This window comes from Schistocerca cancellata, chromosome 8, assembly GCF_023864275.1.
Source record: "Schistocerca cancellata isolate TAMUIC-IGC-003103 chromosome 8, iqSchCanc2.1, whole genome shotgun sequence".
Classification (NCBI taxonomy): domain Eukaryota; kingdom Metazoa; phylum Arthropoda; class Insecta; order Orthoptera; family Acrididae; genus Schistocerca; species Schistocerca cancellata.
In genome coordinates this window covers 497,844,029-497,988,207 of record NC_064633.1, presented here as the reverse complement: position 1 = coordinate 497,988,207, position 144,179 = coordinate 497,844,029, and positions in this window count along the sequence as shown.

Sequence of the window (144,179 nt, the reverse complement as noted above, 5' to 3'; positions counted from 1 at the left end):
TCCTGAATATTTATTTTAGATCCATAAGAATGACTGCATGGAGGTGGCATAGTTCTGTGGCAGAGGTTCTGCCTGGCCGTGTAATGAACTGCTGGGAATGGGCTGCAGTGGAAAATGTAGAAGATTCAGAATATGGAGGAGACTCTGTGCAGACGATTTACTACTGTTTCTACTGTTTCAAACACTATTACAGTAACTGGTGGTAGCCTGGGTAACACAGTGTCAAGTGGACTAGTGGGTGAAACGTCTGGTACAGATGGAGCAGGTAAGGTAGACTTTACCTGTGCTTGAAGAAGCTTTTCATGACATTAGTGAAACTGATTCTGATACTGAAGTGGCTGCAAATGTGGATTTATACGCATGGCCTAAAGTTGATTCTGAACTCCAGTTGTTTCGGAAATGTCTTCCTCCTGAGGTTATATGTTTACTAATAGAAGCAAACTTCGATAATTTCCAGCAGATTTGTGCAAACTTAGTAGCGAAACTACCAGGTGCAGTTTTCTGTTCATATTTCATTGGTATGGTTATTTTCCATCTTATAAAATGGCTCAGATGCCTGTAAGCGCTATGGGACTTAACATCGGAGGTCATCAGACCCCTAGATTTAGAACAACTAAAACCTAACTAACCTAAGGACATCACACACATCCATGCCCGAGGTAGGATTCGAACCTGCGACCGTAGCAGCATCGCGGACTGAAGCGCCTAGAACCGCTCGGCCACAGATGCCGGCTTTCCATCTTATAGCTCACGGTGGTCTTACAGACACAAAATAAACTAAGTAGTTTTATTGATTACGTTCCCAAAGGGCATCTATTTTAATGTTATTGCGGATTTTCTCTCCTACAGAGCTACGTCAACGAGTAGAGCAGGCTGCCTGAGACCAGGTTCATAACAGTCACGGTTCCCAGTAGCTTGGGTAGGGCGGCAGAAGGGTTCCCAATCGAAAAAACTAAGTAGCGGAATTTTAGTTCCAGCATTAGCCTGACAGTCAAAAGAACTGCATATTACTTCCAGGGGCGACAGATATTTGATTTTCAATATTTCACACAGTTATTGACCGAATTTAAAAATTTAAAATGCTCTCAAAATCCACTAACTAAACTATACGCTTCCGTTAAATGCGCAACACAACTAACCCAGTATTAAACTCAGGAAATGTGTACACGTTCTGAGGCAGCGTAACAAATGACTTGCAAATTACCCAGACTATATTCATCCAATTTTTGAGAATGAGAACGCTTTGCTGCTTCAACAAGCTTGATACATGATTTCAAATATTTTCTAAACTTTTTCTCTCTGACAACCCCCTTCACCCTTCCCGCAAACACAAAATAATAAAAGGAAAAGATTTTTCGCTTACTACGTTCACGCTATTCACATAGTAACACTTCTGCATGAGGCATAACGGTCTGTTTAGTTACTGATTCGATACTAGGGCTGTTCCTAACAAAATTTGCAGACATTTGCTACATATACCATTGTATGGACCTGCAATGTGACGTCATATTTACTTGTCATGCATGAAACGGAAGTTTTACACATGAGTTAGATCTCCAAAGAACTGGGGGTGCAAGAATTACTGGTATTAACTCTCTCTCTCTCTCTCTCTCTCTCTCTCTCTCTCTCTCACACACACACACACATTTGTGTAGAGAGAGCACGCGCGTCCCGAAACTATTGTTGGTTTCAACAATAAAAAATAAGATCGGATGCTTTTTGAAAAGCCCACGTATAATAAAATCTTCGCCAGTTTCGTTGTCACGTTGCAGGCCATTTATACTTTACACTTAACTATGTTATTCGTTAGACCAACCTCTCTGGGCATTCGAAACTTGAGCAGCGTAGTGCCTCCTGTTCTTTCGCTTACGCTATAAAGGACCCCAGGCCTGTTGAGAGCGCCTGTCCAATCTAAATGGACCAACTGCTAAGTTTACTCTAGCGACACGGCCGACAAAGCGATTACTCCGGTTCATCTAATTGCGCTGTCCCTCATTAACTTTGTTCCCTTGTTTCCACCCTCTCGCTGGCTCTATACTGTTCAAAGTTGCCTCCCCCTCCTTCTCATTAAGTTGTACCGTGTTTCCTCTATTAAGCAAATAGTTGTCATTTATTTAGTCAGTAAAACATCTAAACGATATTTTCACGACTTCATAATCTGCGTCTTACATAAGTCATAAGACAGTCATCACCGTGAACCCATCATACATTGCTGAACGCGCAGTACTAGCTTCCATTTGGCATGCAGTTAGAACTTGAATTACATTCCTTTAAATTTTGTTGTCTTCTTTACATTTTCAGCGTTTTGTTTTATTTCTACATTAATATTAATAATGTGTTACGTTGACGTAATTTATAAATATATATTTAATATAGAACTCAGTATGTAACCATGAGTACTGAATATGTATGACCTGTTTATAGAGTTTCCACATACAGGTAAAAAATTCATGGCAATAAATTGAATTGTATCCAGGAAAGGTCACTTTCAATGATATTAATAGCCGAAGGTCTGTTAACACAGACCTAAATAAAAAGAGTGTGCTCGCATTTTTTTTCTTTCCGAATTCGCCCAACTATGGGCCGTGTAGAAATTAAGGATTTTGGCCTTCCTTTTCCTCTCTTCTCAGAACCTCTTCATTCTTCCACTTCTTTCCCTTTTCTCCACCTAGGAAATTTAATGTGTAGTCCTTCTCTTTTGTGGTTTCTCTTCAAATGATTTTATACTGTAGAGTTTGCTTCTGAATTCCTCTCTGTTTTGGGTCATCTCTAGTGCAATATCAGTTTCTTATTCATCTCCTTTGGCCTCTTCTACCCACTTACAGGTCGAATTTAACGATGTGATGTAACTGACGATCATTTTGCCCAGTGGATATTTCTCCACTCATGGAAGGCGTCCACAAAATTTGTCGTCGTTTCCACACTGTGTCTATAATTTTTTCGGTATACTTAATAAATTACAGTGCCTGCTTTTGGTCTTTTAGGATATCGCTCGTTTGTTGTACCTGTTCCTTGTTAGTTTCTAAGCGAGGTCTAATTCTCTGGCTCTTTCTGCGACTGCCTCTTTATTCAGTCCAATGAGTTGGATCCATTCTCTAAGTATTTGAATCTATCTGTCCTTCAATCCTTTCCATATTTCACCCCCAAGTATTTCTCTTCTTAATGTGTATGTTCCACATACTCCGTCTTTTCGTATAAGACTTTGAGACCCGTTTTCCAACGATTTCATACAAGATCTCCAGCATTCTTTTCGCACCATTCCGGTTTCTGACTAAAAGGGCGAGATCATCGGAAAATACTAAAACACCTGAGTTCCAAATTTTTTCCTTTCTTCCCAAGGTGTATTACACTTATTCCTTCCAACTTAAGAGCTTATTTCGGGATTTTCATCACTCTCTGCAGGATGAATATCTGCACGACCGCTACGGTCGCAGGTTCGAATCCTGCCTCGGGCATGGATGTGTGTGATGTCGTTAGGTTTAAGTATTTCTAAGTTCTAGGGGACTTATGACCACAGCGCTCAGAGCCATTTGAACCATTTTTTGATGAATATCTGTTCCACGCATCGCCTGCCTTTCCTGAAACCAGCTTGACATACTCAAGTGATGTGATCAATCCGTTTTCCAGTCCTTCTGAGCAGGACTTTGGAGAGCAACTGAAAGTAAGGAGATCGCTCTGTAGGTGTTCTAATCGATGCAGTTGGCTATTTCAAGAAGTGGGTATATGAGCGCACATTCCCAGTCTGTCAGTATCTTTGCAGTTTTCCAAGTTTCTTCTATAACGTGGAGTACTCCATCTACAGCGATTTGCTCTCAAGTCTTCCACATTTCTGCTGCAATAGCATATTCCCCTGGTTCCTTGTTATCATTGAGCTCTTTGATTACCTGTTTGATTTTTCTGATACTTTATGCTTTGGAGTCTAACTTGTTGTGGATTTGTTTCTGGGCAGCCAGTCCCTCACCAGGCTGAGGCTACACGCAGTTCAGTAGCATTTTGAAATAGTCTGCCAAGAGCCGACAGTTTCCTTTGTCGTTTGTAAATAAGCTCCCATCCGTTCGCCTGAAGCAAAGATTTCGTGTTTGATAAGCCTGCAGCTCCACTTTGAAGGTCCCTTAGAAGTCCCTGGTGGTGGTCTTTGCGAACTCCTTAGAAGAAAATACAGGAATTGTGGCGTTAATGTTGTGTATAGGGAAAAGGGTTGACAACTAGTTTTACTTTGTTAGAGCGTAGAATAAATTTCTCAGTTGGTTTAGCAAGAACTCACTAAGCAGTTATCCAGCTTTTACATCTATACTCAGCTCTGCGTTTTTAAACTTCATGGTTTTTCGAATAATGTATACTGATCAGCCAGAAAATTATGACCACGTATCTAATAGCGGGTATGTCCACCTTCGGCATGGATAAAGTGGCGACGTGTAGTGACAAGGCAGCCATGAACCCGTGGTAGGTCACTCGAGGGAGTTTGCGCCACATCTGCCTACACAAGTCGCCTAATTCCCGTAAATTCCTGGGAGAAGGGCGATTAGCTCTGACGCCACGTTCAACCGCATCCCAGGTGTACTGGACTGGGTTCAGATCTGGCGTATTGGGAGACCAGCACATCAGTTAGAACTCGCGTCCGTGTTCCTCTAACCACCCCATCACACACCTCGCCTTGTGGCATCTTGAAAAAAAATGTCACTGCCTTCGGGAAACATGATCGTCATGAAGGGGTGTACGTGGTCTGCAACCAGTGTACGATACTCCTTGGCCGTCATTGTGCCTTGCTCGAGCTCCACTGGACCCATGGATGCCCACGTGAATGTTTCTCAGAGCACAATGAAGCTGCCGCCAGCTTTTCTCCGTTCTATAGTGCAGGTGTCAAAGAGCTGTTCCCCTGGTAGATGACGGATTCGCACCCTCTCATTAACGTGAAGAAGAAGGTATTGGCATTCATCAGACCACGCAACGCTCTGCCACTGCGCCAACGTCCAGTGCCGATGCTCATGTGCTCATTTCAGTCGTAGTTGCGCATGTCGTGCTGTTAACACTGGCAGGTGCATGGGTAGTCGGCTGCGGAGGCCCAGCGTTAGGAGTGTTCGGTGCACTGTGTGTTCAGACACACTTGTAGTCCACCCAGCATTGAAGTCTGATGTTAGTTTGCCACAGATCGCCGCCTGTCCTGTTTTACCAACCTGCGCAGACTACGACCCCCGACATCTCTAATGAGGGGTGGCCGTCCAACCCCACGACGTCTGGACGTGGTTTCGCCTTGGTTTCGCCACGTGTTGAAGACGCTCACCGTGCAGTTTCCGCAATGCTCGTGCCGAGCGTCCGGGCCATCACAACCTGCCCTTGGTCAAACTCAGGTGGATCGTGCATCTTCTCCATGCTACACACGGACCTCACGCTCAGTGATACTACATGCACCGAACGTGTGTCTGATTAGCTGTCATTTTTCGGTCTGTGACGCTGCTGTCAGCTGGGTGGGTTTATATCGATAGTAGTTTGATGGTCTGATGGTCATAATGTTGTGGCTGATCAGTGTATTTATTCCCGTATATTGAGAAAGTCTCTGGTTTGCTATTTAATTAAAGATTTCCGGGTATTAGGATCTCTCGGCTTTATAAAACTGCTCTAGCGGTTCTAGGCGCGCAGTCCGGAACCGCGCGACTGCTGCGGTCGCAGGTTCGAATCCTGCCTCGGGCATGGATGTGTGTGATGTCCTTAGGTTAGTTAGGTTTAAGTAGTTCTAAGTTATAGGGGACTGATGACCTCAGATGTTATGTCCCCTAGTGCTCAGAGCCATTTGAACCATTTTATAAAACTGCTCATCAAGCGTTTACAGATACTACAATCTTTTTTACAAAGCGGAGCGTCTACAAACTGATGGAGCTAATAGGCGATTGTGGGGTAATCTGGCATGCACTGCTTATAGGCGAAGCCGGCCGCGGTGGCCGAGCGGTTCTAGACGCTTCAGTCCGGAACCGCGCGGCCGCTACGGTCGCAGGTTCGAATCCTGCCTTGGGCATGGATTTCTGTGATGTCCGTAGCTTAGTTAGCTTTATGTAGTTCTAAGTTTAGGGGACTGGTGACCTCAGATGTAAAGTCCCGTAGTGCTCAGAGACATTTGAACGAATTTGAGCGTAAAGGCGATAGGTAAAGAAGGGGGGGGGGAGGGAGATGGAAGACTTCAGACTATGTCCTTCTGGTCAGTAACGTTTGGTACTATGTGGATAATTCAGGACGACGAGAACACGACGAGATATTTGCCCATTGCTCTAGAAGCACTCGCCCACTTGCTGTGTTGTGCGTATATTGCTCTTGCAGGGTAAGGGTAGGTGGGGGGTGGGGGGTGGGGGGGGGCGGCGGTCGGAGATGATTTGTAGTTTCTATTATGTTTTAATCGGTTGATAAACGGAAATGAACCAACGCTGTATGGATGTTCTTCAGAGCTGCCTAGGTGCATCGAGTAAATAGATATTCTATCTACTCCAACTTGGACCAATTAGGAGTACACTTCTCCTATATTGGCTGCTATTGCTTCCATCGTGTTACGACCTTGTTGAATAATGACACAAATGCCGCTTTAGAAATCGCGACTGTTTAATTGAAACTGATGGATCTTAGCGAATGAAATTTAATTAATGCCGTGTTACCACGAGTCTACATGGGCACCTACAAAAATTTCCTGTGGTTAACATCTCTTTCATGTCAATATCTGACCTCGTATTGCCAGACCATTTTTTCTCTTTCATCAGTGTTCCAACTGGTTTGATGCGGCCCGCCTTATACGCCTCTCTCGCGCCTGCCTCTTCATCTCAGAGTACCACCTGCACCCAATGTTCACATTTATTTGTTGCATGTTTCCCAATCTCTGCCTTCGCGTACAGTTGTTACAGTCTACAGCTTCCATACGTGCAATGGAAATCATTCCGTGACATTTTAAGACATGATCTATCATCGTGTCCGTTCTTCTCTAGTGGCGCATCTCACACGCTTCCATCCTCTTCTTACAGTATGCGCTCATTCCATGGCTCACTATCATGAGCTACAAACGTATATTCTCAGAAATTTCTTTCTCAAATTGAGTTCGATGTTTGATATTAGTAGACTCCTTTTGTCCGGGAATGCCGCCTCTGTCTGCGCTAAACTGCTTTTATTTTTATCTCCCTTGCTTCCAAGGTAGCAGAATTCCTTTACTTCTCCAGTTTTATGGTTCTCTATTTTGATGTTAAATTTATCATTAATCTCACTACTTCTGATTATCATTAGTTTCATAGCTCTCCGATTTACTTTTCACTCCTTTCTGTGTGCTCATATAGACTGTGCATTCCATTCATCAGGTTCTGCAGTTCTTTCTCACTTTCACTGAGGATAGCGATATCACAGTTATTGCACACGCAATTATTATTAACAATCTTATCAGTTATATCTTTTCACTCTGCGTTTCAATCCCACTCTAGAATCTGTCTTTCAGTTCTGTCATCCCTTAAAATTCCTGCTACTGTGGGTTAACCTACGTCAAGGTTTATGCACAGCTCTGCGCTGATTGGGCCAATATTTACTGCTAAAATGAACGAAACGACTTTCTACTCCCCTCTAAACCCTTTTTACACAGGGATAACACGAGCATTCCGATGTAGCAGTTCAATTAAATCATGCTGTATAGTTTCATATTTTTAATCATTGACGCATTGTGCCGCTTCTTTGAATCCTCTATGAATTATATTGCTTGCTTATTTATTCTTACTGTACTCCATTTTTCTTTCAGAGAACTAGTACACCTAAGCTCTCTGAAGATGCACGACATGACATAATCTGAGCTCAAGCATATGAGGTATCTCTAACCGAATGAGCTTTCGCATGCCAGAATGGATTCCAAAAGCACCGTGCATGCGATACCGAACTAGGGGTTTTCTCACATGACAACCTGAAATTAGGTAGATGGAATATTTATTCATTCCCGAAAAGCAACTGACTCATACTAACGGTTATTAACAAAAACACGATTATACAGGGTATCAAAGAAAATTTGCGCCTAAGTTGAAGGTAGCATTGTAGGCAGAACGTAGCATGTTGTCTTGGACGGAGAGTCATCGACAGAAGTAGAAGCAACTCCATTTGACCGCAGGAAACTGTATTGGTGCTCTTTTCTTTATGTAACGTATTAATGGTCTTGCAGACAATATTGGAAGTGACCACAAGCTGTTGGCAGATGATTAATTTATCTACACATCCTGAGAGAAAAGGTGAAGCACCTAGAAGAGGAGGAGGAACGGAAATAAAACTTCAAGGGTTGAGATTTACGTGATGTTATTTCAGCTGTTACAAACTTGAAAGAAATGTATAAAGAACTTGGCAGTATAAGCCCACTTATCAGTGTGAGCTTACAACTCCTCGGGCCTGCATGTACGTGCTGATTCAGTTGGGAAGGTTGTCTTAAAAACGTTGTAGCCTCTATTGAGGCAAGCTGGCCCACAATTGTTGTAACTGGTCCGTGATATCATTGATACTGGCACTGGGACGAAGATAATGTCCGAATCGGTGCCACACGTGTTCGGTAGGGGTCATATCTGGGGATCTTACTAGAGGTGGGAGTACTTTAACATCACGCACACAGTTCAGAAACACGTTCGTTGCGTGGACAGCCATTATCCTGCTGAAAAGGGGCACCACGGTATTGTCACATGGGAGGTCCTATGTAAAATCTCTAAGCGGGTCTAAGGCTTCCATTCAGTCTCTTTTTGGCCAGTCTGGTGTACAGTAGAAAATAGCAAAACGAAATCCGAGGTTATAAATTTCACATTCAAAAAATCGTTCACATAGGAGAATCGCACAAATATATCGTGATTTGATTACCTGACAGACTCCCGCGTGGGGAATTTCTGGAGTAGAGAAACAACTGAAAGACTTGAAAGCGAATAAAATGACCAGGCCCGAATGGAATCGATTTTACAATTTAGTTTTACAAAGAGTACTCTACGGCATTAGCTCTTCACTTCACGTGCATTTATTGTGAATCTCTCGCCCAGCACGAAGTCTTAACCGACTGGAAAAAAGCACGCGCGACTCCAGTATGCCGTCCGCTGGGGCGGAGCGGTCCTAGGCGCTTCAGTCCGGAACCGCGCTGCTGCTACGGTCGCAGGTTCGAATCCTGCCTCGGGCATGAATGTGTCAGATGTCCTTAGGTTAGTTAGGTTTAGGTAGTTCTAAGTCTAGGGGACTGATGACCTCAGATGTTGAGTCCCATAGTCCTTAGTCATTTGAACCATTCTTTTTGTTTTTTACTCCTGTATATAAGAAGCGCAGAAGAAGTGACCCGCCAAATTACAAAAATGGTTCAAATGGCTCTGAGCACTATGGGACTCAACTGCTGAGGTCATAAGTCCCCTAGAACTTAGAACTACTTAAACCTAACTAACCTAAGGACAACACACACATCCATGCCCGAGGCAGGATTCGAACCTGCGACCGTAGCGGTCGCGCGGTTCCAGGCTGTAGCGCCAGAACCGCTCGGCCACCAGCGACAAGCGCCAAATTACAGACCAATATCCCCAACGTCGGTTTGATGCAGAATCCTTGAACATATTCTCAGTTCGAATATAATAAAATTTCTCGAGATACAGAAACAGCGTCGTTTTAGAAAGCGTCACTCATGCGAAACTCAGCTTGTCCTTTTCTCACATGACGTACTGCAAACTGTGGATAAAGGGCAACAAGTAGATGCCATATTTCCAGATTTTGACATGGTACCCCATCGCAGGCTGTTACCGGAGGTTCGAGCATATTGAATAATTTCACAGATATGTGAGTAGCTCGAAAACTTCTTAAGCAGTAGAGCCCAGTATGTTGGCTCCGTCGGCGAGTGTCTATCAGAGACAAGCCTATCGTTAGGAGTACCTCAGGGTAGTGTATTAGGACCGCTGTTTTTCTCTGTATTCATAAACGATTCGGCGGACTGGGTGGACAGCAATCAGAAATTGTTTGCTGATGATGCTGTGTTATACGGTAAGATGTCGAAGTTCGGTGACCGTAAGATGATAAAGACGACTTAGACAAAATTTCTTGTTAGTGTACCGAGCGAGGTGGCCCAGTGGTTAACACACTGGACTCCCATTCGGGAGGACAATGGTTCAAACTCGCGTCCAGCTGTCTTGATGTAGGTTTCCCGTTTTGTCACTAGATCGCTTCAGGCAAATGCCGGGATGGTTCCTTTGAAAGGGCACGGCCGAATTCCTTCCCCATCCTTACCTAATCCGATGGGACCGATGGCCTCGTTGTTTGGTCCCCTCCCACCAACTCAACCAACCATCTAGTTGGTGTGACGAATGGCAGGTAGCTCTAAATGTGGAAAAATATAAGCTAATGCTGATGAGTAGGAATAACAAACCTGTAATGTTCGGATACAGTATTACTAGTTTACTCCTTGACGCAATCGAGTCGTTTAAATATCTGGGCGTAACGTTTGCACAGCGATATGAATTTTAGGAAAGGTGGTACACCTTTAAAGGAGATCGCATATAGGACAATGGTGCGACCTATTCCCTAGTACCGCTCGAGTGTTTGGGATCCGTACCCGGTCGGACTGAAGGAAGACATCAAATCAGTGCAAAGGCGGGCTGCTAGATTAGTTACAAGCAGGTTCTAACTGATGTGTCGACAGAAGAGCCGACACAGTGTTATTTTGAGGGGGCCGATATGCACGCTATAAGCTCACCCAGAATATCGTGAAGTCTGAAAAAGGACGCTCAATGAATGCTAATAAGAAAAGAACGTAATGTCTGTTTACTTAACTTTAATCCATCCTTTTGGTATACATCGTTCTTGTTGAGACATGCTTTAGACGATAATTATCAATTGCTATGTAAGGCTAATGGCGCCTTGCTAGGTCGTAGCCATGGACTTAGCTGAAGGCTATTCTAACTATCTGCTCGGCTAATGAGCGATGCTTCGTCAGTGTAGTCGCTAGCAAAGTCGTCGTACAACTGGGCTTGTGCTAGTCCGTCTTTCTAGACCTGCCATGTGGTGGCGCTAGGTCTGCAAGTACTGACAGTGGCGACACGCGGGTCCGACATGTACTAATGGACCGCGGCCGATTTAAAGCTACCACCTAGCAAGTGTGGTGTCTGGCGGTGACACCACACTAACAACACCTGAGTGTTACGGAGAAGCTTCGGGAACTCAAATGGGAATTGCTGGAGTGAAGGCCACGTTGTTTTCGAGAAACCCAGTTGAGAAAAATTTAGAGAACCGGCATTTGAAGAATGAGTGCCAAATGATTCTACTCCCGGCATATAGACAGTCGATTTTTCCTCGGTCTATTTGCGAGTGGAACAGGAAAGGAAATGGTAAGTAGAGGTACATGGTACCCACCGCCTTGCACCGCACGTTAGCTTCCGAAGTATCTACGTAGATGTAGATGTAGCGATTACTCGTGTTGACGCAGGATGTCCATGAAGGATCGTTGTGACGTCAGAGTTCCTGTAATCTTTACCAGCCGTGATGTGAAGTATGTTAAAGTATTGGGAGCGATCGGGTAACACCGCCGTGACTCTCCAAAATACCGGACGATGGGACCTCTCACACACTCTCTGAGGATGGTCATCCGAGATAACGCAGAACCGCCGTTCATCACTGACCTGGGTGCGGCGCCACTCAGCAGCAGTTCATGTTTCCCGGTCACCACACCACACCACTCCAAACGCAGCTGTTTGTAGTGTTGTGTTAGCGGCAGCTCACACATTGGACGGTAATGCCCTAGTCCGCTTGCTGCTAATCTCCGACCAACGATGCACAATGACGCAAAATGTTGCAGGGAGATCATTACCTGTGTTCGGATGGCGGGCTCAGACATGAAGGGGTTACGATATACTTAGTGCCCAGTACGGCGATACTTCCTTGTGTTGGTCAGACATGATCAACCGGAACCTTGAGGACGAGTGTGTGTTGGGCCACTAACACATCCAGATGCCCCACAAATGGATATTTCACAATTCGATCAGCAGACTCGCAATCGGACCATCTTCAAATTGTTAGCTGGTAAGGAGGCTGTCTTAGAAGAGTACACGGAATCTGTGTCTTCTTCACTGATCAAATGGCTCTGAGCACCATGGGACTTAACATCTGAGGTCATCAGTCCCCTAGAACTTAGAACTACTTACACCTAACTAAGCTAAGGATATCGCACACATCCATGCCCGAGGCAGGATTCGAACCTGCGACCGTAGCAGCAGCGCGGTTCCGGACTGAAGCGCCTAGAGCCGCTCGGCCACCGCGGCCGGCCTCCTTCACTGATCATTCAACATCTGGTGTTGTTCACAGGCCATATACTCTACAAGTTCTGGTACCAACACTAAACATGGACAGCATTAATGCATTCTGGTGGCCATTCTATATGTCACAAATAATTGTATCTCTGATAATTTAATACTCGCCGATATTAACACCCTATCGTGTCTTTGGGGTGATCCATTTTTTTTAATTTATTATGAGTCTATAATGAAGTAATGTTTGAAGATTGCTACAAACATATCGAGTCAGATCTTAATAAAATTTCAAAGTAGTGAACGATGAGCAACTTTCTTGAAATGTACAGAAATGTAGAAGTATGAACTTCACAGACAATTAAAAGCAGTATCCTGAGACAACAGTATCAATGACTGCACTCAGTCGCCTCGTATCTGAATGTAATAATTTGTGGGATATGAAACGGAATTATGACACAGGCTCAGTCATGGGTAAGAGAGGTGGAAAACTTCGTTTCCTTGGCAGGATGCTGGAAAACTGCCGTCAGTCAAAAAAATGGCTATTTACGTAACGTTTGAGCGTCACATATTAGAATACTGTTAAAGTGTGTGGAACTTGTGAGGTAACGGCATACTTGTGGCGCTATGAATATATTCGTAGTTTAGAGTTGGCGTGGCCACGCTGGGGCCTCTAGGCGGGCCGCGGCTGCGTGGTGCCAAACGCTAGCCAGGGTCCAGGCCGACGACGTGGCTGGGAATTCCATGGTGACGCTGTGTCACTGTATGCCAAAGATGGCAGACTTTGTGAAACCATCATGGCAGACGTTTCACAGTTGATATAGAAATTAATAGTACCCAGATGAATCATGATACCTAAAAAAAGAAACATGTCCATTACCATTATTTCCACGACGATTCTGATCGTGTAATCAGATTTTCAATATATTTATTAATTTAAAGTTTAGTATCTGACGATAAATTATTCAAGTAACACCAAGCAACGAATTTCCAAATTCTAAACGGTTTGTCCGATTTTGTCGATCGACGTGTCTTTAGAAAGCTATTAGTGTAAACCTAAATTGGTATAAATTACAGGCATCCAACTTGAATAGTACATGAGTTATTGGAGGTCAAAGTCGCCGATTACTATCTATCGCGTCAGGCCATAAGTACTCCACAGTTACACGGAGAGAAAAAAAAAAAAAAAAAAAAACGGTACCAGCATGCTTATAAATATATTTATTCATCCATGTCTTTTTTTTATATCCGACGTACACTATTCATGAAGAAATTGGTCAATTGTTTACTGTGTTTTAGAAAGCACATTAGGCTAGTGGCTTACTGCTGTTCTATTCCTTTGATGTATGTATATTTAATTTGTTTATGTATTTAATAATGTGTGTTAGAGCGTGTTTATGGTCCAACTATATGAATGTTTATTTAATTTCAAGTTATTTAAATGTAAATTCAGTATTTCGAATGTGTTTCAAAATGTTAGAGTGTGCATTGGCTTGGAGACATGACGGGAGCGCTATCGCCAATCACAGCGCTCGTTACTAAGGGAGGCGACTACCGAAGTGAATGGAGGGGCAGTTCTGAACAGAGCGGCGTGGAGAAGAGTACAGGAGAGGACAAGGGAGAGACCTGGACAGTATGGATCGACGGACGCACGGTCGCGGGAAAGACTTGGAGAGTGGAGCTGTTTTGCGCGTGGTAGCGGGAGATTGTAGTGCCAACTTCCGCACTTGTGAGATTTCCGTGGCCTCTGCAGTGAAGGTGTGGTATGCGTTTAGAAGTGAATATCTCGCGAGCTATGTCGTTGGTCATAACTAATTACGTGAAGTAGGAATGTATTGTTTCCCTGTTATTCAACTTATATTTTATTTAATTGCTGGACCATCGACACCAATATGTGTTTTACAGTAATAAAGGGCAATCTTAAGGGTACTTCTGCTATCGTTCTCATCATTTAAAGTCGTTAAAATAGTACCTGCAGATTTTATTTAATTGCAATCTTTCGTTTATAAATTTCTAAATAACATTCAAAATTCGCAATTGCCGAGTGATAGGAACCTTCGACAATTCGATTCATGTGTCTATTCATATTCTATACTGTAGACTCAGCAGCATTTGGATTGTAATGTGGCAACTACGTATCCCAGCCCCTAGACAACGAAACCAGCTAAAACTTTTAATATTTCAACGCAGAGCCTGAGGGTAAGTAGTTGAGGGCCATCACACCACATCATTTCATCAATATTTGAAAGCCCGCAACCCCGTATCAGATAGGACTAACAGGGACGCTGAAATTACACAAAGGTGGTTAGCTTGGACAGTCAGAGTGTTAAGACACAAAGGAATCATAAACTGTCTGCAAGGGGGCATTGATTTAAATCAGTGGGTAGGTTGAAAGTTTGTGGCAGGTCAGGATTCGAACCTGGATATCCTTCTTACTAGGCAGATGCGCTGACCACTGCGTCTTCTGGACAGAGCAGTCATTACAACTGTACGGATTGGCCTAGCGCACCTGCCGTCTGACCCAAAGTCTCAACCTATCCACACACTGGTCATGTGGTGTCCTTCGCCCATTACTCTCCTCACTCACAGTATCTCGTGTGTTCCCATAATACACTCCTGGAAATTGAAATAAGAACACCGTGAATTCATTGTCCCAGGAAGGGGAAACTTTATTGACACATTCCTGGGGTCAGATACATCACATGATCACACTGACAGAACCACAGGCACATAGACACAGGCAACAGAGCATGCACAATGTCGGCACTAGTACAGTGTATATCCACCTTTCGCAGCAATGCAGGCTGCTATTCTCCCATGGAGACGATCGTAGAGATGCTGGATGTAGTCCTGTGGAACGGCTTGCCATGCCATTTCCACCTGGCGCCTCAGTTGGACCAGCGTTCGTGCTGGACGTGCAGACCGTGTGAGACGACGCTTCATCCAGTCCCAAACATGCTCAATGGGGGACAGATCCGGAGATCTTGCTGGCCAGGGTAGTTGACTTACACCTTCTAGAGCACGTTGGGTGGCACGGGATACATGCGGACGTGCACTGTCCTGTTGGAACAGCAAGTTCCCTTGCCGGTCTAGGAATGGTAGAACGATGGGTTCGATGACGGTTTGGATGTACCGTGCACTATTCAGTGTCCCCTCGACGATCACCAGTGGTGTACGGCCAGTGTAGGAGATCGCTCCCCACACCATGATGCCGGGTGTTGGCCCTGTGTGCCTCGGTCGTATGCAGTCCTGATTGTGGCGCTCACCTGCACGGCGCCAAACACGCATACGACCATCATTGGCACCAAGGCAGAAGCGACTCTCATCGCTGAAGACGACACGTCTCCATTCGTCCCTCCATTCACGCCTGTCGCGACACCACTGGAGGCGGGCTGCACGATGTTGGGGCGTGAGCGGAAGACGGCCTAACGGTGTGCGAGACCGTAGCCCAGCTTCATGGAGACGGTTGCGAATGGTCCTCGCCGATACCCCAGGATCAACAGTGTCCCTAATTTGCTGGGAAGTGGCGGTGCGGTCCCCTATGGCACTGCGTAGGATCCTACGGTCTTGGCGTGCATCCGTGCGTCGCTGCGGTCCGGTCCCAGGTCGACGGGCACGTGCACCTTCCGCCGACCACTGGCGACAACATCGATGTACTGTGGAGACCTCACGCCCCACGTGTTGAGCAATTCGGCGGTACGTCCACCCGGCCTCCCGCATGCCCACTATACGCCCTCGCTCAAAGTCCGTCAACTGCACATACGGTTCACGTCCACGCTGTCGCGGCATGCTACCAGTGTTAAAGACTGCGATGGAGCTCCGTATGCCACGGCAAACTGGCTGGCACTGACGGCGGCGGTGCACAAATGCTGCGCAGCTAGCGCCATTCGACGGCCAACACCGCGGTTCCTGGTGTGTCCGCTGTGCCGTGCGTGTGATCATTGCTTGTACAGCCCTCTCGCAGTGTCCGGAGCAAGTATGGTGGGTCTGACACACCGGTGTCAATGTGTTCTTTTTTCCAATTCCAGGAGTGTAGTTCGAACCGGTTCCGCATCCACATTGAAGAGATCACTTTGTCAATGTTATCTATTTTATATGTCTGATCTTTTGGATATGTCCGAAAGAACAGAGACCGCGTATGTCTAATTAAGTCGAGGATAGCCAATGATCTCTTCAGTGTGGATGCACACCAGGCTCGAGCTGTTACGGTGATCGACGAAATGCTGCGACTAATGAGAATAATGGGCAAAGGGCACCACATTAGTAGCGTGTGGATAGGTTGAGAATTTGGGTATGATAGAAAGAGTGCTAGAGTAACTCGTGCAGTTGTGATGCCCACTGTTTGGGGATGGAGCAGTGGTCACCGCATCTGCCTAGTAAGCAGGAGGTCTGTCCGAATCCCGGTCCGGCACAAATTTTCAACTTTGCCCATTGAGTACAGCCAGTCCCCACTCCAGCGAATGTCTGCGATTCCTTTGTGTGTCAGTTCATCAGACACAACATATATCTATAGTCACAGAGCTGTATGACTCGTGGGAGAGCGTCACGCAAATGCTCAAAAACCTGAGTTGGCGGACATTACCTTCTGGAAATCTACTTAAATGTAGAGATATTTTTCAACCGCCTACGTATCGCTCTCGTAGGTGCAGTGAAGACAAAATTTATTTTCAGCACTTAATTGTCATTTCAGCATCCATTCTTGCCGCTGTTCCAAACGGCAGTGGAATGGATTGGGAAGAATCCCTAGCGCCTGTTATCATGATAAGTACCCACTACCACGTACTGCTATGGTTTGCACAGTGTGTGTGTGTGTGTGTGTGTGTGTGTGTGTGTGTGTGTGTGTGTGTGTGTTTGAGAAGATGAGATATGCACTGAACAATGGTTAATCGCTTCGTGATGTCAAAGAAAAAGAGAGAGAGAGAGAGAGAGAGAGAGAGAGAGAGAGAGAGAGAGAAAGGGAGAGAAGTCAAGTTAGTGGTCTTCATGTTGCTGAATCATCCGTTGAGAAGATGAGCTGTAATTGCGAAACTAACTCGTTCCGTATCATAGCGAGAGGTCACGGATATGGTCCACGGGACGTGCTAATAACTAACTAATTATCTAACTGCTGTAGCTCGTTTGCCAAACATTGCATCAAGCGTCGATTCTCTGCATGAGTTCCGGCATTTTGCTAAAATCTTCATAATGTTTCAGACAGCAATTGGTGTTGCATTTCTGTGACAGTCTCGCGTACACTAAATAAATCCTGGATAAATCGTGTGCGTCTTTTTTCAGTCATCCGTATTTCTTGAGTTAATCCTACTTGATAAGAATCTCTCGTCAACGAGCGGTAAAGAACAACTCTAACAACGTTTTTAAGCGATCTTCCGTTAAAACTGTTGTTCTTGTAGTAAATTTATGTGGTCATCCTGTGACGGAACGTGACGTAAATTGACATTTTAGTAAAAGAAAAAAGGTTTTTGCTTGTGTCACGTGTGAATTATAAATTATTTAAAGACTGGGTACGTGTGCGCGATGTATAAGAAAGATTAAAAAAGTTAGATAATACCACCAAAAATCACAAACAGTGATGTGGTATAAAAAAAGAACATTCTTTTTATCTGTGTAATGAACATGAACCTGACCAGAGACTATTGCTTTATTGAAATCTCTCTCCTGTTTTTGTTTCGTTTAGAGGTAGGCCGCCATTGTAGTGCTGTCTGATAATTAATGTAAGTTTTATCGGTATTTTTGAAAAATATAATAGAAATTGTTATTAGAAAGTGTGTATTATTGACTTAGTTGTCACCTCTCATGATCGCAACCATTAATTCTCATTAACCAGGTTTTTTTAGAAGTTCGAGTTTCGCGGACCTCTTCTTCCCTAGCAGCATTTGGGCGACCATTAGGCTGACGATCCATGTTATTAAATTTAAATGCGGGAGACTTCTCAGTTTTGATCTTTCATTAATTTCAAAGTTAAAAAGAGTAGTGATAGATTTTATTTACCAAAATTCACAGCATTTTATTACTTCTCTTCAAATCACATTAATCATGGAATGGAAACACACAGCAACAGAACGTACCAGCGTGACTTCAAACACTGTTACAGGAAATGTTCAAAATGTCCTCCGTTAGCGAGGATATATACATCCACCCTCCGTCGCATGGAATCCCTGATGCGCTGATGCAGCCCTGGAGAATGGCGTATTGTATCACAGCCGTCCACAATACGAGCATGAAGAGTCTCTACATTTGGTACAGGGGTTGCGTAGACAAGAGCTTTCAAATGCCCCCATAAATGAAAGTCAAGAGGGTTGAGGTCAGGAGAGCGTGGAGGCCACGGAATTAGTCCGCCTCTACCAATCCATCGGTCACCGAATCTGTTGTTGAGAAGCGTACGAACACTTCGACTGAAATGTGCAGGAGCTCCATCGTGCATGAACCACATGTTGTGTCGTACTTGTAAAGCCACATGTTCTAGCAGCACAGGTAGAGTATCCTGTATGAAATCATGGCGGTGAATCGAGGAAATATAGCACATACTGACGAAACTAAAATGAGCTCTAACACGGAAATTAAGCGTTTCCGGACACATGTCCACATAACATCTTTTCTTTATTTGTGTGTGAGGAATGTTTCCTGAAAGTTTGGCCGTACCTTTTTGTAACACCCTGTATAGTTACATCGTGATAATCACTCTCTAAATCATTCGGACAGAAACTCCTAGGTAGTTAAATGTTAATACTGTTGTCAATTATTGAGCGCGTATCACGTACTCCAGCGATATCGAATCCAAAGAGATCAAGACAAGATCTCAGAAGCTGTCGACAATGAGCAGTATCGTAGCGACGGCTTGAAGTTAGTCCGATCCGAGCGACTCCAGGACGCTGCGCTGCTGTATACACAGGTGAAATAAAAGCGGACCTTGGCGCCTTTTAGTGAAGATGGGGTGTTACTTTGTGGCCATCGCTGATTTTCTTCCACCTAGGAAGTTCGCGCTGACGTGACTCAATGGTGAAGACATTATAGTCATATTCAGGGATCAAAGATTTGCAGTACCAACACTCTACTTTGATTAGCGACAGAGTGGTAGTGGGTGATGTTCATGTCACTTCCTGTGAGCATCTTTTCAACAGCATTTTTATAGCCGTGTCTGTAGTCATGTTTCCGTTGGTTTAGAGAGAAATTATACTGTTGAGCTCTGTTATGTCTTTCCTGTCTATGTGGGAGCTATGATACTGGTCAGTTGTCTTTGTATTCATTCTGTTAAGTATGGTCTGTAGTTTTCAAATTCGCTTCGTGCTCTCCACTACAACTGTAGAGCTTTTTTTCCGACCCTAGAGTCGTTGTCTTTCTCAAAAATAGTAAAAATTCATTTTTCATAATCATTTCGATTTACTCCAAATAATACGTACATTTGTAACTAAGTATCGCAGTTTCCACTTCAGCTGTGTAGCTAAAGCTTCTTGTGCGATACTAGCTTGGATTCATGTACGATAAATGTTTTTTTAGTTACTGTTGTGTATCGTGGTCTCCATCAGAGCTACAGAGATTTTTTTACTATACTCCATTCCTATTATTTCCGGTAAGTATTTATGTTGGTAATCGGCGATTAAGCATTTTGGTTGTAATTCGAAATATTTCTTTTCCGATATAGTTAATTATCGTAATGAAAAGTAATTTCATTTACGTTTCAGAATCTCAACGAGAATTTTACAGTTGCCATTTTATTTACGCCGTGTGACGCATGTTCACGGACTTGTTGGTCAAAGCGGACGACTTGTACCGCCATTTCCACTTCGTCCTTATTTAGGAGGAGCGGGATTCTTAATTTCTTCGTACTCATCTTGACCTAGGTTACTCGTGCTTTTAATAAGCCAATTCAAGCGATTGCCACCCTGGTTCCTTGAACAAGGTTACATCCGATTTTTCTTCTCCATTCTTGGGCAACTCATCTAGAACTCCGTTTCTAACGACCTTGAAGTCGACTCTAAGGTATCTCCTTTCCGTACTCGCAAAGTATTGAAATGACATGTTCCTGTTTCGGGATTTGGCAGAAATTTATTATAATATTTCTACGTATCCTGTAACAATTTTAGTGGCATAATTAATGTACTTTCCCAAGCTGTCCTCTATGGGCCTGAATGAAACCAAATGTTTAATCTCATTTATATGCATTTGTACTTAATTTTTCTTCTATTTTACAAGATAGATGTCATTATATTTCGCTTTTTTAAAATATGTAAGTTTATAATCATCTACATGCGTCTAGCTTATTGGTAATCAATTCTTATTGCTCTATTTTTCCTAATGTTTCAGTTAAAAGTTAGAAAACAGTTAATAATCAAGCAGGCTGAGTGAAGTTCATGTTTTTTTGAGACCGATATCATTTGGGTAGATACTACATTACACGAGTAAGCTTTTTGCGTCTAAGTAGCTCATCTTCTCGCATTCGTAGCTAAGAATGCGAAATAGCCATGACACTTGAATGTATTTATTTTCTTTATTTAACCTGATATAATTAAGGCCATCAGATACCCTCTTACATCGGACCAGGACTTTGCACATAAGTGCCTTTTTTAGAAATGGTTCAAATGGCTCTAAGCACTATGGGATTTAACATCTGAGGTCATCAGTCCCCTAGACTTAGAACTACATAAACCTAACTAACCTAAGGACATCACACACATTCATGCCCGAGGCAAGATTCGAACCTGCGACCGTAGCAGCAGCGCGGTTCTGGACTGAAGCGCCTAGAACAACTCGGCCACAGCAGCCGGTGCCTTATTTACATCATAGTGACCTGAGAAATAGGGGAACCATGAATAAGAGTGCGCAGTTGAGGAATAAACTTAAATATCTGAGCTATTATCAACAAGAAAGCAAAGTCATTTTAGATTTGTATTTTCTAAAGCAAACTCCACGTGTTCAGAAAAGTGCAGCAGCACAGAGGTGATACTTTTATAGAACTTTTAAAAAATACAAAATACAGAAAATGGGCACTCTTTCGTTCACCTGCCCAAAGAGTGCGCATTTAGCAAATGTCACAAATGAACGAAATATCACCGTCAATGTTCGTGCCACCATCTCCACTTAATGCACTGGACCCAGTCCTCTGGAAACGCCAAAATTTATGTTCCTTACTCACAGCTTTCATTGTTTGTCTGGTCTCACTGAGCAGCTCTTCAGTTTAGGTGAGCTTACTCTCCGATTTTCGTACTTAATTTGCAGTCATTCAGAAACAAAACCTATCACTCTGACTCCACAGTCAAGAGTACAAACTTACAGTTGTGCCATACAGAGAACACACGCTCTCTTTGGGGACGTTATATGCGCAGTACACGCCACATTTGCAAAACATGTGGATGCAGTATGGTAGACTACAAGCCAGAGTTCCAAAATGCAAGCGGAATTTAAAGGCTATTGCTCGTGTATTCTGTTTATAACTCATGCAACAAAGTACCAGAAGTACATAAAGAAAGCTGAAAAGTGATTCTTACCTGTTTCACTTCGAAAAAACAGGATTTCTTCAGAAAACTTCTACGAGGTTTTTCTGATACCACTCTCAATACAGCTACGTCTGTGGCGAGCTGGTCAGTTTAGTCAACTGTCAGGAACACAAGCTGCCCTCTCTTTGCGACTGTGCACTTTTTGGTACATTTGCCCTAACAATTTTAATGTGACACATAGTTTTAAAACGAAGGACTTGACTTACACATAATACACAGGGAATTCATAAAGTATCTTCGCAAATCCAAAAATTTATTACGCACGCAACTGAAAATACATATATTCGAAATTCGTTATTAAAACGGGACGCATATTTGTGTTTGCTCTAATTAATATCCCATTATATGGGCAGCATTAGTTGGACGAAACACCAAAGACTGTACTCCATTTCTTGCCACGTTTGTTGTACAGGACCTTATCACTGCTGGCATTGGCATCAGCGGTATTTTGCAATTCGTTAGACGTACATCTTCAACGTAACCCAATACAAAGAAGTCAAGAGGGGTTAACGACGTGGCCAGGGGAAAGGGCCACCCGTTCCAATCCACTGGTCTGGGAATGTTTCATTTAGGGAATCATGAACATGCAGTCACCAATATGGAGGTACACCATCTTGCTGGAAAATAATGATTGGTTCCTGTCGTGTAGTGGTTGTGCTACCATGTATTCCGTCTACAGGTCTAGCTAAATAAATCCAGATATTGATGCATCAGCGAATAAAAGCGGACTGAGGATGCGATGACGCACGATCTCATGCCACACACTAGCCTTGGTCTATCTCATAAAAGTTCCCTACTAGGTTCTAGCATTGCATGCAGCCTGTGTTTCCCTGAAAGAGAAAAGATTGCCTCATCAATGAAAAGCCTCCGGTAGGGAATGTTTCACACTCAGGCTTTCGTTTCAGCGTGTTAGACATGAACTCTGTCTTGATTTATCGCTTTGGCCTAGGACCTGTAACAATTATATTTTGCAAGCTTAGAATCATAAATTTTGGTTTACGTGAAAAGCATTAACGTTATTTTCAAACTACGAAGGCAATAAATATGTTTATGATATTAGTGAACTAACTAAAAGCGCAAGGAAGGCAATTAATATGGGGATGCTAAATAAGACGCCACTTGTGCCGGAAAAATATTCTCGAACTATTTGTACACTCAGCTGTAATCATTGCTGATTTATTCACTTTCAAGGGCGCTTTCTCTACAAGAAGTGCAACTACTGTATCGAATTCACGCGAAATAAATCACTGAGTTTGGTAAATAGTATTGTGCATAATTTATATTAGCAAGGCAGCCTACTTGCTCTCTACACTGACAACGACAACAAAAATACAAGACACAGCACAAAAATTCCAAAGTTAAATTTTTGAAAGATTTTAAAAACAGCCTGATTTCTGCATAAACAGAACCACTTTTAAATAAAACTGTCGGCATACATTTTGTGCATGAACACTCTATACAATCTGAGTAATTTATTACGAAGTCAACTGATTCATCATTTTTGTACTTTGCACGATGTGTCTATCAATGAATATTGCGTTTGTGCGTTTCAGGTTCCCCGTTGATGGATGAGCTGTGTACCAAATGGCTACTACTCATACAAGATAGCGTGTGGATCAGGGTTTATCGAAACAACATAGAACAACAGTCTCAGCGAACCTCCAGAAGGACACAACAGATCCACAATCACGTCCACCAATACGTGTTTGGCAAACGAAATTCGTGAAAGCAGTGGCAGTGTGCGGCAAAGGGGAGAAGTGGCGACCAAGAAAATCTTAGAAAAACGTCGAATGTTTGAGACAATCCTTCGATTATTATCCAAGGGCGCTGACAGACAGTTACAAGTATGTAATGCCCGTCAGTTAAAAGGCGTCCGGTGAAAATATTTGTACCAAGGTTTGAGCCATTGGAGATTTATTATTTATTTAACTATAGCACTCCGCCTTGAGGCCACGAATGGTCTACCGGGACCATCCGACCGCCGTGTCATCCTGAGTGGAGGATGCGGATAGGAGGGGCGTGGGGTCAGTACACCGCTCTTCCGGTCGTTATGATGGTATTCTTGACTGAAGCCGCTACTATTCGGTCGAGTAGCCCCTCAATTGGCATCACGAGGCTGAGTGCACACCGAAAAATGGCAACAGTGCATGGCGGCCTGAATGGTCACCCATCCAAATGCCGGCCACGCCAGACAGCGCTTAACTTTGATGATCTCACGGGAACCGATGTATCCACTGCGGCAAGGCCGTTGCCCTTATTTAACTATAGGCATAATAAAAATGTTTGTTATAGATACAGGGTGGATCACAATTAATAAAGAAAACAGACATATGTGAGAGTATACAATTATACTATGTCCAGTCATCTTAATGTGACCACCTGCCAAAAACCTGAATAACCTCCTTTCGCAGCACGCACTTAAGTGAAGAGTACAGGAAGAGTTTAGGTTCTGGAAGTTATCGACAGGGATGTGAATGCATGCCGACTCCAGTGCCAGTGACCAGCTGTGCTAGGTTTCTCTGTTGAGAATCCGTGGCGCGTAAAGCCCGATCGAGTTGGACCCACAGATTCTCGATTGAGGTTAAATAGGGGAAGTACATCTACATCTACATCCATACTCCGCAAGCCACCTGACGGTGTGTGGCGGAGGGTACCTTGAGTACCTCTATCGGTTCTCCCTTCTATTCCAGTCTCGTATTGTTCGTGGAAAGAAGGATTGTCGGTATGCCTCTGTGTGGGCTCTAATCTCTCTGATTTTATCCTCATGGTCTCTTCGCGAGATATACATAGGAGGGAGCAATATGCTGCTTGACTCTTCGGTGAATGTATGTTCTCGAAACTTTAACAAAAGCCCGTACCGAGCTACTGAGCGTCTCTCCTGCAGAGTCTTCCACTGCAGTTTATCTATCACCTCCGTAACGCTTTCGCGATTACTAAATGATCCTGTAACGAAGCGCGCTGCTCTCCGTTGGATCTTCTCTATCTCTTCTATCAACCTTATCTGGTACGGATCCCACACTGCTGAGCAGTATTCAAGCAGTGGGCGAACAAGCGTACTGTAACCTACTTCCATTGTTTTCGGATTGCATTTCCTTAGGATTCTTCCAATGAATCTCAGTCTGGCATCTGCTTTACCGACGATCAACTTTATATGATCATTCCATTTTAAATCACTAATGCGTACTCCAAGATAATTTATGGAATTAACTGCTTCCAGTTGCTGACCTGCTATTTTGTAGCTAAGTGATAAAGAATCTATCTTTCTGTGTATTCGCAGCACATTACACTTGTCTACATTGAGATTCAATTGCCATTCCCTGCACCATGCGTCAATTCGCTGCAGATCCTCCTGCATTTCAGTACAATTTTCCATTGTTACAACCTCTCGATACACCACAGCATCATCTGCAAAAAGCCTCAGTGAACTTCCGATGTCATCCACCAGGTCATTTATGTATATTGTGAATATCAACGGTCCTATGACACTCCCCTGCGGCACACCTGAAATCACTCTTACTTCGGAAGACTTCTCTCCATTGAGAATGACATGCTGCGTCCTGTTATCTAGGAACTCCTCAATTCAATCACACAATTGGTCTGATATAAGATAAGATAAAGTAAGATAAGTAGGATAAGTAAGTAAGATAAACTCACTCTGGGGCTCTTCGATCCACGCTTGTACACTGCGAGTTGTGTGACGCGTTGCATTGTCCTGCTGGTAGATGCCACCGTGCCGAGGACGAACTAACTGCATGTAGGGGCAGACATGGCGCCCAAGGATAGATGTGTATTGTACCTCCCAGAATGGCGAGACCTCCCGTGGAATGCCACGAAAACATATCACAGACCTCAAAGTTCATTCCTCCGGCCTGGAACCTTCGGACAATTGTTGCAGGGTGTTGGATTTCAGGCGTTCCACACCGTACACACAGACGGACATCTCATCTGAAAATGTCACATGTCACCGCTCAGTGGATATAAAGTTGCCGTATCGGCGAGGTAATTCCAGCCTCGGTTGCTGAGGAACAGCAGTGAGGATTGATGCACGAACCAGTCTGCTACAGAGGTCCATACCCAACTACGTTCGGTGAGGGTTCATTGATGAGACACTATTGGTTCATCTGGGCGCTCAGTTGCTGAACAGTTGTATGTCTATTCGATCGTACACGTCTCTACAGTCCTTGTTCAACCCCTTTCTCTGTGGCCCGTGGTGCACCACCGTTGCTTCGGCGCCGGTTTTGGATATCCTCATTTTTGCCACGTGCGGTATACAGCGCTATTACAAATGATTGAAGCGATTTCATAAATTCACTGTAGCTCCTTTCATTGACATATGGTCACGACACAGTACAGATACGTAGAAAAACTCACACAGTTTTGTTCGGCTGAAGCCGCACTTCAGGTTTCTGCCGCCAGAGCGCTCGAGATCGCAGTGAGACAAAATGGCGACAGGAGCCGAGAAAGCGTATGTCGTGCTTGAAATGCACTCACATCAGTCAGTCATAACAGTGCAACGACACTTCAGGACGAAGTTCAACAAAGATCCACCAACTGCTGACTCCATTCGGCGATGGTATGCGCAGTTTAAAGCTTCTGGATGCCTCTGTAAGGGGAAATCAGCGGGTCGGCCTGCAGTGAGCGAAGAAACGGTTGAACGCGTGCGGTCAAGTTTCACGCGTAGCCCGCGGAAGTCGACGAATAAAGCAAGCAGGGAGCTAAACGTACCACAGCCGACGGTTTGGAAAATCTTACGGAAAAGGCTAAAGCAGAAGCCTTACCGTTTACAATTGCTACAAGCCCTGACACCCGATGACAAAGCCAAACGCTTTGAATTTCCGGCGCGGTTGCAACAGCTCATGGAAGAGGATGCGTTCAGTGCGAAACTTGTTTTCAGTGATGAAGCAACATTTTTTCTTAATGGTGAAGTGAACAGACACAATGTGCGAATCTGGGCGGTAGAGAATCCTCACGCATTCGTGCAGCAAATTCGCAATTCACCAAATGTTAACGTGTTTTGTGCAATCTCACGGTTTAAAGTTTACGGCCCCTTTTTCTTCTGCTAAAAAACCGTTACAGGACACGTGTATCTGGACATGCTGGAAAATTGGCTCATGCCACAACTGGAGACCGACAGCGCCAACTTCATGTTTCAACAGGATGGTGCTCCACCGCACTTCCATCACGATGTTCGGCATTTCTTAAACAGGAGATTGGAAAACCGACGGATCGGTCGTGGTGGAGATCATGATCAGCAATTCATGTCATGGCCTCCACGCTCTCCCGACTTAACCCCGTGCGATTTCTTTGTGTGGGGTTATGTGAAAAATTCAGTGTTTAAACCTCCTCTACCAAGAAACGTGCCAGAACTGCGAGCTCGCATCAACGATGCTTTCGAACTCATTGATGGGGACATGCTGCGCCGAGTGTGGGAGGAACTTGATTATCGGCTTGATGTCTGCCGAATCACTAAAGGGGCACATATCGAACATTTGTGAATGCCTAAAAAAACTTTTTGAGTTTTTGTATGTGTGTGCAAAGCATTGTGAAAATATCTCAAATAATAAAGTTATTGTAGAGCTGTGAAATCGCTTCAATGATTTGTAATAACCCTGTACTTTAATCTCAGCGGCACCCGAACAATTTACAAACTTAGCCATTTTGGATATGTTTCCACTCTTGGCCCGAAAACTAGTGATCGTGCCTGTTTGCATGTCAGATAAATTCCACCGTTTCAGCACAACGACAACGAGTGCACTGTCTCTATGTCCCCCGACATGCTTTATATACCCTCAACTGCTCGTGCTGCCACCTGCCGATTGAGTGATTATTGCACATTGACGTCGAACTTAGGCGGTGGTCACACTAATGTGACCGGACCGTGTAGAAGCGGAAACGTAGTCAGGTTGATGTCCCACTGCCGTCCGAAGAGGCCTCAGACACGTCTTAGTTGGTCATCGGGGCTTAGTTCGATGTGGGACTCACCATTATTCTACTCTAGTCAATGAGATTATAAGCAGACGACGGGCCTGGAGACACCACGAACTGCGATGGGATAGCAACCGGACTGTCGCCTTCCCTGCGGCCCAAACCAAGAGTGATGATCTGCGGTGCTATTTCACTTCATAGAACGACCACTTTATCATCCGCGGGACCATTACAGCACAGAGGTACGTCGGCGATATTCTACGCCGTTTTGTTGGCGTTCATGGCAAGCTATCCTGAGCTTACACTGGAGCAAGATAATACCCGCCCGCACACGGCGAGAGTTTCTAGTGCTTGTCTTCGTACGTACCAAAGCCTTCTTTGGCCAACGAGGTCGTCGGATCACTCCCCATTTGAGAACATTTGGAGCCTTATGTGCAGGGCCGTCCAACCATCACGGGAGTTTGACGCTCTAAGGCGCCAGCTGGACAGAATTTGGCACGATATCCCTCAGGAGGACATCAATCAGTGCCAAGCCAAATAATTGCTTGCATAAGGGCCAGAAGTGGACCAACGCGTTATTGACTTGCTGAATTTGTGAAGGTCGTTGTTTTGGATAAATTATCCAAAAAAATGGTTCAAATGGCTCTGAGCACTATGGGACTTAACATCTATGGTCATCAGTCCCCTAGAACTTAGAACTACTTAAACCTAACCAACCTAAGGACATCACACAACACCCAGTCATCACGAGGCAGAGAAAATCCCTGACCCCGCCGGGAATCGAACCCGGGAACCCGGGCGCGGGAAGCGAGAACGCTACCGCACGACCACGAGCTTCGGACGATAAATTAACCAGTTTTTTAGAAATTTTAATTAATTGTTTGTAAGTGTGCATCACATCTAACGATTTCCATCCCATTCGGATAGTCCCTTCGTAGTGCGTCGGTTTTTTGTATTAGTGTGTACAATAGATGAATATAACAGGAGAAATAAAGAAATTTTATGTTTCATTGCAAAGTATTTTTATTAACATATTAGCGGTATGAGTGCCTTATGCACCATAATCGGATATAAAATGCTTGGATACGAATACTGAGTCAGTGTGAACTACTCACGATACTGTAGTTCACAATGACATGCTATACATAGCCATGCATACATCTGACGATGGTGTGTAAGGCACGCAAACCGATGATCTGTTAATAAAAATGTCGTGCGATGAAGGAAATACAGTATTATGTTTATAATAGTATTGCAGTCGCCACAACCCATTGGTGACGCCAGCAATTAATATAACAGACTGACTTGTCAGGCAAAAGCACATCTGAGGGAACATAAGAGAGATGAAAATTTCAGAATAGCACCCACAACGCTGCAGAGCAGGGAATACATCTTGAAAGATGTTAAATAGAGAGACGACAGCAGAATGCCAGTCGGTCTTGCAGGTGGAGTATGCGAGCCGTACGTTGGTGGTCGGTTCGTCTTGTCTGTGTATGATGCCAGTTAATTCATTATGGACGTATAATATTAGATGCGTAGATCACATAACTAATGAGGAGGTATTGAACAGAATTGGGGAGAAGAGAAATTTGTGGCACAACTTGACTAAAAGAAGGGATCGGTTGGTATGATATATTCTGAGGCATCAAGGTATCACCAATTTAGTATTGGAGGGCAGCGTCAGAGATGAATACACTAAACAGATTCAGAAGGATGTAGGTTGCAGTAGGTACTGGGAGATGAAGAAGCTTGCACAGGATAGAGTAGCATGGAGAGCTGCATCAAAACCAGTCTCTGTACTGAAGACCACAACGCCAACAATATTATTCTGCCGGGTAGAGCTGGTGCCACGCTAGAGGAATGCCAACGTTGCTACGGCTGTTGGTTGTTTGCAGTACGGCTGATATTTTGCTCCAGTTCGTCATTTTCTTATTATTTCCACTTTCTCATGCGTCTACGTAAATTGTACATCTGACACGCTTTGTGCCATGGTTAAGTGTATATTCGTCTGTTCCGCCGTTCCAAATGACAGCCACTCACATAAAAATCAGTTTGTAAAACTAAGAAAATAAGTGAACTTTACCGAAACCTGTTCGGGTGTTACACGACAACTTGTTGTTTTTGCTCAAGGCAGAACCATCTTTCCGTAATTATTTGAAAGCAAAGAGCGTCTGAATGTGAGCTTCAGTCAGAAGATGAATATTAGACAAGAACTGAACTGGCCTTTTGAAACAGCACGAACTGATTTAGTGCTATGCAATACTGCAAAAAGCTGCTGCTTGAATGAGTACTACATTCGCTCGGTTCAACATACGCGTTTCCATCGAGTAATGGTGAAAGCTAAGTCTGCAGGTGACAGTATGTATATGGAAAAATATCGCAGAGGCCGTAGTGGAATACGAGACAAAAAATTACTCGTTTAACTTGTGTAACGCGGTGTTTGAATGTAGTTTTTACAAACATTGCTTTTGCCAGAAAATGTTTCCCCTATTTCAGAACGGAAAAGCACTGTTGTACTGTTGCAGGAATTTAGAGCATATATTGTTCGCCGAAGAAATATTTTTAATTTTTCACGAAATACAACGCCGACTGAACTGAGTGTGTGTGTGTGTGTGTGTGTGTGTGTGTGTGTTTGTGTTTGTGTACTTGCTTGTCCATTTTTGCGTGTATTGTCGTGGAAACTCGGTTGCTTCTCCTGGCAGCTGAGTTCGTCAGGTGAACAAGATAATGATTTCCACTTCGCCCCGCAATATGTTTCTCAGAGGTTAAAACGCGTGCACACACACACACACACACACACACACACACACACACACACAAACAGACGGGAGAGAGAGAGAGCTGTGTGTTTTCCATTGCTTTCCTTCTCTTTCCTCGCTGTCTCTCTTAACCATCCGTCACGGCCGCTTTGTGTTGTTTCCCTTTAGAGCCTTCCGCCACGTTACCCTCGCTGTCTGTACAGCTGGCGAGGTCGTGAGGGCTGGTGAGAGATCTCGAGGGAGTTTTGAAGTCGAGTCCGTAATGAAGAGCCAGCGCGCTGCTCTCTTCAGACTCCCCCCCCCTTCCCCCCCCCCCCCGCCCCCCCCCCCCCCTCCCCTGACTCACTGAGGCGCCGCGTCACTGTTTATAATCGAGAATTTTTAATAGCCGCTCTTCTCTCTCACCGACTCCTAATTGTCCAGAAATACACTTTTTTAATCCATCGCCGAGAAAATTAAAAGGCTAAAAGAATTGCGTTTAAAGGCTCCAGCAGTGTTAAGCTTTCAGAGTCCAAGACCCGCTGGAGAAAAGGGTAAACTGGATTCTTCGTACTGGTAGTATTCTGTCTTGTGAATACTCCCTCGTTAAACAGTAAAACTTTCGCACCTGTCATAAAATACTGTACATTCAGACCATTACTCTTAACAAGGGCCGAAATACAACAGTGCACCCTATACCTATGACCCCTAATGGTGTACTAATTACGAAAGAAGTCATCAGAAATTCCTTTAGTTTATCAAAGAATTTATCCATAGCTTCTTACGTGTAGTGTAAGGTAGCCGCATATTTCACGCCTTTCTCCTCACATTTTATCCTACTTGCGCACGGAATTTGTAAACGAGACACACTTGTTCCATAAAAACACCGGAGAACTGCCGGATGTCAGTAACGTGCTGCCATGATATTTCGGCGCAGAGTCTTCTGGCTATCTTCAGGCGAGTACGCGCTGAGCTCTGCTACTTAAAGCCATACTGAGATGACATTGCGCATGCCCTGCTCAGCGTGCACGTACATAAAAAGTCCGTGCGCAGCGCCTCACGCCCTCCACAGTGAAAGCTTGGCGTATCGATATCAGGTCGATTTTCATCTTTATGCAGGTAATTACGTCGACTACGAAGTTTCTCTATAACAGGGTTTCAAGCAGAGTTTAGCTGATAAACGCTATCTCGATTGATAAGAGTCTCGTTGTCAGACAATCTTATTTCCACAGATTCATTGATAATCGAGCTCCAAAAGTTTGATGTATGGGCCAAGCTACTAGTTGCCACCATCCAGCACAAACAATGGGCGTTCTCAAAACCTTAAACCGCCGTGCCCATACCATCTCTGACGCCGACAGTCTTCAAGCGGAGTCTGTATGAGTGGGCTTTCTGTACACCGAGTGACCAAGTGTGCCATCACTCTTACGTCGCACCAAGACGTCTAAACATGGCAAACAACCATCTTTCTCTATCTCCATGGTAAATTTTGCTTTCATGTATGTAGTTCATATGACGTAAAAATTCTTGGAGACGGTCCAGACCATGAGGCCACACTATAAAAGTGTCGGCAACGTATCACCAAAATACTGTCCGTTTAAAAGTGGCAGAGTGGAGTGCTCTCTCCTCAAAATCTTCCATAAAAAATTGGCCATCAGGGGAGACAAAGGACTCCCCATGGCGACACCGTCAGATTCTTCGTAAAAAAAAGACACTCTTGCTTCATTTACTTCCCGATACAGTTTTTTACTTGTCCACTTTTCACCGGCATTGCTCGCTGATGACATGAGTGGTTAGGGGAGTTTATAGCAACTTCGGTTACCCACCTCTCTATATCTAACCTAAGATTTCATTCTCGTAGTAGTGTTTTCCCATTAAATGCATCCTGTTTCGACCAGGAAATTTCTATTCGTTCCGGTGAAAACAGGAAGAAATTTCACACGCTTTGGAAAAGCTGCCGGTCACTCAGAAGGCAGTTCCTGCGCTAGCCGACAGCATGGACAGTCAAACGAGCCTTTCAGGGATTATCCTCATGGCTCAGCCACTGCAGATAATTAGCGGCGGAATGGAAGATTTGTATCCTCTAAAAAAAAAAAAAAAAAAAAAAAAAAAAAAAAAAGGGTTAAATGGTTCTGAGCACTATGGGACTTAACATCTGAGGTCATCAGTCCCCTAGAACTTATAACTACTTAAACCTAACTAACCTAAGGACATCACACACATCCATGCCCGAGGCAGGATTCGAACCTGCGACCGTAGCGGTAGCGCGGTTCTAGACTAAAGCTTCTAGAACCGCTCTGCCATACCGGCCGGCTGGTATCCTCTGTAGTAGAACAGGAAACCACTGAAGGAATGTGTGAGAACTCTGCTTGTACCATGTTTGGGTGGAGTTCTCACCTGTCCACTTGCCGTTATCCTGCTGTATTCGATTTGCAGATATGTTTCCCCAAACAAAATTAGTAGTCACTCCTCCGTCTGCATATTTTCAAACTTTGCCATTCCCGTGGGAAAGCTGTGCGAAGCCCAACAAAAGTTCCAGAATTCCCGACGAAGTTTGTACTTGGGAACGTGGCGACGCTTGTTCTCATTTCATTACATACGTGTCTCATTGGCGGAAGCTAGAGAACGTACTTCCAGATCCTTGATCGGAGGAACACTTACTCCCTTCCTCGGACTGGCTAGAAAACGTTGTGTGGGGTGCCTTCCCGAGATTTGAAGGAATGCTGCCAAAAGTTGAGAGAGGCTTTCGTATTCTTATGCGGATTGGTATGGGTATTCTGATTCGAGGCACTCGGACTCCGCGCTCGTACGTGTTTTTCTTGACTTCGGCCCCCTGCCAAGGCTTCGCAGTTTCTCTCTGAACTTACACGCATCCGTGGCAGGTAAAAAGGAGTACGATGAGATCCACGATTGGCGACCACAGCAGATCAGCTCAGCCCAGCAATAGTTAGCAGCGGCCGCAGTTCGGCGCACCCCGCCTTGTCGGCAACCAACTCAGTGGCAGTCAGGCTAAGATCGCATTTGCAATCCACACACCCGTTTCGGAAATCGCGATATAATGGGGGAAGAGGAGTTCATTCCTGGTTTCTATTATTTAGTCTTCTTGACTAAGTTTACTTGTTTCACGCACAGGTATGCAAGATTTTCTGCAGTCTAAGTCTCACTTCTTTTCGCAGCCACTGATTATTTGCTTCGCAATCGAGTTGACTCACTGCAACTCACCCGCCCAGTGATGTTTCTAATTCTTCCTTCATTCACTGATCTTGGCTCTGAGCACTATGCGACTTAACTTCTGAGGTCATCTGTCGCCTAGAACTTAGAACTAATTAAACCTAACTAACCTAAGGACATCACAAACATCCATGCCCGAGGCAGGATTCGAACCTGCGACCTTAGCAGTCCCGCGGTTCCGGACTGCGCGCCTAGAACCACTGGACCACCGCGGCCGGCATTCATTGATCTATTGAGTGTTGTGTTCAAATTCATACCTCTTTTGTGTAAATTCATAATTTGTCACTCACTTTTGAAAACGAAATTTGTATCCTTTGTGTCTGGGCCTCAGGCAGCGCGGGGTAGCTGCGCGGTCTTGGGCGTCTTGCCACGGTTCGTGCGGTTCCGCCCGTCGGAGGTTCGAGTCCACCCTCGGGCATGGGCGTGTGTGTTGTCCTTAGCGTAAGTTGGTTTACGTTAGATTAAGTAGTGTGTAAGCCTAGGGACCAATGATGTCAGTAGTTTGGTCCCATAGGAAGTTACCACAAATTTCCAAATTTTTCCATCTCAATCATTATTGTGGCAACCCTAACAGCCATGCATTTTCTTTTCACTGTCCTATTTTAATTGTGTAAATTCATTTTAAAATTGTTTTATATCCTGGACATTTGTGTCCTGAGCGATTTTTGCACACTGTTTGAACAAATATTATTTACCAGTACTAACTTTATCATTCAGCAATCTTTAAAGTAAATTACTTTGCTGAAACGCCTACGTCCTCCAACCATAAGCAACAGACGAAGCGCCTGGCGAGTTCAGGAACTTGTCAAATAACGTTTCCCGACGTGCACGTCAGTCGATTTTTTTCAACTAGCCTTGTAGCTTCATGTGTATAATCTACCATTTTATGTCAGCTGGGGCGATAGATTCAGCACCAATCAAATGTGCATATCCACGGAACACCTGATGAGAAGAAATCGTGTTCACGGACACCCGGCTTGTGGTAGCAGTAGCTTAAAAAAAAAAAGCAACGTTATTGAGATCACAAAAGGTAAAGTAGCGTCTTTTTCCCAGCAAAAATTGTAAAGTGCGGCTGGCGAAAACAAGAGAAACGACACAGAATGTTTAATACTTGCTTTACCTTTGGAATGTTAAAAGCCTCTGACTTGCCTCCTTCCATTTCTACTAAATGTATCTGCCTATTGACACAACTTTCAATAGGCAGGACACTTTAGTTGCATCTGCTTGAAGTCTCATTACCTTGAATTATTACGGAGAAACGTACTTTATAAAATTTCAGTGGTTATCAGTAAAGCGGCTAATACACTACTGGCCATTAAAATTGCTACACCAAGAAGAAATGGAGATGATAAACGGGTATTCATTCGACAAATATGTTAAACTAGAATTGACACGTGATTAAATTTCCACGCAATTTGGGTGCATAGATCCTGAGAAATCAGTACCCAGAACAACCGCCTCTGGCGGTAATAGCGGCTTTGATACGCCTGGGCATTCAGTCAAACGGAGCTTGGATGGCGTGTACAGGTACAGCTGCCCATGCAGCTTCAACACGATACCACAGTTCATCAAGAGTAGTGACTGGCGTATTGTGACGAGCCAGTTGCTCTGCCACCATTGAAGAGACATTTTCAATTGGTGAGAGATCTGGAGAATGTGCTGGCCAGGGCAGCAGTCGAACATTTTCTGTATCCAGAAAGGCCCGTACAGGACCTGCCACATGCGGTCGTGTATTATCCTGCTGAAATGTAGGGTTTCGCAGGGATCGAATGGAGGGTCGAGCCACGGGTCGTAACACATCTGAAATGTAACGTCCACTGTTCAAAGTGCCGTCAATGCGAACAAGAGGTGACCGAGACGTGTAACCAATGGCACCCCATACAATCACGCCGGGTGATACGCCAGTATGGCCATCACAAATACACGCTTCCAACGTGCGTTCACCACGATGTCGCCAAACACGGATGCACCATCACGATGCTGTAAACAGAACCTGGATTCACCCGAAAAAAATGACGTTTTGCCATTCGTGCACACAGGTTCGTCGTCGAGTACACCATCGCAGGCGCTCCTGTCTGTGATGCAGCGGCAAGGGTAACCGCGGCCATGGTCTCCGAGCTGATAGTCCATACTGCTGCAAACGTCGTCGAACTGTCAGTGCAGATGGTTGTTGTGTTGCAAACGTCCACATCTGTTGACTCAGTGATCGAGACGTGGCTGCACGATCCGTTACAGCCATGCGGGTAAGATGCCTGTCATCTCGACTGCTAGTGATACGAGGCCGTTGGGATCCAGCACGGCGTTTCGTATTACCCTCCTGAACCCACGGATTCCATATGCTGCTAACAGTCATTGGATCTCGACCAGCGCGAGCAGCAATGTCGCGATACCATAAACCGCAATTGCGATAGGCTACAATGCGACCTTTATCAATGACGGAAACGTGATGGTACGCATTTCTCCTCCTTACACGAGGTATCACAAGAACGTTTCACCAGGCATAGCCGGTCAACTGCTGTTTGTGCATGAGAAATCGGTTGGAAACTTTCCTCATGTCAGCACGCTGTAGGTGTCGCCACCGGCGCCATCCTTGTATGAATGCTCTGAAAAGCTGATCATTTGCATATCAGAGCATCTTCTTTCGGTTAAATTTCGCGTCTGTAGCACGTCGTCTTCTTGGTGTAGCAATTTTAGTGGCCAGTAGTGCAGTTCGTCTGTGAATATGTGAGAAATGGGCAGCCTGCACGCGGCAGGTGTGTGTGGCCGCTCGAAGCCTTGCGCTGGATTGTGGCCACCGAGGGAAGCTCAGCGGTCCCTATCACTAAGTCGGGGTTAGCGGCCTGCGACACGACCGTCCTCTTAAGGCTGCCGAGGGCAACAGTTTCAAGTGGTTGCTGGGACACCACAATTTATGGCGGAAAAAACACAAGTCTGAGAATGTGATGATGATGATGATGTTTGGTTTGTGGGGCGCTCAACTGCGTGGTCATCAGCGCCCGTACAATTTCCCAACCTTTGCTCAGTCCAATTTCGCCACTTTCCTGGATGATGATGAAATGATGAGGACAACACAAACACCCAGTCATCTCGAGGCAGGTGAAAATCCCTGACCCCGCCGGGAATCGAACCCGGGACCCCGTGCTCGGGAAGCGCTGGGAATGTGGTTTGGCCTCGGGAAATTCAGAAGTGTGATACTACGCTCTGATTCGCCCTTCGCCGTCTGATGATAGACGGGAATTTCGAGGATAAATTAGTGAGGAAAACGTACTGCAATTGGCTCTTGACTGACGTTCCGGGGTTAGGATTTGTTAAACGCAGCATTAAGATGCTATTGGCGGATTGGTGCAAACAGTCGCATCGGGAGCCGGTGGGCGAAAAAGACACGCTTCTGGTCTGATGGTGGATGGAGACAGGTCTCTGATTGGAGGCGTCGTGGGGCTTGGAGGTGTCACTCATGACGAGCGATGTTCTGATGCTCCACTACGATCACGGACCTCCGACGTACCGCCACAGCAGACTGGTGAGAGTTTAAAACAGCATGGCTCGCTTGAGGGTGTTTAATGTAATGCAGGAAGCGTACTGTAGCCACAGTTCCGCTATGCCAGATTCATGCCTAAGGATCATTTGTTGTGGTGTTCAAACGACGACTGGAGTTTCTAAATTAATCGTTGTGTTGTGTTGGATTAGTGATTTAATGTGCAGCTAGGATACGGTAACCATCCCTGTGTTTGCCTATCTTGTTAGTTGACGTCAGCAATTAACTTTTTTTCTCGTACAATGTTGATACAAATACTTTGTAGTAGCTTACTACACTACTGGCCATTAAAATTGCTACACCATGAAGATGACGTGCTACAGACGCGATATGTAACCGACGGGAAGAAGATGCTGTGATATGCAAATGATCAGCATTTCCGAGTATTCACACGAGGTTGGCGCCGGTGGCAACACCTACAATGTGCTGACACGAGGAAAGCTTCCAACGGATTTCTCATACACAAACAGCAGTTGACCGGCGTTGCCTGGTGGAACGCTGTTGTGCTGCCTCGCGTAAGGAGGAGAAATGCGTACCATCACGTTTCTGACTTTGATAAAGGTCGGATTGCAGCCTATCGCGATTGTGGTTTATCGTATCGCGACATTGCTGCTAGCGTTGGTCGAGATCCAATGACTGTTAGCAGAATATGGAATCGGTGGGTTCAGGAGGGTAATACGGAACGCTGTGCTGGATCCCAACGGCCTCGTATCAGTAGCAGTCGAGATGACAGGCATCTTATCCGCATGGCTGTAACGGACCGTGCAGCCACGTCTCAATCCCTTAGACAACAGATTGGTACGTTTGCAAGATAACAACCATCTGCACGAACAGTTCGACCACGTCTGCAGCAGCATGGACTATCAGCTCGGAGACCATGGCTGCGGTTACACTTGACGCTGCATCACAGACAGGAGCGCCTGCGGTAGTGTACTCAACGACGAACCTGTGTGCACGAATGGCGAAACGTCATTTTTTCGGATGAATCCAGGTTCTGTTTACAGCATCATGATCGCATCCGTGTTTGGCGACATCGCGGTGAACGCACATTGGAAGCGTGTATTCGTCATCGCCCTACTAGCGTTATCACCCGGCGTGATGGTATGGGGTGGCATTGGTTACACGTCTCTGTCACCTCTTGTTCGCATTGACAGCACTTTGAACAGTGGACGTTATATTTCAGATGTGTTACGACCCGTGGCTCTGACCTTCATTCGATCTCTGCGAAACCCTACATTTCAGCAGGACAATGCACGACCGTATGTTGCAGATCCTGTACGGGCCTTTCTGGATACAGAAAATGTTCGACTGCTTCCCTGGCCAGCACATTCTCCAGATATCTCACCAATTGAAAACTTCTGGTCAATGTTGTCCGAGCAACTGGCTCGTCACAATACGCCAGTCACTACTCTTGATGGACTGTGGTATCGTGCTGAGGCTGTATGGGCTGCTGTACCTTTACACGCCATCCAAGCTCTGTTTGACTCAATGCCCAGGCGTATCAAAGACGTTATTACGGCCAGAGGTAGTTGTTCTGGGTGCTGATTTATTAGGGTCTATGCACCCAAACTCCGTGAAAATGTAATCACATGTCAGTTCTAGTATAATGTATTTGTACAATGAGGACCCGTTTATCATCAGCATTTCTTCTTGGTGTAGCAATTTTAATGGCCAGTAGTGTATAATAAATAATCGGTTTGTGTTTCGATGACTTTGTTATTAGAAGGAGCATGTAGTTCCCTTGAGTTCACTGATTTATTCTATTGACTGAACGGTTTGTTTTATAGTAGGATTATTGAAGTTTCCCACCTTATGATTCTATGTTACTGCATTTCAAGACAAAGATTCCATTGCGTAATTTGCAGTTAAGATGGAGTCTTAAGGGGAGTTAGAAAGAGTCTGGGTAGGACCATTACTCTGATAGGTTTTAAAGTCCCTCATACTGCGGGATATTCCACTCTGTGTAGCAGAAGAGTAAATGGAATATGACATAAAGGGTTAAAATGGCTCTAAGCACAATGGAACTTAACGTCTGAGGTCATCAGTCCTCTAGACTTAGAAGTACTTAAACGTAACTAAGCTAAGCAGGGATCGAACCTGCGACCGTGGCGGTCACGCGGCTCCGGACCTAAACGCCAAGAACCGTTCGGTCACAGCGGCCGGCGGAATATGTCGTAAAACAAAGGATACAGATAGTAATTTGTAGAGAACGAGTGGGAAAAGTGTTTTACGCGGTTTTGCCTACAGTATTGGGAGACGATAACTTCAGCTTTCCCAATGTGTGTGTAAACTGTGGTATAAGCATAGTAGCGCCAGAATGAGTCCTCACTCAGCAGCAGAGTGGACGTCGATTTCAAACTTCGTAGCAAATTAAAACTGCGTGGCGTACGAGGACTCGAACCTGACACCTTTGCCATTCATGGGCGAGTGCTCGGCCGGCTGCGCTATCGGAGCACGTGTCAGGACCGCTGTGTGGATATCTCAACGAGTAGAGTATCCGCCCGCGAAAGGCAAAGCCCGAGGCTCGGTTCCCAGCCTGGCACGCAGTTCTAACTTGCCAGGAGGTTGAGCATAGTAGTTCTTTACACATGACGAAGTTCATTACTACCTTTGCACTGCACTTACTTCCGCATTTCCAATCATAATAGGACTGTGACTAAACTCTGTTTAAAATGGTTTATCCATTTATCATACGCCCAGTGTCTTAGCGCATAAAATTCGTCTCATAATATGAATTTAGAGTTTGTCAGCTAAATCAGTTTATATTTTTGAGTATTCGATGTTTTCTACTCCATTACTGCGATATTGTGCCAACGGCAACTAATGTTGCGCGACATGGCGTGTAGTTTTCCTCCGACATCTGTTTTTATTCACACTTCAAACATGTAATATTGCTTCAAGAAGTGAATCAGCCTTGTGCTAAATCCTATGTGGGATTCAGTTATTTCCTGTCGCCTTTGCTGCTGCTACAAGTACTGTTGTTACTATACTCCCTCGCATTTCTACTTTTGTAGTGCTATTACACGACACAGCTGTGTTCGATGTTTCTCATTTCTGTCTTCTGTTTTCGCTAATGAAATTCTGTCTCGTTACAGGTAAGATCGTACAGATGAGCTGCTGACTTTTACAAGCACGGAACCAGTAAGTACCAATAACTTTATTCAAGTTTTATTCATAATTTTGATCATAACATATCTGGGACTTCAGCGACTGATGGTGAAACACTAATCTTGGCTCAGCCCAAATTATTTTCTTAATTTATTTTCCGGTGAGCGGTTTCAGTTATGACACCCGCAGATCAGAAAGAGATGAGATGACAGCGCAGGCTGTATTGAAGTAATAGACATCTCCGCACCAAGCAGATGTGCTGACGGATCAAGGTTTTTCCAAAGGCAATAGCGCTACGAGTGACAATTCATGGTTGGCACCAATGGAATCGACTAAATTGTCTACATCTGTGAGATTTCGGGACAGTCAGTTGATTCCTTGTCGAAGACAATGTTAGGCGTTGTAGAAACCTCTAATTTTCATATAGTTAATGCGACTATTCCACTGAGAAAATATAAAATACAAAAAACCCGTCGCGTGAGACTTCGTAGCTAAAATTCCAGTTGTTCTGCTTTGGATACAGCTATCTTCTACTGGTGATGTGTCTGTGTTCTGCAGTCTGACGCAGACCACTCGCAGCTGCGGGAAGTCCTCTTAGCCGTGCTGTCCACGAGACAACTCCCACGACGTTGTACTGATTCGTAGACTTTCTCTGAAACCTGTTTTGGTGGGCCCGGATTCTTTCTGTGCACTGCTACACATATACAAGGATGGTTTGAAAAGTCTGATGAATAGCAAGAAGAAAACTTTTGTTTCACAAACAACTCACTTTACTTCTCGACATAGTCTCCCTTGAGGGGTACGCACTGTCTAGCGATCCTCTAGCCCTTTCATCCCATTGGAAAACCGAGTTCTGTTAGACTCTGCAGAATACTCGTTGACTCCACCATCACTTCCTCATTTGATACAGATTTATTTCCGGAAAGCCAAAGTTTCACGTTAGGGAACAGGAAGTGGTCACGTAGGGGTACGTCTGGTGAACAGGGTGGATGAGGAATCAATTCAAATCCTAATTCATCCGATTTCGCTGTTATCATTGATTTGTGGGATGGTGCATTATCCTGGTCAAAGGTTATTTTCTTTCGTACCAGCCTTGATCTTTCTTCAGCCAATGCAAGTTTTAGACGATCCAACAATAAAACTCAATAGGGTCTAGTTATTGTTCTTCCTTTTGTGAGGATTATTTCTTGGGAATCCCAAAAAACAATGGCCATTACCATAAGAGCCGTAAAATGGTCTCACCTTTGTGGATGCATTTGCACTAGACTTTGTTCACTATTTTGAAAGCCGTTTTCACTCTAGTGTAATGACGGATCCAGGCTTCATCAACAATCACAAATCGGCGCAAAAATTCTTGTAGATAGCGATTAAACATCGCCAGACGTTGTGTTGATGTTTTGCACCGGATGGGTTTTGGTCGACTGTGAGCGATCACAGCACCAACTTCGCACACAGCTTCTTTACAACCAATTCTCCGTACAGGATATTAGCACTCGCTCAGCTGAGGTGACTACAGTCTCAGCAAACTCACGAATTTTTGTTCGCCGGTCTCACGTTACCGTATCATGGACTTAGTTAATGGTTTCCTTTCTGGTGATCTCAAGTGGACAGCCGAAGTGTGCGTCGTCTTAGGTGCTTGTCCGATCACGTTTAGATTCGTTAACCCAAAAGTAAATGGTCGTCAGTCAGGGGGCAGAGTTCGCGTGGATTTTATCCAATTTTATTTTGTTTTGTGCGACAGTCCAACCCCTCAAATGAACATGTTAATAACAGCACGAAACTGGGTGTTCTCCATTTCCAGTCGCAGTCGACTCACTAATTCAGATAGCTGTTAACTATGAACAGTGCGCTTACATCGTATGCCTGCTAGAGTGAAAGCTGTCATCATGCCTAAGGGTGAGCCAACGCCATATTGAATTCCAGCATTACCGATGGAGCGCGCCACGAACTTCTAAGTCCTTTTCAGCCAGCTCTCCGGATACTTTTGGTCACATAGTGTACAAGGGGCAGTCAAATGAGAACGAACAGACGGGGAAAAAACGACGCAAACAGTTTATTATATCAAAAGTAATCGCCTCAACTGTTAAACACATTTAACCTACGGTGAGACAAGCCGGTGACTACCTTCACAGAAAATTGTCTGCGGTCGGCCACAGAACCATGATTTCGCCAAACTCTTCGTCCGTAGCGAATGGACAATCATGAATGTCTTTGTATCCAAGGATCTCGGGTGTCCAGCCCGATCCACTCGTCGAAGTCCCACGGTATTAATTCAAAAGTAATAGCCAAATTAACACATTTATTCCAGTGTGAATCAAGATTGGCAGTGCCTTGATGGAAACATGTTTGAAGTTGCCTACGAAAGGCAACTCTGCGTCCGAAATATATCTACAGCCACGAATGTCTTTCTTAAGGGATTTAAATAAAAGATGACATAGCATGGGCAGGGATTGAGACCATATGAAGGTCAAGTAAGGGCTTCCTAGTAAACTTCTGCAACGTAGTAAAAAACAACCTTGGCAACGAGTGGGCGGGCATTCTGTTGCCAGGACTATTCCTAGCATTCCGTACTCTGGAGAAGTTTCGCTGGGAAGCCCTTACGTAACATCCATATCGTCCCGATCTCTCCCCATGCCATTTCCATATGTGATTTGAGGCTTCCCCGGCGAATGTGCTGTATCCAAGGTATTTGAAATGCTTATTGAACTCTATAAACTCTACTTTCGTATTGTGCACTATTTAGACTTCATCAAGCAAACATTTGATTTGTTTCTAAGGAAAACACAGACAGAAACGCGATACAAATCGCTATCATCAATGCCTGCGCTCCTTGGAGCGGAAAGAAATAATTAACACAGATAATGCTTATTGAGAGAGGAATTTAAGTTACAAATAATTATTCACTCATATTTATAATAATAATGAACTCTATTCTCAAGTAATAATTAACAAATAATTAAAATTTCTTAACAGACCTCAGTTTGATATGCGTCCGCAACCTACAAAAGCCAGCTAATAAATAAAAACAGAGGAAGACAAACGCAGATCATAAACGGAATTTACAATTATCATTGTATTTGTATGATACACATCGATATATCCAATTACATCATAGAATATTATATAAATAATAAATATTTATCATCGTTTGCACTATTTTTTTATATGTCGAATAGGTAATGTTTATAACTGTTACAGGCATAATTTCCTCTCGTCGCACTGTAGCTAAAATTTATCTCGTGGATGTTACAGTATTCAGTCGCAATGCGCCAACTTTTGCAAGTTACTTTGGTTTAATACTGTAGATACTAAGCGAAAAGTAGGCGATAGAAAAGAAGGCAAAAGAAAAAGAAACCTGAAGTGTGGTACTACCGAAAGACGTTAAATATTAAGTGCTCAAGCAAACTACTAAATTAAGAACAACAAAGCGTGGAAACCAGTCCTATGAGAATATTCTCCAGAGAAAGACATGTTACTGTCAGAATAAACGTGCTATAATACGTTGTTCGTCTAGTCGTAGGCTTTCAACCCTGTATGGGAATAGTTACTTTGATACTAGCTCTGCTGTTGGTGAGGACAGTACGACGAGAAAATAGAAGGGGTAGGCAGAATTTAGAACTTGCAACATTATCGAAAATCTTTCATGTCTGTGTGTCAACATGTTGGGGCGAATGGCGGAAGATATGAAACGAGCCGAAAGGCTGAAACTTTCTCCCCTTACGCAACAGCACTGGCGGAGGGCAAATGCGTCAGTGGTGGTACCTTGTCTGATGGAACGTCAATGCACACTGACAGTTTTTCGCTCGGCCGCCTTGTGCCGGCTGTCAGGTGTCGCTCGCAGGCGTTGGGTCTGGGAACAGCCGCTGCTTGTATCGCCGGCAATCCCTCCCCCGCATGCCTTCTAATAACCGATTCATGGCTGGGGACCGCCCAGGTGGCCGTCCGCTTTTTTTCCCGCTCACGTGTGTCTGCAAGACGCACCCACTCTGCTCTGTCCGGAGGTGGGTGTGACGTAGGGAGTGTCACAGGAAGGCGGCGGCTGTGGTGGGCGTGGCGCTGACTCGGCAGCAGGGGAACGGGCTGAGGGGGTCGCCGCAGACCTGCCCTTTGAGCTCGTCTGCCCGTAGAGAAGTGGCGGTTAGCGCGACCGCGTACATCAAAGGCCACTTCACGGTCCCACGTCGGAATTCGTCGGTTAGCCTTGACGTGCAATTAACAACTTCAGCTACCGGGTTGCGTAACGTTTCGCAGTGAAAATATTTTTTGGTGCTCCATGGAAAAAAGGAGGAACATTCCCCTTGTGTTACACCTACGTTTGTGCTCTTGACTACTAGCATAAAATACGTGACGTAATATTTCTATATGTTAATTCTATTTCTCGCTGTTCAAATCAGAGCATTTACACTACCAGTCAAAGATTCCGATCACCTTTCACAGCTATGGGTTAGTAGTTAAACAGGAATTTCGTTTTGAATACCAATTCCGCTGATGAAATAACTACACTACTGGCCATTAAAATTGCTACACCAAGAAGAAATGCAGATGATAAACGGGTATTCATTGGACAAATATATGATACTAGAACTGACATGTAATTACATTTTCACGCAGTTTGAGTGCATAGATCCTGAGAAATCAGTACCCAGAACAACCACCTCTGGCCGTAATAACGGCCTTGATACGCCTCGGCATTGAGTCAAACAAGGATTGGATGGCGTGTACAGGTACAGCTCCCATGTAGCTTCAACACGACACCACAGTTCATCAAGAGTAGTGACTGCCGTATTGTGACGAGCCAGTTGCTCGGCCACCATTGACGAGACATTTTCAATTGGTGAGAGATCTGGAGAATGTGCTGGCCAGGGCAGCAGTCGAACATTTTCTGTATCCAGAAACATGCGGTCGTGCATTATCCTGCTGAAATCTAGGGTTTCGCAGGGATCGAATGAAGGGTAGAGCTACGGGTCGTAACACATCTGAAATGTAACGTCCACTGTTCAAAGTACCGTCAGTTGGAACAAGAGGTGACCGAGACGTGTAACCAATGGCAGCCCATACGATCACGACGGGTGATATGCCAGTATGGCGATGACGAATACACGCTTCCAATGTGCGTTCACCGTGATGTCTCCAAACACGGATGTGACCATCATGATGCTGTAAACAGAACCTGGATTCATCCGAAAAAATGTCGTTTTGCCATTCGTGCACCCGGGTTCGTCGTTGAGTACACCATCGCAGGCGCTCCTGTCTGTGATGCAGCGTCAAGGGTAACCGCAGCTATGGCCTCCGAGCTGATAGTCCATGCTACTGCAATCGTCGTCGAACTGTTCGTGCAGATGGTTGTTGTCTTGCAAACGTCCCCATCTGTTGACTCAGGGATCGAGACGTGGCTGCACGGTACGTTACAGCCATGCGGATAAGATGCCTGTCATCTCGACTGCTAGTGATAGGGGGCCGTTGGCATCCACCACGGCGTTCCGTATTACCCTCCTGAACCCACCGATTCCATATTCTGCTAACAGTCATTGGATCTTGACCAACGCGAGCAGCGGTGTCGCGATACGATAAACCGCAATCGCGATAGGCTACAATCTGACCTTTATCAAAGTCGGAAACGTGATGGTACGCATTTCTCCTCCCTACACGAGGCATCACAACAACGTTCCACCAGGCAACGCCGGTCAACTGCTGTTTGTGCATGAGAAACCGGTTGGAAACGTTCCTCATGTCAGTAAGTTGTAGGTGTCGCCACCGGCGCCAACCTTGTGTGAATGCTCTGAAAAGCTTATCATTTGCATACCACAGCATCTTCTTCCTGTCGGTTAAATTTCGCGTCTGTAGCATGTCATCTTCGTGGTGTAGCAATTTTAATGGCCAGTAGTGTATAAACATGTGAAGACAAAGTGCCTCTGTTGTGTATTTGACTGGTTGTTCTCGCAGAACCTAAGACGGTTCCTTTCGAACAGACCTTATTCCTTCTGCTGTCTAGGTAGCAAGCAGTTCGCATTTTACTACATTTATGTGGGCCGCTGTGGCCGAGCGATTCTAGGCGCTTCAGTCCGGAACCGCGCTGCTGCTACTGTCGCAGGTTCGAATCCTTCCTCGGGCATTGGTGTGTGTGATGTCCATAGGCTAGTTAGGTTTAAGTAGTTCTAAGTCTAGGGGACTGATGACCTCAGATGGTAAGTCCCATAGTGCTTAGAGCCAGTACATTATGTGCATCTGGCTGTGTGTTTGTATACCTGATCAGGTTCATGTCATATTGCATGGGGTGGAAACAGGAGACTGGAAAACACGAGCTCTAAATGTAGCTTTGCTCGGGAAGCCCATTGTAATTGGACAGTAAGGATGAAATGTGGCCTAGCCCAATCTACAGTAGTGTATACTTTGCTGCGGTTCAAGCGAACTGGTGCCAGTGCAACAGTTTCCCAATCTGGAAGATCCGAGTAACATCATACAGGCAAGATCAGTTCAATGAGCACAGAGTAAACGTCAGAGGAGTCGTACCGTACCTGAAATTCGCGAGGAAGTAAATATATGTGAGCTGCTCCAATCTCTGTCTCAACAATGTAGCGCCATCTTCGTGTACAAGGTCTAAAGGATGCATAGCGGCAAAAAGAAACCTTTATTACGCAAACAAAATCATATTGCAGTGGTCACGGAAGCATAAAAAATATAGCGTGCGTCAATGGCCAAAGGTTTTATTCACAGACGAATCTAAGTTTGAGGTATCTGGAAGCAATCGTCGAATGTTCGTTCGTCGACTTCGTGGAGAACGTACAAAGAGTCAGCGTATGACGTCAACGGTGAAGCATGGTGGAGTGTCGGTCTTGATGTAGGGATGTCTTGCTGATGAAAAAGCCGGTGATATCGTGAGAATTAATGGAATATTAAAGGAGGAGGGATGTAGCAGCATAGTGATCAACAATGCAGTTCCATCTGCCAAGGGTGTTATTAATCATGGGTTTGTTCTGCAGCGGAACAATGATCCCAAACATGCATATAAATTTTGCACTTCTAAGTGATGTATGGGTAGAAGGAAACTGAGGCCTCGGTTTTCTTCTGCCTGTGCACTAGTAAGATCGCGAGTTTGTTGGGTTGTAACTCAAATACATTGAATATGGCTATTTATTGCCGAAATCTAGATAATCAAGACTAATAAATTTTAATGGCATTGCAAATGACTGTTGTGTGCCTTTCCAACCTCATAGTCTACGGTCGCTGTGCACAACAGTTCCTTATGAAATCAAAGGTGGTAAACTACATTGTATTGTATTTTAAAAAGAGAAAATATTTATTTTATTGCTCTATTTAATTTGAACGATACGTCTGTGCATTAAATAGAAGTATATAGCTTTCTTCATGGGTGATCGAAAGCTTTTGACCGATATTGTATCTTCGTAAATACCACTTTAAGATTGGTTATTGAAACATTTCATGGTTTCAGTCAATTTCAAATCTAGAGTACTCGTTGATTTTATACTTCCAATGAATGATTTAGATCTGTGACTGCAAGAGAAAAAGTGGTGCCGGTCTTCAATCCGAGGACTGCTTTGGTGCAGCTCTATACGTTGGACCGAGCGAGTTAGCGCAAGGGTTAGCTCACTGGACTTGCGTTCGGAAGGACGACGGTTCAAGTTCATGTCCGGCCATCCTGATTTAGGTTTCCCGTGATTTCCCTAAATCGCTTCAGGCAAACGCCGGGATGCTTCATTTGAAAGGGCACGACCACTCTCCTCCTCCACGCTTCCCCAACCAAGTTTGCGCGAAGTCTCTACTGATCTTGTCGTCGACGGTACGTTAGACACTAATCTCTTTCCTCCTCCTCCTCCTGTTCAAACTGGTGGAGGCTCTGTAATGGTGTGGGCCGTGTGCAGTTGGAGTGATATTCGTCTCCTGACACGTCTAGATACAGGTGACAGGTACGTAAGCGTCCTGTCTGACCACCTGCATCCATTCACGTCCATTGTGCATTCCGACGGACTTCTTCAATTCCAGCACGACAATGCGACACCCCACACGTCCAGAATTTCTACGGAGTGGCACGAGGAACACTCCTTTGAGTTTAAACACTTTCGCTGTCTACCAAACTCCCCAGACATGAACATTATTGAGCGTACCTGGGATGCCTCGCAACGTGCTGTACAGAGGAGATCTCCACCTCCTCATACCCTTACGGATTTATGGACAGCCCTGCAGAATTCATGGTGCCAGTTCCCTCCAGAACTGCTTCAGACATTAGTCGAGTCTATGCCAGGTCCTGTTGCGGCACTTCAGCGTGCTCGCGGGGGCTCTACACGATATTAGGGAGGTGCACCAGTTTCTTTGGATCTTCGGTTTAGAATAGTGCTTGTTCCCGAGTGCTTGCACTGCTAATGAGGCTTGAAAGGTTATGAGAAGTACTAAGTGAGAAAAACAGTGATCCGTGTATTACGGACGTATGCCGCTGCTGCTGAACACGGCTGCGTTCGTTTATAGTGGTGGGGCTTCTGATGACGGGAGTGTGCCAGTAATTTGCGGCGGACAGCGATTTGCCGGTCTGGAATGCGACCGCGGTGGGGCGACGAGCACGCGTTATCACAGCGCTGGGGACGGCAGGAGGTGGCCGGAGCGGCTGGCGGAATAATTCACGGCGTGGACGCTGTAGCCTGTAGCCTGCAGCCAGCGGAGGCGGCCGCCGGTTTGGCGCTGCGTTGATGGCTATCGACCGCCCCCGCTGGCGGCTGGCGGCCGGCCCGCCCCCGACTCCGGCGCGCCGGCTGCGGGGGTGGGCGCCGCTACTGGTGCCGCTACTCGCGTTGTGGCGCTGTCGATAGACGCCCTCTGGCCCGGCGCTCGTCTGACGCCTGTCGTAGAGCGAGAGCGAGAGAGGGAGGCGCGTATGGTGCCCATATCAGGGCTGAGGCCGAGCAAGTTACTCGTGACACTACCCCACTACTACACTACTGGCCATTAAAATTGCTAAACCACGAAGATGACGTGCTACAGACGCGAAATTTAACCGACAGGAAGAAGATGATGTGATATGCAAATTATTAGCCTCTCAGAGCATTCACACAAGGTTGGCACCGGTGGCGACACCTACAATGTGCTGACATGGGGAAAGTTTGCAACCGATTTCTCATACACAAACAGCAGTTGACCGGCGATGCCTGGTGAAACGTTGTTGTGATGCCTCGTGTAAGGAGGAGAAATGCGTACCATCACTTTTCCCGCTTTAATAAAGGTCGGAGTGTAGCCTATCGCGATTGCGGTTTATCGTATCGCGACGTTGCTGCTCGCGTTGGTCGAGATCCAATGACTGTTAGCAGAATATGGAATCGATGCGTTCAGGAGGGAAATACGGAACGCCGGGCTGGCTCCCAACGGCCTCGCCGACCGGAGTGGCCGTGCGGTTCTAGGTGCTACAGTCTGTAGCCGAGCGGCCGCTACGATCGCAGGTTCGAATCCTGCCTCGGGCATGGATGTGTGTGATGTCCTTAGGTTAGTTAGGTTTAATTAGTCCTAAGTTCTAGGTGACTGATGACCTCAGAAGTTAAGTCGCATAGTGCTCAGAACCATTTGAACCCAACGGCCTCGTGTCAATAGCAGTCGAGATGACAGGCATCATATCCGCATGGCTGTAACGGATCGTGCAGTCACGTCTCGATCCCTGAGTCAACAGATGGGGTCGTTTGCAAGACAATAACCATCTTCATGAACAGTTAGATGACGTTTGCAGTAACACGGACTACCAGCTCGGAGACCGTGGCTGCGGTTACCCTTGACGCTGCATCACAGACAGGAGCGCCTCTGATGGTGTACTCAACGACCAACCTGGGTGCACACATGGTAAAACGTCATTTTTTTGGATGAATCCAAGTTCTGTTTACAGCATCATGATGGTCGCATCCGTGTTTGGCGACATCGCGGTGAACGCACATTGGAAGCGTGTATTCGTCATCGCCACACTGGCGTATCACCCAACGTGATGGTATGGGGTGCCATTGCTTACACGTCTCGGTCACCTCTTGTTCACATTGACGGCACTTTGATCAGTGGACGTTACATTTTGATGTGTTACGACCCGTGGCTGTACCCTTCATTAGATCCCTGCGAAACCCTACATTTCAGCGGGATAATGCACGACCGCATGCGCATGTTGCAGATTCTGTACGGGTCTTTCTGGATACAGAAAATGTTCGACTGCTGCCCTGGCCAGCACATTCTCCAGGTCACTCACCAATTGAAAACGTCTGGTCAACGATGGCCGAGCAACTGCATCGTCACAATACGCCAGTCACTGCTCTTGATGAACTGTGGTATCGTGTTGATGCTGCATGGGCAGCTGTACCTGTACACGCCATCCACGCTCTGTTTGACTCAATGCTCGGGCGTATCAAGGCCGTTATTACGACCAGAGGTGGTTGTTCTGGGTACTGATTTCTCAGGATCTATGCACCCAAACTGCGTGAAAATGTAATCACATGTCAGTTCTAGTATGATATATTTGTCCAATGAATACCCGTTTATCATCTGCATTTCTTCTTGGTGTAGCAATTTTAATGGTCAGTAGTGTACTTCATTAATCTTGATTGTTTCTGACGTAGGACATTTCACCGGGTACCGTTATTTTACATAATGGAACAAACAGAGCATTGGTAATTCATTACAAAATGTAAAAGTTAATGGTAGAGATAATTAGTTGACAAAGTTTAGTGGCCGATCGAAAAGTTGGTGTTTGACGGCGTTGCTTCAGAGTATATGCAACGTAGCACGACTCCGGTGCGCGTATATAAGCACCGACTTGTAGGCGAGCGATTAGTGAGGTATTAATGTCATTCTAATGTTCAACCTGTAGTATCGATAGCACCTCACAGGCGTCAAAGTTGGCAGTGGAACTGCGGGTTTACGTAACCCGCCGACAACCGTCGTGCAGGATCCGGCGGACCCTATGGATCAGGCCTGCTGAGCCAGTCTTCCAGCAGTTCTGGACTACGAGCCCCTCTGGCACCGCAGCATAGGATTGCTGGCGGCAGCCACTCAGCCCCATTCCTGCTCGGAGCCTCTTCACTACGTGACGCTACGCAAACGCCAACTAGTCGCAGCTCTGACATCATCGTCTGTGCTTTAGTTCAGAGGGCTTCATCCTTGTTGACACTAAGAGCTGAACTCGCTTTCTTGCTGTATCATTTGTTATGAGTCTTCGTACACCTGACGAAATAGTACTAAATCTTCTGTTCTTTCTATTAAATTGCTCACTAATTATTTCTGCTCCTGTGCATCTTTCCTTCGACGACAGTTGCCACGCCACACTCTAGCAGGCTCTGCTTTCTGATGTGTAGAAAGCCTTACTCAACACATGAGGTAAATGCTCAAACGTGAACAATATCGACGCTATTACTAAACGCGTTCAAAGTGCACTAACGTGCTGTTGTTCTTTTCGTGGCTGCCGAAGGACAAACACCGGTAGGCATCCATTGGGGAACGAATAGTGTCTGTGGGGCAGTAATCTGTCGAAAACCACTTTTGTGCGGCAAGTTCCGTGATGGTCGCTATTAGACACAAGGCACTTGTCCTGGGAGGCCAGCTAGAAGTTAACACCAGTGCGAATGAGAGGCACTCGAGCACCCGCCCTATAGTCCTGATCTTTCACCGTTGCGATTATCACGCCTTTAGTCCCTTACAAAAGTGCCTGAAGTGTCGACGATTCCTGTCCGACGAAGATACACAGCAGGCTATTACGAAATTCTTCACGCAGTAGAACTCAGTGTTTTACCAAATGGGTATTGTTGTGGACTGACAAGACAGCCAGTCCACAGTGACGGGTAACCGAAAGGCACGCGTTTACACACGCAGGCTTGCTTTAGGTCTGAAACAGGATACGTAATGAATGCTATAAAGAAAAGTACGTAGCTGCTGGAATACTTAACTTTAATCCATCATTTGTATACAGCATTCTTGATGATACAAGTGAGACCCTGTCTAGAAATGGTTAATGGTGCCTTGCTAGGTCGTAGCCATGGACTTAGCTGAAGGCTATTCTAACTATCTCTCGGCAAATGAGAGAAAGGCTTCGTCAGTGTAGTCGCTAGCAAAGTCGTCCGTACAACTGGGACGAGTCCTAGTACGTCTCTCTAGACCTGCCGTGTGGTGGCGCTCGGTCTGCAATTACTGACAGTGGCGACACGCGGGTCCGACATGTACTAATGGACCGCGGCCGATTTAAAGCTACCACCTAGAAAGTGTGGTGTCTGGCGGTGACACCACAGGTATCTTCAGCCTAGTGCGTCGGTGAATGATTGCCTCAGCGCTCACGGCTATTTTGGGTAAGTCGCATACCGATTCTGGACTGTATGGTCTTCGAATGGAACCTTTTCGATCGTCTCGTACACGTTAGTCTGAATGAACCATTGCAATAAAAGCCACAAAATTTTAACGTAAAATCCAGTTACGTGTGTGTGTGATGGAACACAAGAATAGATCTTCAGAATTTCAAGTTCTCGTCACGAGGGCGGATGACATGGCAAATACAATTGGCAACGAACTTATTTATGGAGCTAAGAGAAAAATAAACTTTTTAGAATATTGTACTGTGTCATTGTTAATGTTAATTGCTAATTGGCCTTTGCAGAAAACCTAACGTGGTGCTGCGGAACATATAAGGTGTTTGGTCACAGGCCGGGCAGGTGCGTGACAAGTAAAACTACAGAGAAAGTGCATGGGTGATCACGTGAAAGAACAGAGAAATCTGTTATCTCGTCTCAGTTTGGCTCTCTCCTAAAATGAAGCGTTGGCTTTCCTGATGTGTGATTGGATGAAAGTTTAGAACGGATTCCCCAGAGTAGCTGGACATCAGGCTAGTGGCGGCACTGAACTCTTCGGAGTTGAGTTTCTCTCTTCAATCTTCGCAGTTAAGTTTGGAAGTGCAAGTTAGGGAGGAGATTTAGGGCGATAATGCCGTTCTGACATCTGTATAGCGTGACAGTTGTAACCTCCCCACAAAATAGAATAAATATTATGGATAATGATTCTAATTTTAGTGTAACCTCAAAACAAAATTCTTTCACAGTGTAACCTCCCCACAAAATTCTTTCTGATTTAATCTAAGCTCAAAATTCATTCACATTTAGCGTAACCTCAAAACAGAAAAATTTCCTAAACCTCTCAACAGTAAAAATTATAATTATGTCGTTCACTTATGACTTTTCAATAATTCACTGTGAATTTAACCTGGTAAATTTTGGACGACAGCAGTGCTGCGTCATGGCCCTGAAAGATCATTCTGAATAAAAAAAAAAGGAAACATTCTTACCTCAATAAAGTCGCCGGATATATCTGCTCTTACAATAAATTTTTCCGGCACAGCTCTGTGCAATGTTGGGCGATATATCTCTCATTTATGAAAGGAAGCAACTGATTTTTCTATTGCAATAATCGGGATGATCATGGATGGGAGAAATTAGTAAATCCTTTAAATTGAAATGAATGGTCGTTAAAAGTTACTTTTTATAAGGAAAATTATTATTACGAGAGTTTTAAAACATTTACATGTGACTTGAGATAACATTACTACATATGCGCGAGGCTGTTTTTTTACCTTATACAATAATACTCAGGCTCCGACATCGCTGCACCGCCACCGGGCCAGCCAACACGATACACCATACCAGACCAGACCAGAGCAGACTCCAGACTAGCAACAACTTACTGCTACAGCTACACAGTTCCTACTGCAGTCAACACTGCTCTCTGGTCAGAGATCTTGCATATCGCAGGCAGCGCATGAGCAATACATCGAAATTACATCTGCTCGGACCTCTTACACAGTGCATTTTTAATTCATGTGTAATCTTTGCATTATGAGTGTGATGAAGTGTTGTGGCTCACATCACACCATGGTAATAAATTATCTTCGCATTTCCAAAAGTACAAAATTTTTCATCACATTCGGAGAGTTCATAAAAATGGTTCAAATGGCTCTGAGCACTATGGGACTCGACTGCTATGGTCATAAGTCCCCTAGAACTTAGAACTACTTAAACATAACTAACCTAAGGACATCACACACATCCAAGCCCGAGGCAGGATCCGAACCTGCGACCGTAGCGGTCGTGCGGTTCCAGACTGTAGCGCCTTTAACCGCTCGGCCACTCCGGCCGGCTTTCAGAGAGTTCTTGATCCTCGTTACAGTCGCGACGCCTGTTATCAATGGACCTACGACAGTGCACATTTTCTGCGAGACACACACATCTATTACCATACACAAGGTGAGTGGACATAATTTCTGCAATGTGTGACTGAAGCGTACATATTCATCCACAACTCCCAACTGTCAGGCTACAACAGTCAGTTCCCACATCGTCACGTCTTCGAAAGCAACTTTTAAGTGGAGATACTGCAAAATTTTCTTGGATAATAATGTTTATTACATTCTACGTTCTGCATCACTGGTTTTTTTCTCAGAAACTTATCACACGGAAACTGAGAAACTGGTCACCTCTCGACGTAATCTCCGTGCAGCCGTGCATATTTTTCACACATTTGACGCCATGATTCGATGGCCGCTATAAACACTTCCTTAGGAGTCTGGTTTGACCAAAGGAAAATCGCTGATGCAATAGCGGCATGGCTAGTGAATGTGCGACCATGGAGAGTCTCTGTCATTGTTCACAACAACAAAAAGCTGCTAGGACTCATGCCAGGCTAGTAGGTAGATTGGAGAAAGAAATCTCTTAGTGTCAAAATGAAAATGTAGGGTCAAATGGTTCAAATGGCTCTGAGCACTATGGGACTTAACATCTATGGTCATCAGTCCCCTAGAACTTAGAACTACTTAAACCTAACTAACCTAAGGACATCACACAACACCCAGTCATCACGAGGCAGAGAAAATCCCTGACCCCGCCGGGAATCGAACCCGGGAACCCGGGCGTGGGAAGCAAGAACGCTACCGCACGACCACGAGCTGCGGACTGTAGGGCCGTGCTCTCCCTATACGCTAGTGCGTTGTTCTGGTGAAAGAGCATACATATGCTGCCTTTTCCGGCCGTTTTTCATTCAATGCTGGAAGTTAGTTCTTCAAAACGTCTTGGTAGGTTGCACGTATCACTGTAGGGGCCCTTTGGAACGGAGTGAGTAAGGAATACGCCTCGCTGTCGCAGCACACGGCTACCATCATTCTTTGAGCGCTGGTGCTTACCCGAAATTTTTTGGTGTGTGTGTGTGTGTGTGTGTGTGTGTGTGTGTGTGTGTGTGCGTGTGTGTGTGTGTGGGCGCGCGCGCGCGCGCGCGCGCGCTCATATGCGTACGCCGTCGCTGGCGCTTACCCTAAATTCTTTTGGTGTGCGTGCGTGCACGCGCTCATTGAACTGATACGCGCTTCGTTTCAGGAATGAAAAACGGCGTCCCTGTTCATCCGTTGTCACAGCCTGTGAAAAGAAAGTCCCACTCGTGCCGTAATCACATGTCATCATAGAAATTGCGCAGCTTTGTGGTTATCTGTCAGCATACGTGGCACGCACCTAGATGACGCTCTTCGCATTTTCCGGTCTTCATGCAGAATCGTATGCACAGATCCCACGAAAATACTATTTTTGGAGGCGATGTTTTCATTCGGCGAGCCTCCAAAACAACGTCCTCCATTCGCTCGGTCATGCCGTCAAACTGACTGGTGCGAGGCCGAGATTGTCTTCGTTTGTTGTCACACGAAGTTCTGCCTTCTTTGAACCGTCGCACTCGCGAACACGCCTTAAGCGCCTCCATGAGACCGTAACCACATGTCTGGCTCAACTGGCGATGAATTTGGATCGGTGTTATACCACGGAATTGGAGAAAACGAGTGCTTACTCATACACGCTTTTCCTGTAGTGAAAACGTGGCCATTTTAAGTATCAAAAACAGTCCTCACCCTACCCTAGCCGCTACACTAGAGTTCCGTGTGGCGTGCAGTGCTCTACCTGTGTTAGGCGTTTACGAGTGCTCCCATATTTTATAACTAACCACATGTTTGTATCTGTTTCCAGATCTTACAAAGAATCCTACATGTTGTAACTTGAACGCACGTCGTGTTAGTAAATGTATAGTGTCATCGTCAATGAGACAGGAATCATAGCTTGAAGAATTAATTGTAGCAAATTTAACGTTCTATTAGTATACATGTGACCTGCTGTTAGTCTGTTAATAGCAACAGTTTATTTTCTCGTGAGAGTAGAGTTGAGAAAACAAAGGTGGCATATTTAATATTTTTTGTGTTGGATCTAAAATTTAAAAACCTCTCTCACACCGGCCTGATTTAGCTTCACTGATCAGGATAGTAAAAACATGCGTATGTTAAGGGAATTTTCATTCACAAAGCAGGTTTATCACATTCACACAGTTCAATACTGTTCTATCCTGATTAAATTGAGCTTAACTTAAATTCCATAAGGCAGTGAAGCCATTTCGAAGTCTCGGTGCGACGAAAATTGTCAGTCGATCTCCTGAAAACATTTGTAATAATTATTAACTTTCGGTGATCACATGGGGAAGACCGGAGATCTGCTGGTAAGACCGTGTTAGCCTATTTAGTTGAAGTAACTGGATATCTTGAGCATACAAAACGGCAGGTTCGTCCAGTGTAAATCAGACGTTCCCCACTGATCCCGTGCAACACAGCGTAGTAAGCAGACACTGTCAATAATAATCAGTTAAATAATACGCGAACACACTTACTTTAGTTTAGTTCAAGTATTAAATTCCTGCACATACACAATCTCATCAAGATGGCGACTAGCCCAACAATACATACATATACATCCTCCTTTCACGACTAATCGGCAAGAAGTCCCCTTTCTTTTCATAAGAGGAAACATAGATAGCAGAGAAGCTATTCCATGGAGTAAATGGACGCTCCAAGGAATAATTGGGCTTGAAACTACTTTGCATTGATAATCGGTAAGATAAGAAGAGATATTTCGAGATATGTACTGATTTATATAATTTATAAAATTTCTGAAAATATCGCGGAGAGACCGCTGCAAGATACATTACACATAGAATCTATTGCTGATACTGAGTGGCATTGATGCTACGGTTCTACACAACGCTGGTGACTACTTTGAAGAACAATAACAGGTGCAAACATGTAACTCTTTTGTATCGGTTGTGAATAAACTGTTGCCACTGTTTAAGTTCCAGTCCTCATATGCTGATCTGCATATTTATTGCTCCTAATATCAACGTCAGATGTTTAAGCCTTCGCAGATATTTTGCTCGGATGAGACTTGTCAGTGCATCGTGTGCCAACGAATTTAGTTTCTCTTTCGGTTGCCCGCGCTACAAACTGAAGGCGTTTGGTCGATTTTGTCGACCTGTAAGTAGACTATATAAAGAATAGCATGATAAGAGGCATACAACTCCGCCGTTAATATCGACGCGTATGTTTGCAACAAAATGGATTGTACCCAATCTTTTTGCTAATCAGAAAACGCGACTTCTGCAGTTACATACATTCTGCAACCATTTATTTAAAATTTTACTGGTCATATCAGTTGTAATCCAGTTTTGACAGTGTAGAGGATCTCAGTTCACTTGGGGGTACAGATCTTTTGGTTCTATTACCATCATATACCCGGCTACTTCTAAGGCCGGACGCAAACGTCCAACTTCTAGTCGAACACCCGTTCCATTGATAATTCGAGAGTTTTTATGGACACCTGCCACTCATCTGCAGGTAAGCCGCCAACGACACATCGGCGATGGTAAATTGTGCTCCGCAGATCGCCATTATCAGTGTTCTCAGGTTCAAATGAAGGTGTCGGACAGGCGCCCGGAAGAAATAACGTGCCCGGTAGTAAGCGACGACCCGCTGCTGTCCCGTAACACCATCCAGTATTCTGTGCGCCGGGAAAACTTTAAAATTCTCCGGTCCAGTGAACCGTGAAAAAACAATGGGTGCAATGGAGGTGCGCATTTTCGTCTGAAAAGCATTTGACTCGGTATCACACAAACGCTTTTATGAAGGGACTATGATTTCGGTTATCAAACGGTATTTGTGACTGGATTCAGGATTTACCTTCGATAGATGGCCAGCGTAAGGTGTAGGAGTAACTACTGGCGTGCCCCAGGGAGTGTTGAGTCCCTTAATGTTTATGTAGTACGCCAATGACCTGCAGACGGTGTTAAGAGTAACCTCAGAATTTTCACATGTGGTGCAGTTATGTATAATGAAATACTGTCTGAAAAATCCATGCAGATCCTGATAATATTTCGCAAAAAAAACTTGTTGCAAACGTTCAGAAAAGTAAAATTGGGCGTTTCGAGAAACGGAGAAACGTAGTGCTGTATGACTAAAATATCTGTGAGCAGTAATAAAAGTTTATAGAGATATGAAATGAAAAAATGATGCCGGCCGGAGTGGCCGAGCGGTTCTAGGCGCTTCAGTCTGGAACCGCGCGACCGCTACGGTCGCAGGTTCGAATCCTGCCTCGGGCATGGATGTGTGTGATGTCCTTAGGTTAGTTAGGTTTAAGTAGTTCTAAGTTCTAGGGGACTGATGACCTTAGAAGTTAAGTTGCATAGTGCTCAGAGCCATTTGAACCATTTTTTTGCTGAGAGCCATTTGAACCATTTTTGAAAAAATGACTAAGATTTAATCTTAGTAACTGATGTGGAAAACTGTCATTGATAAGCTCTGGGTAAATGTAGTTAATCTAGAAAGGGTACTGCTTACAAAACATACATGCGTCTCACTATACAATATTACACAGCTCTGCGGTATTCATATCAGATGAGACTAGCAGGGCATATTCAACGTATACAAAGACCAGTAAAAAAGATAACAGGTTTGTTCGACTAGTAGAAGAGTGTCACGAACACGTTGAAAGACGTGAAATGCCAAACGCTTGATGGTAGAAGTCAACTAAAACTTTCAAGAAACCCTCCCTCCCTCTTCCCGCCTCCCAATGTATCATTCACCTAGGGTTCGCGAAGACAGACGTAGGTCAATTATCGCACTCACAAGAGATATTTAAGCAGTCATTCCTCCTGTGCTCCATACACTAATTGAGCGGCGTGGAAACGTAGTTCACGGGACCGTAGGAAGTACCCATTAACATGCTATTTTCAGTGGTTTCCAAAGGATGGATATAAATGGGAAATGTAGAGGCGATAGGTACTCTACAATGAAGAGTCTACAGAATGGCCATGTATCTCGACAGAGAAAACAATGAAAGCTCCATTGACCGTCTTCTGACTGGACTGCGACCAAACACTTGTACAAGTATCGATAGGTGGCCACGTGTTGGAGGGCGCCTACCCTCGACTAAACAAGCGCTCGGTGAGTGCTCAGACGCTCAGAACGGAAGTCAAAATGTTAAAGCTCAGAGAGTATCGTGAATTGTCGCTAACAACTCGGAATTTATTTTTGGGGACGGAGTAGGAGCATGTAACGAATTTTAGTCCTTCACCGCAGTGTGTGATACTTGACTTTGTATGATATGCAGTGCGTTCAGTCAGTAAAAAGTAACTAAAATGATGAAAAAATATCTTTGACTCGCTTTGAAGTAGTTCATCTTTCTGCTCATGATGTAGAGCCCTTCTATGACGCATCATTACATCGTTTGTATGAAGTAATCACTTCTAGTATTTACTACGCGAAGTCATGTTTATGCTGAGGCTGTAACTTTGCGTAATGCTTTCTTCGCCATTGGTCAGTTTAAACCTCAGCCATTATCGACCATTTGCATGTACGTGGTTATATGTGCAGTGATTGTGGATCATACGTAAAGTAAAAAATGAAATATTGTAAAGAACGCGGAAGCGTTTCTTGACTTCAAGCATGGTCTACAGAAAGAGTAGACGTGTAACCACTTCTTTGCAAATGTTCGCCAATGGCCGCGAAGTTGAAATTGGCCTATAGCAAAAAATACATAAATAAATAAATAATAAAAATAAAAATTACTGCTTGAGCGGAAGCATGTCTTAATTTAACCAGTATTAGATACTGTGGACCCAGTTAAGAGAAAAACAATTGAAAGTATGTAATTAAATACCAGGGTTACTGATACTATAAAGACCTGGAATTTTTGTACGAATACTGCTTCATAATGAAATGGAACAAGTTTTTCTTATCCATCGGTCCACAACAACTGTAAATTTCTTAAAGGAAATCATTTTATTGCGTAGGCTGTCCTCTTATTTTGTAATAAGAGCTTTATTTAATTATTTAGTGATCAGTTTCGCCTTCGCCTGTCGTGGCGATTATCAAGCTACAGGGTAGTTATAATTAATGTTCCCCTATTTAACGCGTTATAACACGGAAATTAATTGCCGTACGAGTACCAAACTTGGGAGCGTTAATGTCCAGTGTATACGGTGTTGCATGATTTCCATGCGTCACAGCACTACCGTCCAGTTCCATCTATAGCCACCGGGTGCCGTGATCAATCAACGTGATTCATAGTCCCACACACCTGACCAGTCGCAGTGCTCTTGCTGAAGTGACAAATGGGCTTGGACAAAAGGAGCAGGGCGTTATCGGTGAAGCTCCATTATGAAAACAGTAATGCTGCAGCTGTACTTCGAGAATATCGCCAGCTGAAAGGATTACGGAAGAGTCTTCTTTCTCTACCTGCTGTGCGGACCATGACGAAGTTCGAATGAAGTGGAGAACTGGGCGTCGCTCCGGGAAGAGGCCGATGACCGCTTGCACCACAGGTGGACAGGTGGTTGATGGAATCGCTGTTGCCATGGCAGACAACACTGCGCGCAATTCCCAATCGTCAATCAGTGCGGGTACTGTGTCGCGGCTGTTGAACATCCCACGGTCCACTGAACGAAACGCGCTTCGAACCACTCTCAAATGGTATCAGTATAGGATCCAAACCGTACAGCAGCTTGGCCCCCAGAGGACGCACAACGTGTTGACTTCGCTCTCCATTATCTTTCAAGGACTGAAGTTGACGAGGACTGGCCCTGGACCATTCTATGGACAGACGAAGCTCATTCTTCTCTGACGGGTGAAGTGGACACACAGAATTGCAGAGTGTGGATATCTTCACCTCCAGTCACTGTGCATGAAGTTCCACTGTATGGTGAACGAGACACCGTATGGTGTGGCCTCACGGCTACGTTCATCACCATTCGTTTTTGAACAGGTTGGCGCTCAAGGATCAAAGACGTGCAGTATGACTGGCCAGCGTTACTGCGATATGCTTCGCCAGTGTGTTATACCCGCCCTACAGGAGAGAGACGCTTTGAACTCAACAGTTTTAATGCAAGATGGGGGACCCACAGCACATCTCTCGTGAAGTTCACCTGCTTCTCCGAAACACATTTGGAAACGATTGAATTATTAGCCGATCTTTCCCAAATACTTGGCCGGCACGATCACCTGATCTCACTCCCTGTGATTTTTGGTTGTTTAGCTACATGAAAGTTTATCGGGGGAATATTTCCACATGTGCTGATCTGAAGCGCAGCGTATCAAGAGAGGCAGCCAGCGTGCTTACGGACATGCTTCGTTCTCTTGTGCAGAAGGCAATCCTACGCTTTCAGATTCTTCTGGACACTGATGGGTGCCATACTGAGCCGCTTTTGTAGCAATAATGGTATTGGTATGTAATAGTATGATGTACCGCAACAGCATATTAAAAGTGTTTCAATTTAATAGATTCTGCATTATTTCTCTTCCCCTTGCTACCAAATTTGGTTCTCATACGATAATTATATAACATGTAAGTAGGCTGTTTAGGTTTTCTTATTGGTAACGCCACGTAGTGCTCTGTATGAAAAATCACTGGCTGTGCTGTGTGCAGTCTGTGGCTAGTTTGCATTGTTGTCTGCTATTGTAGTGTTGGGCAGCTGGATGTTAACAGCGCGTAGCGTTGCGCAGTTGGAGGTGAGCCGCCAGCGGTGGTGGATGTGGGGAGAGAAATGGCGGAGTTTTGAAATTTGTAGGACTGGATGTCATGAACTGCTATATATATTATGACTATTAAGGTAAATACACTCCTGGAAATGGAAAAAAGAACACATTGACATCGGTGTGTCAGACCCACCATACTTGCTCCGGACACTGCGAGAGGGCTGTACAAGCAATGATCACACGCACGGCACAGCGGACACACCAGGAACCGCGGTGTTGGCCGTCGAATGGCGCTAGCTGCGCAGCATTTGTGCACCGCCGCCGTCAGTGTCAGCCAGTTTGCCGTGGCATACGGAGCTCCATCGCAGTCTTTAACACTGGTAGCATGCCGCGACAGTGTGGACTTGAACCGTATGTGCAGTTGACGGACTTTGAGCGAGGGCGTATAGTGGGCATGCGGGAGGCCGGGTGGACGTACCGCCGAATTGCCCAACACGTGGGGCGTGAGGTCTCCACAGTACATCTATGTTGTCGCCAGTGGTCGGCGGAAGGTGCACGTGCCTGTCGACCTGGGACCGGACCGCAGCGACGCACGGATGCCGCCAAGACCGTAGGATCCTACGCAGTGCCGTAGGGGACCGCACCGCCACTTCCCAGCAAATTAGGGACACTGTTGCTCCTGGGGTATCGGCGAGGACCATTCGCAACCGTCTCCATGAAGCTGGGCTACGGTCCCGCACACCGTTAGGCCGTCTTCCGCTCACGCCCCAACATCGTGCAGCCCGCCTCCAGTGGTGTCACGACAGGCGTGAATGGAGGGACGAATGGAGACGTGTCGTCTTCAGCGATGAGAGTCGCTTCTGCCTTTGTGCCAATGATGGTCGTATGCGTGTTTGGCGCCGTGCAGGTGAGCGCCACAATCAGGACTGCATACGATCGAGGCACACAGGGCCAACACCCGGCATCATGGTGTGGGGAGCGATCTCCTACACTGGCCGTACACCACTGGTGATCGTCGAGGGGACACTGAATAGTGCACGGTACATCCAAACCGTCATCGAACCCATCGTTCTACCATTCCTAGACCGGCAAGGGAACTTGCTGTTCCAACAGGACAATGCACGTCCGCATGTATCCCGTGCCACCCAACGTGCTCTAGAAGGTGTAAGTCATCTACCCTGGCCAGCAAGATCTCCGGATCTGTCCCCCATTGAGCATGTTTGGGACTGGATGAAGCATCGTCTCACGCGGTCTGCACGTCCAGCACGAACGCTGGTCCAACTGAGGCGCCAGGTGGAAATGGCATGGCAAGCCGTTCCACAGGACTACATCCAGCATCTCTACGATCGTCTCCATGGGAGAATAGCAGCCTGCATTGCTGCGAAAGGTGATATACACTGTACTAGTGCCGACATTGTGCATGCTCTGTTGCCTGTGTCTATGTGCCTGTGGTTCTGTCAGTGTGATCATGTGATGTATCTGACCCCAGGAATGTGTCAATAAAGTTTCCCCTTCCTGGGACAATGAATTCACGGTGTTCTTATTTCAATTTCCAGGAGTGTACATTGTTTGTTCTCTATTAAAATCTTCATTTGCTAACTATGTCTATCAGTAGTTAGTGCCTTCCGTAGTTTGAATCTTTTCTTTAGCTGGCAGTAGTGGCGCTCGCTGTATTGCAGTAGTTCGAGTAACCAAGATTTTTGTGAGGTAAGTGATTTGTGAAAGGTATAGGTTAATGTTAGTCAGGGCCATTCTTTTGTAGGGATTTTTGAAAGTCAGATTGCGTTGCGCTAAAAAATATTGTGTGTCAGTTGAAACACAGTCATATATAATTTTCATATGTCTACCCTTAGCCGAGGATACCTCACTGGAATCTTGGTTACTCGAACTACTGCAATACAGCGAGCGCCACTACTGCCAGCTAAATAAAAGATTCAATCTACGGAAGGCACTAACTACTGATAGGCATAGTTAGCAAATGAAAGATTTTAATAGAGAACAAACAATGTATTTACCTTAATAGTCATAATATATATAGCAGTTCATGACATCCAGTCCTACAAATTTCAAATCTCCGCCATTTCTCTCTCCACATCCACCACTGCTGGCGGCTCACCTCCAACTGCGCAACGCTACGCGCTGTTAACAGCCAACAGCCCAACACTACAATGGCAGACAACAATGCAAACTAGCCACAGACTGCACACAGCACAGCCAGTGATTTTTCTTGTATAGCGCTACGTGACGTTACCAATAAGAAAACCTAAACAGCCTACTTACAAACATGTTAAATAGGGAAAGTTTAACCATAACATTCTGGTATATAAAAACAGTTACGATTTTTATGATTATAGTATGTTAGGATCCACAACACATAGCAGTTTGAATAAAGGCGGTATGTGATAGCGTCCATAATAGTTGCACAAACAAGTACTAGCCAGCCGGTGGGACCGAGCGGTTCTAGGCGCTTCAGTCCGGAACCGGGCTGCTGCTACGGTCGCAGGTTCGAATCCTGCCTCAGGCATGGACGTGTATGTGATGTCCTTAGGTTAGTTAGGTTTCAGTAGTTCTAAGTCTAGGGGCCTGATGACCTCAGATGTTAAGTCTCATACTGCGTAGAGCCATTTCAACTATTTGAAACCAGTACTAGGTTCGGAATCAACTATCAAATGTGTGAAGTCCACAGGTGAAACTGCAGTACTAAATTCGTTATACGGGAATTATCACCGTACCCTTTGAAATAAGTTAGCACAAAAAATGTGGAAACACACATGGCGTAGTCAACTGACGTAAGGGACTGGTCGAATTTTCCATTTAATAATCTGCTAATATTAATGATATGTACACAATCTCTTTCTTTGTTTCGTGGCCTATATTAAACAAAGCACGGACTGGTGCTTTTCTGTAGATTTTCAGGACGTCGAACGAGCAGTAAGCACAGACGTGACAGACTGTTAGGAAACCTCTGTGACAACTGATTGACTGTATAAGCGTTCTCCGAGCCAAACGGTTGAGGCGAGCTGGAATGGCGAGTCTGTGACACGCAGGCCGCGAGGAATGTCCAGCGGGCAGTGCGGTTCCGCGAACCCAGCCTGACGTAGCGTCACGGCTAACTGTAGCCGACGACACCTCGCACAATGTCGCTGTTCGTATAACGCTCTGCACGCCATGGCGTCGGGAACAATGTGCTTTTTTAACTTCACGAAATAGTTATTCAAAGAGGCAGCGTGCGTGATTCTGCTCACATGAAGAAAGACTTGTAATTACTGTGTAGCGGGAACAACTAATGCGTAAATTCTAAACACTTTCTCTCAGGTTGGTACCTCTGAACGTTATTACACTACTGGTAACTATACTTTGGGGAGGTACACTTTCGTTCTTTCTTGGGGCCTTTGTCCCGCTTCGACACGGAGTCTCCCGTGTTAGTTGCAGAGCGTGGTCGAGTCCCTTCCTACCGCCACCCCGAACCCCCTGGGACGGAATGAGTGTACCCCAGCTGTTTGTGTCCAGTGTAAGTCGTGGAACTGTGCGAACGTTTTCAAACGTCGGCGAGTCGTGTAACTAAGGCGGAACGTGAGGACCAGCCCGGTATTCACCTAACGGGATGTGGAAAACCGCCTAAAAACCACATCCAGGCTGGCCAGCAGACCGGCCCTCGTCGTTAATCAGCCGGGCGGATTCGATCAGGGGCCGGCACGCCTACCCGAGGCCAGGAAGCAGCGCATTAGCGCTCTCTGATGCCCTGGCGCACGGGAAGCACACTGATAAGCCAAAACATTATGACAAATTCCCCACCGCGACGTTGGTTGCCGCCTGGTGATGTTGCGAGCACGTGACGCGATAGCAAAAATGTGTAAGCGGAGCAGACACGGACAGGGGATCACTCCTGCGAAGATATGGGGTGCAAATGGGGGAATCCATTGAGATAAGCGACTTTGACATAGAGAAGATTACTATTAAGCGGAGCCTGTGAACGAGTATCCCGATAACGGCGAAGCTGGTGGAATATTCGCGTGCTACTGTCTTGGCCATCTGCGGAAAAACCACCATTTGGTACTAAATGGTTAGACGTCGACGACTCTTCACAGAACGTAGGGTTCGGAGGCTTATCTGCTCTCTAAAGTAGGATGGATGTGGTTTGTGGCCCCTCTGCCGAAAGAGCACAATGCTGGTGCACGCACGAGTGATCCGGAGCACACCGTTCATCGTACACTGTTGAACATGGGAGCTCTGCAGCAGACAGCTCCTAAGCGTTCACATGCTGTCCCAGCGACTTCTTAACTCAACATCCCAGTGGGCACGAGACCATCGGAGTCCGCAGCTCGTGGTTTAGCTGCTAGCGTTGCTGCCTCTGGGTCACAGGGTTCCAGGTTCGATCCCGGCCGGGTTGGGGATTTTCTCTACCCGGGGACTGGATGTTTGTATTATCCTCATTATTTCATCATCATCATCATCATCATCATCATTCGTGACAGTGGTTAGACTCATCACTTAACACTTCTGGGCTGAGATGCCGTGGTCCATACATAAAATTCTCCCCTGACGTTTCGCCTTCGTCTGCGGAAGGTATCCTCCGAGGACAATTGGCGAACTGCAACGAGAGCGCGAGTGAGCGCCGTATATATGTTCTCCAGAGGGCGCCGCTGTTAATCACGTGACGTCTGCTGTGCTATGATATCTGATATTGCCAACTTTCTCAATTGAAATTAATCGACTGTCACGCTGTTGGTGCAATGTTGACTTCCATATCTTATCCAGCTTAATGCCTTCATCTTTTCTATTAAAATTATTGCAGTGTTTGGCAATATCAATAGCCTCTCTGTACATTCGCGCATAATAATGGGACGTCTTTGCTATGACGATCGTCTCACTAAACTTTATTTCATGATCACCTTCCTGAAACATGTTCCGCTACAGCCGATTTATCAGTATGTCCGAGGCGGCAGTTCCTTTTATGTTCACCCAGATGGGTGTTGACGCTCCTTTTTGTTGTGCCTACGTCCTACACTAACAACCAGGACGGACGAGGATCAGCAACAACCCAAGGGGAAAGTGTTCTTACCATTCATCAGTAAGGTCACCGATAGCACTGGAAAAATTTTCAGCAAGTACTATGTGGAAACTGTTTTCAGACCCACCACGAAAATGTTTAAGATCCGCAAAAGATACACCAGTTGTCTATAAAATTCCGTGCATTTGTGGAAAGGTCTATATAGCCACAACAAAAAGAAGCGTCAACAATCGTCTAGGTGAACGTACAAGGAACTCCCGCCTCGGACATACTGATAAATCGGCTGTAGCGGAACGTGGGCTTGAGGAAGGTGATCATGAAATAAAGTTTAGTGAGACGACCTTCATAGCAAAGACGTCGCACTATTATGCGCGAATGTACCGAGAGGCTATTGAGATTGCAAAACACTGCAATAATTTTAATAGAAAACGCGAAGCATTAAGCTGGACAAGATATGGATTTCAACATTGCAGCAACAGCGTGACGATCGATAAATTTCAATTGAGGAAGTTGGCAATATCAGATGTCATAGCACAGCCGACATCACGTGATTGACAGCGGCGCCCTCTGGATGCCTTATGTATATATATATATATATATATATATATATATATATATATATATATATATCGCTCACTCGCGCTCTCGTTGCAGTTCGCCGATTGTCCTCGGAGGATGCCTTCCGCAGTCGAAGGCGAAACGTCAGGGGAGAATTTTATGTAAGGACCGCGGCATCTCAGCCCCGGACTTGTTAAGTGATGACAACACCTGCCGTGAAAGCCTTCATTCTATGCTCAGTGGTTAGATAGCACTGTGTAAAAATTGGAATGTGTAAAACTTGGGACTTCGTACGGGCGCTGATGACCGCGCCCCACAAACTGTACAACATCAACAAGACGATCGGAATTCGACCGTCGATCAATGGAAACGTCACGGCTCTTCAAGTGAATCACATTTATGCTACCCGAGGTCAATGGTCGCCTCCACAAACGCCGTCATCGAGGTGTACGGGGGCTCTAAACGTGCAGCGTGCGACGGACGCAGGCTGGTGGGACCAGTATTATGCTATGGGAGACATTTCCTGAGCTTGCATGGGAACTGTGCTAGTAAATGAAGAAACTGTGTCTTCTTTCAGTAGTATGATTGTCCGTGTCTCGGAGCCATTAGTGGTTTGTGGAATATTGTAGTGAACTCAAGTTGACGTCTCGGCGACCAAATTCGCCTGACGTAAATCCTATGGAACCCATCCGGGTAATTATCGGGCGCCATCACCATGTACATTGTGGTGTCACCGCCAGACACCACACTTGCTAGGTGGTAGCTTCTAAATCGGCCGCGGTCCGTTAGTATACGTCGGACCCGCGTGTCGCCACTATCAGTGATCGCAGACCGAGCGCCGCCACACGGCAGGTCTAGAGAGACTTCCTAGCACTCGCCCCAGTTGTACAGCCGACTTTGCTAGCGATGGTTCACTGACAAAATACGTTCTCATTTGCCGAGACGATAGTTAGCATAGCCTTCAGCTACGTCATTTGCTACGACCTAGCAAGGCGCCATTACCAGTTACTATTGACATTATAAAACATGTACCGTCAAAAGCGATGTTCACCATTTATGGATTAAAGTTAAGTATTCCACAGCTACGTCCTTCTCTGCTAGTCTAATTTCCTTGTCCTGTTCCAGACCTCACGCCAGCCTGCGTGAGCTAAAACGCGTGCCTTTCGGCTTCCACTAAAAATCGGGTTGGCTCTCTTGCCAATCCACAACATACATAGACCAGTGATCCGTTATTTACGCGAATCACATGTCCTGTGCGTAAACATCTAATGCCACTTACCTCTACAAACCAGCCATGAAACTGTCGGATCCCTGATAGGCAGAACCAGTGATGTATTTCGTTCAAAGGACGGACAAACAAACTATTAACCAGATGATGATAATGTTTTGGCTTATCCGTGTATAAGCAATCAGCATTACCACGACCCAAAGGAACGGGTAGCATAAACAGCTGTACGGTGACATTATGCAAATGCTGAAGGATCCGAAATCGATAACTTTGATAAGTCACTTACTGTCCGACAGGAATGTTCAGTCTTTCGTTCAAAATGGTTCAAATGGCTCTGAGCACTATGGGACTCAACTGCTGTGGTCATCAGAACCCTAGAACTTAGAACTACTTAAACCTAACTAACCTAAGGACATCACATACACCCATGCCCGAGGCAGGATTCGAACCTGCGACCGTAGCAACAGCGCGGCTCCGGACTGGAGCGCCTACAACCGCACGGCCACCGCGGCCGGCTGTCTTTCGTTCATACGAACAATTTTGCCCATAGTTGGTATTCAGAGGGATATCTGTCAGTCCCAGTGCATGAATTACAACGGAATTTCTACTTAAAAATCGTTTTATTTTTATTTGTTTCAGTCGATAGATTATTATAATTGTTGCGTACTGTACCACCACATATACGCTTTTGTCATTTTTTATAGTGACATTTATAGAGACGGAATGTTCTCTGATGCTTCCCGGTGACACTAGTTATAGTTAGGTCACCTGTTCTGTGTGAAGGGCCGTAGGCCGAGCAAAAAGTTCCTAATTCGCTTCTAAAATATCTTTCTGCAATTAGAGACACTCATCATTAAGGCTTTCTTATCACTCTTATCTATTTACTGGGTAAGATAGTATGCGCTGTGCAGTTGCATCACACCTGATTAGCAGTCCTTGCTAGTTGGCGGATACTCTTCGCACCAGGGCCGACGAGTTCAATGACTTCGCCAAGCATCGTCAGGAAGCGTCAGCGAATCACATGTCCTGTGCGTAAACATCTAATGCCACATACCTATACAAACCAGCCATGAAACTGTCGGATCCCTGATAGGCAGGACTAGTGATGTATTTCGTTCCTGTCATCACGTTTGATGCAGAGCCTTCATAACACACTGTACATACAAGACATGATAGCATAACAGGTGGGCGACTTCTTACAATACTGGTTGCGCGATACAATAGCAAGAAAGAGCAGGAATAAAATTTTGATAGCAACCGATTGCGGACGTTGCTAAGTGAGTTGCGACTACCGGCTACCGAACGATGCCATAACCGAATATCAACATGGCAGACCCGAAGTATAACCAAACTGAGAACCTATTTAATCAGACTTCGCGAAGGGGAAGAAGTCAAGTACATATGATTTAGAACTTTGACAATAGTGCGGAACAGAAAGAATGTGCTACTTTAATTAGGGTAAATGTAGTAACAGCACTCACAGATATTATAATAATGCCTTTCAGGATGCAAACTTCGCATAATGGGACGCTCTGAAATCCTGATCTTAGAATGAAATTACAGTTAAATCAATACAATGTAATGAATACCCTAGTTGCATACAGGTGTTGATATTCGTCAACGGGGACAGTTTAAGATGTATGCCCCGACCGGCACCCGAACCGGGGATCTCCTGCTTACATGGCAGACGCTCTATCAATCTTTCTTTTTTATCTCATTTTGTTCGTCTTCGTTCTTTGTATCTGCTCGGGGCGAACGTCGCAAGACACCCGTTTCAGTTCGTCGTTGTCCCATTAACTCAGTTTTTTTATTACAGAGGGCAGCTAACCCGCTGACCGAACACACTGAGTTACCGTGCCGGCATCCATGTGAGCCATCGAGGACACAGAGGATAGTGCGACTGCAAGGACTTATCTCTGGCACGCCTCCCGTGAGACCCATATACCCAACTTATTGTTCCGCACTATATTCGTAGTGCCCCTGCCCATTACACTCATTACTCGCGGCTTTACAGATTCCCGTAAGAGTTCGGGAACTGTTTGTGCATTCCCATAGAAGATGGACAAATGGCCGGTGAGCCTTAACTATGTATATATGAAGATGGTATCTGTTCTTTCGGACATTTCCGAAAGAACAGATTCCATCTTCATATAAACCTGATATTAGACACTAGAGAGCCGAGAGCTCCTACAGGCTTAGAAAACAAGGGCACATTGGGCCACCAGTGTGTATGGGGTTGGGGTGTGGGGGTGGGGGGAGGGAGAATCATGTCGTCGCTTACTATAAAATCTCCGCCCTCTTCAAGCTCAATCTCAGTTAGGCCATTCCGTCTGTACTACACATACCGATGGAAGGCCAGCTCTGTTAAGCTGAACGATGCTCCGGTAAATTCAACAAGTGCCTAAAAGCTACCGCGAACTTGGATCCAACTGCTACAAATACATACTCGTCCGGCCTTGGAGAGGACTTCTGATCTGCAAGACGCAGTGCTGCCAGTCACAATTGGAGCTGACTGAGGATGGTGGCCAGGGCTGTTTTCAATGGATGACGCACCGATCTGCCCTTCTACCTGTTCAACGTACGTGCTCTGCGCCGTTGTTGCCACTACTGGGGCAGTACAAGTACCACTTTACCGGCTGTATGCTGCGTCCACCACTCGGGATGTACGTCGCTCTGCTGCTGCTGGCTCTTCCGCCTGCAACCTCTTCTCGACAACTGACAACAGGGGTGTGCTGATTACTGGGATCGAACCTAAGTGCAGCTTCACTCATCGAGAGTGCTGTGGCTCAGACGGGCCTCAACAGCCACGCTCTGGCCAGTGTGGCCGAGCGGTTCTAGGCGCTTCAGTCTGGAGCCGCGCGACCGCTACGTCGCAGGTTCGAATCCTGCCTCGGGCAGGTATGTGTTGAAACGTCCCCTTAGAACAATTTCAGAATTACTATGCTGATAAACCTCTTACATTATTTGCTTTTCAAACAGCTGAGCAAAACTGAACATACTCAAACATTCACTAAAGTGACACACAATATTTTTAGCGCAATGCAGTCTGACTTTCAAAAATCCCTACAAAAAAATGGCCCTGACTAACATTAACCTATGCGTTTCACAAATCGCTTACCTCACAAAAATCTTGGTCACTCGAACTACTGCAATACAGCGAGCGCCACTACTACCAGCTAAATAAAAGATTCAAACTACGGAAGGCACTAACTACTGATAGGCATAGTTAGCAAAAGAAAGATTTTAATAGAGAACAAACAATGTATTTACCTCAATAGTGTTCAAAAGTCATAATGTATATAGCAGTTCATGATATCCAGTATTACAAATTTCAAAACTCCGCCATTTCTCTCCCCACATCCACCACTGCTGGCGGCTCACCTCCAACTGCACAACGCCACGCGCTGTTCACATCCAGCTGCCCAACACTACAATGGCAGACAACAATGCGAACTAGCCACAGACTGCACACAGCACAGCCAATGATTTTCATACAGAGCGCTACGTAACGTTGCCAATAAGAAAACATAAACAGCCTACTTACAGTGTGCGATGTCCTTAGGTTAGTTAGGTTTAAGTAGTTGTAAGTTCTAGGGGACTGATGACCTCAGATGTTAAGGCCCATAGTGGTCAGAGCCATCTGAACCAGCCACGCCACGCTGTGGGCATGGCCGCCGCATCCTCCTGCGACGGAGCCACAGCACTGACCACAGACAACGAAGGACCTGTGTTCACAGGCGAAAGTCTCCATCTCAACCCCATCAGCTCTAATGGTAATAGGGCCCAGTGGATAGCCTGTAAAAAACTGAACACAGATCAAGCATGGAAACAGGAAGAAGTGCATTGAACTGAGAAAAAAAGCAAAGATGAAACAGTGACCGTTTCAGGGACCAGAAGTGCAACACAGGGCAGCCTGAAACACCAATTGTGTCGTGGTTAAATGGTCAGTGTTGGACTGCCAAGTGGGCGACCCGTGTTCAATGCCCTCACGCCCCAAATTATTATTTTTTTCCGCTGTTCGCTGTATTCAAATTTCTGTCTGTGTCGTGATGTAACGGCAGTTTGCAACAGCTAGGTGTAAGGTAGGGACATACACCGAAGAGCTAAAGAAACTGGTACACCTGACTAATATCGTGTAGTGTCCCCGGGAGCACGCAGAAGTGCCGCAACACGACCTGGCATGGGGTCGACTAATGTCTGAAGTAGTGCTGGAGGCAACTGACACCATGAATCCTGCTGTGTTGCCCATAAATCCGTAAGAGCGCGACGGGGTGGAGATATCCTCTGAGCAGCACGTTTCAAGGCACCCCAGATATGCTCAGTAATGTTCATGTCTGGGGAGTTTGCTGGCCAGCGGAAGTGTTCAGACGCAGAAGAGTGTTCCTGGAATCACTCTGTAACAATTATGGACTGTGGGGTTGTAGCACCGTCCTGCTGGAATTGCCCAAGTCCGTCGGAAGACACAATGGACATGAATGGATGCAGGTGACCAGGTAGGATGCTTACGTACGTGTCACCCGTCAGAGTCGTATCTAGAAGTATCAGTGGTCGCGTATCACTCCAACTGCACACGCCCCACACCATTACATAGGTTCCACGAGCTTAAACAGTCTCCTGCTGACATGCAGGGACTATGGTTTCATGAGCTTGCCTCGATACCCGTACATGTCCATCCGTTCGATAAAATTTGAAACAATACTGATCCGACCAAGCAACATATTTCCAGCCATCAGCAGTCCAATGTTGGTGTTGACGGGCTCAGACAAGGCGTAAAACCTTGTGTCGTGAAGTCATCAAGGCTATACGAGTGGGCCTCCGGCTCCGAAAGCCCATATCGATGATGTTTCGTTGAATGGTTCGCACGCTGACACTTATTGGTGACCCAGCATTGAAATCTGCAGCAGGTTGCGGAAGGACGGTGAACGGTTCTCTTCAGTCGTCGTTATTGCAGGACCTTTTTCCGGCCACAGCGATGTTGGAGATTTGATGTTTTACTGGATTCCTGCTATATACGGTACAATAGTGAAACGATCGTACGGGAAAATCCCCACTTCATCGCTACCTCGGGGATGCAGTGTCCCATCGCTCGTGTATGTACCCTGTATTTGTAAATAACATTTATGGGGTCTTGCCGCTGTAGGTGTTGATTTTAGCCTTTGACTATGCCTATTTAGGCAAACTGTTTTATATTTGTTCTGAAGAAGGCGTGGTTACCCACGCTGAAACCTAGGTAAACACCAGGCAGTTTGTGCATTCGATGCGGATTTTTCATTATTATTTTGATACTTACGATTGCTAACGCGCTGCAGTGCTGAAAGTTCTTTGATTGTAATTTAATTTGTTGCTGTGTGTGCGTGTGTGTGTGATATTAAATTTGTTTAAATAAAAAACGTCGGTAAGGGCACTGCATCTCAAAAGCAAGGTTCCGAGTTCGAGTCACGGTCCAGAACATAGTTTTTGTCTGCCCGGAAGTTTTATGTTACTGAATTTGCCTTACACATACATTCTATTGTTGCGCAAAAATATCAGAGTTGCATTAAAAAAAGAGTTCCTACGCGTAATTCGGTGGATAATAAAGATTCGAGAACGTGTTGGTCTTCCTTTCAAAAGTCGCTGGTCTTGTTCGTCGAAATGAAAAGGGATTACAAATCTCTTCACCGAGTCAAAAGAACTTTGAAGTGAAAAATTTAGTCCCTCCACCCAGTAGACAACGCAAATTAACGACGAGTGGATAACAGGGTCATGCTCTAGCGAGACTGGCGATAGGCGAAAGTAGACCTCCGCAAACCATCACACTCGCCAGTCGGCGTAGTCGATTGCAGGTAATTCGCGGAACCGGCTAGGGAGATTACAGGACACCATTTACCCCCACCCCTTTCCCTCTCTCTCTCTCTCTCTCTGTCTCTCTCTCTCCCCCGTCCCTCCCTCCCTCCCTCCTACCATACACCCCAAGCTGTCTGCTAGCATGTTGTCGGCGCCCAAGACGTAATTAACCTGGGCGATCGGCGGATCGCTTCGCACTTCGTTTGCGCTGGACTCTGCTCCCCTGAGAGTCCGGCGTGCGTTCCACAGGGTCTTTGTTGTCCAAAACACATCGACGCTGCAGATCCAACTCGGATTTCAAATCACGAAAATATAGTGTTTGTTTGGCTGCACAACAAGCTGGTCTTCAGCGGCTATTCTTAAAAATTTACGAGAGGTATATGGATTAAAGTGACAAGAGTAATAGCCGCGCGGGATTAGCCGAGCGGTCTAAGGCTCTGCAGTCATGGACTGTGCGGCTGGTCCCGGCGGAGGTTCGAGTCCTCCCTCGGGCGTGGGTGTGTGTGTTTGTCCTTAGGATAATTTAGGTTAAGTAGTGTGTAAGCTTAGGGACTGTGAAAGGTCTCTGTTGGATTCCTTTCATGTTAATTTCTGAAATATGTTGCCATTTACGGCATAAATTCCTCTTCTAAATTTACTGTGGCGTTTCTGACTATCTGGGAGGAGACTGAGTAGTGGAACGTGTTACTTTTACACATAATCAAGAACGACCTGTCACACTAATACTCTTTAAAACACAGTTTATATGTAATTCATGTCACACAGTCTCATACGGAACCTACATCCGCTTTCTTTTATATACTGTATATGATAATATACTGTCAACCCCCTTCCCTTCTGTGTGAGAGGATGAATGAGCAAATGTATTTCTAGTTGCATGCCTCAGGGTAGCAGACAAGCCTGTCTGCTAGAGAACAGTAGGACCAACGTCGGAACAGGTAGCTACGCTATCTAAAAGCAAAGAGGTTTCTATCCTTAGTATGGTCCTGTCTGTCCCTTGTCATGTTGGTAGAGGAAGCTGCCCCTCTGGCCACTTCCGTTTGTATTCGGGAGCCCCCCTCAGGAAGGGACCAGGTCAGTCTGTCCGTGGCGAGCGTCTGAAGTCGTAAGATCTCCGACTAAGCGCGTGACAAGTCCGTAGGACAATGGATTTCTTAAGATCAGCCTAACTGAAAATTTAATCACCTTTATTTCAGGTTTAGCTCTAAAATATCTAATGTTATCTTAAATTGCAACGCAGTGTAATTAGAGTGTGAAGTTCAGAATATATTCCTGTAGTTGCTTTGTCACTACTTTATGAGTAAAGTGGAACCACGTGTTGATCAGTAACTCTAACTAGCATCATCAATCTTCAATGCGAATGTGCGTGAGATTATAACGTCTCGTCTTGACAATATTTTTCAATATAGCAACTTTTCTTTATGTTCAACCCACGTGGGGTGTACTTTGTGAGACCCGTACCACGTGCTTATACAATTGTTTGACCCATCAGGTTAATAGTAAGACGATAGTAACCAGTTCGAGGTTTTTCTTTTGTAAACTGCTTTTCGATCTAATTTATTTTAATTATCAAAATTATTGTGGAGTTACACTCTTACTGTAAACCAAGTTGACCACGTGAAGCATGTGGTGTAATCATCAAAGTAGCCCTCAGCTATTCTTTTCGGGAAGATTTCACAGAGAGTTAGTATGAATTTACTATACCAGTGTGTGGTAATTACATGATGGACAGGATTGTGCTATGAACGTAACTTCTTTGGGTGAAAATTGAATCGGTTGGTTGTGGTTAATTTCCTCTTGCATATGTTTCAACGTTTTTCGTGTGTTATTTTATGAATGCAGTGTTGTATGCAGTCTCCCAATCTTGGCTCCATATTTTGTGTGTTCCGTAAAATTACAATCTCACATTTTCACAATCCTAAATAAGGCACCAGTTTACTTATGAATCGCCGGCCGGTGTGGCCGTGCAGTTAAAGGCGCTTCAGTCTGGAACCGCGTGCCCGCTACGGTCGCAGGTTCGAATCCTGCCTCGGGCATGGATGTGTGTGATGTCCTTAGGTTAGTTAGGTTTAATTAGTTCTAAGTTCTAGGCGACTGAAGACCTCAGAAGTTGAGTTGCATAGTGCTCAGAGCCATTTGAACCATTTTTTTACTTATGAATCAAGTTTAATATGCTGAAATTTCAATGATCAATGTTAAAATAAATTTCCAAATATAAACTGATTTATTTCTTTTTTATTTAAATTCGCTTTATAAATATATATCACCGGTTGTCGTATGACTATTAAAAGATTATAATTAATGTTAGTCTGGTTAAGAATATGGTAAGCTAGACTGGATACCTGGTGAAACAGTTGCGCAGTAATGCAAGGTTAACTTCCCCAGACAGCTCACAGCTTTTAACCCGCTTTTACTGTCTATCAGCACCGCTTTCATAGCAAATTAAACCAACGGCGTTACAACTGATGACCTTAGCACTTAAGTCCCATAAGATTTCACACACATTTGAACATTTGACAGAGTAATAAACTTCTGACAACAATTCAAATGCCCTAAACACACACACACACACACACACACACACACACACACACACAACTCGAAAACCATGCATTTATTCAGATCAACACTTGATCTAAATTTGCCACTTTTCGGCAGATACTGATTTCTCACTTTATTTGGGGCAGTGAAATCAAAACGAGACACGAAACAAAGGTAAGTAAACTGTTTATTATTTCAAAAGTAACAGCTATAATTGTTACTACATTTGTCGGACTGCGAGACAAGATGGTCAATGCGTAAGGAACCTTGATTGTACCCAGGCACCTCTTCGAAGCAAATCGACAGCTACTATATCTTTCTCCAGGGCTCCAAAAGTATGGAAATCGCAGGGTTAGAGATCGAGAATTTTCATTAGACTGCCTCCTATAATTCAATTTGCGGAGTGCAGTGATTTGCAAGCCATCATCAAACAGAGTTCGTGCGATCCAGTCTTGAATGAGCTTTCTCCTAGTTTGACATTTGGTGTTCACGTGTTCGAGGCTGTTTCTAGGCGCCCCGGTGGTCCCGGTCGCCTACGGTGGACTGGATGGCCGAGCGGTGACCTCTCCAGCTGTCAGGATGCTAGGAAATGGCTGTAGAAGCGTCAGAAACGCCAAAGAAACATTAATTCATGACACCTTTATTCCTGCCGAGTAAAGTGTGGCTTGGTGATATCAACTACTTTCACCGAGTCCTCGCTGACTCGTAGCGATGACACCAGATCCGGGCCGCACAGTCTTGCTAGCGCAGCGCCGCGTGCTGTGACGTAGCGGAGGAACGCCCTTACTTCGGCTGCGCGTGGATGGCGGCGCCCGGTTGAGCGGCCGGCTCGGCTGCGGACAGCAAGCTGCTGCGCGTGGAGGCTCTGGGTTGGAGTCCCGACGCTGTCGGCACGAGAGGCGTTCTCGTAGTGCGGAGTGTACTCTATCCCACCCCGTCTTCTTCCCTGCTCCTCCTGGTGGCTCGTCCGCGGTGGACGGGCGGAACGGGCTGCAGTCCCCCAGCGTCGTCGGCTCACCCGGTTGTGACGGCGGATGCAGAGGGCCTAGGCCCCGCACGATCTCGACGATGGCTCACTCATGTGGTCAGCATTGGCGGCGAGCGAGTCTGCCGCGATGTCTGCTAATCCTGGGTTGATGATTGACAGCGGCAGCAGAGAGGACCAGAAGTGGTACTGTCCCCTCACGTCTGCTGCTGGATGGGCCGCCCTTACTGCAACATCTCCTTAATAAAGATTAACATGTCGATCACCGAGCTGAGCGCTACACAGCGACCCAGTACGCATCTAACTGCAAGTCTAACTGCGAGTGCGAGTGTCTTGTTGCTATCAAAGCTGGCGTATTTAAAGGAAGCACGAGCGACGTCCTGACGTCATGCTCGTTTGTGATGAACGCATTCGTTCCACTTATACTGCTGATTCATCTGTTGTACTCGTCCCTTAGGTGTTCTTGCGACAGAGTTACGTGTTGTTACGGCAGACTTACGCGAAGTTGTGAAATGCAGTACAGCTGATGCTACACCTCTGTCTTGCACTCTACGAAAGTCTCCTTCTAACACAAACCCGCGTGCTAAGCAATTCTCTCTCGCCTGTTGTGTGTAACCAGGCCATTGCCCTTGCGTGACGACACATTCTGATATATGTGTAATCCTCTTACCTCTTGGCTAACTTACTGCCTCTGGCTCTCGGCATAGGCAACGAAACTTTGACAATATTCCGCGTTTCCAACTCTTTACTATTCCCCGACACTATACATTGTAACAGTGGTTTCCCTCATTTATTAGACGATTATCCCTGAGTGCCCCGCCACCCTCCCCCACATTATCACCAACTTCAGCACCTAACAACAATGTAGAACGAAATACTTTACTTGAAACATTTTTATTTTTAAAATGATGAAAGATGAATGATATTTGTGTGTGGTGGGGGGGGGGGGGGGGGCGCGTGCGTGTGTGTGTTTGGGGGTGGGATGGTGTTATAATGATTGACGAAGGAATTCGTGGTGCATCGCAAGTGCTACCCACAACTCCTTCCCAGATAAGAAAGCTAACTAACCACAGTGAGTGTAGACACTTGTCACAAAATAATACGTTTTCACTGCATTGCTCCACTCCATTGTGACACATGCGTGGCTTGTAGACAGCAACCCCATTTAAAATCAACCAAGTTTAAATGTTTGCACTATACATACCGTTCGTAAAACATTCGCTTGCTGCACTCCTTGCTTCTGAGCTTACCCAGGATGGTGGCGCAGTCGTTAGGACACTGGACTCACGGTCGAAAGGACGGCGGTTCAAACTCCCGTCCGGCCATCCTGATTTAGGTTTTCCGTGATTTCCCTAAATCGCTTCAGGCAAATGCCAGGATGGTTTTTTGAAAGGCCACGGCTGACTTCCTTCCCCATCCTTCCCTAATCCGATGGGATCGATGACCTCGCTGTCTGGTTGCCTCACCCTACCCCAACCAACCAAGCAGCCAGCCAGATAACTTCTGAACTTGAAGAAATTGGAAAACTTCAGGCTTTTTACGCTTCGTGTCTGACCACAGCCACTAATAGAAGGCTTATAATAATAATAATAATAATAATGTGAATCAGATTCGATTGCAACTTTAGTGAAACAACTCAACGTTCTCAGACAGCAACCAGCATAGGTTGGGCTCCATGTATCACTTGAAAAAACGCAGTACATCACTAACATTGGTGAATCTCCTACTACACTGCATCTAGACCAGGGGGAGGTCAAGAAAACTTACAGGTTTAATTACGTGGGAGAATGGCTGGAACCCAATCTATCTGAAGGAACAGCACTATCAACTCGAGTCAACAAGCTAGAGCTAGCATACCAGCTGACCAAGAATACTTATAACAGAGAAATGTCTCTCCCGTAACACTAGACTTATACACTACCAGTCATCCATCCTGAAGCCTTATATGATTTAGATTGTTTAATTCTTAATAGGAAGGGACTTACTGAAAAGCTCGAAATCCAGGAGAGAAAGATAATGAGGGAGATACTGGGGCCAGTCAAGAAAGGCGACAATTACAAAAGGCGACCTAACCGAGAGCTCTACGAGTACTGTAAAAGAATCACAGATGTGGCTAGGAAAAGACGTCTAGCATTTTATGGACATGTTTACAGGATGTATCGTGACAGATTGACCAACCAGATTCTCTGTTACTGGCAAAACAGGAAGACGAAATCACCATGGTTGATGGAAGTGGAGAAAGATCTTCAAGAACTGCGAATAACAGAAGGAAACTTGAAGGATCGGACAACACTCAGGAAGAAGCTTAGACAAAAGAGGTTCCAGGACAGACAAAAATGAAAGAAGACTGGTGCCCTCTGGACACAGGAGAGGAAGGAACAACACATCCAGGGGACACGTAACAACTGGGCAAATGTCAAAACCCACTCCAAACGCAGTAGTTGAATGTCGTGGTCAGCACTATAGTAGGCCTTATGTATTTACTGCTGTGTTGTGCTGTAAATTAATTCATTTATCTGTTTCGAAGCGAGTAATTAAACAATTTTGTGGACTACTGCAGGGACTGTCTACAGCTTGGAGAAGACATTTGTATGAGATATTTAGCATTTGTTACGTATATGTCTAACTTTTATCATCAGCGATGTACGGGCCAAACTACAACATATGTGTGTAGTGGGTGGACTATGTGAGGAATCTGTAACCTCCACCGCATTAATGCAGCTAATTGAGAAAAACTAATTACTGATAATTTACATAGAGAATATTAGAGTCTTACAAAACTGTGATAATACCAACGATCTTTTGAAAATAATTTAGTTTCGTGACTGAAACAGAATCGACTTATTTGGGTTTTACCCCTCAGAAAATTTCATTTTACCCCTCAGGGGATAATTATCCCACAGCATGGGAACCGCCGGTTTATAACATTACGCTAGTTGCCTAGAGTGGGCGCGTCAGTATACACTACTGGCCATTAAAAATGCAACACCACGAAGATGACGTGCTACAGAGGCGAAATTTAACCAACAGGAAGAAGATGCTGTGATATGCAAATGATTAGCTTTTCAGAGCATTCACACAAGGTTGGCGCCGGTGGCGACACCTACAACGTGCTGACATGAGGAAAGTTTCCAACCGATTTCTCATACACAAACAACAGTTGACCGGCGTTGCCTGGTGAAACGTTGTTGTGATGCCTCGTGTAAGGAGCAGAAATGCGTACCATCACGTTTCCGACTTTGATAAAGGTCGGATTGTAACCTATCACCATTGCGGTTTATCGTATCGAGACATTGCTGCTCCCGTTGTTCAAGATCCAATGAGTGTTAACAGAATATGGAATCGGTGGCTTCAGAAGAGTAATACGGAACGCCGTGCTGGATCCCAACGGCCTCGTATCACTAGCAGTCGAGATGACAGGCATCTTATCCAGATGGCAGTAACGGATCGTGCAGCCACGACTCGATCCCTGACTCAACAGATGTGGACGTTTGCAAGACAACAACCACCTGCACGAAAAGTTCGACTACGTTTACAGCAGCGTGGACTATCAGCTCAGAGACCATGGCTGCGGTTACCCTTGACGCTGCATCACAGACAGGAGCGCCTGCGATGGTGTACTCAACGACGATCCCGGGTGCACGAATGGCAAAACGTCATTTTTTCGGATGAATCCAGGTTCAGTTTACAGCATCATGATGGTCGCATCCGTGTTTGGCGACATCACTGAACGCACATCGGAAGCGTGTATTCGTGATCGCCATACTGGCGTATCACCAGGCGTGATGGTATGGAGTGTCATTGGTTACACGTCTCGGTCACCTCTTGTTCGCATTGACGGCACTTTGAACAGTGGACGTTACATTTCAGATGTGTTACGACCCGTAGCTCTACCCTTCCCTGCGAAACCCTACATTTCAGCAGGACAGTGCACGACCGCATGTTGCAGGTCATGTACGGGCCTTTCTGGATACAGAAAATGTTTGACTGCTGCCCTGGCCAGCACATTCTCCAGATCTCTCACCAACTGAAAACGTCTGGTCAATGGTGGCCGAGCAACTGGCTCGTCACAATACGCCAGTCACTACTCTTGATGAACTGTGGTATCGTGTTGAAGCTCCATGGGCAGCTGTACCTGTACACGCCATTCAAGTTCTGTTTGACTCAATGCCCAGGCATATGAAGGCCGTTATTACGGTAAGTGTTGGTTGCTCTGGGTAGCGACTTCTCAGGATCTATGCACCCAAATTGCGTGAAAATGTAATCACATGTCAGTTCTAGTATAATAAATTTGTCCAATGAATACCCGTTTATCATCTGCATTTGTACTTGGTGTAGCAATTTTAATGGCCAGTAGTGTATTTGCAGTGATAGGAGTGCATTTCTGTGTACATGTGATTGAACAACAATGGTAATCTATGCTCGTGGGAACGATATTAAATATCAGAGAATGGTGTTCGTTTAATTTACTTGATTCTACTTTTCCGTCCTTTGGTGAAGATATATATTTAGCAAATGGTTCAAATGGCTCTGAGCACTATGGGACTTAACTTCTGAGGTCATCAGTTCCATAGAACTTAGAACTACTTAAACCTAACTAACTTAAGGACTTCACACACATCCATGCTCGAGGCAGGATTCGAACCTGCGACCGTAGCGGACGCGCGGTTCCAGACGGTAGCGCCTAGAACCGCTCGGCCACCATGGCCGGCTATATTTAGCACACGAGTATTGTTTCATTGATTTTGAAGTGGGCAGTAAATTGAATTTCATTCCTTTGACGTCACAATCCCACTTGTGGAATTAATCATTCATACGTAACACACTCAAGTCCATTCAGTATAACATAACGAGATTGTCACCACTCTACTGCGCTGTCCGTTACATTGCGTAAATTTAGGTCGCCCATCCCACTGTGTTAGAACACGCTCGAATAGCAGAGAGCGCTAATGCGCCCGCTTCCGGTAAACGGGCAGACGAGCTTTCCCCGGATCGAATCCATCTCGCAGGTTAACGACGGGGCCTGGTGAACCGGTCAACCTGGATGTGGAAATTCGGTGGTTTCCCAGATTCAATTAGGTAAACCCACGTCGCGCCTCAGACACACAATACGTAAACATTTCGAAAACGATATCACACTTGAACATGAGAGCTCGGGGGAGTCAGGGATGGCATCCGGCCATCAAATTCCACCAATACTGTCAAAAACGATACATTAAAACGTCGACCCCGTACATAAAAGGGAAAAGCAAAAGAAGTACCTTTTATGAGGGACAAACGCAGCCATAAGTAGACATCGCGAAAAATACCCGCTTGGCTGCACTTGTAAATAATTTATTTAAAGACTGGTTTCGTAGCCCAGAAGCCATATCATCAGGTTAGATCTGCTAAATTAGAAAAAAAGCGTTCGCTACAGTTATGGACAAATTATACGTTCCATTGCATTTCATCCTCTTCACTTTTCGCTTCATCAGCAGCTTCATGGCAGTTAGTACCAAAACTGCCTGGAGTTCTCCGAACGTTATCTACGAAAAGCGCGAAATGATGCGGCATATCTATGCGAAGTTTTGTTTAAGGGAGAAGGGTCGTTTACAAACCATGGGTAAGTCAACCTTCGGAGTATGCATTAACTGTGAGCTGAAAAATCCACGCTGCCTCAAAGAAGTACAAAATAACAACGCTCTTGGTCTACCAAGGTTTTGGTGCGCGTTTTTCCAGACGTGCATCATTGATCGCTTATTTACTGACGGTAATTTAAATACACTAAAATGTTTTGAGTTCCTGAGATATGTTGCTGCTGCAGTTATTACGTCCCACTGGACATAATACAACCAGTATGGTACCAACATAACAGACGTCCCTCCCATTCCACTCGTGTAATGACAGGCCGTCTTAATAGAAAGTTGGAGACCGTTGGAACGGTCGTTCAGGAAACGCAAAATGGTCTGCACTCTCACCAAACTTAACACTTTGATACTTCTATCTGAGGCGAAGATTAAAACAAGAGCTGTATTAGGAAAGACGGAAGACTCCCGAACGCATGAATTGTGATACAACACGGGCTTGTGCTGCTGTTAACTCTAGATGAAAGTCAACGTGCAGTAACATTTCTCCAGATTCACTTTATAGAGTGTAACAATGCTCAAGGTCAACATTTTGATCATTTTGTGTGACAGCCGTGATAGTAACCACACGAACCGTAACCCAATTGGGTGTTCGAATACATTCGGTGTAATACGGCAGACGTTTGTAGAACCTCTTCTTCTGACGGCGGGACCATGGTTTAAGGCGCTATTTGATAGTATTTGATAAAGTCTCATGCATGTCACACCCCGGCAGGACACAACTGACAAATGCAGCACTTGAGAAAAATCGACTTAAAGAATTCTATAAGACTTACAGTGAAATAGCATAAGCTTCCCTTAAATCTCAATCAAGAATTTTAGCAGTAAATTCCATTATACTCTCTACAGCAATAATATGGACATGTAATAGTGTTCTCGTCGAATCTGGGGTGTTACAGCGTAATTATTAATTAGTGTTTTGAGTTGTCACTTTCCTTGCTTTTCTATAATATTTGTTTTTCTTATGACCACTTATGCAATACTTTTGCCACATTTCCACCCCACATATATATACTTTTTTTTTACTTGCTTTAATGTAATACGACACTTGAACCTCTATCAGGCAAAATTAGTACTTCAATTAGGATAAAAAATGAAAATTAATTTGAAATTGTTTTATTAGAAAGATATAAAATACAAAATTATCATTTATGGAAACTAATACAATTTAATAAGGAACATCAGTTTGATACAACTTAAAGAAAATCATTTATGAAAACATAGAATCGCAAATGGGCTTACATAATGCAGGAATACTCTCCGCCGAGTAAAGGGATTCAACATGTACTTTTCTTATGCCAGAAATTTCCATTTTCTTCTTTTACGCTGCAGCGCATGAAATTTCGTAATGCTTACGACGGCTGTCATAGTGAAAAATGTCTGTTCCTTCAGACATGCATGGATGTCTGAAATAGATAGTACGTAAAATACAGACACTGTGTAAACACAGAAATTGTAATAATCAGCGATATTGAAAATTGCACTCAGCTTACCTTAAACATGAAAAATTTTGTAGCTCAGTGTGCCGCTCTTCTTGAATGACCCACGCACACTTGCCGGTAGTAACGCTGAAGTGACACTGTTCTTGCCGTGGCGAGTCATGAAGTAGCCTACGACAAAACTGACACAACTGCCCTGAAGTGATAGAGATGTGACGTTTTTCGTGAACGTTGGGACACTTGACTCTTATTTTTCGGTGACATAAACTAAAGATTATTCTTTTTGACTTGTCATTTTTCTTGCCAGGGTCCGATGTTACGTCGTCAAATTTCTCGTAGAAGCTTCTTTCAGAGGTCAGACAAAAAAATAAACTAATCGTTGTCCTAATTTGGCGACTATAAGCGATAAAAATTACTTTCAAAAGCCAGAAACATTCGCCATAGTGTCTGAATAATTGGTGAAAACCGCGACTCGATATAGTTTTTCTTTCTGGATATGTTTTAGGTGGCCTGTCTTAGCTGTCTCACCCTCTATACCTGCAGGCGAAGTCAGCTGCTCATGCGTACACGATAAATCAGTGGAAGAAAGACAGCACAGGCGACGGAGATACATGCTGAAGTAGCGCGCCCTGTAATGGTTGTAACCACAAACTCTGGTCGACAGGGGACCATTACTGGTGGCAGTGAGAATTAACTATCGGCAGTCGGAGATTCCACACCTTGTCGAGGTTGAAACCACCATCACAATAAATTAAATCGTTCGTCAAACGTATTTCAATGGATTCCCTGAAAACTGAATCCCAGAGACATGAAACAGTTTATATAATGAGGACGTTAGTCTAGTCCATATCGTGACTTGCCTGATTGGACGGTTTCCTCCTTTTCTTAGATATCTTGGTTCGTTGTACAACGGACGATTCCATGCGACATTCGAACGTGAAAGGGGAAAAATAAAAATTCTTGATCTTACAAGGGGAGGTCACGACGTTGGGATCAACGATTTACTTCAAGCTTTGTACAACTTCAGTAGGCCATCAAAATAAAATAACGTGAAAGTAGTAAGGTGTGCTACTCAAGCAGTTCCGAGAATATTGCAACAGAAACTTTACGTGTCTATTATACACTGAAGCGCGAATGAAACTGGTCTAGCCAAGAGTATTCAAATACAGAGATATGGCCGGCCGAAGTGGCCGTGCGGTTCTAGGCACTACAGTCCGGAGCCGAGCGACCGCTCCGGTCGCAGGTTCGAATCCTGCCTCGGGCATGGATATGAGTGATGTCCTTAGGTTAGTTAGGTTTAAGTAGTTCTAAGTTCTACGGGACTGATGACCTCAAATGTTAAGTCAGATAGTGCTCAGAGCCATTTGAACGTGGTGTTATAGTCGGCGCACGAGCGATCGGACACAACATCTCCGAGGTAGCGATGAAGTGGGGATTTCCCCGTACGACCATTTCACGAGTGCACCGTGAATATCACGAATCCGGTAAAACGTCAAATTTCCGATATCGCTGCGGCCGGAAAAAGATCCTGCAATAACGGTGCCAACGTCGACTGAAGAGAATCGTTCAACGTGAGAGAAGTGCAACCCATCCCCAAACTGCTACAGATTCCAATCCTGGGCCATAGACAAGCGTCAGCGTGCGAACCATTCAACGAAACATCATCGATATGGGCTTTCGGAGCCGAAGGTCCTCTCGTGTACCCTCGATGACTGCACGACACAAAGCTTTACGCCGCGTCTGGGCCCGTTATCACCGACATTGGACTGTTGATGACTGGAAACATGTTGCCTGGTCGGACGAGTCTCGTTTCAAATTGAATCGAGTTGATGGACATGCACAGGTATCGAGGCAAGCTGATGAATCCATGGACCCTTCATGTTAGCAGGGGACTGTTTAAGCTCGTGGAACCTATGTAATGGTGTGGGGCGTGTGCAGTTGGAGTGATACGGGACCACTGATACTTCTAGATACGACTCTGATGGGTGACACGTACGTAAGCTCCCTTTATGATCACCTGTACCCACTCATGTTCATTGCGCATACCGACGAATTTGGGCAATTCCAGCAGACAGTGCGACACCCCACACGTCCATAATTGCTACAGATTAGCTCCAGGAACACTCTTCTCTGTTTGAACTCTTCCGCTGGCCACCAAACTCCCCAGTACATGAACAGTATTGAGTATATCTGGGCTGCCTTGCAACATGTTGTTCAGAAGAGATCTCCACCCCTTCGTACGCTTAAGGATTTATGGCCAACTCTTTAGGATTCCTGGTGTCAGTTCCCTCCAGCATACTTCAGTCATTAGTCGAATGTATGCCATGTAGCGTTGTGGCACTTGTGCGTGCTCGCGGAGGCCCTACGCGATATTAGGCAAGTGCACTACTTTCTTTGGGTCTTCAATGTATAACTGACGCGGATTGTCAGACGTTAGCGTTCATGGTGGTCAAGCGGTTAGCGTTAGAGCTTCGTAAGACGAACGTATATGAGGCGATGCTTCGACTCCCGCTCAAACCTTCATTTTTGTAGTTCAAGTGTAAATTCCGTAATCTTAAACAAATTTGCAACTACACTATTCGTTCTTGTCACATTAGCAACGTCTTACAGCTACGCAGGTTACCTGCCAAATGGGGCCTGCCTCTGTGTCTGCAGTTCAGTTCGAAACGTTGAGGTGGAAAGTAGTAGCGGGTATCTTACCCGGTTGCATGTATAAGGGATTTCGCATAACAACTGGTTCTCCGCTGAACAACAAGCGGGACCTCAAACAATGGAAAATCGATACATGGCAAGAAGAATGGGGCACAAGTGATAAGGGACGGAGAGTACATATATTTTTTTACGGATATCACGGAAAGGTTAAGAATGAAACATGCCGATCCTAGCCGCGGCATGGTGCATTTCTTGAGTGGGCCCGGACCTTATCCCACGCACTTGAACCTCATGAGTCTAAGAGACACATCTACATGTACATGCGGAGGTATGGGAACCTACGAACACACAATCCTATTCTGCGGGAGATACAGAAAACACAGGAGCACATCAGGAATACAACACTTACAAACTGAACAAGACACATACGATGCAATCAGAACATCAGAATTATGGGACGAACTAAACGTACTGATAGAAAAAATCTCAGATGAATGCCATAAAGAGTACAGGTGCGAGAGACCGTACAGACGACAAACCTAGATGCAGCACCTACATAGACGCCATAGTATGGAGGATGAAAAGCGAGACAGAAAGAAGACCGACAGAAATGCATTAGTCTAAACAAAATGTACAGATATTACAATAGATTACACATAACTGAAGCTCAACATGAATAGATGTAAACAGTGTCGGCGCACCGTCGCAATTGCCACAGGCAAACACGAAACTTTAAATCTGTCAATAGCGTAATTATCTTAGTAACAGCTTTTAACAGCTTTACTAATTGGCATAGTAATTATATATTAGCATATCTTCTTAGTTAAAGGTAAGTAAAGGATTGGAGACTGAGGATCAAAAGCTTGACGACTAATTCCAAGGCTTTCATCCTCAGTTCCCCATAGTGGAGAGACTATAAACTTCTTCCTTTCCTATCTTCTTTCCTCTTCTTCATTCTAAACTATATTTTTGTATTTCTTTTCAAAATTTAAATTTCATGTAAATTTTTGTTTAACGGTCTGGGAAAGCTGCCATAAAGAAAAGAAAAGAAAGACAAATAGCAAACAAAGATAACCACGTAAAAGAAAACAAAATAAAAGAGACAAAAACAAAACACGATCGACTATGACCCGCCTCCACGTGGCGGGACACGGGCAACGGTGCGATAGGATGCGGGAACTAGTGTGGAGGCTCAACCACATCAGCGCCAACATTCGATCGCAGCGGCCAAGTGGTCAATAAGGACCCACCTTAAGCAATCAGGTGGTGGGTCGTAAAATCAGGACGGGAAGTGGAAAAAAAGAAAATACCACGACAGGCATATATTTTCAGGAAAACTCTACGTGTTTCTCCATTTACTTGTCGATAGTTCAATACTGGAGGGGAGCGTGGAGGGTAAAAATCGTAGAGAGAGAAAAAGAGATTAATACACTAAGCAGATTCAAAAGAATTTAGTTTGCAGTAGTTACTCGGAAATGAAGAGGCTTACTTAGGATAGTGTACATAGTATGGAGAGCTGCATCAAATTCGTCTTTGGACTGAAGACCACAACAACAACAGTTATAGATATGTTTGTTCTAATTAAATTTAATTAAAAATAGTAAGTTGTCAAATAACATGAAATTCACTAAGACTTCATGCAAATACATGTGTTTTTAAAATTATGTTACTTCTCAAATGTTATATAAATTAAATAATATATGACCAGTGATGAAAAAATGAATTAAAAATTTAATTTGAGCGGGAGTCGAACCGTCGCCTCATACACGTTCATCTTAACGTAGCTCGAACGCTAACCACTTGACCATCATTTTTTTTAAATGTCATTTTGCTTTATATTGGTCAATGAATTTGTTCGTGGGGGACGTCCTATGACAGCCGTTCAGGTTCTTTGTTGATCCGTTCACTCAGTTTTTTGTTACATAGGATAGCTAACCCTCTGACCAAGCACGCCGAGCTACCGTGCCGGCACCATCTGAAACTCTAACGTCCAGCACCTGCGCGCACACACACACACACACACACACACACACACACACACACATATATATATATATATATATATATATATATCAGTTACACAACAGACGCGTAAAACTTCTCTTGTGATTTTCTCGCAGTTATCAGAGTAGTGCACCTTACTACTCGCACATTATGTTCTTTTAATGGTCTACTAAAGATGTAAAAAGTTTGGAATAAATCTGTGATCCCAACGCAGTGTCCTCCTCATGTTAGTATAAACTTGTAACGGTATGGTTTGAAGTTTCCGGTTACGTGGTGTTCGGTCATTACCTTGCACTTCATTCTGAGCCATTTTGCGCAATTGTTTCTAGGAATCGTGAATCAGGCGATGAATTCCTTTGGTCACGGCGTGTGCCTGGAATGTAGCGGCTGCGTCTCCGGAGCAGTGTACTGCCAATCAGTGGAGTCGGCTGCCTGCAGAGCGGGAAATTGGCGTTTCAGAGCTGGTCACAGCGCCTATTGTGCGTCTGCGCGCTGATTGGTCCACGCTGACAGCCAATTACTGCCTGCGTTAACGGTCAGTGGCAGCCAAAGCGCCCAACATAATTTCCGGAAACCGACCTCGGCTGGAATTTCTTTGCAGTTTGCTATTGCACGAAATACGCGTGTATCTGACCTCGCACGTGAGGCGAGCTAAATACTTTATGTAATGAACAGTTTAAAATTCGGTCTCCCGGATGTTGTGCCAAGACCTGCTGTTGGCAAGGGTATGAACAGTGAAGTTAAGTGGTGGGTTTCATGAGAAATACTACTCTTCTGCTTTTGCAGTTCTGTAGGATGATAAGCTGCAGTCCACTGATTGTAGAAAAACAACACATATCTAAATTTTTGGAGGACGTTTTCCGCATCTCCTGCTTCACATGGCTAGGCGGCCAGAATACCACGGATCAAACGCCACTATCAAAGTTCAAACCAAAACTGCGATCAAGTCTTCCGAAATGTATTTTTAGTTACTTAGTGAACAGATGACAGGCTATTCTGCTTTCTGGAAATAGAGACGTAACCAGTCCAATATATGTTCAGTGTGGGCCGATTTGCAATAACTTACACTAACAGTAACGCCCTAGAAGTATACTTGGTGAAACTATAATTAAAAGCTTCTAGCAGGCTGCAATCTGACCCGCCAGGGTAGCAGAGCGCGCTCCCGACGGATTAACAACGAGGGCTGGTGTGCCAGCCAGCCTGGATGTGGTATTTTGGCGGTTTTCCACATTCCGCTAGGTGAATACTGGGCTGGTCCCCACGTTACGCCTCTAATTCCGCCCCAGGGGGAGGGGGGGGTATGGGGTGGCGGCAGGAAGGGCATCTGACCACCCTTTAAACTTAACATGCCAAATCCGCTTAACCGTGGCCGACCCTGCGTAATTGCAGGACAAAGTGCAAGCAATAGCGATAGATAGCAGGCTGAAATCTGATGATGAAAAGACTGGGAATATTTCGAATCTGAGCTGCCCAGATTTTGTTTGCAGACGGTGCTATCATTTGCCATCTTGTAAAGTCATCAAATGATCAAAACAAATTGCAAAATTATTTTGACAAGATACCTGTATGGTGCGAAAAGCGACAGTTGGCTCTTAATACATCAACATTAGTTCTATAAGGAATCTGCTGAATTTAGGTTACACGATAAATCAAATAAATCTAAAGGCTGTAAATTCAACTAAATAGTTAGAGATTACAATTACGAATAACTAAATTGTCATGATCACATACATAATGTTGTGGGATAAGCAAACCAAAGACTTCGATTTATTAGCAGAACTCTTAGAAATGCAACAGGTCTACGAAAGAGACTGCTTACAGTACGCTTGCCCGCCCTCTACTGGAGTATTGCTGTGCGGTGTGTGATTCGCATCAGGTAGGTCTGACAGAGCACATCGAGAAAGTTCAAAAAAGCAGCTCGTTTCATAGTATCGCAAAATATGGGTGAGATTGCAACGGATATGATACGCGAGTTTGGGGTGGCAATCATTAAAACAAAGGCGTTTTTCGTTGCGGTAGGACCCTTCATGGAATTTCAATAACCAACTTTTTGCTCAGTGTGTGAAAATATTTTTTTGACGACGACCTACATAAGGAGGAATGATCATCATAATAAAATAAGAGAAATCAGAGCACGTACTGAAAGATTTAAGTGTTCGTTTTTACGTTGCGCTGCTCGGTAGCGGAACGGTAGAGAAATAGCTTGAAGGTGGTTCGTTGAACCTGTCACTTCTTGTGACTTGCAGAGTAATCATGTAGACTACATACTCTGTACTGCCTTTTAGACTGAAATACAATTTCTGTTACAATATCTTGGAATCTTGCTTATTTCTATTCACAATCTCGAAATAACATCCTTTTTCATGTACACAGGCTCAGAGTCTAATCTCTTCTTATTTTAGAAAAGTTCAGAACAGCAGCTCGTAATTTCAAAACCCAGAATATTAATTAATAACAAGTTTGTTACCTAGCAACACCAAAGAATGAATGTCGTTATAATAACTACATCTACGCAGCGCATTAAAAGAAACCTCACTGGCGCTGATCGGGTTTTCACAGTCACTCGGACATCACTCTCGTCTTTGTTCCATTATCTCTTTATCTGTTGTCCTTAATTCCGCTAGATGGCTATACTATCGTCTCTCACGGATCATTTCTCTCTCTCTCTCTCTCTCTCTCTCTCTCTCTCTCTCTCCATCATTTGAAGCGTGAAAAATGAAACAAAACCCGTTTTAAGGACTAGATCCATTTTACCACCATAGTTAGACTTTATTTTACTTAAATTACATTTCATTTGTGTGTTACGAGAAATTATCTGCGTTTCCTTGCTGACATAAAAGACACAACTTGCGAACTAAAAATATGTACGTGAAATAGTGCTACATTAAAAGTTAGGTAGCCTTTGCCCAGTACGATTTTATCGTACTTCTGATTTACGAAGAAAACTACAGAGGGAAATTTGACGCTTAAAACCGCATTTGCGTATGACTTTAAAATAAGTACCCGAAAAAGAACTTTTTTTTGTATGTGGTCGATTTCTTTCAGATAGAAACCTTGGGTGTCCAACACAAGAGTCGCTGATTTTAATGTTAAATAAAATGAAAATAAAGATTGATGGAAGAACTGAACCGACGATGTATTTGGTGTGAAAGGTGTAAGAGTTTTGTACAGAAGCTTTGAAGTATTAGTTAGAAAGGCTAGACAGATGTCACAGTATCTGGTGACTTCGGATTTTGAATGGAAACTCCTATGACACATCTTCCCTCCTTCTCCTTTGATCTGTAACTTCATCTCGTCGCGCGATATCTGGTGGGCTACTGCCCCATCTAATAAACTCCGCACAATCAAGGAGACTACTGCAGCAAGGTGCTCTGTTCTTACTTGCGCTTCCCGCGGAACGAAACCGCAGTCCTGTGTCGTCTCCGCATCGATCGTGCCAGATTAACCCGTGATGTTCTTTTGTGTAACGAACCACTTCCACATTGTAACTATGGAGCCTTAAAGATAATAGCTCATATCTTGACGGAATGCCCCGTCCTTCTGGCCCTCTGTGCTATATTCTATTTTATCTGTGAAGGCAATTTTTATTCTCAGTTATGAGGTTTTAATCTGCGTCCGGTCCAAGGGCAGCGTGGCTGGGAAGGGGCGTCTTTTGCTGTATGCTAGGTCTGAGGGATCTCCGACCCTACCTCTTTGACCAGTCTTCTCTTTCATTTATCTTTTACTCTCGTCTAATCACTTTTAGATTGGGTTTGCCTCCTTTCTGCCACACCCAGTTGTAAGTAGGCTGTTTAGGTTCTTATACTGGTAACGCCACGTAGCGCTCTGTATGAAAATCACTGGCTGTGCTGTGTGCAGTCTGTGGCTAGTTTCCATTGTTGTCTGCCGTTGTAGTGTTGGGCAGCTGGATGTTAACAGCGCGTAGCGTTGCGCAGTTGGAGGCGAGCCGCCAGCAGTGGTGGATGTGGGGAAGTGAGATGGCCGATTTTTGAGAATGGATAATCTGGAGGTGTGTCCATCAGAAACAGTACATTTGTAAGAATGGATTTGTTCTCTATTAAAATCTTCCATTTGCTAACTATGCCTATCAGTAGTTAGTGCCTTCCGTAGTTTAAATCTTTCATTTAGCTGGCAGTAGTAGCGCTCGCTGTATTGCAGTAGTTCGAGTAACGAAGATTTTTGTGAGGTAAGTGATTTGTGAAACGTATAGGTTAATTTAGTCAGGGCCATTCTCTTGTAGGCATTACTGAAAGTCAGATTGCGTTGCGCTAAAAAAAAATATTGTGTGTCATTTTAGTGTTGATCAGAACAGGTAAAGAGCGAAATGCGAAATGTCTGAGTACATTCAGTTCTGCTCAGCTGTTTGAAAATCAAATAACGTAGGAGCTTACCAGCACAGTAATTCATTAATTTTTCTAAGTGGACGTTTCACAGTTTTCTTTTCTAGGTGTCGCACTCCGTTGAATAGTGGGCGCTGTTGACTAACGGATCATGGGTGGGACAGCTGTGGGTGCCAAGTTTTCTGTCACACGGAGAGCCCACCTGCTGACTTTCCTATTTCCTTCATCTTGTTTTTATTATTGACAGTACAAAATCTTTCCATTACGTTCTTAGCCTTCTCGCTTTTACTATTAAGAATCTCCCGACTAGATCAGAAAACGAAACTTCCTGGCAGATTACAACTGTGTGCCGGACCGTGACTCGAACTCGGGACCTTTGCCTTTCGCAAGCAAGTGCTCTACCAACTGAACTACTACTTCGCAGGAGAGCTTCTGTGAAGTTTGGAAAGTAGGATACGAGGTACTGGCGGAAGTAAAGCTGTGAGGACGGGGCGTGAGTCGTGCTTGGGTAGAGCACTTGCTTGCGAAAGGCAAAGGTCCCGTGTTCGAGTCTGGGTCCGGCACACAGTTTAAATCTGCCAGGAAGTTTCATATCAGCGCACACTCCACTGCAGAATGAAAATCTCATTCTGGAAACATTCCCCAGGCTGTGGCTAAGCCATGTCTCCGCAATATCCTTTCTTCCAGGAATGCTAGTTCTGCAAGGTTCGCAGGAGAGCTTCTGTGAAGTTTGGAAAGTAGGAGACGAGCTACTAGCGGACTTAAAGCTATGAGGACGGGGCGTGAGTCGTGCTTGGGTAGCTCAGATGGTAGAGCACTTGCCGGCGAAAGGCAAAGGTCCCGAGTTCGTGTCTCGGTCCGGCACACAGTTTAAATCTGCCAGGAAGTTTCATATCAGCGCACACTCCGCTGCAGAGTGAAAACCTCATTCTAGATCAGAAAACGTTCTCGGTTGACGTCTCTACTTCTAGATGCATCACTTTTGGATCGAGGACCTGGTAACCTTATCAAGCTGCCAGGGAGTTTCGAAACAGCACACACTGTGTCGTACGGTGGCAGATACCACATCTACAGTCTTCATCAGAGACAGGAATGATCGCTTCTATGTATCACGTTAACAGAGACAACTATCTTTTTAGTTGTACTCAACAGGCATCCTTGACGTTAGAAAGTCTTAAGCGGGCGTGTCGGCGAGTTCTTAAGGCGCTCGCTGGCTAACTACTCGCAGAGGCGTAGAGAGAAGGACGCAGAGTTTTACTTGCGATTTCTCACGGTCCGCGCTTTCCGAGGGAGCCGCCTTTTAAAATGTCAATTCAGTGTGCCGGAGGCGTTAGGGTGCTTAATGTTAACCGGGAGAGGCGCTCTGGAAGCTAAGGGGATTAACAGCAGCCCTGGCGCGAAGGGAGTGAGCTGGGGGTATAAAGTGATGGGGAGGGGAGGGGAGGGGAGGGGCCGCCGTGTCCAGCGGACAGACGCAGAGCAGACTCGTTACTCCAATCAGGGCGGTGGTGGCGTGAGCACTCCCTCAGAAATCGCAACGTTGTCTCCCAGTGTTCACTACTGCCTCAAGCGAGTGGGGACAGATATGCACGCTTTCTGACAGACTCCGTCGTTAGCAAGGTCCTTTACATAAATATTGTATAATATCCCTCCTGTCTCCTTCGCCATATTTCCATATACTTAAAAGGGCCAACCGTAGGCCTCAATTAACGTTCAAAGTATCCTACTGTAAGTAGGCTGCTTAGGTTTTTATGTTGGTAACGCCACGTAGCGCTCTGTATGAAAATCCCTGTGCTGTGTGCAGTCTGTGGCTGGTTGGACTCATTGTTGGAATATTCGCTTGTGTAGTGTTGGGCAGTTGGACGTGAATAGCGCGTAGCGTTGCGCAGTTGGAGGTGAGCCGCCAACAGTGGCGGATTTGGGGGGAGGGGGGGGGGGAGGTGGCAAGAGTTTTGAGAGCGGACGATCTGGACGTGTGTCCGTCAGAAAAAGGAAATTTGTAACACTGAATGTCATGAACCGAGGACTTTTGATATTATGACTTTTGAACACTATTACCGTAAATACATTGTTTGACCTCTATCAAAATCTTTCATTTGCTAAGTATGCCTGTCAGTAGTTAGTACCTTCAGTAGTTAGAATCTTTTATTTAGCTGGCAGTATTGGCGCTCGCTGTATTGCAGTAGTTTGAGCAACGAAGATTTTTGTGAGAAGTGATTCATGCAAGGTATAATTTATTGTTAGTCACGGCCATTCTTTTGTAGGGATTGTTGAAAGTCAGTTTGCGTTGCGCTAAAAAAAAAAGTGTGTGTCAGTTTAGTGTTGATCAGAATAAGTAAAGAGAGAAAGGGCTGAGTACGTTCAGTTTTGCTCAGCTGTTTGAAAATCAAATGACGTAGAGGTTTTCCAGCACTGTCATTTACAAATTTTTCTAAGGGGACGTTTCACTACTACTATTTGCCGCTATCAGTGCATCATAGAAATTAGGCAACAGATGTCAAATTGGCATGATGTGTGGTATGTGCTTGGGTATGCGGATAAGTATTTTAGTGCAGCTTTACAAAATAGACTCCTAATGGCATCTACATTACACAGGATGATTATAATTAAAATTACAGTTCCAAAATTATAAAAAACAGTGCTCAAAATGACGTCAAATTTGAACGGAATCTTACCGAAGAAGCGCGAAGCGTTGTGGAAACCAAGAATACAACGAAAATTTTCCCACTAGAGGGAGCTGTGTGCAGCAGAATATGCAAAATAAAAGACGTGGGGAAACAGCTTTTCCTTAGTTTCCCTGTGCGTGTCCCAATGTGGGATCGCACGCTGCTGGTAATGCTCTTTTGCAATAAAGGTGACTGTGTACCAGGAATTTTGCAGAATTTACGGATACTGAAGGGTATGAAAACGGGCATTGGTCCGATGTCTGCCATGGGTCCGTAGAAAATAATTACGAAATTCGAATGGACGGGTTCTGTTCAAATGCAGTGTGGCAGAGAGAGGAAATCAGTTGATCCAACTTCATTAGATGTGGCCACAGCAATGCAGGAAGGGTCGAGCGGTGGTGTGCAAACATGTAGTACACGGGGAATTGCCCGAAAGTTGGACGGGCCTGCAAACACGATGGATAAAATTCTACAAAACATCCTGCATTGCTATCCATACAAAGTCGCCCACGTTCAGGAGTGCCATCCTGCTGACCTGCCTGTAAGGCAAAAGTTTGCTCTAAAATTTCTTCCTCGCGTGAAAGCAGACAATGAATCACCATAGAATATTTTGTGGGGAGATACTCATTTCCATCTCCAAGGACATGTCAATACACAGAATTGCAGAATATGGACAACAGAAAATCCGCTCGCACATTATCCGGCATCGCTTCAGTCTGCGAAAATTACTGTGTGATGAGGTTTGGCGGCATCGTTTATAGTAAGGCCGTATTTTCTCGGGGAAAATTACCATCACTGGTAATCGCTATGAGTCTTATTCCAACCATTGGACAGCGCAGATCTGCGGGTAGGATTATTTCTATGCAAGATAGCACCTTCGACACATCGCACAGCCAGTGAAGCAGCTGCTGTGGAGGCATTTTGAAAACCCCAGATTTATCAGCCGCCATTTCCCGACAGCTTGGCCGTCCAGATCGGCTGATCTTAATCCGTGTGACTTCCGGCTATGATGTTATCAGAAAGGTGCTGAGTTCAGAGCTCCAATTACAAACGTAGCGCCGGCCGTTGTGGCCGAGCGGTTCTAGGCGGTTCAGTCCGGAACCAAGCGGCTGCTACGGTCGCAGGTTCGAATCCTGCCTCGGCACAGATGTGTGTGATGTCCTTAGGTTAGTTAGGTTTAAGTAGTTCTAAGTCTAGGGGACTGATGACCTCAGATGTTAAGTCCCATAGTGCTTAGGGCCATTTGAACCATTTGAACAAACGTAGCGGAACTGAATGCAGAAATTACGTAACGTATTCTGAATGTTACCACTGAGACACTCCGATCTGTTTTGGAACACCCTGTTTCGAGATGTCAACTTGAGGCATAAAACGGTGGGCAGCATGTTTAATCGCCAATCTCACGAAGATTAGAAACCGTCGTATGTTGTTGCACAATATCTGTGTTGACAATTCCCGTTATACAACAGACACATAACAACGGAAGTATTAGATGGATAGACGGGTTAAAACTTGTCCCTCTCTAGCGGGAATCACGTGTGTGTGTGTGTGTGTGTGTGTGTGTGTGTGTGTGTCCGTTCTGGGTTCTGGGGGAGTGTTCAGATACTCAATGCGCTAACGGGGACCGCTAGCGTAAAGCGGGAAATCCGGTTTAGAGCGACGGTCCGGCACAAAATTTCACATGCCAACAATAAACAGAACAGCTGAAGTCAATTTAGATTCGTAATTTGAGAATCAAATTTCGTAGTGATTAAAATCCGATTATATTGCTGATTTTCGTACAGGTTTTGCCCTCAGGGCAAGTAAAAACCCGATTTCATTGCGGACTTTGATCAGAGGACAGTTAAAAGTAGCACTTTCCCATCCGCTGTGGTACGACTTTGCCGATATGGCTGGACTAACTTAAGTAACGGTGTCACAGCTATTTAAAGTGCCAAACTTGTGCGGTCAGGCACATTGCGCAGTACGGTTGACTTGAATGCTGCTCTCGCACTCACCTTCATATTGCGATTCACCTGACAATTGTAACCAAACCCATTTACGTTGACGCTTAAACTTCCATCTAGCAGGGAAATGCTCGTTTTGTTTGTTTGTTTGTTTGTTTGTTTGTTTGCCGGCCGCGGTGGCCGTGCGGTTCTGGCGCTGCAGTCCGGAGCCGCGGGACTGCCATGGTCGCAGGTTCGAATCCTGCCTCGGGCATGGGTGTGTGTGAAGTCCTTAGGTTAGTTAGGTTTAAGTAGTTCTAAGTTCTAGGGGACTTATGACCTAAGATGTTGAGTCCCATAGTGCTCAGAGCCATTTGAACCATTTTTTTTTTTGTTTGTTTGTTTACGTAACATTTCCCCTTCTTCGATATCATTCCGTTCAAATTTGGCGCCATTCTGAGCATATTTTGAAATTGGAACTTTAATTATAATCATGCTGTATGTATCCCAAGCCACATAAAGATTTTGATTCAGGAAATGGACTTGCTTAAAGTATTCACAGAGCGAGAACGTGGGAAGCACCACGCAGTCAGCACGGCGACCGTAGCAGGGAGATGCACCAGCTGTGGTGCGCACAACTGCCGACATCCCACACAGGAGTGGCCTGTACATCGTCTTTTTCAGACGAATCACGCTGCCGCTCATAGCATCTCGGTGGACGTATCCATGAGTGGAGACTCCAAACAGAACTAACGTTGCTGGATTAAGGGCCTATCATCTGGCGTACTCGCGTGGGATGCTGTTTGGTATACAACTCGATTCGCTTTGGTTTATATAACAGAGTACTTTGAAAGTAGCCGTTACCCTTCTGTCGTCATAATACAGGTACCTGTGCCCAACTTCGAGGATTTCGTTACCTTGTTGTTCAACGAGATAACGAAAAATCGCACGTTGCCCGCGCTGTCCTGACCTATCTTACAACAGCAAGTGCTGGACTGTTGCTCTCGCATGCAGCCACATGCCAGCCACTACTATTGATGAACCGCGACATTCAAACTCGCTTAGATTCGATACCTAGGTATTACAATTACGAACAACTTAAATAGGAAAGAACACACAGAAAATGTTGTGGGGGAAGGCAAACCAAAGGCTGCGTTTTATTGGCAGGACACATACAAAATGTAACAGGCCTACTGAGGAGACTGCCTACACTACGCTTGTCCGCCCTGTTTTAGAATATTGCTGCACGGTGTGGGATCCTCACCAGATAGGACTGACGGAGTACATCGAAAACGTTCAAAGAAAGGCAGCACGTTCTGTATTATTGCGAAATATGCGAGAGAGTGTAACAGAAATGATACAGGATTTGGGCTGGAAATCATTAAAAGAAAGGCGTTTTTCGTTGCGATGGAATCTTATCACGAAACTCCAATCACCAGCTTTCTCCTCCGAATGCGAAAATATTTTGTTGACACCGACCTACATAGGGAGGAACGATCACCACGATAAAATAAGGGAAATCAGAGTTCGTACGGAAAGATATAGGTGTTTATTCTTTCCGCGCGCTATACGAGACTGGAATAGTAGAGAATTGTGAAGGTGGTTCAATGAACCCTCTGCCAGGCACTTAAATGTGATTTGCAAAGTATCCATGCAGATGTAGATGATGCCCAGTAAGTTTTAGAGCCGTTGTTGTTGCCTCAGGTGACGCTGTTTTGTACTGAAATTCGCACCTTACATTCCCTGAACCCCCAATAAATTCAGTTACGTATTCGGTATTGTGGACATTCGTTCTTCCAAAATTCGATTTGTCATTTTATGTAGAATTTTTATTCTGTTTGTTTTGTATGACAAGCACTGTGACGTCATGCATTGTAGCACTTGTTCACTGCACTGTGCAATACAGAATTTAACAAGACAGCTGCTTGAGTACGAAGCTTCACATTTTCTAAGTATTTCTGCTAAAGGTTAATTGCAGTACAGTTACACAGTTTGACATTTGGCGTTTACGTAATCACATCACTTGCATTTTTCGCGTTCAGATGCAACACAGGCATACACGGAAGTTTAAGAATGGGAAAGCAGTTTAGTTTACAACAACAACAATAACACGATCAGACAACAACCTAAAAGAACAACAGTTACAACAGTTACCTGCTTCCCAGTAATTACCGTAAAACGACCGAATAGGATGCCTCGGAATTGTTAAGACGATCTTTCAATCTTTTACAATTGGTGTGTATGCTCTCCTTATCTATAAAACCATGGATACACCATTCATATGAAACCATTTACCCATTTCCTTGTTTAGGTCCTCCAGACTGTTGAATTTACACATTGGCGGTAAAATTCACATGATATGTTATGACTACCCCATAGTGTTGTGATTGATGTTGATTGCGAAAACGAACGTGTGCATTAATGTCCCTGCCTGTTACCGTCTTACGGCTCCAAGAAATATCTAAGCAGCGTCAGTAAGCCAGCTGCAACTTCAGGCCTCTAGATTTGCCTGTCTGAGTTCCATGGGACACTCCCACAACAGACCGCATGCAGTAAGTGCCTCCGCCGCCCTCGTTTATCTTCTCGCCGTTCGTTTTCTTACTAATTCTGAGCCACCAGTTGCTTCGTTTCATAGTCGAGAGTACAATTTTTTTTGTTTGCTTGCTAGTGCCTGTCTGCCAACCAGGTAAACACTGAAATATATGCACTGCAGTATTGTAGCATGCTATTAGGGGAGTAAAACCATTTCATCAGTGGGCTGCGCTATTTTGTTTTGGATCCTATAGCGGCGTGCTGTCGTGTTACGGCACGGAGATTTCTGTGGGATGGTGTTGGGTGTTTTAGGGCGCTAAACGTCGAGGACTGGACACAACGTACCTGCAAGCAAACAGAATATTAATTGTTAACGAAATTTATAATAGATCTTTGCAACTATTAAGGGTGTATTTATGTTACTGTATGTGTATAGACTTATTGATGTAAGACAACGTCAGTGGTAATATTTTTGTCTGATTTCTGCATCTATCTGAAAGTGTAGTATAATTGCATATTTTCCAGGAACTCATGAGTTTGGCATTGATCTTTTTGGTCTAATTTTTTAGTTTATAGCAGTACGAATTTCTGAAATGAAATATGAGGCTATTCAGAAAGTAAATGTACTATATTTTCATATTTTTTTAGAGGAAGCATATTTGAAAAAAATTACAGGATAGTCCTAATCACTTGTTGACTGTTTTTCCACATAATATCCATACCATTCAATACATGTAGTGAGTCGTGGCACGGCTTCTTTTTACCGTCCTCGAATAACTCTCCTACCTGTTCTTTCTCCCACTTCAGAACCTTTTTCTGCGGCTACTCGTCGGTTGAAAATTTAATTCCACTCGTGTGTGCCTTGAAGAAGAAGGAAATATGATAATCTGAAGGCGCCAAGTCAGGGGAATACGGGGGTGGTTCAAAATATCCAAACCAAATGAGTCCCAGAGTGACTTGGTGGCTAAGGCTGTGTGAGGACTGGAGTTGTCGTGTAGCAAGCACACTGCCCTCGTCAGCATTCCGCTTCTTTTGCTTTGAATACTCCTTTTGAGTTTTTATAGGGACTCATAACACTGTTGTGCATTGATGGTCTTCCTCTGAGGCAGAAATTCGACCAAATTGACGCCTTTTTTTGTCCAAAGTTGTGATTTTTAAATTTTTTTTTGCAGATGGAGAATTGGTGTGACGCTACAGAGACGACAGTATTTTTGTGTTAGGTGTGTAATGAGTCACGCACCTTTCATTTCTAATCGCAAGACAGCACAGAAAACACTCCTCCTTCCAATTCAAGTCACTTAAGAAACTCGCGAGTGCGATTGACTCGATTTTTCTTGTGCTACGCTGTCAGCTGCTTTGGAACCCGTCTTACGCACAGTTTCCGATATTCCAGCGTTTCTGTGAGTGTCTCGTGTAAGACAGTTCTGGATAGTTGTAGAAGCATCGCAGAAATTTCCTCCACTGTCAGTCGACTGCCTTTACGAACAGTTTCCTCGTTTTTTTGTACCAACTCATCAGTCAAAATGGAAGGGCTTCCACATCTCTGTTCCTGAATAACATTTGTTCCGCCTACACTAAACTCCCTGAACAGCTTAAACACACTATTTCTATTCATAACACCATCTCCATAAACCAGTTTGATGTGCAAAAAAATTTCGGTAGGTGTTATTTCTTCCGCGAGTAGGTGTCGATCACAGCACGTGGCGGGATTTATTACCGTCAAGTTTCATGCAATTGGGCACTAAAAGTGAGTTAACACACTACCGTGTTCTGCGATGCTCGCTGTGGTCAGAGGATTCCCTCTACCGCTCATTGTTGACAACCCTCAGACAAAACCACAGCATGTTATGGTCACAGTACATTTACTTTCGGAACGTGCCATGTACTGCAAAATATGGTACCACTAGTGTTTATTGACGTTCTCCTGACTGGATTTTAAATAAATTTAATAAACGTAAGCTACTACGGACACTACATCCTCACATACGAACAATTGTATTATAGAGGTGATGAATAAAATTCTGTGACTAACCTCCGTAGTTCAAAATGAGGTACTACCAGACCTACAGCGTCAAAAATTACACACATGGTATGAGATCGTAAACTGTGTGCTTTGAGATGGCTAACCAACGGTCTGAAATGAATGTTCACTTCACTGTTGATGTAAACTGACACCTTTTAGCAACAATTCAGGCTCACAGCAGTTACTCAGCGGCAACCGGGAGTGTCAAGGCATTCATTATAACATACTCTATTGAGAGAACCGCTTTGTCTCGGGATTGGATCACTTTTGCTGTGGCAAAGATCGCAGATTATTAATGAGTTGGAACCTGAACTTGTATAAAATTTTGTTGGTGGACTTCTTCGTATAAAATGAAAACTATTCTCAGTAACTTCCACTGTGTTCGTCTAGGAAGCAACTGATTGTTAAATTGGACGAGAATCCACAAATATCATAGCCGCAGCGGTAGCCCGTGTGACTAGACATCACTCTGGCACCAGCTAGGTTGTGTCGTCCTCCAGTGTCCCATTCTGTAAGAGGTGATTTTTCTACGCGATCTCACGACAGAGAGACACTGCAGCCCTTCAGTAATAAATCACACGATGTCTCAATAAATTTATCATGGTACATTAAGAAAGAGGGATAAATGCTCTTCTTTGACGTTCTGATTTAATGGCCATTAGACGGTCAGTTTTTCTCGGCATACTGTAAGCTGATTTACACGGCGCGATACTTCGACGAGCGCAGCTTTATTCAACCTGCCCAAAAGAGAGAGTAGTCTCCCAGAGAGCTGCGAGATTATTGCATGTGGACCGTTCTGCGGCAAAAATAATTTAACGGGTGTAAATAAGTAAGATAAAAATGCAACCAGTAACTTTTTTGAATAATTATGTTTTATTCCATGAACAGGTTTTCGAACCTTTTCAGGTTCGTCTTTAGATGGTTTCTGGCAGTTACAACGTTATTTACAGCATAATGCTGGGTGCTGGCTAGCATTATGCTAGAAAAAATGGTGTCACTTCCAGAAGCCATCTGAGAATGAACCTGAAAAGGTTCGAAAACCGGTTCATGGAATAAAACATAATTATTCGATAAAGTGACTGGTTGCAGTGGTATGTTACTTATTTACATTCAATTAACAGTCACGGATTCTAAAATATCCGTAATTCATAAGTACAATTTAACGGGTTCCTTCCCATGACGAAACAACTATCGGTGTATTATATCAGATCGGTAATGTCTGAGAGATTCAAAGTGACCTGCTATGGTTTATTAGACTACAAACAGATAAGGATGTGCTTATCTTTATCGCTGACTTCCGGGCCCCATTGCGCAGCTGTCGTTGCACAAAACATTGTGTCCATATATCAGTGCGCACTGTTTGCACTTTCGTAGTGCTTACTGGGATTATAGGGAATCGCAATTTTTAAACTAGGCCGTCTGAGCGTTATCTGCTAACTGGCGCTCGACTACCTATGGCCAAGGGTTTGCGTGGATGTGAATATCCCGGGTGTACACCTGGATATCCGCAGCGATATTGGATTTGCGGACATAAGTCTGCTTCGATACCAGTATTTGTGGGTGTACCTGCAGATACTGTAGTACAAATTAGTTTCTGGTTTTAGTCTATTTTAAATTAAAGGTGACTGGTAACATTTAATCTGTTAATTAATTAATTAATAATTAAAGTTGATCAGAGTGGGATATTTAGGCCGTCTTTTCCATTGAACTGTGGTTTCACACTCAAGCTATTTATGTACACCATAGTTACTTAACAAATTGCAATAATTTTAGGTGTTAAAGAGTAATAAAATTGTATAAATTAATAGTAATTTATGGTAGAAGTATCTCAGCAATTTGAAATAAAAACTGGTGTTAGACAAGGGGATGGTTCATCACATTTAATGTTTAACAGCGTTCTAGAAAAATTGTAAGGATCTGCAATAAGGATAAACTGCCTGTCTCTTCCGGACGATTTTGTAATACTATCCGAAAATGTGACTGAAGCAGTAATTCAAATAAATGTTCTGAAAAAATAGCATATAGAAATTGTCGCAAAATTTCAGCTGAAAAACAAAATTCACGACAAACATGAAAATACACAAAAAATCATAAAGACACAACTGGTTAAAGTACGCCGAGTAAGTAAATTTAAATATCTTCGGGAAGCTATACAACAAAATGGACTAGAAAAATTCACAGTGGATATGAGAGTTAACAAAACGGAGAGCTTATGAAGAATAATAACAACAAAATATATGTATTTAGAAAAACAAAACTTATATACACTATACCACAGTTATACGACCAGAATGTTTATGTGGATGTGAATACCTTACGATGAACTACGAGCTGGACGGAATAGAGGTACGTCAAAGATGAATTATTGGAAAAATAATGGCTGCGATACAAACTACACATGGTTAGAAAATGAGCAGTAATGAGGAGATCTGCAAAAGTAAAGAGAAAATGTCAGACGTGATGGTCAAGCAAGGATTAAGACATTTTTGACACTTCTAGCGAGTGCATGAGGACAGGGTGATCAAACAACTTTTCCTGTATTTTCGTGAAACTAAATGCAGTAGCATGGATTACAAAAATAAGGCATAAACAGGAAGTAAATAAAAGAATCCGAAATAATTCATAAAAAGGTTTCTCTCTAAAATAGTAAATTTGAAGGCTTTCAAGGCAAAAGAAGTAAGAAATCGGAAATAACATGGACAGAAGAAAGGGAAAAAAACATGGGGAGAAAATAAGGGAGTACTGGAAAACAGTGTACATTAGGAACGGAATGTCCCTAATTGCCTTGAGTGGACCGTCTTCTAGAGACGCTAGATGCGTTGTTGACACCCACAAGGTCTAGGAATGCGGAGGTACATATCTTCACGGTATTCCGCACAGGTACACACGGATCATGTTTCCGCCTTACTGGCAGCTCTAAGTGTAATGCAATCCTGTTTCGTTTAAATTAACCGAGCTCTCTCGCGCTATTACCGAAAGCTGCCACAAAGCGGTATGAAGGCTGTTCTAAGACACTCAATCCATTAGTGGTCTGACACCTGTTTGTCACATACTTCGGAAATGAAATTCAGTGTAAAATAACTGATGTTATCAAAATATTTTAAAATGCACATTGCAGTGGTTATTACATTGATAAGTGCCGCACATTAACACGGTTTAACATAATGATGAATTAAAGCGTATTTGATAAACTAAATGGCTAATATTAGTGAGTGTACAAGGTGTGACGACAACTTCTAACACCACTTCATTTTACTTGCCAATGTTGAGAAAATTCTCTATAGAAAATTACACAAAATGTTTCAGTAATTACGACTGAAGTATATAACTTACGAACGTATACGAATGTGAGAGGCTACGCTGTATTAAAATGCGGTCGTGATCGGCCTCTGCTTTCGTACTGTGTGGAATGTAAGTTACGACGACCTACTACGGCCGATGTAAATTCAGGCCAGGTGGAAGCAAACGGCAGAGCTCTGGCGTATCAAACCGGTTATAGTGATTTACTATATTTTCATATCTCTGGATGCGGATGCAGGGGAAAAGCTTGCAGACGTGGATAGCTTTTCTTCTTTTGCTAGCGGATCTCACTGTCGTCTCCACACAGTCTTTCTTTTTCGTTTTTGTGGTCGCAGCTGGAAGCGTCATGGTAAAAGTGGTGAAGTATGTGCCTTACCGTTATGCTGTCGGTCTCGTTGATAATTAAATCATAATTTAGAGATGGCATTTCAGAAATTTAACACAGGTCAACCATGAAAGAAAAAGATTAAATGAAAGCCAGTTGCTCTTAATGTTGGTAGTGTGCTGAATCGTAATACGACACCAAAAAATATGTGTTACTCCCACTATTTTACAATTAACTCTGAATATTTAAATAATGCGTTTTAGCGATTTTAATGATACACATTTGATATACTATTAAAATTACTAATTTCTTGTGTGAATGGAATAGTCAGAGCAAAAGAAGAAACTGGCTTGTAGGAAAATCTTGGAAGGTCAGAGGGCAGAACGGTTCGCGCAAAAATCTAGTGGATCCTAAGAAAATCTATTACTATCCAAAAATATTAATTTGTGCCCAATAAGAGAGTTCGTGGAAGTATTTTCCAAAGATGGGCAATGTTTATAAGTATCTGTACGAAAATTTCCTTGCCTGTCAGAAGAAAAATTAAAAGATGGTTTTTGTAGAACGTAACATTCGAAAAATGTTAGATTCCAGTGTTGAACGAAAACATGACTGAGTTACAGGGAGGCTTTCATATCATCCAAGGAGGTTGTTACTTCTTATACAACAATAAGAACCCACATTATATTTCTGTTGTGGCCAACGTGGTTCTAAAGTTTAAACACTTTGGATACTTGGCAAACCTAAAGGTCTACTTTTTCAACACTTATCGTGGTCTTTTGTGCGGGAATTTTGGTAGCGGTACAGAGTAACGGGATTAGTGCTTTTATCAAATCCTGAAGGCGATGGAAAGACGATATCAGGGCAGATGGAATTCTCAAATGGTGATTACTGTTTATTCACATCATCGATGCTTAGGATAGGTATCTTACCGAAGACAAAACTGTGTCAGAAAGACTGAGAGGAGAAAAAGAAAATTTAAACTAATTAACCACAAATTCCTATCTAATAATGATTTTTTATGTTTATATTTAATTTACTCAAATCCAGAACTTGCCTTTCATTTCAGTTACACGTATTTTGCTGGTTCTCTACTTTATAACTAAGTCATACTGTGACAAAACTGTTTCCAATAGAGAAACAACTGAGGTTAAATACTGATTTAGTGTTCACAAATGATGTAAAACTATTATCTATGAAAATGAATTAAAAACATTTTTTCGTTGGCCAGTGATATCCTAGTTCACAATCAACATAATTCTGATGTAATCTAATACAGATACTGAAAGGCTTGAAGGTAAACATAGAATTGGAGCTGCCTCAAAGGATTCTTCTACACAGTGATTCAGCTGCGCCTAACCATCGGTTTTATGCAACCCACAACGCCTTCAAATAACACGTGCAAGATTTTAATTTTCTCTCGCTCGCTACAGGCTAACTGTTAGTCCTATAGAAAAAGTGAACAGGAACTTTTTGTAGGAAAATTCATTCAGTTGAATTTTATAGTGGGATACATTTTCGCTGGAGACAGCAGTTCGGGTTATTCAAGAAAAAGGTGTTTGAAGGTCCCTTCTGTATATTAGCCTTGAATAATTCGAAAAGTGCAGTCTCTAGCGAAAACGTATCCCAGTGCAAAACTTAACTACATTAAATTTCCTACAGAAAGGTCCTGTTTATTGCTTCTGTAGGACTAATGATTCGCGTTTAGCGAGCAAGAGAATGTGAAAATCGTGCATGTGGTATCTGAAGCGTTTCGGGTTGCATAAAACCAATCAATAGGGGCAGCTGAAGCATGCTGTATTACAGTAGTACACTCATAGTGGTTGTATTTAAGTTATTACCTTTGGCGTAGTGCATGCCATTCTTTAGTAAGTGTTACGATCGGCTCCTTGGTCTCCAGTTTGTTGATCATAATAGGCAGTGAATTTCTGCAGACATCGTTGTCTTCATCTCGTGATCTTGCTACTTCTCAATGCAATCTCTGGTCGCTCGTTCTCACAGTCGTCATTCCTGTATCCGAGGAGGCGTGTTGAGGAATCTTGGCCGATTCTGGTTGTAAAGCAAAATTTGCTTGCGTATTTTCGGAATCGTCTTCATTTCCGGTCCAAATCTGCTTTTTCAAGGTTTTCTCAAATTTGAAGTATTATTAACTTTTGTGACCAGATAGCCGTCTTGATGCCACAGTTGTCAGATTAACCTAAGGGCTGGAAGTCGAGTCGTGTGCGCTATTTATCTGTGAATCACGTAAACATTGCTTTTTTTGTTATCGTAGTTTCACTGCTTGCATATTGTATGCCCTGAGGCGGTATTTGGGGGCAGAGCAACATGTGCCTAAACGAAAGAGGGGAACCGCCGTTAATCGGCTCGGCGGATTCGATCCGGATGTGTTTTACCTCCTTGGCTCGTAAACAAGCGCACTTCACGTTACGCTATACGAGCTGGTATTCCTGGAATCGTCTTCGTGGAAACTGCAGGCGTGAAAGTTTCTTTGTACAAGTAATACGCGTGATAGAACCTTGTTTTGAAGCCTTTGCAGTTCCTCGGTGAGACACTTTATTGCCGTGCCCCAGTCAGGGAAGGCGGAGTCAATAACAGACCGGATACAGGGGTCTGAGATGATCCGTCGCAAATTTAATTCGAATTTGGTGCGATTTATGGCAACTTAAAGTATGGATAGTTATATTTCAGAGCGGATGGATATGAGAAACATTACAGGAATGCTCCAAGAAAGGAAAGACAGGGGTTTAACGTACCGTCGACGACGAGACTGTTAGAAATGGAGTAGATGGTCAGATATGAGGAAGATAATGTGGTGTCTCATCAGTCAGCTGGTGTGTAATGATGGTGTACGTACTGCCTGACAAAAAAAGTGATAACGTAGAAAACATGATAGTATGCCAATGTAATTTCGTACACATGTACACTGTGGGCGGGTATTTAAGTGATTTAGAGTAGCAAAGCTCTGTAAATTAAGTCGGGTGATGTTGAGGGTATTAGATTAGGAAATGAGACACTTAAAGTAGTAAAGGAGTTTTGCTATTTGGGGAGCAAAATAACTGATGATGGTCGAAGTAGAGAGGATATAAAATGTAGACTGGCAATGGCAAGGAAAGCGTTTCTGAAGAAGAGAAATTTGTTAACATCGAGTATAGATTTAAGTGTCAGGAAGTCATTTCTGAAAGTATTTGTATGCAGTGTAGCCATGTATGGAAGCGAAACATGGACGGTAAATAGTTTGGACAAGAAGAGAATAGAAGCTTTTGAAATGTGGTGCTACAGAAGAATGCTGAAGATTAGATGGGTAGATCACATAACTAATGAGGAAGTATTGAATAGGATTGGGGAGAAGAGAAGTTTGTGCCACAACTTGACCAGAAGAAGGGATCGGTTGGTAGGACATGTTCTGAGGCATCAAGGGATCACCAATTTAGTATTGGAGGGCAGCGTGGAGGGTAAAAATCGTAGGGGGAGACCCAGAGATGAATACACTAAGCAGATTCAGAAGGATGTAGGTTGCAGTAGGTACTGGGAGATGAAGAAGCTTGCACAGGATAGAGTAGCATGGAGAGATGCATCAAACCAGTCTCAGGACTGAAGACCACAACAACAACACAAGCTCTGTAAAAAGTAGAAGTGCTCTAGTTCGTATTTAGCTTTGTTCCCAGGCCGTGTAGCGTGTACAAGGGCCGTGAACAGCGTCCGATGTTGAGTGATCACTGCGGAGGATACGGAGACGTCGCGTACTCGTGTGAGATGGCGTTGTTAGCACTCTACAGAATTTAAGAGGCCTCACTGGGGCTTGATTGAATTGTGCAATGACTAGACTTGTAGGTCATTCGGATGTGACGGTGACCCTACGCTCGACTGCTTGTGATTGTGGGGGCAGGCTTAGTTATCGTCAACCTTTTAGTCGACCATGAGTGACAGCCACGAGGAAGACTCAGTGTATTTTTCATCCGACGCATCGCAACCACTACACATCCTAGCGCGCCATTCGAGAAAAATCTGCAATATTCTTTGTCATCCCGCCGCACTGGTCGTAAACAAACAGCAATCGAGTTAGGGAATTATCGTCCCATGTGTTGGTTGTCTGCCATTAACATCACGCCATAAATGGCAGTATTTGGAGTGATGGGGTGACCTGGAAGCATGGACGACTGGAGTATATCGTCGCAATATGTTAAACAATGATTGTGTACTAGCCCGAACGACCATCGTCAGCGAAAGTGCGGCGGCTGAGAGAGATACCATTCTTCCTGTGTTTAGGAGACGAACAGCGATGTTAACTCAAGCGTCATGTAGTGGGGAGCCATCGGGTAAGGTTACGGCTGGAAGTGGCAGAAGGAACTCTGACTGTACATCGGTACGTTGCGTCTGATGTGACAGTACCGTCCGGCCGAGATGGCCGAGCGGTTCTAGGCGCTACAGTCTGGAACCGCGCGACCGCTACGGTCGCAGGTTCGAATCCTGCCTCGGGCAGGGATGTGTGTGATGTCCTTAGGTTAGTTAGGTTGAAGTAGTACTAACAAGGGAACCTCCCCATCGCACCCCCCTCAGAATTAGTTATAAGTTGGTACAGTGGATAGGCCTTGAAAAACTGAACACAGATCAATCGAGAAAACAGGAAGAAGTTGTGTGGAACTATGAAAAAATAAGCAAAATATACAAACTGAGTAGTCCATGTGGAAGGTAGGCAACATCAAGGTGAGTGTGAACCCAAGAGCGCCGTGGTCCCGTGGTTAGCGTGTGCAGCTGCGGAACGAGGGAAATAATCCTATGCCCTACCTTGTGTGTGTTAAATATCTCCTGTTAACCTCATTTAGTAAGTTTGCACAGCCTTAAGCAATATTCCAATAGGGATCGCGCTAATGCTTCGTAAGCAGTGTCTTTCGTAAACTGCTTACATATCTCCAGTGTCCTGCTATTTTCTGTTAATTTATATATTTTTTGCTTTGGACAGCAAAGACCATGCAGCCAGCAGTAGTTAAAATAGAACCAAGTTAACATCAGTTCAATTTTCACAATAGAACAATGATGACATGAGAGTGTAAAGTACACATATAAGCTCCTTACATAAAGTAAAAAAATGCAAAGTTACGACACTGGTTCAAACGGTGCCTGTTACAGAGGTGACTGACACCCATGGCAACTGACAATTGAAAGGACAATGGCGTTGTTTAAAGAGATAAGTTCGTAATGCAAAGTAAAACACAAAATGACGTCCCAGCTTCCGAACTGGTCTGGCTCCATGGAAGGACAAGTTCCACTCAAGATACAGGTCAAAGCTGGAATCCGGCGTCTTGTAAATAGTTCGTGAATCGGTGAAGTAAAGCAGTTGCACTGCCTGTGCGGCCGAGTACTTGTTTCACGCCAACATGACGTGGTTCAAGTTCGTCACTGTAATTCCATTGGCCTACTAATGACTTAAGACTGATCCTAAGTTGTCTTTCCATTTCGTAGATTCTTGCCTGAAGGTATCAGTTGAATCTCACTGTGATTGGTGGACACTGCTTATTCGACATTACACTATGTGATCAAAAGTTCCCGGACACCTGGCGCTCTCCATCGGTAATGCTGGAATTCAATATGGTGTTGCCCCACCCTTAGGCCTTATGACAGCTTCCACTCTCGCAGGCATACGTTCAATCAGGTGCTGGAAGGTTTCTTGGGGAATGGAAGCCCATTCTTCACGGAGTGCTGCACTGAGGAGAGGTATCGACGTTGGTCGGTGAGGCCTGTGAGAAAGTCGGCGTTCCAAAACACTCCAATGTGTTCTATAGGATTCAGGTCAGGACTCTGTGCAAGCCAGTCCATGTTGTTGTGTAACCACTCCGCCACAGGCCGTGCATTATGAACAGGTGCTGGATCGTGTTGAAAGATGCAGTCGCCCTCTCCAAATTGATCTTAAACAGTGGGAAGCAAGAAGGTGCTTAAGACATCAACGTAGGCCTGTGCTGTGATAGTGCCACGCAAAAAAACAAGGGGTGCAAGCCCCTTCCATGAAAAACACGACCACAGTGTAACACCATCACCTTCGAATTTTACTGTTGGCACGACACACTCTGGCAGATGACGTTCACCGGGCATTCGCCATCGCCATGCCATCGGATCACCACATTGTGTACTGTGATTCGTCACTCCACACAAAGTTTTTCCAATGTTCAGTCGTCCAATGTTTACGCTCCTTACACCAAGCGAGGCGTCGTTTGGCATTTACCGGCGTGATGTGTGGCTTATGAGCAGCTGCACTATCATGAAATCAAAGTTTTCTCACCTTCCAACTAACTGTCATAATACTTGCGGTGGATCCGGATGCAGTCTGGAATTCCTGAGTGATGGTCTGGATAGCTGTCTGCCTATTACACATGATGACCCTCTTCAATTGTCAACGGTCTCTGTCAGTCAACAGACGAAGTCGGCCTGTACGCTTCTGTGCTGTTGTGTTCCTTCAGGTTTCAACTTCACTATCACATCAGGAACAGTGGACCTAGGGATGTTTAGGAGTGTGGACATCTCACGTACAGACTTGTGACACAAATGACACCCAATCACCTGACCACGTTCGAAGTCCGTGAATTCCGCGGAGTGCCTCATTCTGCTTTCTCACGATGTCTTATGACTACTTTGGTCGTTGATATGGATTACCTGGTAGTAGATGGCAGTACAATGCACCTAATATGAAAAACGTGTGTTTTGTGGGGTGTCCGGATACTTTTGATTACATAATGTATGTGTTAGCATTTTGTGAAATGCATAGTTTTACATTACTGAAAGGTTAAAATACATACCGTACCTAATCTTTACATTAATTCCAAAACTTAGCAAGATATGACGGAAGATTGGTGCAGCTTTTTGCAGACAATACTTGATTACTGAAATGTGAGTTTAATATGATTGCTGTCCGTTAGGTTACAATATACAATATGAGTAGCAAGGATCTTCTTGATAGTAGATTCTCAGTGCAGTTTTTGCACTTTCCCTCCTTTGGCGGGCTGTTGACGATGCCCCTCTTATGACTTGTCGTCTATACTGATGTAGATATCTGAAAAGGTATTAAGCAAAGCCTGATTTATTATTACTTTAACAATTTCATACTAGATGAATGGATGTCATTGTACTGAGTGATTATAATTGCAGTGCAGCTAGTCACAGTGGCCCATTTTGATCTATTATTATCATATGGCAGCAAATCCTGGTAGATATTCTAAAGCGTTAGTGATGAACTGATTTACGCTGGAAAAAAAATATCATAGTTCCAGTATCGCCCACCAGGCGCAAATCTGGTGCTGCTGTGTATACAATGAAGACGTATAGAAACGTGTTCATATGTGATGGATTGGGAATGGGAAGTAGACAGAAAAAGTGAAACAAGTGAGAAACGCACAGTTTTGATTTTAGTATAAACTGCAGGTTAACCAATTTGTTAAACGGCAGCACCGGAAACGTCGAAGTGATGCTGTACAGCGCCAGATTTGCACCTTTTGGCGAAAATTGGAACTAATTCGTTTTCCAGTTTAAATTGGTTTGGAAATCACGCATTAGCGTATCTAGCACGTTTCGCTGCCATGCGATAATTACAGCCCAAACTAGACCTCCATTGGTAGATGCGCTTTAAATAGAACAACCGGGTATAAAACAGCCATATGTAATTAACTGTTGATATCGCCCAGTATTCTTTTTCTAGTCTTCCAGAACCTTCAAATATTCGATGTATTTTCTATTTATCAGTTTATATTTATTACGCTTACTTAAAATATCGTATCGTTTTACAGTACATTTTAATGTAACATTTCTGCTGCCGTGCTCTGTTCCTGTTGACTTAAGCAACTAGTGCGAAGTTGTGCTGTTGCGCTTTTGGTCTAACATTCATTAAGAACGACGTTTTGCTTTAGATTCTTATTTTGCATGCATATGCTTCTTAGATTTAGTCGAGACGCCGTTTGGTGTTCAGTCGGTTGTTCTGTTCATGAGCCCTTCATATTTTAAGGATATGTTTGAATAAATTTCTCATGTTAAAGCTTGAAAGCTTTTAGAGCAGTTCAGATCATTCATACATATCGTTGCGAGATCAGTAATTCACACATTAGTTCTACTTACGACCGTTTTCTATGTAAATTTCATGTGCGGCCTCCGTATTACACGTTTTGTCGTTTTGTAAATTTCTGTTTTTTATTTTTCTTTACTTTTTATTATTTTAATGTTACTTCCGTAGTGAGTTGATTGTGCTGACAGCTGCCGATATTGACCTGAGTTCATCTCATGATTTTTAAGGTAGTGATAACGCTTTCGTTGGTACCGTTAGAGTAATGGCTTTACCACGGAACAGTCGCTAGTCTTTGAAAAAAAGGAATGAGGTTCATCGGAGTTCCGCGATCATAGTGCTTTTCCGCATGGATAACGTTTATTGATGGTTACAGTATGTCATAATGATGCCTCGTGTGTAGAGAAACCGGCACGTTGCAGTACCAGCCTCAAAGGCTAGGTTTACGTGAACGGCGCCCGATCGCTTGTGGGGGCGGCCGATATCGTGACGCTTGGTCCGTTGCTCTGCCCTGGGCGTATTACGTGTCCAGCAGCACAAGCAGAGTTCCAGCCGGACGCGGATAGCGTTGACAGTGGGGCAGCCCCCATCGCCGGCGTGGTCCCAAGCTTTTGCTGGACTACATTCGTCACGTCGGTCAGAAGCAAAGTGTGTCGTTGCCTGCGACTTGTTGATGATGTTTCTTGTCCAGTATAGTATTCAGCATTATTAGTGTAACATCTTTGGTTAATTCGTCCTAAGCTGAGACGTGCCTAATCTGAAACGAGATGCCGTTTTATTGGGAGACAGTCATTCCACTCAAGTAATGCAGCACATGGAAACTGCGATGTTGTGCAGTGTGGAGCTAAGGGTGCAAGGTCGATCACTTGCAACGACTGAGAAATAGTATTCTCATCTCTTACTGGCTGTCCAAAGCACTCATTTACAATTGCATTTCCTGGCTTGTGATTGTCTAACATTCGATAATACAGACTAAGGAACGGTTTGGTACAAAGGGATGCCGAGTGTCTGATAGTGAGCGTGCATGGAGAAAGAGGTACATAGTGTGGGTACGTGTTATAAATAGTACATACTTTAAATATGTTCTGGTGCAGATACATGAGATTCTTGTTCAAAGTGACTGTGGATACGAGTTGGGAATAGCTGCCGTGATAAATAAAGCACGAGACTTGTTCAGAAAGTGTACTGTGACCATAAAGGCCTTGCTTTATTCTTTTTATTTTTATTTTTTAAGGGGTTGGCAACAGAGAGGCACAGTGGAATCCCCAGACCAGAGCGAGCATCGCAGGAACACGGTAGTACGTAAACTCATGTTGTGGTGTATGTAAGAAATTCTGCCAAGTGCGAGCGACGTGCTGTAATACACCTTCTGCTCGTGGAAGGAATAACACCGAAATTTTTTCGCGACTCTATAACACCCTCGCCGAAACCCATTTAAACTGAAAGAGCGTTTTTAACAAGGCAGGGAGTTTAGTGGAGGTAGAAAAAATGATCATGACGAACAAAGGAGTGGAAGACCTTCAATTTTGACTGATGATTTGGTACAAAAAGTCGAGTAAACGCTTGTCTGTGTCAAGCAGGACACTACTAATGCTGTATTCGCATACTTACGCGCTTGATTTTCCTACTCATTCGCAATAACTTATTTTTTTTCTACATGTAGAGCTAGCTGCCGCTCATTACACCAGCTAGAAATTTTGTCCAAGTCGTCTTGTATCTATATCGTCAACATATCTGAAAAATCTAGATGGACGGATGGGAGGACTCTTGAACGCTCCTTATTCAAAGGACAATGACAATCATCGAAGCTTGATTTTATCAGAGTTTGACGCGGCAAGTTACCAGAACTTTTTATTCAGCGACTCCGTCGCCAAAGACTTCGTCGTCATCTGTTAGCTCATAAGATGTACGTGATATGTTGACTTCGCCCAACTCTTTTTCTTTAGGAAAAGTTATAGTCAGGACTGATATAGGAAACCTCTCAGGTTCTGTTTGCAGTTTAACTGCACGTGCCAGCTAAATCCGAACATACGGGGACCTTTAAGTGAACTGTGTAAAATGATCATAGGAAAGAGAGGCGCACTATGAAAAGCTGAAAGGATAGTGTACGATAAGAAAAGAGAAGAAGCTGAAATTTCCCGTAACGAAGTGGGAAAGAAGTTTTTTTTTTACTTAGGAATATATTTTTTTCTCTCTTGTCGGCGTATGCGTCGCGAGAGTATAGTCACTCTTCTGATATTTGCTACAATTTTTACTTATTCTCAGTCTCACTTCCAAATTTTTAAATTCTTGATACGTTTCGATCTATGATCCAGAGAGATGGAAACACGTAATGAATTTAGAAACGTGCAACTGGGACTGAAGAATAAATGAGGATTTTTCAAAAATATTTTTGGACGCACTGTATTAGAGATCGTTGCGCACTAGGGTCGGTGGATCAATAGCCGCTAGCGATTCAGCCGCTTGGCACGAGTAGTCGATTGATCGAGCGCCTGCGGCGACAGGTAGGTTCGCGCGTCTCGTAGGAACGACGGCGTGGGTGGGGGTGTTGCCTCGAGCGCGCGTCAGCGACTGTCTTCTGTTCGTGCGCCGTTACTCAGTCATTGCTCCGTAGCCGGCCGTATGCGGCGTACCCCGCCCACTGCAAACAACGCGGCTGAGTTACTGACTGCAGACAGCTGCGTCACTGCTGGTCTCTGTACCACCTGCATGAAGGAGTGTCGTGTCGCAACATACGACTTCCGCTTGCCTGCAAATTCCTGTCTCCTGCGTAGCCCGCGATGTTGCAGCCACGCAAAAATTTTTTAAGCGATTAACACATAGGAAACTCATAAAACTTCATCACCTCAGACAATAAAGTTACATTTGCCGACGAGTAAAAGAATCGCCATGCGAAGGAGGAGCTGTGCTACGAAGGAAAGCTGGTAGGTGTGTTTATACGTGTGAAAGACGATGTCTCTCGCAATTTCCCGTCAGTCGCATTAGATTGGCACTAATATCGCCACTGTGAGGATACAATCAGGTTTTCACTTAGGTATTGCACTTAGCAGCCCCATCAGCCAAACAAATCAGTAACAGCTTGCACTGTTCTCGATTGAGCATTGTACTGCAAAATGATGGTCAGGTCCTACAGGAAGTGTCATCACTTCTGTCTCTATCCTGTTCATTTTCGGAGCACAACCTTCGACCAGCTTAGAGACAGAGGTGATGACACTTTCTTCAGGACCTGACCATCATTTTGCAGGACAATGCTGAAGCATGTACAGTGCAAGCTGTTACTTATTTGTTTGACTGGTGGGGCTCCTGAGTGCTATACCACCTACTGCACTCCCCTGACTTAAGCCCTCGTGAGTTCAACTCGATTTCTAAACTGAAGGGAACACTTCACGGCATTAGCTTCAGAACTGCTACAAATTCTTCGGGCAACAGACCGCACCGCTCGACCTGTCAACAAAACTGGCACTGCTAAGAGTATCCTACGACTTCCACATCACTGGAAACAGGTTATACACAATGCTGGTGACTACTCTGAAGGTCAGTAAATCTTTGCACACGTATCTACACTCCTGGAAATTGAAATAAGAACACCGTGAATTCATTGTCCCAGGAAGGGGAAACTTTATTGACACATTACTGGGGTCAGATACATCACATGATCACACTGACAGAACCACAGGCACATAGACACAGGCAACAGAGCATGCACAATGTCGGCACTAGTACAGTGTATATCCACCTTTCGCAGCAATGCAGGCTGCTATTCTCCCATGGAGACGATCGTAGAGATGCGGGATGTAGTCCTGTGGAACGGCTTGCCATGCCATTTCCACCTGGCGCCTCAGTTGGACCAGCGTTCGTGCTGGACGTGCAGACCGCGTGAGACGACGCTTCATCCAGTCCCAAACATGCTCAATGGGGGACAGATCCGGAGATCTTGCTGGCCAGGGTAGTTGACTTACACCTTCTAGAGCACGTTGGGTGGCACGGGATACATGCGGACGTGCATTGTCCTGTTGGAACAGCAAGTTCCCTTGCCGGTCTAGGAATGGTAGAACGATGGGTTCGATGACGGTTTGGATGTACCGTGCACTATTCAGTGTCCCCTCGACGATCACGAGTGGTGTACGGCCAGTGTAGGAGATCGCTCCCCACACCATGATGCCGGGTGTTGGCCCTGTGTGCCTCGGTCGTATGCAGTCCTGATTGTGGCGCTCACCTGCACGGCGCCAAACACGCATACGACCATCATTGGCACCAAGGCAGAAGCGACTCTCATCGCTGAAGACGATACGTCTCCATTCGTCCCTCCATTCACGCCTGTCGCGACACCACTGGAGGCGGGCTGCACGATGTTGGGGCGTGAGCGGAAGACGGCCTAACGGTGTGCGGGACCGTGGCCCAGCTTCATGGTGACGGTTGCGAATGGTCCTCGCCGATACCCCAGGAGCAACAGTGTCCCTAATTTGCTGGGAAGTGGCGGTGCGGTCCCCTACGGCACTGCGTAGGATCCTACGGTCTTGGCGTGCATCCGTGCGTCGCTGCGGTCCGGTCCCAGGTCGACGGGCACGTGCACCTTCCGCCGACCACTGGCGACAACATCGATGTACCGTGGAGACCTCACGCCCCATGTGTTGAGCAATTCGGCGGTACGTCCACCCGGCCTCCCGCATGCCCACTATACGCCCTCGCTCAAAGTCCGTCAACTGCACATACGGTTCACGTCCACGCTGTCGCGGCATGCTACCAGTGTTAAAGACTGCGATGGAGCTCCGTATGCCACGGCAAACTGGCTGACACTGACGGCGGCGGTGCACAAATGCTGCGCAGCTAGCGCCATTCGACGGCCAACACCGCGGTTCCTGGTGTGTCCGCTGTGCCGTGCGTGTGATCATTGCTTGTACAGCCCTCTCGCAGTGTCCGGAGCAAGTATGGTGGGTCTGACACACCGGTGTCAATGTGTTCTTTTTTGCATTTCCAGGAGTGTATTTTGTGCGAGCTGTTTATAAATAGTTTCCACTATTAAAGTTCCAACCATCGTAGAATGAAAATTTACTGGAAGATACGGCGATAGACACAAACAAAAGCGAAAACAACCTCTTCCAGGAAATACACTTTCAAGTGAACACAAGCACTAATCTTCCCATTGTTCACAGAGCTGAAAAAGGAAGTTACATGAACCACTTAAAGGAAATAAAAATGACCATATATTTAGCAAAAAACACGAATAACATTTTAAACGAACGAACGGAACTTAAAAATAAAAAAAAAATGAGAACAAAAAGCCTTATCTGTGACATGCGGTTCAAAACAAAGGACGATCCTAAATTTTACGTACGATAGAGATCAATTTTCATCAAAGTAAAAAATTTAATTACAAACCATGTCCTTGACGCGTAAACCGATATTGTAACAGCCGTGCACAAATATGACGAAAAAAGTTTATCATATTTGAAAAGTAAAATTTAAGATGTAACTATAACTTTTATTTATTTTATAAGAACACAATAAAAAATTGGATATGATAGTTTGATTGTATCTAGGTACCGCTTGAGACGGAAGAGCTCCTGTCGAAACTCAGCAGGGATTTAGAAAGCAACACTGGTACGAAACTCAGCTTATCCTTTTCTCACATGATATCCTGCCAATTATGGATGAAGGGCAACAGGCAGATTCCATATTCCAATCATTTGACACGGTGCTCCAATACACACTGTTAACGAAGGTACGGAATAGGTTCCCAGATATGTGAGTGGTTCGAAGACTTGTTAGGTAATAAAAGCCTTATATTGTTCTCGACAGCGAGTGTTCATCAGAAACAAGGGTATCGCCAGGAGCGGCCCAGGGAAGTGTGATGGGACCACTGATATTATTGTCTACACACGCATACGATCCGACGAACAAGATGATCAGCAGTCTGTAGCTGTTTGCTGATGATGATGTGGCTTACGATAAGGTGACGTCGTCGAGTGACTTTAGGAGGATGCAAGATGACTTTGACAAAATTTCTAGTTGGTGTGACGATTTTTTTTTTTTTTTTTTTTGTTTTCCTTTATTGAGTTTCAATTCCCCCCGAAGGGGGCGGGCTGGCAGCAGCTTAGTATGCTGCTCTACGGCCTACAGACTTTTATTTTAAAAACGGAAGAAGAAAAGAAACAAGAAAAACAGGCGATAAGACGGTTAAGGTGTGACGAAAGGCAGCTTGCTATAAATGCCGAAAAGAGGAAGTAAGTGCAGACGATCAGGAAAAACAATTCTGTAGTGCTAGACTACAGTATTAGTTGTGTCTTGTTTGACGTAATCTTGTCGGTTAAATATCTAGGCGTAACGTTGCAAAGGGATATGAAATGCAACGAGCACATAAGGACGTACGGTTTATTGGGAGAATTTTTAGGAAAATATGGTTCATCTGTAAAAAAGGCCACGAACAGTACGCTACTGGGACCCGTTCTTGAATGCTGCTAGAGTATTTGGAATCCCCACCAAGGCAGATTAAAGAAAGTTATCGAACCATTTCAGAGGCTGGCTGCTAGATTTGTTACCGTTTGGTTCGATCAGCATGCAAGTCTACGGAGCTGCTTCGGGAGCTAAAACGGGAATTCCTGGAGGGAAGGTGACTTTCTTTTCGAGGAACATTATGGGGAAAATTTGGGCGAATGGCATTTGAAGCTGATTGCAGAACGGTTACATTTCGCTTAATAGTCCGGGAGCTGGTGACAAAAAAGTGCAACTATTTAATTCTTCTTGATGTTTTAATTCCTTGTTATTGACGACTCAAACAAAAGTCTATTATCAAAAAGTGTGCATTCTGGAACATGCGACTCCCACGCACTTTCTACCGCATAATAAAATGTTATGTCTAGAAACTACCATATATCATATACAACTTTTTTCTTGCATTATTAGCAATATAAATTGTTGATATAAGAAGTTAGCAAGCTGTATACTTTTCAAATAATTTGCACTGTAATGAATAATATTGATAGCAGGACTACATTGTTATTTATTATTCTAAGCCTATATTTGTTACAATTCCATGTACAAAATCTGCAGTTCATCATTCCACAAATGCCTTTACATGTGCTATCGGATGCACTCTCCATCAAAAAGGTTCCCAATGTTATACTGATGTCTCATGCCTATGTAAAACAAGAGCCAAGTCGACCTCTCGGAAAATGTAGATTGTTTCGGAAGTAGTTAACGGCCGCTTTTTGTAGGAGCTTTCATAATGCTTCAGATGGTCTGAATGTAAATTCTCGTCTTAACAGAACCTGTTGACAAAAATAGCCCAGAATAACACCGATTGCATTCTTCCTCGCGGTCCTAACGTGGCACCCTGAGCCATCACGTGTTAAACTTCCTGGAAATGGATAAGTCCTTGTATCAACAAACATCCCCGAAAGAGAAACATTCTCACCACTATGTTAAGGCTCCTAGGCTCCTACGTCCTGGCACAAAGGATTTATTGTGAATGAAAGGAGAGTTATGATTGGCTGCTACTTGTTATTGACGACTCAAACAAAAGTCTATTATCAAAAAGTGTGCATTCTGGAACATGCGACTCCCACGCACTTTCTACCGCATAATAAAATATTATGTCTAGAGACTACCATATATCATATACAACTTTTTTCTTGCATTATTAGCAATATAAATTGTTGATATAAGAAGTTAGCAAGCTGTATACTTTTCAAATAATTTGCACTGTAATGAATAATATTGATAGCAGGACTACATTGTCAACATTAAAAAATAAACTGATGATGATAATAGACGTCAGTTTATTATCATAAATACTTAAAAAAAAAGAAACTTGAAAAAAGTACTGTATAAATGAAAACTTAGAATAATAATAAAAAAATAGCAACATGTAGGCGCGCGCGCGTGTATCACGCGCGCATATCGCTTTCACCGTTGCTTATTACCCGAATTAGAAAAAATTGTTTGTAATTTTTTAAAAATATGATGAGAAGCGAAGCACATTACAAAGTTTTCAAAGAGTATAAAATGGTTGCACCACATACAGTTTTTTTTACACCTCTGAAAGGTTACTAATAGCGTTAGCCTTGGTTACGTGCTTATTGATTTTTCCATCAACAATTTATATTGCGAATAATGCGTAAGAAAGTTTTAGCTAGTGTAAGATAATTGCCGAAAATTACATTTTAGGACTTGTGTGAAATTGCGTGTGCATCTCATGTACCAGAATTAACACTTTTTGGTAACAGGCTTTTGTTTAAGTCGTGAATAATACATTGAAACAACAAGTAGTGTAGTCGCAATTTTTTGTCATGGGCTCCATTGCTGTAACAACCCAAAGACGAGAGAAATTATGTCGCGTACGAAGGCATATAGATAGCCGTTTTTTCCTCGCTCTGCTTGCAAATGGACCAGGAAAGGAAGTGACTTCCAGCAGTGCAATGTACCCTCCATCACACATCATACGATGGCTTGCGAAGTATATTTGTAGATACTTGAAACCGGTAGGGGCAAATAAAATATAAAAACGCGGCTCTGGTGGATTATTACTACAACAGAATCCATTTCATACGGTTCGCTGAGGCTGCAACACAGCATGGACAGTGTGTCCCAGTTCCGTTAGGAGTGTGTCCATGAAACACAAGTCATGGATTATGTTCACAGAATCCTAGTATTTACTCGAAATTGTCTCCCATCGAATCAATACACACGTGAGATCGTTTTAAACGTGTTTTCGAATAGTCAGCGCAGTACTGTTTTGGAACTGCATTTAGTAGTGCAGTACAGTTTACCTGGATGCCGTTAATTGCCTCGTAACGGCGTCCTTTTACTGCTGTCTTCAGTTTGGGATACAGTAGGGAGTAGGCTGGTGGCAAATACGGCTACGGATGATCCAGGACTGTGATCTGCTTGCTGTCCAAAAAGTCGCGCACGATCTTGGCTTAGTGGGCTGGGACGTTGTCGTGGAAGAGCGACCACGAACCTGCCTCTTGGTATTCGGTTCGAACTCGACGAATTGTCGCCCACAAACGTTGGGGGACGCCGAGATAATACAACGATCAATTTGCCCTTCAGGTACATATTCCTTGTGGATGATTTCTTTCAAATCGAAGAAAATTATCATTTTCTTCACGTAACTGTTCTGCAAGTGCACTTTCATAGGTTTAGGCTTCTGTGGGCTCAGCCACGCTGCACTCTGTCGCTTTGTAAGAGGCTCATATTGAAAACAAAATGTCTTGTCACTAGTTACTATCGATCTCGTGGTATCAGTGTCAATCTGAGCTGCCTGTAACAGGTCTGTGCAGTGTTGGACTCTGCCTTATTGTCGTCGCCTGGCAGTATGTGCGGTACAAACCGCGCACAGGCTGTCCTTTTGCCCAAATCCTCGGACAGAATTCTGTGCAAAATAATTTCGATATTCCTGACAGCTCTTCGAAGAGTCGTGCATAAACACTGCTACCTGAGGAAATGATATTCGGCGATTTTCTGCACATTTTCATCCGTGCGACTCCTTCGCGGCTTTGATGTTCGCGGCGCATCCTTAATGTCTTCCCTGCCATCACAAAATAGAGCATACCATGGGGAGATATTTGAACGACTTAAACAACCATTACCATAAACACTTCCATTACATCAAACGTTTCACTGGCCGATCCGCGTAACTTGAAACTTGATGCCGGCCGCGGTGGTCTAGCGGTTCTAGGCGCTCAGTCAGGAACCGCGCGACTGCTACGGTCGCAGGTTCGAATCCTGCCTCGGGCATGGATGTGTGTGATGTCCTTAGGTTAGTTATGTTTAAGTAGCTCTAAGTTCTAGGGGACTGATGACCACAGATGTTAAGTCCCATAGTGCTCAGAGCCATTTGAACCATTTTGAAACTTGATGTTGCCTCTGTGCTCCACCTCCATTTTCCAACGAATGCCAAACACGTATTCTAAAATTTGCGTCCAGGACGACTGCTGCAGCAACGATAGCACTTTGATCTTATACACGGCTGTCGGTGAAACTTGAAGGATAGTAATACCGCTACTCACCACGAGATTGCATTACAGTTTGCAATTTCACATAAGCAATCCTAACGGAACTGTGACACACCGTGTACACACTAAATATTCATACAGCATACATCTTCGTGCATATTTTATTACTTCGCAGACCCGAATAGAAGGCTTTCTGGAAGATGAGTAAAAACGCCCCTCCGAGCTCTGCTTACTCTGCCTTCTGGATTTCATGGACGAACAGACGAAGGTGGGTTTCATATTGAAACTAATATAGAGTATGTTTACTTTTAGGTACTGGTAGGAAGCTTTGTGCGTGACAAAGCCTCTGACTAGTAATTGTGAAAAGAAGTATTTTAATTTCTCGTACGGTACCTCACGTAGTAGGTGAATATGGTATGGGGGTAAGGAATGAAAGAGTAAGCCGCCTGGTAGAATTTTGCACAGAGCATAATTTAATCATAGCTAACACTTGGTTCAAGAATCAAGAAAAAAGGTTGTATACTGGAAGAGGCCTGGAGACACTGGAAGGTTTCAGATAGATTATGTAATGGTAAGGCAGAGATTCAGGAACCAGGTTTTAAATTGTAAGATATTTCCAGGAGCAGATGTGGACTCTGACCACAATCTATTGGTTATGAACTGTAGATTAAAACTGAAGGAACTGCAATAAGGTGGCAATTTAAGGAGATGGGACCTGGATAAACAGACTAAACCAGAGGCTGTAGAGAGTTTCAGAGAGAGCATTAGGGAACGATTGACAAGAATGGGGGAAAGAAATACACTAGAAGAAGAATGGGTAGTTTTGAGAGATGAGTTATTGAAGGCAGTGGAGGATCAAGTAGGGAAAAAGACAAGGGCAAGTAGAAATCCTTGGGTAACAGAAGAAATATTGAATTTAACTGATGAAAGGAGAAAATATAAGAATGCAGTAAATGAAGCAGGCAAAAAGGAATAAAAAATACCAAAAATGAGATTGACAGTGAGTGCAAAATGACTAAGCAGGGGTGGTTAGAGGACAAATGTAAAAATATAGAAGTGTATGTCACTAGGGGTGAGATAGATACAGCCTACAGAAAAATTAGAGAGACCTCTTTGGAGGAAAGAAAACCATCTGTATGAATATCAAGAGCTCAGATGGAAACCCAGCCCTAAGCCAAGAAGGGAAAGCAGAAAGGTGGGAGTATATAGAGGGTCTATACAAGGGCTATGTACTTCAGGACAATATTATGGAAATGGAAGAGAACGTAGATGAAGATGAAATGGGAGATATGATACTGCTTGAAGAGTTTGACAGAGGACTGAAAGACCTAAGTCGAACAAGGGCCCGGGAGTAGACAACAGTCCGTTAGAACTACTGATAGCCTTGGGAGAGCCAGTCCTGACAAAACTCTTCCATATGGTGAGCAAGATGTGTGAGACAGGCGAAATACACTAGGACTTCAAGAAGAATATAATAATTTCAATCCCAAAGCAAGCAGGTGTTAATAGTTGTGAAATTACGGAACTATCAGTTTAATAAGTCACTGCTGAAAAATACTGTCACGAATTCTTTGCAAACGACTGGAAAAACTGGTAGAAGCCGACCTCGAGGAGATCAGTTTGGATTCCGTAGAAATGTTGGAACACGCGAGGCGGTACTGACCCCATAACTTATCTTAGAAGATAAATTAGGGAAAGGCGAACCAACGTTTCTAGCGTTTGTAGACTTACAGTAGGCTTTCGACAATGTTGATTAGGATACTCCCTCTCAAATTATGAAGGTGGAACAGGGGTAAAATACAGGGAGCGAAAACCTATTTACAATTTGTCCAGAAACCAGATGGCAGTTGTAAGAGTCGAGGAGCATGAAAGGCAAGCATTGGTTGAGAAGGGAGTGAGACAGGTTTGTAGTCTTTCCCCGAGGTTACTCAATCTGTATATTGAGCAAAAAGTAAAGGAAACCAAAGGAAAAATTTGGAGTAGGAATTGAAATCCATCGAGAAGAAATAAAAACGTTCAGGTATGCCGATGACATTGTAATTTTGTCAGAGGCAGCAAGGGACCTGGAGGAGCAGTTGAAAGAAATGGACAGTGTCTTGAAAGTAGAATATGAGATGAACATCAACAGAAGCAAAAGGAGGATAATGGAATGTACTCGAACTAAATCAGGTGATGCTGGGGGAATTAGATAAGGAAATTAGACACTTAAAGCGATAGATGAGTTTTGCTATTTATGCAGCAAAATAACTGATGACGGTCGAAGTAGAGAGGATGTAAAATGTGGACTGGCAATGGCAAGGAAAGTGTTTCTGATGAAGGATAATTTGTTAACGTGGAGTATAGATTTGTCAGGAAGTCATTTCTGAAAGTATTTGTATGGGGTGTTGCCATGTATGGAAGTGATACATGGACGATAAACAGTGTAGACAAGTAGAGACTAGAAGCTTTTGAAGTGTGGTGCTACAGAAGAATGCTGAAGATTAGATGGTAGATCACATAACTAATGAGGAGGTGCTGAATAAAATTGGGTAGAAGAGGAATTTGTGGCACAACGTGACCAGAGCGGATCGATTGGCAGGACACGTTCTGCGGTGTCAAGGGGTCGCCGATTTAGTATTGGATGGAAGAGTTGAGGGTACAAATCGTATAGGGAGACCAAGAGATGAAAACACTAAGCATATTCAGAAGGATGTATATTGCAGTAGTTACTCGGAGATGAAGAAGCTTGCACACAGTAGCATGGAGAGCTGCATCAAACCAGTCTCTGGACTGAAGACAACAGCGGTGTCTGATCTGGAATCGCCTTTTCTACCTTGACTATAAACTCGAACGTAACTGCAAATTACTTTTTATGTGTGTGAAACGAATTAATCTAAACTAAATCTGGCTATCTGTAAATAAATGTAAAGAATTATTGTCATTACTAATAATACTGTGAATGATATTCTCATGAAACAACCAGATACAATGGCTAACAAAAAATGGTTCAAATGGCTCTGAGCACTATGCGACTCAACTTCTGAGGTCATTAGTCCCCTAGAACTTAGAACTAGTTAAACCTAACTAACCTAAGGACATCACACACATCCATTACCGAGGCAGGATTCGAACCTGCGAACGTGGTTCCAGACTGCCGCGCCTAGAACCGTACGGCCACTTCGGCCGGCACAATGGCTAACTGCTGTGTAACAAAGGCTATGCTCTGTTGTAAAACGCATCCACAATTTACATGAAATTTTGATAAATGAAAACTGTTTTTAATATTCTCTGAGAAGGTTCGTTTAGGCCCTACAATTGATTCTTTCCTTGTAACTGGCAACTCGGCACTGTGCAGTCTCCATTGCAAAATTAATGAACTGAAAAATGAGCTGTAATAAATCACAGCGCGGCAGTTTGTCTTCTCATTTAATTAATTAAGGTGCTAATGAAAATGTCTTTTTTCAAAAATACTGGTCACTGCCGACGCAATGTTGCAAGGCGTGACAGTGCAACTTTTGAAGAAACACATTTTTCATCTAAACAATGAGAATAAGCTCCAGTGAAATATTTATAAATGAATAGGAAAGTATTGCGAAATTATACGCTATCCTTTTAATGATACAAAAGAAAATTCGAACTGGCATGAACAATTATTCTTTCTTAGCATTGTCATACACCATAAATTTTTCCTCTAAACAATATTCAGATTACGTAAGATTTACTCTGTACATGCCTAATGAAATTCCTTTTAATTAATCTTGGTGGGGGAAAGCCGATTAGAATATTGAACATATGACTGATTTAATGCTGGATACCAGCACTTAGATATTCTTACACACAATGAAATAATTACTTTCCCAGCTGTTGCAGCAGAATAAACTCAGTGCAATTAAGTTTTTCCAAATGAACCCTCTCTCTCTCTCTTTACAATCATAGCAGATCATCCTCTTGCCTCAATTACGCAACATGGAATATCTCAAATGACAATCTCTGTCTGGCACATGCGCCATCCAAGCTCCTCACTCTGCCATGACACAATACTCCCTCTCCATCTCTGGCCGGACATCTACTTCAGATTCGCTCAACCGAGCTATACTCAATAATTCTGAAATCTCTGGTAGCGGAAGAATGTGTACCATTCATGTATGTGCCATGCAGAAATGCTCAGGGTGGTAAACATTCCAGGTAAACTGTTAAAATGCCAAACAAACTGCCATTTATCATGATGTATGCATCTTTCATTACCATTTTTTTAATACGTACACCTTTCAACATGATCAGTGCTTAGAGGGAACCACGTTGACCCGTACATAGGATGTGTAAGTTCGGAAAATAACTTCCGTTACAGTTCTACGAACTCGATGCACTAGGTGATTAAACGATAGGAAGGATGTAAATAGTAAGAAAGATTAAGCGATTGACTCAGTAGTTGTGTGCAGCGGTGAATATCTTGCTTCCGTTTCACCTGAATCGTCAGCCTACGTAGCCGCAGTGTTATGTGACCGGCCTATTGAGTAGGGGCGAGCGGGTCGCTTAGAAGATAGGAAATTCAACGTTTTCAGTGTTCGTCACGACTGTAGGTCATCAGCGTCTCAACGCCTTACTGTAGGGTAGCAGATGTGTGATAATTTCAAATGTTATTAATAACTGGTGTAACACCATAGCTCTAATGCTCTACTGATTTATTTGGCTTTTGTTTCATTTAATATTACATCGTTAAGCTTCTGTAAATATTGTTTGATTGAACGATAACACAAAACTGTATACTCCTTTCTTTGTTAAAACTTTGATGTCATGATTTGATCCTATGCAATGTAAGATATGTCATTTAAATTCTTTGTCCCATTTGGAGGGAACAAAACTTACTGTATATAATTGTAATTTTGTGTGAATAATTTTTTGTAGAAATGTCAGTATGTGCAAATGTTCTGTTTTATTTAAAATGTTTGTTTGCTGTTATGTAAATTGCTGATCCTCACTTAGGTTCTTAGTTCTTTAGTATGTAAAAGATATTGTGGTTCCCCTCGGGAACGGAACTGAGTAGCGCGCGCAAATTGTGGTTGGCCTAGGTAGAAAAGGCGGAATTGAGAGTCAGTCGGGGACGAGCTACGAGTCGGGGACGAGCTACCCAACTGTGCACTGCCATGTTAATGTTGTATATTGTGCTGGTTCCGAGAGAGGTTTTTTCTGCCACTTTCCCATGCCTCGGATGGATGGATAAATAGCTGGAACTATTCTGGAATTGGTATTCATCATCGCCACCAAGAAGGGACAGAGTCCAGCAATTCTGCCTGCAAATCCACCTACCAACATGCAGTTGCCACCACATTGCGCAATCACTGTACCGAAATGCCATAATAATGTACAGTGAAGGATCAGCTCATTGGATGTTTTAGTGTGCACAAATATAAGGTAACTTATAACTGAATTTATGTACCTACCTTGATTTTTTCCTTATCATAACACCTCTCAGGTTCCTCTCCGTTTGAACTAAAGTGATTACCGAGTGTCCCTACTAAAAGAACATTAAAGACCAGTGTTTTGCTAATTGATGCCTCTTGAACATAGTAAAGAGAAAGTTAACTTTAATGTGGAAAGAGAGTGAGTTACAGTTAATGATGCTTGCTGAAAATAATTTTTCTAGTAAAACAGCTTATTAACGTGTTGTTGCCAACTTCAAATTAAAAGTTCTTAAGACTGAGGCTTATAAAGTTTTGCTTAGTAAATGATCATATTACTGCCTGTTGTAAATCACAGAAGGTGAGTCAGTATCTTACATATATGTTAATTTTGTGTCTCACTGTAGTAAAAGTGGAAAATTGCAGTTGTGAAACGTTATATACTCATGTTTGCTAAGTGTTTGTCTCTCTTGTGTATTAGAAATGCATATTAATAGTATAACAGGATACACAGTTTGTCTATTGTGTTAATGCTCGGTAACAAGTAACGGAAAGACCACTAATTAGGAAAACCATAATTTCTTTATTCAAATGATAGTGAGAAGCAACCTGTTAGTGGATTCCAATTAACTTTCATTTCAAATAGTAAAGTATTTAACTGAGAGAGACTTAACCAATGTCCAATTTATGATCCTGGAGGGAATGTTAATAGTAATGTTATAAAGACCATTCAGTTTGTGTAATCCCTGAAAGTAATAGTGTGTTTCGGTATCTGTTATAATTTTGCAAAGAGTTTGTGCTTCTCTAACTGTTAGTTTCAGTCTTACCGTAAACATATGTATGTGTCAGAGTTCATTGTACTCGCGTGTGGCCAAGTATAAGTTGAGTTTATCCGTTAAAGTTACTAATAACTATATTCTCGAACAAGAATGTTAATCATTTTCTTGCCTAATTAGGCTGGCAACCGTTTTCTTTATCCATTAAACAGTGCAGATAGGCAAAAATTTTGTTTGTTACTGTTCAAATATTTACGTAATTTTGACTTTCACTTCCGATAAGCCACCCCCGTTAGGTACAGCACGGTCAACATAACAAAATTCCTCTCAAAGGGTAACACTGCTCTGTTGCTTTATACCATAATTGCTTTAACAAGATAATTTTGTTTCACGACCTGCCTCCAACTTTAAGGTTATGGTATAGCAGTTGCAGACAGGAGTGTTATACTGGGAAAAGCGTACCTTTTGTCTATATCATCACTGACCACTTTATCCAAGAGGAAATTCATGGTTCGTGTTCTTGTCATGACCCATCAAATCGTCTCCGACTTGTAGCGGAATGACGAACGATGTCCTTCCATGCACTACTGCAAGTTACTTTGGTCCTCAGTTTTTTCAGGGTTATTCCGGTGCATTCTTTAGAGTCCTCAATCCACTCCTTCCTTGGTTTTACTCTACGTCTTTAACTTTCTGAGGTGCTTTGATTCCATTGATAGTATTTTGGAGACGCTATATACTCCTCTGAGTCTTTCCTCTATCCAGAAAATTTCTATGTATTCTAGCTTTATTTTCACTGTTGCTTCTTGGTTTTTGTACAGATTTCTGATCATCTGTATAAAGTGTACTGGTATTCTCATGAGGCCTAGTAGTTCCCACGTTTTTGACTGACTTAAGCTGTCAGTTGTTTTGCTGTAGTCTATGAACCACATAAATGAGACAGTCATGCGTGATTCCACCCCACACATTGAGGCCGAACCTCAGTTGGCTTTCGGTTTGTGGCACTTCATGAGGCTTTTAATACGCACAGGCGTAATTATTATAATAACTGAAGACCCCCATAAGGTGATAATTCAGCCTCATTAGTGATGAATAGGGTACTTGCTAAGAACTGCGGAAACACAGGACACTGCCCTAACATGTTTAGATACAAGGTTATTCTGTCACATTTAATCCTTGCACTCGATGCAGGTGATACGGCAACAGAAGATTTTCGTACAGGATTTTAAGACTGTCAGGTGATTAAGTCCTTCCCTTCTCGCAGTTCTCCTTTTTCTACTCAGAGTTTCTTTTACAGTACGAAGACATGTTTCTTCAATCTCAGGCGCTCATACATCGCGAGTTCTCACAATATCTGCAACTCACTCCTCAAATGAACCTCTCTCGCAAGCGTTGGTGGAGTCAAGCGTTCTTGCACAAGATAATTGCCTCTCACGGGTAACGTTTAGCATAACGTTGACGTGCTGCGTCCACATAGCGTACATGTCCATCATTTCAGATACTGAATACATCGTTGTGGTCTGCTGCGATGGGAGTTACTCTTAAACCGAATAAATGACGATCACACACCAAAAAAATGCCATAATTAAAAGGAAACAGAAGACTGAGTAAAAATGCACATTGGAGTTAATTACACTATTACTGTATGACTGTGATACCAACCTAAAAAACGATTTTCGAACCCATGTTCATAAGAACTTTTTACAATATTTCGATGTCAGGAATAAATCCCTAAGATTTCTGACAAATGTTTTATACACCCTTTATTTAAGAAAAAGAACTCCTAACATTCGTTTTATATTAGATGTCAATAAATTGTTCTTTTACATGAATGCTTTTCTGGCTATTGGTAGTCTGCATTTGATAAGCTGTCTACTTCGGCCATCACCGGTTACTTTACTCACCAAATAGCAAAACTCCCCTACTATTTTCATTGGTTCATTTCCTAATCTAATCCCTCAGCACCGCCTGATTTAATTCGACTACGTTCCATTGCCCTTGTTCTATTTTCCCTGATGTTCATCTTAATACCTCATTTCAAGACACCATCCGTTCCCCCCCTGCGGGTCTGGGGGGTTAGAATAGGCCCGACGTATCCATGCCTGTCGTAAGAGGTGACTAAAAGGAGTCTCTCACTTTTCGGCGCTATGACTTCACGTCCCATCTTATGATTTGACCTGCCACTTTCCAGTTACTACAGAAGTGCGGGCCATGTGGGGAAGGACGTCTTACGTGGTGCATGAGTTATCCATAGTGCTCTTAGATTCGGTCTCCTGAACCTCATGTTATAGCTTTGCATCTCCACCCGCAGTTCAACTATTTGAGCGAGGACACTTTCCGGGGTATGTCACCTTCCGTTGTCTCCTGTCCTCTTTCGCCCCCAAGACAGTATTGCATTTCTCTGCGACCCGTATCCAGAACGGTAGCCAGTCCATTGTGGTGGGGCCATCATGTACCCATTTGGTGGTAGCCCCCTGACAACACAGGGATCACACTGCTGATGCCTGAGCTGTTAACTCTCCACGTATGCCAAGGAGTAGATGCCTGTCTTCCTGGGGCATCAGGACTCCTGGCAATGGCCATCATGCCAGGTGGCCTTTGCTACGGCTGGGTAGCGCCCATGGGTAGAGCTCTGATCGGAGTGGGTGGCATCAGGGCAGACGACCCACAATGAAGCGGTCTATGTCATCGCTTGCTGGTGGTCGTACGGCGCCAGCAGTCTCTAAGAAGGGCAAGATCGAGTACAATGCTGACAGATATGACCCTAAATCGTTTCCCTCCGTCTCTACACCATGGGAGGAACGTAGGGCTACGGAAATAAGAGAGCCATATTCGCGCCAGTATTTAGTCTGTAGCAGAATGAGTGGGGACTCCTTTCTCCTTATGAAGCCTCAGTTTTTTGTTGAACATCTTGGGGATAAGTTTGGGGAAGTGAAGCGCTGTCGAAGATGAGAAGCGGTGTAGTCTTGATTCAGGCAGCATCCCCAGCGCAATCCAAGGTGTTACTCGCTTGTGACTGGCTGGGTGATATTCTTGTTTCCGTCACTTCTCATAAAAGCCTCAACATGGTCCAAGGGGATTATTTTCCATCGCGACCTCCTTTTGCAGTCTGATGACTAACTCCGCGCCAATGTAGAACGGCGGGGTGTTCATTTCATCCAGCGCGTTTACAGGGGATACAAAGACAACAGGGTTGCTACCGGTGCCTTCATCTTGGCCTTTGAGGGTGATTCATTGTGACGTTAAACCATACAGCCCTCCCCCTATGCAGTGCTTTAAGTGCTGGAAATTCTGGCACATGTCTTCCCACTGCACTATCGACGCCACATGTCGAGATTGCAGACGTCGCCAGCATCCAGATACTCCCTGTGTGACTCCTCCCACTTGCATCAACTGCAGGCAGCAGCACTCCCTCTGCTCGCCAGACTGCACAGTACTCCAAAAGGAGTGGAAAATCATGGAGTGAAAGACCCTAGCCTGGCTGACTTCCACAAGTACCAGTCATACCACACTCGGTGCCACGAATAGTAGGTCCTCTGGGCCTCCAGAATACATCTGCCCCCTTGGCGGTATGGGAAAAATCTCCTTCCATTGCTCCGAAAGTACTTACTTCAGGAGCAAGGCCTCCCAAAATGCAGGGGACATCCCCTCCCCCCAGCTGGAGAAGCAACAACGTTCTCTGGCTCCTCTCTTGTGGAAGGTGTCCCTCGGGACCCCCTCTGCCAAGGTCTCCACTAATGCCTCAGCGGACACTAGCTAAAGGGTCCTCCGTGCCTGAAGCTACTTCAGAGAATTTCTCCCACCAATTCCCTAAAGAGAAAGGAGAGGGTAAAGAAACAAAGAAGTCTGCAAAGAAAAAGTACCCTCTAGTAGCCCCAACACCACCACTCCCTACCAATTCTGCACCTACAGATGAGGTGGAGATCTCAGCATCCCCTGAGGGCCTGGATCTCACTGATGCCTCATCCACAATAGGAATGGATACAAACACTCAGTTGGTGGCAGCAGGTGACCCTGTGGCGTAACCTGCCTCCTGGCATGTTTCATACCTTCCCAGCCTCACGATAACGTCATCATCCAGTGGAAGTGTTGCAGTTTTTTTTCATCACCTGTCTGAGCTATGGCAACTGTTAAGCTTTACACCTGCTTTCTGCATTGCCCTCCAGGAAACCTGGTTCCCGGCAATGTGGCCCCTGCCCTTGATGGCTGTATGGGATATTACAAGAACTGTAGCGACTATAATAGAGTGTCAGGTGGAGCTTGTGTCTATATCCTGAACTCGGCATGCAGTGAATTGTGCCCCTTCAAATCCCTCTTGCTGTGGCCGTCAGGATAAGGACGACACAGATTCAAATGGCTCTGAACACTATGGGACTTAACATCTAAGGTCATCAGTCTCCTAGAACTCAGAACTACTTAAACCTAACTAACCTAAGGATGTCACCTACATCCATGCCCGAGGCTGGATTCGAACGTGCATCTGTAGCGGTCGCGCGGTTCCAGACTGAAGCGCCTAGAACCGCTCGGCCATAGCGACCGGCGACGACACAGGAAATAACTGTCTGCAACGTATATCTTCCTGCAGATGGTGCAGTACCCCTGTACGCAATGGCTGCACTGATTCAACCCCCTAAACCTTTCCTACTCTTGGGAGATTTTAACATGCATAACCCCTTGTGGGGTGGCGCCATGCTTACTAGCCGAAGTAGAGATGTCGAAACTTTCCTGTCTCATCTCATCCTCAGCCTTTTAAGTGCTGGCACCCCACACATTTCAGTGTGGCCCATGACACTTACTCGGCCATTGATTTATCCCTCTGTAGTCCAGGACTACTTCTGTCTGTACACTGGAGAGGCCATGACGACTTGTGTGGTAGTGACCACTTTCCCATCTTCCTGTCACTCCCCCAACGCCATTCTCAAGGACGTCTACCATGATGGGCTTTAAACAAGGCAGACTGGGAAGCCTTCACCCCTGATGTCACCGCTGAATCTCCCCCACATGACCGAGCGAGGTGGCGCAGTGGTTAGCACACTGGACTCGCATTCTGGAGGACGACGGTTCAATCCCACGTCCGGCTATCCTGATTTAGGTTTTCCGTGATTCCCCTAAATCGCTTCAGGGAAATGCCGGGATGGTTCCTCTGAAAGGGCACGGCCGACTTCCTTCCCCATCCTTCCCGAATCCGATGAGACCGATGACCTCGCAGTTTGGTCTCTTCCCCCAAATCAACCCAACCCTCTCCGCCACATGGTACTGTCGAAATTTTGAAATTTGTGGTTAGGACTATGGGACCAAACTGCTTAGGTCATCGGTTCCTAGGTTTTCGCACTAGTTAATCTAACTTAAACTAACTTACCCTAAGGACAATACACACACCCATGCCCGAGAGAGGACTCGAAGCTCCGACGGGTGGAGCCGCGCGAGCCGTGACGAGACGCCCAAGACCGCACGGCTACCCCGCGCGGCGGTACCATCGATGTGGTAGTTGAACAGGTCACTAGAACGATCGTCTCTGCGGCGGAAAACACGATCTCTTGTTGTTTAGGGTGGCCCCGGCGAAAGTCAGTACTTCGGTGGTCGCCGGAAATCACTGTGACCATTGCCATGTGCTCATTTTTCCCGTGTGCCGTTGGAGAGTGGAACGGTAGAGAGACAGCTTGAAGGTGGTTCATTGAACCCTCTGCCAGGCACTTTATTGTGAATAGCAGAGTAATCATGTAGATGTAGATGAAAGAGCATCGGCGAGCTCTACAGCGACATAAGCGGAACTCTTCCCTAGAGCACCTAATAGCTTTTAAAGTGCCAGCGTTCGTCAGCTTATAAAAAGACGGAAACAGGCGTGTTGGGAGAGGTACGTCTCGACCATTGGGTGCCATACGTCACCTTCCCAATTCTGCCGAATTTCAGACGTGTTTGTGGGTACCAGACCCCGACATGTGTGTTATTGTCATTAACATCAATGGCGTGTTATCTACCGATGCAAACGCAGTTGCCGAGTACTTTGCTGAGCACTATGCTCGAGCCTCCGTGTCAGAGACTTATACCCCAGCATTTCGCACCCTAAAACGGCGGATGGAAAGGAAAGCCCTCTCGTTTACTGAACGTCACAGTAAACCCTATAATGCTCCATTTACAGAGTGGGAGGTCCTCAGTGTCCTTGAACATTTCCCCAACACAGCTCTTGGGCGAGATCGGATCCACAGTCAGATGATCAATCACCTCTCGTCCGACTACAAGCGACATTTCCTCGCCATCTTCAACAGGATCTGGTGCGATGGCGTCTTCATATTGCAATGGTGGGAGAGCACCATAATTCTTGTGCTCAAATCCGGTAAAAACTTGCTTCATGTGGATAGCTATCGGTTCATCAGCCTCACCAACGTTCTTTGTAAGCTGTTAGAACGTATGGTGATTTGGCGGTTGTGTTGGGTCCTGGAGTCATGTGGCCCACTGGCTCCATGCCAGGGCGTTCCCGCCATGGTCGCTCTATCTTTGTTAATCTAGTTTCTTTCGAGTCTGCCATCCGAACAGCCTTTTCTAGACGCTAACACCTGATTGCCGTCTTTTTTTGATTCACGAAAAGCTTACGACACTACCTGGCGACATCGTATCCTTGCCACATTATATGAGTGGGGTCTCCGGGGGGCCGGTCCCGATTTGTATCTAAAATTTCCTATCGCTCCGTGCTTTCCGTGTCCAAGTTGGTGCCTGTCATAGTCCCTCCCCCCCCCCCCCCCCCCACATACAGGAGAATGGGGTCCCGCAGTGCTTTTTATTGAGTGTATCTCCATTTTTAGTGGCCATTAATGGTTTAGCAGCAGCTGTCGGGCCGTAGGTCTCAACTTCTCCGTATGCAGACGAATTCTGCATTTCGTACTGCTTCGCCAGTACTGGTGTTGCCAAGCGGTGCCTAAAGGGAGCCATCCACAAGGCGCTGTCATGGGCTCTAGCCCACAGCTTCCAGTTTTCAACAGCCAAGTCGTGTGTCATGCACTTCTGCCGGCGTCGTACCATTCATCCGGAACAAGAACTTTACCTTAATGACGATCCACTCACTGTAGTAGAGACATACCGATTCTTAGTACTGGGTTTCGACACCCGATGGACGTGGCTTACTCATCTTCATCAGCTGAAGCCGAAGTGTTGGCAGCATCTCAATGCCCACTGCTGCCTGAGCAACACCATCTGGGATGCAGATCGCTTTACGCTGCTGCAGCTCTACAGAGCTCATGTTCAATCCCACTTTGACTATGGGAGTTTGGTTTATGGTTCGGCGGCGCCCTACGCGTTGCGTTTACTCGACCCAGTGCACCACTGTGGCGTTCGACTTGCAACAGGAGATTTTAGGACGATTCCAGTGACCAGCGTCCTGGTGGAGTTCGGAGTTCCTCCATTGAAGGTTAGGTGTGAACAACTGCTCGCTGGTTACGTTGCACATATTCATAGTTCTCCTGAGCATCCGAATTACCGTCTCCTTTCCCATCCTCGGCGGTTCATCTCCCGCGTCGGAGGCCCAGGACAGGGCTTAAGATTGCAGTTCGCGTCCGATCTCTTCTGTCTGAAGTGGAGTCCTTGCCTTTGCCACCTATATTCGAGGTCCATTCACGTACAGCTCCATGGTGTACACCTAGGCCGAAGCTTCGCCTGGACCTTTCACGTGGTCCTAAGGACCCCGTTAACCCCACAGCTCTCTGTTGTCATTTCCTCTCGATTCTTGAAATGTACCGGGACCATGAAGTGGTTTACACTGACGGCTCGATGGCTGATGGTCACGTTAGCTTCGCGTACGTTCATGGAGGACATATTGAACAGGACTACTTGCCAGATGGCTGCAGTGTTTTCACTGCACAGCTGGCGGCCATTTCTCGTTCTCTTGAGCGCATCCGCTCATGCCCTGGTGAGTCATTTCTTCTCAGTACTGACTCCTTGAGCAGCCTACGAACTATCGACCAGTGCTACCCGCGCCATCGTTTGGTAGCGACCATCCAGGAGTCCAACTATGCCCTGAACGGTCCAGTCGTTCCATGGTGTGTGTGGGCCCTGGCCACGTCGGAATCCCAGGAAATGAGCTTAACGACAGGCTGACCAAACAGGCTACCTGGAACTGCTTATGGAGATCGGCATCCCTGTAACTGACCTGCGATCATTATTAATGCGCAAGGTATTTCAGCTTTGGGAAACGGAATGGCATAATCTTAGTATGCACAACAAACTGTGTGCCCTTAAGGAGAATACGAATGTGTGGAAGACCTCCATGCGGGCCTCTCGCTGGGACTCTGTGGTTCTCTGCCGGCTCCGCATTGGCCATACATAGCTAACACATGTCTACCTCCTCCGTCACTGTGGCTCACGTATGATCGTCGTTCACACCTTGCTGGACTGTGGAAGACTTTTAACCTTCCCAGCACTCTACCTTCGGTGTTGGGCGACAATACCTCAACAGCAGATTTAGTTTTATGTTTTATTCGTTATTTTTTTCTTTTTTTTTTTTTTTGGGGGGGGGGGTTATCGTACCGTCTAAGGGTGGGCATTTTGCCTTCCTAGTCTTCTCTCTGAGGTCGCCACCCTCCCTCCATTTTAACTCTGTCGCACTTTCTTTGCATTTGTTTGTCTTGGTGGTCGTCTTTTTCTTACACGGGTTCATCTCTTCTTGTCTTTATGGGGTGGACATTCTAATATGTTGCAGAGTGGCTGGCTCATCGTCTTTTATTATTGAGATCAGCCAGCCCAGACCATATGCTCTGTGGTTTTAATACCTACTCATACTTCTCTACTTGTGGTGTATGTTTATCCCGATTGTTGTTCGTTCCATTCGTTTTCTTTTTAAGTGTGGCGTTGGGTGTTTTTGTACCTTGAGCCTTGATTACGTTTGGAAAAAGGGACTGATGACCCTGTAGTTTGGTCCCTTTATACCCCAAACCAACCAACCAACCCTATCCATTCCGTTCCACTTCTCTTCCAAGTCCTTTGCTGTTTCTACCAGAATTACAATGTCATCGGTGAACTTCAAAGTTGTCATTTATTCTCCCTGGACCTAAGTTCAAATACTTCAAATTTTTCTTTGGTGTCGTTTACTGCTTGATGAATGTACAGATTGAATAAGATCGGCGATAGGCCTCAACCCTATCTCACTCTCTTCTCAACCACTGTTCCCCTTTCATGCTCCTCGACTCCTAAAACTGCCGTCTGGTTTCTGTTAAAGTTGTAGATAACTTGCTCCCTGTATCTCATACCTGCTACTTCCACAATTCAGAAGAGTGTATTCCTCTCAATAGAGTCAAAAACGTTCTCTAAGTCTAAAAAGACTATAAATTTAGGTTTGAATTCCTTTAACCCATCTACTAAGATAAGTCGTAAGGTCAGAATTGCCTCGCCTGTTCCAACATTTCTTCTGAACCGAAACTGATCTTTCCGAGGTCGTCTTCTACTAGTTCTTCATTCTTTTGCAAATAAATCATGCCAGTATCTTGGGACCCTCTCGAGATTACGTGCTGGAATAATTTTGTCGCTCCGGCCATGTCATAAGCGAAGAAGTTTTCTCAGAGGAGATGTGCATGAGCAGTGGACATGGAATGCAGTACTGTTACCTGTATAAAATCGGCGAAACAATCGAGACTGTTGCGAACGTCGCGAGGTCATTATAACAGAACATGGCCTACGGCAGTATCCTATAAAAAGTGGTAGTCAGGCCAACGATTCTGTAGATGCGTATTTCCGTTTTGCATTAAGAACTGTGAGGTGTATTCGAAAATTTAGGACCATTCAGTCTGCTTGTGGCGGAAAGAGATACTTTTTCTTCACTTTCTGTTCAATCTATTTAGGACGATCAGGAAATTTGTCAGACCTGTCTGCGTAATGACGTAATGCAAATATAACGGTAAATCGTTAAATTATATAAGTTTATTTTTAAAATTCCATCTTATTTTTTAAAATTCCATCCATATAAGTTTATTTTTAAAATTTAAATCCAGAACTTCAGATGCCTATTGTAATTCGAAGGGAAATGACGCTTATGTTCCGTTAACCTGAAGAATGAGTGTTTTAGTCCAATCCATTAACTTTCTCGCCCATATTATACGCTGCTGACATATTAGGTATTACGAAAGTATCACAACCTTAATGTTACTCCGTCCCCTCGCAAGTGAGATATTCTAACTTCCGATTATTATTTATTTGAACCCTAAATTGCGATTGCTTAATAAGTTGAACCGATAACGGAAAAAATTCAAGTTCGTATCGTAATTTTAAGCATAATTAAAACATAAGGCTAATTTTTATCCATTCTAGAAGCGAGATTTAAGCGAATTCTGATAATTACGGCCAGTAATTACCACTTATTGCATTTATTTGTGATGTTCGTATGAAAACCTATCGGCTTGGCGTTAACGATTCTTTATTGCGTTTGTTTTTCTTTTTTAAGGGTTTATAGCTTTGATATAGAATCAATGCGTGTTGCAATAGCGGCACAGTTTTATCGTGTAAAAAGTAGGTCGCACAGCAGACCAACTGTAGGTGCGAAATGTCAATTACTCACTGTGGAATGTTTGAGAAAGGCTGAATTTTGCACCCAAAGAGTTGTGGGAGGTCTAATTCTATCTGAAAGGTCTTCACGCTGAGGTACTGAAGAAACCGTTTGTATCGCTGTTGGTTTCACATCGAGATAGCACTATTGTAAAAACGACTATTAAGCAGATATATAAGCAAACCTTTTGTTTCACCCACGTTCTGATTGAATGAAGAGTTTGAAACACGAATGCATAGAAGGTACTGATCACTGAAATGGGCAAAGACCTCTGTTAAGACGGCCGCTGTGGCCGAGCGGTTCTAGGCGCTTTAGTCTGGAACCGTGCTGCTTCTACGGTCACAGGTTCGAATCCTGCCTCGGACACGGATGTGTGTGATGTCCTTAGTTTAGTTAGGTTTAAGTAGTTCTAAGTCTAGGGGACTGATGACCTCAGATGTTAAGTCTCATAGTGCTTAGAGCCATTTGAACCTCTGTTAAATGCACAATACACTATTATCAATTATTAATGGTTACTGACACACACACACACACACACACACACACACACACACACACACAGTGCGCCCATGTGACTACGACATGGATTAGAAAACATAAAAAAAATAGCTCATAAATTACATGAATCTGAGTTTTAAAAAGAAGGGCAGCCTTCCAGAATGGCGATCGTAAATTAGAAATTTACGAAGAACAGTGACTGAGCAACGCTCAATCCCAACTCCTACCCCTCGTATCAGGAACAAACGAAGTATATCCGTTATAATGTTGTCACAAAAGCCCATGAAATCTGTAAATTTCATACATACGGGAGGACGCTGAACTCTATCGACAAAACTTCTGAGGTTGTTCCCTCTTCTTTTCTGACTACTGTGGTATCCTCCTTTCGGAGTTATTGAATTTCCTTTCATTATTTTATCCCCATTTACCTTAGTATCTGCACTGAAAGTAGCTGCACGACCATGTAAGTATCGTTCTTATACGCTATGTGTCTAGTTTGAAAGCAGTTCCGTTCACTCACAGTAGTTACTGTTAGCGACAGTAAAACCAGCTTTACCTGTCGTCCTCAGCCTCACATTCAGTACTGATCAGTGCTGTCTCAGTTTTGTTTATACAGTAGCTTCAGTCGTACGTCAACATTGACACACAAGTTGTCCATGTACACGCGGAGTGTTGTTTCATTAAATTCAGTGGAAGAGCTTTACGTCAACTGCCTCACATTACTTCCGCATGTGAGAATTGTTGGCTCTGAGCACTATGGGATTAACATCTATGGTCATCAGCCCCCTAGAACTTAGAACTACTTAAACCTAACTAACCTAAGGACATCACACAACACCCAGTCATCACGAGGCAGAGAAAATCCCTGACCCCGCCGGGAATCGAACCCGGGAACCCGGGCGTGGGAAGCGAGAACGCTACCGCACGACCACGAGCTGCGGACGATAGCTTAGCTGAGCACTGCCGGTGAAAGACAGAGGTCCCAGGTTCGAGTCCCAGTCCGACCAGGAAACTAGAAATCGTTGCACACTCCACTGCAGAGCGAAAATATATTCTGGAAACAGTTAAACATTTTATCAATTCTGCTGGAGCTCTGATGATAACACTGCCGTACTGATATAACGTAATGTGATACGTAAATAACATATAGTTTTAATAGGCCGGCCGCGGTGGTCTCGCGGTTCTAGGCGCTCAGTCCGGAGCCGCGCAACTGCTAAGGTCGCAGGTTCGAATCCTGCCTCGGGCATGGATGTGTGTGATGTCCTTGGGTTAGTTAGGTTTAAGTAGTTCTAAGTCCTAGGGGACTGATGACCACAGATGTTAAGTCCCATAGTGCTCAGAGCCATTTGAACCATTTTAATAAAAGACAAACAAGTGAGTGTCATGCGTTTCACAAAATAATTAACAGCTGTTGACAATCGCCTTCAGACAGTGCAGAAACATAGGTAACTGGAGCAACAAAACGAATAAATCAGAACTCAATTACTACGAGCCGCTGGAGAAAACTAGTCCCTTAAACCAAAATACTTACAAATTCGTCTAAACAAACACCAATATTTTGTCAATATAGTTCTGGTCCACCCTGTGGAAAGGAAAAATGTTTTCATATATGTGTTATGTGTGTGTGCCGACGATGTAGCAGTTAGTAACAGACAAATGGGCCATCAGAAAGATCAATAAGTGAGCTGAGGGAAACATCAGATACTAGTGGCCTGGCTGCCAATGAAACGGTAAAGTGCATGACGTTCACCAGGAAACAACAGTCAGCAAGCATCAATTTTGAAAATGTCCAGAATATTGAATATTCATAGTATAACATTCATAGGGAAATTGTCAGCGGAAATGAAACGAGGCATCTTACGTGTTAATAGAAGCTTCCACCCTTTTAAGAAGTTACTGGTCTCCGTTTATTAAACATACATATTAAATTGCA